This window comes from Notothenia rossii (assembly GCF_949606895.1).
Source record: "Notothenia rossii genome assembly, chromosome: 3".
NCBI classification, from domain to species: Eukaryota; Metazoa; Chordata; class Actinopteri; order Perciformes; family Nototheniidae; genus Notothenia; species Notothenia rossii.
Window position 1 is genome coordinate 41,643,607 of NC_136901.1, and position 105,805 is coordinate 41,749,411.

The window sequence follows — 105,805 nt, forward strand, 5'->3', positions numbered from 1 at the left end:
ACAAAACAAAACAAACACAGGGGAGTGACACTTTTATTGTATTTAGCATTTTGTGAAGAAAGGTAAATGTTTAGTATATAATGTAACACAGCATGGCCCTAATATTCTTATACCTTTGTTTCCCAGCCTGCAGCTTTGCTATAAATGAGAGCACAATGTTACTGAATAAAGCGTTAGTCCTGAAGAGAGCTTCAGTAAAGAACCACAACATAGCTGCAGTTTAAAGAGTCCCTCTGTGTCTCCTCCACAGGAACATAGCTGCAGTTTAAAGAGTCCCTCTGTGTCTCCTCCACAGGAACATGGCTGCAGTTTAAAGAGTCCCTCTGTCTCTCCTCCACAGGAACATAGCTGCAGTTTAAAGAGTCCCTCTGTGTCTCCTCCACAGGAACATAGCTGCAGTTTAAAGAGTCCCTCTGTGTCTCCTCCACATGAACATAGCTGCAGTTTAAAGAGTCCCTCTGTGTCTCCTCCACAGGAACATAGCTGCAGTTTAAAGAGTCCCTCTGTGTCTCCTCCACAGGAACATAGCTGCAGTTTAAAGAGTCCCTCTGTGTCTCCTCCACAGGAACATAGCTGCAGTTTAAAGAGTCCCTCTGTCTCTCCTCCACAGGAACATAGCTGCAGTTTAAATAGTCCCTCTGTGTCTCCTCCACAGGAACATAGCTGCAGTTTAAAGAGTCCCTCTGTGTCTCCTCCACAGGAACATAGCTGCAGTTTAAAGAGTCCCTCTGTCTCTCCTCCACAGGAACATAGCTGCAGTTTAAAGAGTCCCTCTGTGTCTCCTCCACAGGAACATAGCTGCAGTTTAAAGAGTCCCTCTGTGTCTCCTCCACAGGAACATTTGTAGTGAATGTGACTCAGGCTTCCTATCAGGCAGAGGAGAACCAGAACATCACCCTGGAGTGGACCTTCAGCTCCAGAACAGACCCACAGTTTGCAGGATGAGTCCAGTGGGTATATTGTCTGGTCCCTCTCTCTGTTCTGTCCTTCCTGTCGTTAGTGTCCCTGGTGTGTCTAGTTGTCTGATTGTGTTCACCTGTGGCCCTTGTGTTTCTCCTCCCCTGCCCGGCTGTTTCTCGTCTTGTGATTACCCCTCCCTGTATTTAGTCTTGTCTCTTCCTGTGTTCAGTGTTGGTTTGTCTTTTGTTGGTGACTGAGTTCACCGGTGAGTGTTCTGTTTGTCCAAATGATATTATTATCCTTGAAATAAAGGCATTATTAGTGTTATCTGCATTTGGGTCCTGCTTGCTTCACTCAACCCTAACAGTCCGAGAACATGAGAATTTTCATTATCAGGAAATGTCTTTGACACAGTTTTGTTTGGTGTTTTTACAGCAGCGACACATCGGAACAAACCTGAGACTCCCAACACAGGAAGAAACAAACCTGAGACTCCCAACACAGGAAGAAACAAAACTGAGACTCCCAACACAGGAAGAAACAAACCTGAGACTCCCAACACAGGAAGAAACAAACCTGAGACTCCCAACACAGGAAGAAACAAAACTGAGACTCCCAACACAGGAAGACGGGGAAGGATTGGCCTCTACTCAGCGTTAGCACTGGTTGTTCTACTTGCTCTGATTGGCTGTGTGATTCTTAACTTCAGACGACAAGCAGCCAGTGAAGAAGGTTCAGACTCAGGGACAGGTAACAGTTCAGCAGGTGGACCAACAGAAACTGTTTGACACTATATGTTACTTTAATGCTCATCTAAAGACATTTTCACACTCCTGCACAAAACTGACTCTTTAGACCTGCAGCGCTCTGACACTTTACTTCAGGTATACTGAACATATTATCTCTCTTTCGTTGAGAGATAAACTAAAATGACCAAATGTGATTTCTAAGAGAATCTGTACCAATCAAAAGTCTTTCTAATGTGATTTATTTATAGGCTGGAATCTCTGCTGCATTCTGACACATGTTTAACACATCCTGCACCTCCTGTCCTTTGGTCCATATGTATGTTTGTGTAACACTGCAGCTGTGAGGTCTATCCACAGCATTTGTAATTTTATTTAAAATCTATCATTTACTGTAATCTTTCCTATCGGAGTTGCTCTCGGCCGGTGGTTATTGTGAGATGTTTGAAAGCCATGTTGTTTTTAAATTTACAAATAAATATTTTAAATATACAGAGTGGTGTAATGTAACTTAGAACATATACTCAAGTTCTGTACTTAAGTACGAAATGTGAGTATTTTTATACTTGTACTCCACTACATTCATGTATCAGGCTCTAGAACAAATCGAATGGGGGGGCAATCATTTACCACGGGGGGCACAAACTGCCGTCAACAACCAACACACAAACACCAACGGAACTTCCCTTTCAAAACATGCTGTGAAGTCTCTGTTCTTTCACACGCAGCCTGTAATGGTTTGTTTTTAGTAATCCAGCAGACCATGCAGAACCAATGAGAGCAGCAGCTACAACATATGTACATTTATTTTATTCAATCAGGACAAAACATCACAGGATTCCTCAAAATGAACTTAACTTCTCACTGGATATACAAGTAAAAAACAATTTAAACATCTCATTACATTTATGAAGGACTTATCATTTATTTCAGATCTGTAGATGTTCCTGCTGATGCTTCTCTGTTGCTGTCGTTCTGCACCTGTCCACCAGGTGTCCTCATTTCACATCCTGCAGTGGAGACAGTGATTGAACACTTTGTAATAATACCTGTCTCTACTCTGAAACTCACACTGCCTCAACAAACACGTGTTTCCAGTTCAATCTGAACCTTAGTCTCTATCTGTCTGTTCATATCTCACTTCAAAAAAAAGATAAAAAAGGAACTCAAACTTGAGTTTTACAGTTTCTGAGGGACAACAAATGACGTATTACAGATCTGAAGTCACCAGCCTCCTTGCAGTACATTCAAAATAGGATTTCTGTATTAACAAATAACCACAAAGTGGGGCTGAAATCACACACACACACACACACACACACACACACACACACACACACACACACACACACACACACACACACACACACACACACACACAATGTTCGTATTTAGTCTCCTTATTTTAAATGCCCTAGTATGGTTTTGTCACCATTTCCATAGCCCCACCAAAAATATTTTCCACCAGCTGCCACTGCATGGTTGTGTGTTCTCAGAACATATTGTGATGTAGGCCTACTGTTGTTCGTTCCGGTGCACTCCGACAACACTTATAAACACTATACGTGGAGGTTAAGATTAAACAAATGTATTTCCATGTCATATGTTCCCCTTGCATTAAGTGAACATCCACATATAACCATTGGCCCGATGTGTGCAAGTTACTTTTCATAGACAAAAGCATTTATCCGGTCAAAACTGCCATATCACAGTGAAGGCGGTGCGTAGAAAGCACTGCGCTGCACTTCCGTAGGATTCTGAGTTATACATCCAGCTGCCTCCTGGAGTCCTGGTGCTGCAGATATTTCATGAAGTGTGAAGGAGGTTTTCCTTCTATAAAACAGCTGTGGGCTGTAGATAGCCTGAGATTCACGGACATGAATTCATAGATCAAAGCAGACTGGTGCACACACTCTCCTGTTTTGCCGATCCGGTGCTTAAACAAATAGCTCTAAACCCCTGGCTGAAATATCCCTAAAATGAAGTCCGAGTTCGAAATATATCTCAGATAATGTATGCACTGTAAACTTTCTCGTGTTTCTGTTCAAGCCTCTTTAGGGGCTCCGTAGAACCAGAATCAGAATTGGTTTTATTACAAAGTAGGTTAACACAAAGAGTTTGCTTTGGTATCTGTGGTGCATACAGATCCACAGAAAGAAGAATACATAGTAAACTAAATACAAATAAAAATAGGACTGTTATGGGAGACGTGACAGAAAAATCCAAAAATAAAGTACATTTATTTACACATTAACAATAAAAGCACATATTTTATACAATGTAAAAAATACACAACGTCGAAATATAGATAATTATTTAGAAAACACTATAATAACAAACCCACTACTGAAAACAGCATACACATTATGAAGTGTGCAAAGTAGCTGCCATTTTAAATACAAACTTAAATGCAGTGAGCACAAGCTTGAGGAAACACTTTAAAATACACATATAAACAGGAAGTGTGCAAAGTAGCTGCAGTTTTAAATATAAGCCTGAGTATATATTTACACCAGTGACGTGCGGTGAGCTTCATGGCTGGTGAGGCACTGACTCTTTCAGAGTCCGATTTACAAATATTATATTTTGACCTTAATCAAAATATTCGGTTATTTTCAAAAGCTTTTTTAGTCTGATGCTTCGATTCATTTTAAACAGACCGTTCAACAACACGATACCCAAAATACAAATATTGGATTGTTCTTTCTTAGTAAGATCCCATTTTCATTACAATTGTGGTCTTACCTTGACTTGAAGATTAAGTCCATGCTTTCCTTCTGGACAACAATCTCTATTTGTTTTGGGTAAAAGTCCTCCTTATCTTCCTGTAGTTTGAAAAGTCTAGTTTGTTGTTTGTGTTTACCGTCTCTGCGTAGAATAACAGTAGCAACAAGAACCTGTGGGCTCACGTGCGACCCCTTCAGTGCGGCAGAGGTTATGGCTGCCTCTCCTGCTGCTTTTTTCATTGCCGTTATATGATGAGACCAGCGAGCAAATATCATATATACGTTAAATAAGTTATTTAGAGACTATGCATGGCGAGGATACATTTAATAAAGGGATCTACAAACATTACATTGGTGACCTACAGTGAGATGGTAACAGGAATGCGCTTAGGGCCCGCTTTCCAGCCAGTTTCTGTGGGGTGACGCATTCTGAGGTGAGGCAGAGCTCATCTGTGCCTCACCCCACAGTAACTGGCTTGAGCGTGCTCACAAAATAAGTGCCCACGCTAAATTAGTGCCCGTGCTCCAGCAAGTTACTATGGGCTTACGAGAGGCAGAGCTCATCCCTGCCTCACTTCTCATCGCTACCTGTAGTTGTAGCCAGTGGTGGAGCCAGGATATTTTCAGTGGGGTGGCCAGGATGGAACCAGTGATAATTTTGGGGTGGCATTGAAATCACTATTATATGAACATAAAAATACAAACAAGGGATTATTTAAGGCACCTACAACACACCTCTACATTATTTGGGATTAAGTGGTGGAATAGATCAAATCATATTCAGTATATCTAACTATTTTTTTTGTATTCCCGCAGGCAAAGTATCAACAAAGCTTACATTATACAAATGTAGTGCAATATACCGACTGTTTAGCTCAGGGATGGGCAACTTTGAGGATAGTGAGGGCCAAAAAAAAATGTCCTCACTACCAGAGGGCCACTTCGTGACCATTCACTTCCATCGGCAGGATACTATATCCACAACATTTAAATAGCCAACTTTAGCTACTAATTTAATGAAAATAACTAAATATGTATAGGCAATAAATGTTTATTGTACCAAACACCAACACTGAGTTTAACAACGAATATTGATCTTTGTATTGTGTTTCTATGCTTCCCTCACATTCCATACATAAAACCAAGAACATATGCATTTTTCTGAACTTCACCCACAGCTGGATCAGTAAGCTATACTCTTAATGAGATACTTGTGGCCTCTCCTGCTGCTGCACAATAGACTGAATGTCAATCTCAACATTTGTACATCCGATTTGCATGAGATGGAACAGTGTCTCATCTGTCAGTCTGTTTCTCTCCCTTGACTTGATGTGCTTCATCATAGAGAAGTTGCTCTCGCAGATGTAAGTGCTGCCAAACATGCTGGCCACTGAGAGCGCAAAATCCCTGAGGAGTGGAAAGCGGGACTCGGGTAGCAGTCTCCAAAAGGAAATTCCCCTCTCCTGGCGCTTTGCTAGAAAGGGGTCTGACTGTAGTTCGCACATTTCAAGCTGCAACTCAGGGGGCTGCTCGATGATTGTAGCCGAGAGGGGGTTAGTGAATAACTCGATGCGTGGCTGCATGGTGTGGAAATCTTGAAAGCGCTTCTTAAACTGCTGCTGCAGTGCTTCTATGTCGGCTCTGTACTTGGGTAATGTTTTCTCACATTCGGGGGCATCTTTGCGCATCTCTTCACATGACGGGAAGTGCGCCAGATTAGGACGGTCGGCTGAAAATCCGTCTTTAAACAGAGTCAGTTTAGTAACAAATGCGTTCATGTGCGCATATAGATCCGATCATCTTCCCTGTAACCGCATATTCAGGTGATTAAGATGCGAGGTAATGTCCGTAAGGAAAGCCATGTCGAGAAGAAAATCTGTATTCCTGAGTTTTGCGCAGTACGCACTTGTATCACATTGGATGGTGTCCTCCAAGAAGACAGGGATTTCTGCGCGTAGCGCAAAAAACCTCTCCAAGCATTTTCCACGGCTCATCCACCTTATCTGTGTGCATCTGTAAATCACCGTACGCCGCGTTCACTTCATCCAAAAAGGCTATAAACTTCCTGTGATTGAGAGACCGGTTCCCTCCTCGAATGAGATTAGTAGTCTTGGTAACTAAATCCATGACATGGCTAAAGTTCATTGATTTGGCACACAGAGCCTCCTGCAATATCAAAACGAAATTTGATTTAGCCTGATTTTTTTTTTACAAAGAATGCCCACATTCAAAACCATTAGAATAGCTAACAATAATGTTACCCACCTGATGTATGATACAGTGCAGTATTGGACAGTCAACGCCACTCTGGCGGAGGAGGCCGGCGAATCCAGTGCGCTTTCCTTGCATTGCTGGCGCACCATCGGTAACAACAGCTGAGAGCTTGTGAAATCCTCCGTGCGCACTTACAACATTTTCAACAGCGGCGAAAATATCTTGTCCTTTGGTAGTGCCATGCAAAGAAGCCAGTTTCAATAACTCCTCGTGCACTTCAAAGGAACTGTTAATGGCCCGTGTGTAGATGAGAAGCTGGCTCACATCAGTCACATCAGTGCTCTCATCCAACGCTAAGGAAAAGTATGCACAGTCATGCATGACTTGTTTTACCTTTTGTTCGACATGATTTTGTATATCAAATATTCTTCGTGTCACTGTCCAACGGGACAAAGAGACGGTTTCAAAGTTTTTAGCCATGTTGTCATCTCCGAATGCTTTAGCCATCTGGACTGCACAACTCTTCACCATTTCGCCGTCAGACAGGGGCTTCTTAGCTTTAGCAAGCTCAAGGGAAACGGCATAAGACGCCGTGAGAGACGATTGCTGTGTAGTCGTGGTTCTGGTAAAAAAGTTCTGCTGCTGGCATATTTTCCCTTTTAGGTCAGCAACGATGGCGACTCTGGCAGCTCCTGTGTGCTTTTCATATTTGTCTTTATGGGTGCTGTTGTAGTGGCGACTTAAATTGTAGTCCTTCATTGCCGATTTAGTTTCAAGACACACCAAACACATAGGTTTGCCTTTGAATTCTGTAAACAGATAATCTATTTCCCATTTTGGCTGAAAGAGACGGTTTTCTAGGTCCAGTTTTCTTTTTTGGGCGCTCATGTTTCTTTTCCCGCTAACGGAGGAAAGCCGCGAGGTAAACAGAAGACAATATACACTTGGCTGCAGGCCTCATGAATTTGGGGGGAGCGCCCTCTAGCGGTGAATATTATTAATTACAAGTGGGGTCTGGTTCAAATGATTTGCTTGTTTACAACTGTGAAACCAATATATTTTTGTAAATTGACTCGCGGGCCGCACAAAGTGAGGGCGGTGGCCACATGCGGCCCGCGGGCCGCCAGTTGCCCATCCCTGGTTTAGCTTATGGTGATCAGCAGCCCTATGAGCTCATTCTCTCAGTGTATCATCAGGAATACAGAGACACACACACATCATTCAAATAAGAGTTTTTAAATTCAATTATTGGTTAAGAATAAACATATTAAAGTAAATAACAATAAACAATAGCCCTTAACCCTGAAGGCCCCCGGTTGTAATCTTACAACATTACTTTAAGCTATCCAAAAAAGTCAGTAAATGTTTTTGTTTTTTTAAAAGACTACATTTACATAGTCAAAAGGTCCTTTTGTTCAGCCTCACAATGCTATTGGTTAGTAAATGTGTTTATAGGTCCGGCCCTCTGGAGCATACATATAAGACTAACATTCCTGACAATAGATCTCAATAGTCATCTTTTCTGGTGTAAATGCCTTTTTAATAATAACATTTTTGAATGGAACATTCTCAACACGAATGCATCAATCCAAATAAATATAACTTAAATATGTGGGAAAATACTGTGTTTGAAATGTATAATTGAAATGAGATGTTTTTGTTTTGATATATATATATATATATATATTGTATTCCAGTCTCCCTTCAGATATGTTAAGTGGCATGTAATTCAACACAATGCTGCTCACCTCCTTCAAAGTGAAATTAAAAACCTCTGCATTTTCTATATAGATATTAACATTACTTAATGTCAGCTTCGTAAAAAAAAGAACCCATAAAAAATATTATTTACAATGGACTACGCTTAGCTAACAGACTAATTTCCACCACACTCACCTTTTCTCTTGAAATACTGGGTGACATACTGTCTTCCTTTAGTCCCTCTCTTTTCTTTCTCTCCTTTCTTTTCTTTTTGAAAGACTGACTTTGTGAGTCATTGAGACATGGTGTTGTACCCTTAAAAAGGGAAATAGTGAGAGAAGTGAAGACATACAATCACACTGCTCCGCCTTCACTCGTCTGAATCGAGCCATCTTTAAAAAAGGAAGCTTGTACATTTACAATGAATACACTCAAATTTCAGGACCAATAATTATGACTAAATTCTCCTTTATCTTTAGCTCTTTAACAGTGGTAAACAACATATGTATGGACATGTGAATGCAACAGTGCCTAGCTTAGCTGCTAATAACATGACAAACGGTCAGATTCAGCGGCACCACAAGGTATACAGCAGTTAGCTTCAATGAACACAAAGTTAGCCAGAGTTAGCAAGAACCTTCAAACAATACAACAATGTGCAAAATACACACTTTCCTCTCCCAACGAACCACGGTGATGTAATACAGATGACATATATAACATGGGTTGATAGATGTATAGTGCTTTGTATACTGTAATTACCTTAAAAAGGGAAATAGTGAGTGAGAGAAGTGAAGACATACAATCACGCAGCTTCCGCCTTCGCTCTTCTGAATCGAGTGAGGAAGAGCGCAGTGATCCCTCCCACTGGAACCCCAAGGCATTACCAACAGATTAACGCACAATCAGCCCATACAGTAGGATACATCTATCTCTCAGAATAGACTAGTCTTGTCTGTCGCAATGGCACACACGTAAGTACTTGCATCCCTGCTCACATGCTCTCACTCTCTGCTAGAAAGTGCCGTTAGGAGGCGGAGGCGGGACCAAACCATTACATGTAAATAGAGGGGGGTGTACAGAGGCTTTGGATAATTAACTTTTGGAAGAAAATAAGTTAAATGAATTGTAAGTTTAGTGAGTACATTATCAATATAACGTTATATTAATGTTAATTATTGATGAAGGATGAAAGGTTACTTAACATTTTTTTTCTTAATGTTCTAAAATTGTTTGGGCCCCCGTGGTGAGGGTGTTTGGGGTTGCCAATAGGGTGGCCACGATTCAGCTGGGGGTGGCCATGGCCACACAATTTATTATTATTACTATTTAGTTTTTCTTTAGTTGTTTTTCCGTTACATGATTGGAGTATGACAGGTGAGGCTCTGCCTCCCCTGCCTCCCCTGACTGCACGTCGCTGATGTACACATTGTTCAAGGTTATTGAAGAGAGAACAACAGAGGGACATCTGGTTACAAAAGAAACCAAGCAACTATGGGGCTAAATACTTAAACTTTAATTTATCCATTCATCACAGAGTTTTCCATTTAGTGGCTTCCTTCAGCTGAAGTACTTACATTCAGCCTAGACTTTATTGAGTATGAAGAAAGTGAAAGGTCAAACAACTATGAACACTAGGCAACAGCTCTCCAACCACATCCTCGGCAGGGGATGTGGTTGGAGAGCTGCTTTGAGAAAAACATCCGCAGAGACACTCACCCTGTATACAGTACAGCCATGGTCATCCCACACCAACACAGTCTCTTCAAAGAGCATATTTTTCAAGTAAATCGATGAAAATAGCGCTTTTTAAATATAAAAGAAGATCACAGATATGCAGCTGAATAAATGTTAATATTATTCAATAGGGTCCGTCTCTCTTTTTTTTTGCTGGTTTAAGAATAATAAACCAGTATAATAGCCCCCTAAGTACCCTCTCTTTTTTATTTGTTTACCTCTTCTCGTGATTTGTTCACTCTCATTACGTCTAACCACAAAGGAAACGAGTAGTGTAGGATACAGTCTATGGTATCAATATAGCAGACAATATAATAGCAGTTTATGTTTAATATAACTTCTCTATGTTGAAATGAATATTAGTTGTTTGTTTAGCTGTTACGACTCCCCATGCAAATACAGTTTTTGCAGCGTATGGCTCTCCTTTCTGGCTCAAGTGCACTGCTCTCAGTGTCAGTGAAGACTTTTAAAAATGCAATCAGGACAATATAAATTCCGTGTTTTCCCCTGAAGTGAACTGACCTTTTTCAGAAAAGCAGAAGTATGCCTATGTCGACATCAGCTCTGTGTGGTTATTTTCAAACTGGTTTCGCATCTGAACACTTCTTCCACAATTACACTGCAGAGGTGGAAGAAGTGTTCAGATACTTCACTTTAGAAAAAGTACCAATACATTATTGTCAAAATACTTCATCACAAGTTAAAGTCCTGCCTTCAAAATCTTACTCAAGTAAAAGTACAAAAGTATTATAAGCAAAATGTACTTAAAGTATAAAAAGTAATCATTGTGCAGAATAATTGCCTCTATGTGTGTATAATTATATTAATATAACACATATTATGTGGCATTTATAGAAAATATTGCTGCATGGAGTAGCATGGAGAAAAACTTTTAGTAAAATATTTAAATAATTGGAGTCTTTTATAACTCAAATAGTTAGTCCAATGTTTTTAGAGATGTATTTTTTTCCAAGAAGCTAAAGCTGTTAAGTAAATGTATTGGAGTAGAAGTATAAAGTAGCATACAATGGAAATACTGAAGTAAAGTACAAGTACGTCACATTTGTGCAGTTACTTTCCACCTCTGAGTGATCAGTCACAGCAGGAGAGTCAGTGAACAGTCTGATCTGACTGAATGTGGGTCATTCTTATTATCTCATTATTAAAAATACTATAAATCCACAAATCTACGTGGGAACCTGGTTGGGGTGGGGGGCTCGAAAAATGTCCAATTAATGGGGGCCTGAGAGAAAAGTTTGGGAACCTCTTAAAGTCATGAGTTTCTCAGAAAAACTGTGTTCATATTTGTGAAGAGACTGATCCAAGAGGTTAACAAGAAGGAGACGTTTCTCAACACAACTCCCTCTTAGCAAGAAGCAACTGCAGACAGAAGAGACTAACATGGTGCTCTCGACTCTGAAGTCAAAAACAAAGAAAAAACAAGATTTGAAACTGAAAAAAATAATTGTTTTGAATCTGAATAATTTAAGGATTCAAATATCAAAATATGTATACATGTGAAAATACATATTTTATCCAAAGAAATTGCTGAACTGAATCAAAATAATATTCAACTTGATAGATTATTTAAAATACTTATTTTTAGTTTAGCTGTTACTTCAGCATCATTTTGAAACGTCTATTACAATTAAATCACGGTAAAATATGTTAATTTTGTTGTAGTTGGTGTCTACCAAAGTATCTGCATGGCTATAAGCCCCGCCCCCTCTCCAGCGCGTCTTGTTTGAATGAAATGAGTAAACAATGTGAGAGGTGTCCATGCTTGTATTTTTCAACAATGTTGCAACCTTGTGCGGGAATGGCAGGGGCAGAAACACACACACACACACACACACACACACACACACACACACACACACACACACACACACACACACACACACACACACGCACACACACGCACGCACGCACGCACGCACGCACACACACACACACACACACACACACACACACACACACACACACACACACACAGAAGGCCCAGACAGGTGCACAGGACCTACAATTTCCACACTTTTGTTAGACCCGAACACCTTGTATGTAATATAAATGTGTGTCTGTGGGGGAGCACAGTGGGTGGTCATTGAAAAGGTGTTCTGATATATGTTCTTCACACAAAATGAGCCAAGGCCATTGAGTGTGGGTTTGAAGAAATTATTTATCATATAATTTTTTTTAGCTAAATAATGAAAACGGGTCCCACAGACAAGGGTTAATAAAGAAAATCAAATTATCCGAAGATACACGTACTCACAGGGTTCACATCAGGACGTTTATGTCATTGGCTCATGCTCACCGATCTGGCGTTGATTGTGGAAACGCCCCCTCTGTCTCTAACTGTGAACCAGAGCCCTGTGAACTACTCCTGTTGTTATCGGACATATTCAGACATGAAAACCAGAAAACAGAACTGTCAGCACTGAGGTCTCTGCAGTCTCAAATATGTAAAGGTAAGAACACATGTTTCTACTTTATTAAAGAAATATATATTACTGCTGCTTTCTGTTGAGATGAACCTCAGTTATAGGCAAGGCAATGCAATGTTATTTATATAGCACTTTTCAGCACGTGACGATTCAAAGTGCTTTACAGATTCAAAGCAAAAGACATTTAAGAACAAATACAGCATAAATACATTATTACGAAGGCATTTAAAAACAGGCATAATAAGCAAAGGTAATGAAATAAATAAAAACAGCAGGTACAGAATACATGACTAAAAAGGCATACAGTAGTGTGAGTATGGGCAGCTCAATTAAAAGCGGCGCCAAATAGGTGCGTTTTTAGTCGGGATTTAAAAATAGGACGTGTTTTCGGCGGACGTGCATGATTTGGGCAGTTTGTTCCAAATTGTTGGAGCATAATATATAAAAGCTGCTTTTCCATGTTTAGTGGTTATTGTCGGAACAGAGAGCAGACCCAGAAGACCTGAGACTCCTGGATGCTTTGATGGAGTAGGTCGTATACCTCGGTCCTAAGCCATTTAGTGATTTAAAAACTAGCAGTAGTATTTTAAAATCAATTCTTTGACAGACTGGAAGCCAGTGCAATGATCTCAGAACCGGAGTGATGTGATCCACTTTTCAAGTGTCAGTGAGGACTCGAGCAGCAGCTTTCTGTTTTTTAGTGAGCGCTGTGAATACACTATTGCAGTAGTCGAGTCTGAAAATAAAAGCATGGACAAGTTTTTCTTATCTCTATTTCTGCAAGAAACAGAGCAACTGTCGCAACTTTGTGACTAACGTATATTACCAGCTTCCCCTTTTTTTGGTTAAGCTCTTTCCAAACCCCCCGGTTAAGACTGCTTTTGCTGCAGTTTCTGTGAACAAAGTGCACAAAACTAATAAACACGTCACAGACACCGGTATATGTGATCATAAGGAATGTACATAAAAATACTACTTCATTTTCAGGTTATTCTCAAACAACAATATTAATTGTCTATTAAACAGTTTACAGTTTGAAGAATAATATAGGCATTACAAATATTCATACAAATGTAAGTAACTTAAACTTAAAGGTTACATTATATTATTTTAATTGTATTTACCAGTGTATCTAAATGTTTTATTGTAGGAACCATCTGCTCTTGATATAAAAGCAGGAGCCAATGTTTTTTTTGTCTCGCTCGTCTCGCTGGAAGGGTAAGCAAACATCGCCTCTTATTTTTATATCATGAGCACGAATAGCTTTTTTAATTCAGATTTTAAAATATGAGAAGAGGTTTTAAAAAGTAACGAATCCACGGTTGGCAGATTGGAGAATGGAGAGGCTTTCTCAAAGTAGGCCTATTTGTATTTCCCTCCACTTTAAATGATCAGAGAGAACAATGTTGACGGTTGATAGAGGCAGAGTTTGTATTGGAATCGGGCCAGAGTTTCAACCGCTTTACTCAAGCTGGATTTTATCTTCAGAAAATACGTTGAGACACGTCACACAGCAATATTAAAAACAAAATTCTTGAACTCTGCATGAATGCAAAAGCTGTCCCTTTAACCTCACGAAGCACACATTCACTATTATTATTATTATCATTATTATTATTATTATTATTATTATTATTATTATTATTATTATTATTGTTATTATTCAGAGATATTCTGAAACAAAACTGAAGGGGTTCAGTTGGTCCTGTGTTTCAGTCTGTGTTCTCTGATCTCAAAGCAGAAAGTATTTCCTGATTCAATTCAAATTAAATATAATGTTGATATCTGGCGCCACCTAGTGTCAGACATGTGTTACTGTTCCTGGTGTCAGTCCTCTGTGCAATAAGTCATGTGGTAAAGACAGACTGTATGTTTTCTGTGTGTGTGTGTGTGTGTGTGTGTGTGTGTGTGTGTGTGTGTGTGTGTGTGTGTGTGTGTGTGTGTGTGTGTGTGTGTGTGTGTGTGTGTGTGTGTGTGTGTGTGTGTGTGTGTGTGTGTGTGTGAGAGTGTGTGTGTGTGTGTGTGTGTGTGTGTGTGTGTGTGTGTGTGTGTGTGTGTGTGTGTGTGTGTGTGTGTGTGTGTGTGTGTGTGTGTGTGTGTGTGTGTGTGTGTGTGTGTGTGTGTTTGTCCTCTCACAGGGAGAAGATGATCTTCCTCATCCTGCTGCTCCTCTTCCTCACCCCCTGTGTCTCTGGTTAGTTGACTCCTTTATTTCTCACTTAGACACATTGAATATTATTGAAAAACCTTTTGTGTCACGTTTAACCTTTTCCTAAAGAAGCATGTTAGAGCTCTTTGGTATGGAACACTGTTAGTGCAAGAAAAGAGAGTCAAAACTGAGGAGGGAGATTCTGATTCATTTAGCTTTTTTAAATCAAAATGTCAAGAAATGGAAATGTCAGTATATTCTCTAACAAAAGTAGTTTGTTACAAGTAATTTATTCTTAAAAGTTCAATGTTTATTCTCAATAATTAAACTTTAAAAGTGCTTAACAGTTTTTTCTTATACATTATCCCTAATAACTGCACTCAAATTGAAAGATTTATATTTTACTCAACATTTTGGCTTTTTTCTTAACATGCTAAATAAAAAAGTCCCTCTGTGTCTCCTCCACAGGAACAGGGCCGGCCCTAGACTTTTGGGGGCCCTAAGCGAGCTTTGGCTTGGGGGCCCCCCTCGCTCTAGCGCGTTCTCACTTCACAAAACACGGAACCAACTTTTGTCTTATGATGTTAGTATAAGCACACATTTTGTATAAATAAGCATGTAAACACCGTGGACCTAACCTCCTTTGGGGGGGGTCCTCACCTCCTCTAGGGGGGTCCGGGGGCATGCTCCCCTGGGAAGATTTTTTTAATATTGAAGTTAAAAGCATCAATCTGGTGCACTTTGAGAGCAACATTAAGAGATCTATGGATACATCTCTCAACACCCATATGAAACAGATCTGTAAACAGATTTTTCTTTATGGATATTTTACAAATCACTCCCCTTTCAAACTGTATTCTTGTTTTGTCATATAGTATTTCATAACTGTTTTTCATTTATTCTCTCTGGCTGTCCATCTCATAATGTTCACATAAAAACTAGCTGTCAATAGGAATATCATTCAGAAGAATTATAATTCCATGCAAAAATTTGTCACAAAAAGAGGTTGCACATTCACATTCAGGTGTTGTTATGGCAACGTAAGTGGCCAAACGGCCAAATTCACTGCTGCAAATACGTTCAAACATGCTGTCGATACGTAAAGCACTGGCAACTATGCCACCATTTCAGCTGACTTTTTCTCAGAAATACTGTCACATAACATCCATATATTTCAGTGCTAGGTTGATGATTAGCTAAGCTAACTATGAAACACTTTAACTGACAGGACTCAGGATCAACTGTGTACTGTAAGGTAGCTTCTAGCTTCATGTCGAACAGTAAGTCAACATTTCCCAGAGAGCTTTCTTTGAAATCACTAGGTAACGCTAAAAAACATTACATTTAGATTGTATGAGTGTTTATTTAATATATCTGGCTAGCTATAGCTACTTGCTAACGGTTTAGCTTACCCCCGCGATTCAAAGTAACGTCAACGTAGCTGTAATTTATGCTTTGCTTACATGCTCGCATAACTTGGAAGTTACTGACATGTACATACCTTGTTTACCTGGAACAAGTGGTGGCTCTGGGGTTGTTGTGTGAACCACCACTTGAGAATTGTCATCTTTTTTAAGAACAAATGTTCTTATGTCCATCTTCAAAAACTCTGAGTCTAAGACTGACAGTTTATTTCAAACATTGTCACAGCTCACAGGATAGGTACCTGTCAGCCAATAAGACAGATGTTTATTTCCATTCATTTATCTGGTTCGTCTGGTGCCTTGCCTCTGTTGCATTCGCTGAACACGGGAAATTACAGTCCTGCCGTCCTATCTAGTGTCATGATGAGGTTCAGTTAAAGCACGGTTAATGTATTATATTATTGACTCAAGAATATAATACATGACTTTGAGAGTAGGCAATCTAGGCATATTAACAATATTAATTAAACATACTTATCACGGCGACGGTGTACTGTGCTAGGGGGCTCTTAGTGGCTGCGGGGCCCTAAGCGGCCGCTTATGTCGCTTAATGGGTCGTGCCGGCTCTGCACAGGAACATAGCTGCAGTTTAAGGCCCAGATACAAAGGCCAGTCACCTGAGAAGTCGCCAACGCTGACACCGACTGTTGCGTCGCCGGACTCACCTGCGTATTTGCCGACTTCGCGGACTGGAACACACCGCAAATCCGAGCCGAGCACGTATGAACTGCGCATGCGTGAGTGGCAATAACTCTCCTTACCAGCAGGCGGCGGTAGTGTGTATTCATCATTCAAAAGAGGCAACAACCGGAACAACCGGAAGACAGAGAAGAAGAACAGACTCCGTGATATAAACAAACAACAAATAGCGTTTTTCTTTCCATTTTCACTCTCGTCCTTTGAAAACATGAACGAACAGGAGCTTTATAAACCGATGAGGTGAAATAGCCGTCCGTGTGTGTTCCATCTTCCATTTTAAATCATTTGTTTACCTCCCTCACTTCCGTTAACGCTTCTCATGCACTGATTCGCTAGCTGAACAGCCAATCAGTATTATCCCTTTGTCCGACTTCCGGTGGTGTTCCCGACGCCAATTCAACATGTTGAATCGGCAAGAAAAGGCGTCAGGTCGGCAGAAAAGACCCGACGGTGCGGCGCACACCACTCCGAATAGGGCGTGCCCACGCTCATGTTCGGCCCGACTCCATTTACTGCCGATTTCGGGCCGGTGTATTTGGGCCTTTAAAGAGTCCCTCTGTGTCTCCTCCACAGAAACAGAGCTGCAGTTTAAAGAGTCCCTCTGTGTCTCCTCCACAGAAACATAGCTGCAGTTTAAAGAGTCCCTCTGTGTCTCCTCCACAGGAACATGGCTGCAGTTTAAAGAGTCCCTCTGTGTCTCCTCCACAGGAACATTTGTAGTGAATGTGACTCAGGCTTCCTATCAGGCAGAGGAGAACCAGAACATCACCCTGGAGTGGACCTTCAGCTCCAGAACAGACACTTCCCTCAGATCCATTTCTACCTACGGTTTCCTTCATATTAATGACAGACCCTCAGTTCTGTTTGAACTACGTGAAGGAGTTGAACTCCCAGAGTCTCAGGATCCACAGTTTGCAGGACGAGTCCAGTGGGACAAAGACGTCCTCACAGAAGGACGCCTCACACTTCATGTCTCCAGACTCAGGACCAATGACTCTGGGTTTTATGTGTGTGACATACTCGTCAGACCTGATGGGACTAACTCTAGGAGATGCTGGCTCAACGTCACTGGTGAGTAACCTGGTGCAATGTTAAATAAAGATTCAAAGTTATTGCAACCTCTGATGCGAAATAGGATTATTATATTTAGTTTTCATTTTCACAAAAATAGGTCTTCTCCCCGTCAACATGATGTTACTAACTGTGTATTTCCCACAGCTGCTGCTGAGCTCCAAACCCAGAGACCAACAGAGAGTCCTCAACCAGAGAGAGAGAGAACACACTGGATCCCCTTTGGAGTGGCAGTTGGAGCAGCTGTACTTTCTGTCTCTTTCTATGTCTTCAAAGTTTGCCGTAGGAATAACCCGACTATCACGAGTCGAACAACAAAACATATGTTAGCATCATCAGAGCATAAAGTAAAAACAAAACAAAAAGTAAGAAAACACAAATCGACTCCAAAAAAGTGTCAGAAAGCTACAGATGATGGAAAATGACTTTGTGTGCAGAATCTTTTATGAAGAGAGCTCAAAACATGATGTGTTTATTGATGTATTCCCTGTTTGCTGTAATCACATTACATTCTGTGAGCTCTACACAAACGGGAAAGACTCTTTAAAAGATCCCTGGAAGTTATCCACCATGTTTCAACTATTGATCCTTGATTGGATTTATCCGTGCTGATTGTACATTCGGTGGAGTGGAAGAAACTCAAGTGTGAGTTATGTACATTTATGATAATGGAACAGGTGTAGAACAAATTTACTTTCTTTTCCCTCCATTATCCAACATGTGGTTTGTAAAGAGTCCATTTATAGAGCAGAGCAGAACAAAACAAACTAAGCACTTGTTGAGTTAATGTAGGCCTTCACCTGATTCACCAGCACTTCCTGTTCTGGCTTGAAGTGAATATATCTGCTCTTTCCTTGTTGTTTGGAGTTTGACTCTTTACGGTTTTTGCACTTATTGTAAGTCGCTTTGGAAAAAAGCGTCAGCTAAATGATATGTAATACATTTAAGCAATAGCTCACGAAAGGCCTTGGTATATGCTCATTATATCACAGCTAAGGGGGTTGTCGACCCTCCGCTTCGCGTCGGGCCGAACCACGCCCCTTAGCTGTGATATAATGAGCATATATCACGGCCTGAAGTGAGCTATTGCTTTTATAAAACGCTTACCAAGTGTGGCAATATGAAAGAAAAATACACACTCTAATTTAAATAGTTTTTATTAGTAAATAATGATGTTCAAAATAAAATAGTCCTTCCGTTGCCTTCTGCACAAAACATAGTGCAAGGTGGTTGCTATGCAACAACACTAACAGCAAGCGAACATATTAGACCAGTGGTTCTCAAAGTGGGGGGCGGGCCCCCCCTGGGGGGCGCAGAGGCATGACAGGGGGGGCGCGAGAGACCAGGAGGAAAAATGGTTATAAAATTATTATTTTTTAAAATCATAATTTGAAAAATTATTTATTCGAAAATAATATGATACAGTACAGTACTATTACGTCTGGGTCTCTGTGTTTCATTAAAGCTCAGCTCTGTGTGTGTGTGGAACGAGCCATTTTGTGTGCGTGCACGAGCGAGAGAGAGAGAGCGCACCGGTACCGGAGATCGTTGTTGTTAGCTTCTGGTGCTAGCGAGCTACGCTAACGGATATAAGGAGTTTTTTCAACAACAAGGTGGAGGAGAGTCCTCTCCTGTCAGACTGAGAGACTCAGTGAGCTAAAGGACTCTCTCAGTGTTATCTCAGTGGGTCTCAAACGTTTTGGTCACCATTAATGTAAACAATTATTTCCGAGGCACACCTTTATATGATCATTATAGTTATAAAAAAATAAGAGATTAAATTAAAAACAGGTATGAAATACTATATGACAGTAAAAAAATAACAAAGTTTAAAAGGGTGATTTGTAAAATATCCATAAAGAAAAAGTAAATCTGTTTACAGTTCTGTTTCAAATGGGTGTTGAGCATGCCCCCGGACCCCCCGGTCTAGGTGGTGTGAGGTCCACACACCACCTATAAAAATAGCACTTTACCCCTTCTTACACCTATGCCGTGAGCTGATTATCAAGCCTTAATTGTAACAGCCGTGGGTACACTGTGTATATGCGTGGGGATTGTTGTAGTTTCAAATTCAACTGTGGCGACCGGTACATTAATGGGAAACCCTAAATGTTTGAGCACCCTCTATGAAACGTCAAGCTACCCCACAGCACCCCGACTATTTGTGTTGGCCACTGAGCCTGACTATTTGTGTTGGGGGGGCCCGACATTTTTTTTTCTCCAAATGGGGGGCCTGACAGAAAAAGTTTGATAAACCACTGTATTAGACAGAGAGCGTTGATCCATTATTTGGCTGTTTATTTACATTAATGTGTATGTTGCTGTTTATTGTGCACCCACTGAAAAACTGTCCAGCATCAGTAGCATGGCTTACGTGGTCACTTGTATAGGTTGAGGTTGTTCGAGGCTGTTGCTTGGCGTGGCGAGAATATTGCTCCACTTTCTCCGGTCCCCGAGATTGGGCTTCCAGTAGCTCTGGAGAGAGCTTTCGCACCTGCGAAACCATACTATAGTCAGGGGTGCACACAACTTTCTCAGTGAGGTACTCAGATGAGTACCTGGAGTCAGTGTTTGGTACTCCAACTTCTGGCTCCCCTCAAAGTTCCCATGAAGCCCTCTGTATCGCGAATGTCAACGGGGGGGGGGGGGGGGGGGGGCGTGTGAACGTTGTGATCAGCTGTTTTAGCGCAGTGCTGCTGTACAGGCCGACGTTAACAGCAGCCCTGTCTGTGCACACGGAAACCGACTGTCGTCCGGGGATCTAACCGCCTTCTGGAAAAGCTTCACAAGTACGTCGGTACGCAAATGCGCTTTGTGACACAAGTGACGGTACGCATTTCAGATTGTTGCCGCGCATGCGTACCTGCGTACCACTTATGTGCACCCCTGACTATAGTACAGTACTATAGTACTACCATACTATAGTAAGACCCCCCCGGAGGTCGAAGTTAATCTGAAATGTTTCCATTTTATGCTTTGTAAGTTTGTTTCGTAACGGAAGACATTTAAATATATTTATAAAACTGACAAGTCAAATCAAGCAATCTGATTGGTCGATAGCGTTTTTGCGGACCTCTTTGATTACAGATTTGAAAACATCGTTGCTTGCTTTAAAAGTAGCACAATTCATTATGTTAAACCTTCCAAAGTATCTAGATATCCCTGCCCTAATGCCAAAGGAACTGCACACTGAATATGTTTTGGCGTTTGATGTCTATGTCTGGACCGCTGCGTCAAAAAGGAGGTCTTCTGCCCCGTTACTTCTCCGCTGCTTTCTTGTTACAGTATGAAAAGCAAACTGCAGGCAGTTCGCTTTTCAGCCCAACGGTATACTGTTTTTCTCAGACGCGGAGGGATACTGACTTGTTGTGAAAAGTAACTTACAAATCTACCCATATACGCTCAGTATATCACGGCTAAGAACCAATCAGGATGCTTGATTAGACTTGTCCGTTTTATAATTGGAGTTAAATACGAATGCTACTTTGCTATTTTTGTTGGACGATGTATGCTTAAGTGGGTCCAAAGTTCGAATAAAGGATGTATTAATGTTTCAGTGTGTGTGTGTGTGTGTGTGTGTGGGGGGGGGGGGGGGTGTGTGTGTGTCCTAGCATTACTTTTCTTGTGGGGACCTAAAGTTGTTTACACAATCACGTGTGGAGACTTGGTTAGGTTTAGGGTACGGGTTAGGTTATGGAAGAGTTAATAAACTCCGTTAACATAGCCCTACAAAGACCTTATGAAAACAATTTTTTTAAAAGCTCTGTGAGGACAAGACCGTTTTAAAAAACTGGTTAAGAAGTGCAAGAAGGGGCTGGACCACGGAACGGCGGCATAGTATGTTAAAAAGCAGATCTCCCAATCCCAGGGTCTCCGGAGGGGGGCGTGTACAGTATGTGTTTGTGGGTGGGTGTGTGTGGATGTGTGCAGGTGTGTATACTATACACGTGTGCGTGCATATGCAGGTGTGTGTGCGTGTATGGAGCTCGTCCCAGTGGAACCAGTAAAATACCTTAAATGAGAAGGGGATCTAAAATGGTTAATTAAAAGTGATTCTAGTTAAAACAATGCATAAAATACAATTAAAAGTGAAAGTGCAAGTTTTAAAACACAAATGCAATAATAAAATAAGTAGAATTAAAAAAATCTCCCATATAATTACAATTAATTAATTAATTATTAATCATTTTAAAAGTAAAAGTAGTTTTATAATTAAACTAATAATAATAAGAGTGATAATAATGAAAAGAGGGAAGGGGGGCACACCGGGTTATTCAAATCGTGTAAAATGAATTAGATGTCACTGGAAAATAAAAACCACTAAGATCAAGGTCAGGTCAATTTAAAAGATTCCAAAGGACAGGTGTTTAATTTGCTCTGTTTATTTAAGAAGGTGGCAGGTCGGTGAAGAGTTTCTCTCTGCGGGTGGTTTACCGGCCTCCAGGTAATAAAATAAATTAGAATAAATGTAAATAAATAAGTAAAAGGATCGCTCTTCATGTGGCTTTGATTACAATCATAAGGTAAAAACATGCACATATAGCCTATACATTAAAGGGATAAAACATGTAACAAGTGATAAAAACATATAAGAAATAAATATGAACACCATTAAGATAAATAAGATAGTGCTAAAAACATGCCTTACAAATGGAGCACACCAGTAAAAAAAAAAAGTCCAGATGAGGAGGATCACTGAAATTAATTGGTTTGGAACGAATATAAAAATCTCTATAAATAATTAATAAATATAAGTGCTTTCGCAGAGAAGGAGATTAAAATCACCGATCGGCAGGGGAGAGAAACTGGGGGGAGAGGAGATCATACAGGTTGTTGAGGTTATTAAAACATGTTTGAGTGGTGGGAGGCGGACCCATCAGTTGTACTTTTCGTTTAATCCGCACGGGTCAATGGTGCCCAGGCGATGGATCAGTCTGTCCTCCTAAAAAAAACGACCAAATAGGTCGATTGTTTAAGCACCTTAGATTACGACCCATAGCCACGTTTTAAAGTTTAGCACCTCTAGTGGTCGTGTAAGAAACAACATGCTCCTGTCTAGACATTGGTGCCTGTAGTTTTATTTTGACAAATGTTTATTTATGAAGCAACAATTAAATTACATGGTAGCACACGTAATCTGAGTTCATTTGTTTGTTTGTTTTCAGGTCATCCATCAATTCAATTATTTGAAGTAGCCTATTATCATAAAAAAATCAACGGTTCTTTTCAGAGCCATATTCTTCTTCCTACTCTCTTTCACCCCTCTCGTTTTCTTGTCTTTTGTTTTGTTTTTCTCCCTCCCTGTATGTCAGTTCATCCTTTGTTTGTTGTTGCCCTTTTTACCCTCACTTAAAAATGGCATCCAAGCAACTGAATGAATGGCTAGAGGCAGGGAAAGCCCTCGCAGATGAGTTGGCAAATAAGGCAAGTACAACATTATCCAAATATGTATTATAACATTTACTCAAATGATAAAAGACACACACATTACAAAGATGGGTGTGCAACAATTAAGGGAAATATCTCATCTCTTTTATTTATATATATATATATATATATATATATATATATATATATATATATATATATATATATATATATATATACCGAAGAAACCAAAGAAAAGAACGCAAGGATCAAATGTTTCCTGGAGGAAGAGGGACCTGGATGGGAACATTCTACCCCAACATTGGAATAAGAATCGATCTGGTCTGTAAAATATCATCTAGTTCTAGTGTTTCATTAAGTTTTAATGTCGTTGGTCTTCAATAATGTTTCCTATATCATCGTACTTTGTTTATGCAGTTAAACCTTCCAACTCTCTGGAGTCCCCAGAGGTCGAGGAGACACATGAGATTCCTCTACAGGTCCCAAGTCTTGGTATGCACAATGAATTCTTAAATTATCCTTCAACTTGAAATGTAGCTAATAGTTTATAGTACGTAATAGCTATGTTCATGATACATTTTAAAGTGAAAAGCCATGTATGGAATATATTTCTTTAATTAAACTAAATTCCATGATTTGTTTTATATTTTGTTATTTTAGATCAACATCTTCTCACACTGAGAAACCTGTTGGGTTCTCTCACTGTCCTTGCATCATCAGAAGAAACACCCACTGTAACAACATGGGCCCAAAGGCAGTTGAAACGTGAACAAAAATTCAGAGCTGCAATGCCAGAGCTCCTTAATTTGAAATTGGCTGCAGAGATTGTCACTAAACGTTCCTGTCTCCAATGCAAAACTGCTGATGCTGTGGTCCGGTGCTTGGACTGTGTTCCACCAGGAACTCCCTTTCTTTGTCCGGCATGTGACCCAATTATCCATGGCAAAAATGTCTTCCATGAAAGGGAAGCCATGATTGATGGGTTTTACAGACCTATTCCTCCCACATCCTTAGTGGTTGTGGATGAAAGTGGCCAATATGGATTCTGGGAACAAGGTGGGTTCAAATAGTTTATTACATATTCCCTTACCATGGTTTCCTAATGTGCACTACATATACAGCGGCATCATTTTCACCATGTCGGAAGTTTGCTTTAACTGTTAAAATGTATCAAGTTGTATTGACTACATGTCCTAACATGCATATGAATCTCTGAAATTGTCTTGGCTGCAGTGTGTCTGCTTCCAATTCCTCCACCATCCCAAATCTGCTTCTGTGGTCCAAGCCAAGGTTTCACCATCATCCCAGAAAAGCAGACCGTGTTGGTGACTATCAATGGTTTGTTGCCACCAGAAAACGATGTGGTCAAGCAAAAATGCAGGATTACTATTATACTTTTGTCCCGCGTTGCATAGATACCTGTCAAATTGCACATTTATATTTTTTCTCAGGTCCATACAACGTTTGCCTGCCTTCTGTGTGCTGTCCAACTTGTTCCACCAAATGGTCCCCGAGCATAGGTGATTTGCTTGGATACAATGGATACAAATACTGGCCAGCAACCGACAGCTGCAAAATTATTTTTAAGTTTGATGTGTTCACATCATTCGAGCAAATGAAATTGGCCAGCCCAGCATTATCTCAGCAAGTATTTATAAAAATGCTTGAACATCGATCGTTTTCCACAGGAAGGGTAAGAATAAAATGTGGTTTTCAAGATTTTCGAATACCAAACTTTTAATTAACAAAATGAATACCATTCTTGTTTCCAGACAGGCAGAATCTGTAGCGATAACTTCCACAGAGTCTTTCGGGAGTTTGCCTTCTGTAATTACAGACAAGAAGATCTGTGCCTGGAGCCCTTTTAAATGCCCAGCATGCACACCTGACATGCTGACTATTGCTGTAGATGGCAATAGAAAGCATTATGGCTTCAAGAAGTCCAGAGGGTCAGTGAAATCATATTCTCATCTTAGTTGTTGTTTTATTGACTAAGCTGAATGTCTTTGCTGAAATGTCTAACTTTCCCCAACTCTGCAATTTCTTTTTCCAAAGTTTGTAGACCATCAGAAAACAATGGTTGGTTTGAAATTACACATAATTATATAAATCCAATTCATAAACATTATTATATATGACGCCTGTAAAGTTAACTCAACTTTAAAATGTTAAATGGTTGACGTTAGTTGGATATGTTGGAGCTAAGAACCAGTTTTGGATATAATCGCTTCATGAAAAATGTATTAAATTGCCCAGGAACCTTTTTCTATGCCTTCCTCTGCCCTATTCCATGCCCATCAATATAAAGGATGTACTTTTATTTTTACCTTTTTACAAGAAGTCAGTAAACTTTTCACTAATGTTAAATAATGGTGGCAAAAGACTTTACACAGAATTACAGATCAAATTCACAAAGACCTTTTCCACATTTATGAAAATGTTATGGCAAAAGCAAATTGGCCACTTTAAATAGAGGACACAATCAAACTTATGTATGTATGATAATGTTGCTTACAATGTCTTTCTCGAATTTCGCAGGACAGATGAACCGTCTCTATTTGATGGACTGTTCATTGCCCAGGACAGTAAAGTGTCTGCCTTTGTCGACAAAATCAGGAGCCAGATGACGATTGTAAGAATCTATTCAATCCCTTAACCCTTTATTTATTTTTCTTAGCACAGGGTTAAATGTAACAGATTGTGTCTATTTCAGAAAAGTGGTCGTGATGTTTGTGGACCGGCAACATTCACAGCTTGCAGAGAAACCTCACACAAGTCCAGGGCCAAGGTGGATGAGGAAGGACTGCAAATAGCTGTGTGCAGACATGGCATCTTACTACAAGGCCTAAATCACTACCGTGGTGAAATATATGCCTACCCAATGTTCCTGCAGAAGGAGCTGGCTGAAGTTGCGAATGCAACATTCTTTTGTATGGATGTTGCCTGCAGGTAGTTATAACTATTGCAAAATTGGAAGTGTTTGTGGGAAACGTGTTATCTATTTAATTCTTGCACATCCAGTAGATGTAAAGCAAAAAAAACATTCATTTGGATAAATGCTGATGTTGGTTACAAGGATTGTACTGGTAATTTTAAGGACCTGGTTTATCTTTTTACTATTATGCCATCATGCAACTGGAAAAGCTCATTGATTTTGTCATTACAGGTACTGGCCTTATTTGGAGAAGATGGCAGCAAAGTTGCCTGAGCTCCAACCACTTACAGAGATGAAACCTTTTCTCTCTGTAATGCACGCCAAGGCCCACACAGGCAAATGCGAGGTACAGTATGCAAGTTAAACATTTGTGTCACTAGATTCAAATGTTTTAGAAATTGTAGTGCACATAAGAATATCATGTAGTATATTCTATTCAAGCCTGTGGAATAATTGTAATAGTTACAAATGTTGACAAAATTGTTACAAAACAGACTGTCACAAGGATAGGCTTCCAAAACCCATTATGTTTATTTTAGTAAATATATCCGCACTGTAGAAATAATGAATGAATAGAGCTTCAAATAACTGCAGTTGTGACATTGTAGTTCAAAGCATAATTCAATATCAGAACATTTTAACTTTCTGAAATTGCTCCTGACACTGATGATAACTAAAGATGTACAGTACAATAAATTATAATATTGAACTAAATAGCTAGATCTCATTGTTTATGATTCTGAGCAGGTGAAGTGGGGTGGCAGAAGCCAGGAAGGTGCTGGAAATACTGTCGGCGAGGAAGTGGAACAGGTTAACAGCTTCCTCTCAAGGGCAGCTCTGACAACAAAACACATGACCAAATCAGGTTGGTAGAGGAAAACAAATAGTTTTAAGTAGTGCCACATTGTAAAGCTCATATGAATTTTCATGTTTTTGTGTTTACAGCTAGAGCAGATATGATAACCGTGCTGGCTATGCAATGGAACCACAGGAAGGTGGAGAATCTCCACAAGACACTCTCAAAGAGATTTGTCAAAGTAAGACGTCCATGCTGCATTTCAAAATGTATATTAAGACTATCCGAGTTTGTTGTTGTAGTAATTTAACACCATCCTTAGCTACATGTTGTTGAATTGAATGTATTCTGCAATCATTTCATTATGATGGTGCTGCCATGGCACACTGTTCTGCCAAGAGAGTCTCTGTTCTGTTTGTTTTTAATAAAGCACTATAGGTTGATTCATCTGAATTTCTGGATAATAATAATAATAATAATAATAATGTTAATCCTGCTTGATCTTGAAAAAAAAGGGACACTAAGGTGATACTTGCCAACCTTGAAGAGAAGGTGTTTAGCATTTCATGTTGTTGTCTGGTCAGTTAATGTGCATAAAGGAATTCAGTAAAAAACAACCTTCTCAACCAACTGGAACGCATATTCACTTTTTCCTTTTAAACATTCTAACCAGACTACACAGAGAGCACAAACTGAAGTGGACAATCTTGAGAGTCTCAAGCAAGAGCTGAACATCTCCCTGGAGGACACGGAGCAGTGGGTGTTGGAGGTCAAGCAATGGGCAGCCACTGGTATGTTATATGATCACTGTGGTATAGATTTGGTTCCATATTTCCAAACATTTGGCTTCATGTTTTATGATTACACCTTGTTGTTTCTGTTTTCAAGAGAAACATGGAGCCCAGAGTAGCCAAGAGGAGCTCCAGAGAGAAATAGATGAAATTATTTATTCCCTCCGAAGAAAGAAACACGACCTCTATCGACAAAATGGTATTTATTATTACGTTATCTAGAAACAATATTTGTTTCTTGTTGTTGTTGTTTGTATTATTAATATTAGTTTATTTGTATTTTGTTTTACTTTACAGACAGCAACCAAACAAGGCAACGCAAACGGAGAAGACTGACAGAGCTCAAGAAGAAACTCAGAGAGAGGATACTGCAGTACAACACCATTGATGCCTGTTCAGAGAAAATTGACACAGAAGCAGCATGCGGTCTGTCTGAGGATGTCATTCTGCCCTGGGAGGCGCAAGGAGATGGTAAGAAACAACTTGTTTTTGTTTGCCCTAGATATTCCATAGATTCAGTTGAAGTACTAGAATACAATCACCAATGTAACACAGAGCTATCAACATAGGTGTCACAAATCATCATGATCACAACAAATCATTTTAAAATAATTATATTGAAAGGTCTGTATGATGTTGCCCTATCAAGTCTTAATAGTCTAGTCTCACTGGGACAGGCATATCTATGGAAACAGTAAAACCCTTCCTGACCACCCTGAACTGCATAGTAATGTTGAATCTCAAGACATACTGAATGTAATTCTGCCAACATAGACAGAATTGAAAAAATTCAGCAAGCGGCGAGGTTTTTTTTTTACCAGATTTTAAGGTTTTGGTCAATTTAATTAAAAAAGATTGAATACAAACTGATATTATTTGTTTTATTAGCCTTACCATTGTGGTTGTTATATTTTGTGTTTTTTCCATTATAGTGGTGAACCTGCGCACAAAGAGGCGACTTTTTGACCAGGTTATGCTGGTCAGGCGTATGGAAGAGGAGAAAGTCATCATTGTGAAGGAGATGACCCAGCATTGTCAAAATCTGAGGCAGGCACTGGACAAACTGGACCGCCTCCTTCATCAGACAAAAGACGACATCAGGAACCAAAGTATGTTCCACAAATACCGATTTATAATATTTGCCACTGCCCCCCTCCCAGTGTCAAATGTCTATCACTGAATAGCATCTGTAATGATTGCATTTTTTCTGAATCACAAATCTTTTTAGCTAATATACAGCCTCGGAGTTAAACATTCAAATTGCTTATATGGAACCAACATCAATGCTAATGAAAAGTTGCCTTACATAGACTGTCATTTTGTCTTTTTATTTTAGTTTCTCCAAGCGATATAACAGAAGAGGGATACAGGGGACTGCACTGCTGTATTTTACACCATCAATATCTTCTGGAGCAGAAACTGAGCAGAGTCACCAGCACCTACAGCTGTATTGGCTCGGACTCGTCTTTTCTCATGATGGAGGAAGACATTGAAGACGGTAATGAGGACGACGAACAGGACGGTGATGAGGACGGTGATGAGGACAACGAACAAGACGGTGATGAGGACGGTGATGAGGACAACGAACAAGACGGTGATGAGGACGGTGATGAGGAAAACTAACAGGACGGTGATAAGGACAACAAACAGGACAACGAACAGGACTTAACAAGTCTATTGTGTTATATGCATGTCAACGTATTAAAACGAGTATTACGATTGAATGGCTTGTTTATTACCTTTTTTTTTATATGATCCTGCTTTGCATTTACTATGTCTGGTATTCAAGTAAATGCCATTAGCAGTTATCAGTCACCTTCAGATCCGAGTTACCTCGAGGGCCAGAGGTTCCCCACCCCTGGTATAAGGTTTTGGTGATCACCCTTATTATCATCATGTCATTTAATCATGATCTGTTTAATTAGCCAATGCTTACATCCAAAGAATGTGTCTAGACTTTACTCCTACAGACACACACTAACAATACAAATTGAGCTAAGTAATACACTCACGAGCCACTTAATTAGGTACACCTTGCTAGGATGGGTTGGACCCCCATCTGCTTTCAGAACTGCGTTAAGTCTTCATGGCATAGATTAAACAAGGTACTGGAAGCATTCCTCAGAGATTTCACTCAATATTGACCTGATCGCATCACACAGTTGCTGCAGATTTGTCGGCTGCACATCCATGACGCAAATCTCTCGTTCACCATATCCCAATGGTGCACTGTAGGATTTGGATCTGATGACTGTGGACTGTGACATTTGAGTAAAAGTCATTGTCATGTTCAAGAAACCAGTTGGAGAATATTTGAGCTTTGTGACACGGTGAGTTATCCTGCTGGAAGTAGCCATCAGAAGATTGGTACACTGTTGTCATAAAGGCATGGACATGGTCAGCACAACCCGGTATCACGGCAAGACGTGAACATGTGACGATTTACCATGATGGGAGACGTGAAGCTGTCACGATTTCGTCCCTTCAAACGTGACAATTACACAGTATTGTTAACGTGGCCCAACCAGTGGAGATATACCCGGAAATGCCAAGCAAATGCTACCCCGACGGTCGGTTGTTATTATTATCAATATTAATATAATAATGATTTCATTTGTAATAGTCACACTCAATTTCGCTAATTTTCTGTTGCCCCAGCTGGTCGGCACCACTTTTAGCAGATACAAAGGCTATATTCATTTATTAAATCGATGTGTGTGGATGTGGAATTAACGGACGTGACGTTGCACGATTGCGTTACCAGGCAACAGCTTCGGTTCATGTTAATTTATAAACTCTTCAACTCGAACCGTAGTTATATTTTAAAACATTTTAGAAAGCCTCATGAAATATTTTAATGTACATTTTAAATTAAATGTGAAGGAATGTGTGTATAACAAAATACATCCGTCAAAAACAATACCGGAAACAGACGTAGGCAAGATCCTCGGTTATGGCTAGAAAGGATCCTTCTATTGTAAATATGACGTCACGTTCTCGTTGTAACTCTCGTTGTAATCGGAGCGGCTCGGAAACACATCTACAGCAGTAACATGATGCAACATACACATTAATGCAGCAGCAATATTTATAGAGAAACATCAGACATAATAGTAAAACACTGCAAGGGAACATTTTATTGCACCAGGAGCTATCTTGGGACTTTTACTGCGACAACGTTGACTTGCCTGTGAATAAAAAATAAACCATAGTGTTGGTGATCTACAGTGTTGTCATTCTTCTTTGAACACCAGCAAGACCGCTTTTCAACGATCACACTCCCTGTCATTGACATAATTAATAGATAGTTTAGCTTCTCACCATCATTTGCTGTGGCCAACTGATGTTAACGATCCTAACTGAAAGGCTGCCTGCCAAACGTAAACATTCAGCCACGTGACATTCAGCCGAACTCTCGCGAGAGTTTTACACAAGACGGATCCTTTCTAGCCATAACCAAGATCCTCAGCTCGGTGATTCATGGTTTAGCCGCAATGCACGTTGGGAAATGGTGTTTATGCGATGTGAAATCCGAAAACATTTAAAAAAAAAATAATAATACTTTATTCCGAGTTTGCTTGCTTTTCTCTTTGGAGCTAATCACATAACGGCATTGTAATACATGGTTCGGCTGCATTACATATTACATATCTGCCGTAGTTATCTATTTATAGAGCCCTGATGAGAAGACTTCTATACAAACAGGAAGAACTGCCGCCAAAACTGAAAACGTGACGTGGATCACAAATATATCAGCCATTTAACAACATCTTAGATTTATTTTCACACAATATGTCTCCTTGCAATATCAACAGTAATTCGGCTGACTTTTATATTGGATCCAATTGGTAGATAGGCAGTATTTACACCATAACGGTGCACAGCTGATAAACGGGCACCTAGTGGTTAAAGCATGTTATTGAATTTTATTATTATTATTAACTAACAGAATAAGAGACCTGACAGGTGATGGTCAGACGTTGACCTGGCTGCACAGTCACAGAAGCTGGCTGTGTCAACTGTTCACACTTCACACCTGTACAAATACAAAAAAAAGTTATATGACAGATTATCCTGTTAAACAGCAGTATAATAAGTGTTGACTCACTTCCAGCTGCCAGCAGCAGCAGCAGCAGCAGAGAGAACATGATGATGATGACTCTCATTTCATTTCATTTCAAACCTTTATTTATACAGGTGTATCCCATTGAGATCATTGATTTCTTTTTCAAGGGAGACCTGCTCAAGTAGGTTCCACACGAAACATAAAAACATAAACAGAACAACAAAAGGACATCATACAGCACCATTTACATAACTATCCACATAAACAGGTACCAATAGCTTCCGATTGAGTAGCATCCAACCGAGCTTTAAAAACATTTAGTGGCACCAGATTGCTCAGTTTCCATTTAATTTGCAGACTATTCCAAGACAGAGGAGCTGCGCATCTAAAAGCTGTCTTCCCTAAGACAGTCCTAGCAGTTGGCACATTTAATAAAACCACAGCATTCGATCTCAGGCAGTAGCCACTTACAATTTTCCGTGAGATCAGGGAGCAGATATAAGATGGAAGTTTCCCTAACATGGCTTTGTATATAAAAATGTACCAGTGACTGAGCCTCCGTACAGTTAGTGAAAGCAAACCAGCCCTTGCATACAGGGTACAGTGATGGGTTAATGCTTTACAGTTTGTCACAAATCTCAGTGCACTGTGATACGCAGCATCTAACTTGACCAGGCAATTGGCAGGTGCATTCATATAGATCAAATCACCATAGTCCAGCACAGGTCAAAAGGTCACAGTGACTAGCCTTTTCCTGGCCTCAAGCAGAGAAACAGGACTTGTTCCTGTAGAAGAAACCTAGGCTAACCCTCAGCTTTTTAAGCAGGTTATTGACATGAAGTTTAGAAATGTGAGACAATCATCAAGCCAGATACCAAGGACTCTGAGAAGACGTGAGCTCCTGATCCCCTTTAATCTCCACTGACAGTCTCTTGTGAAGGCCTTATAACTGTATCACAATGGATATTACTGAGTTTGCATAGAACCAAACGTGTTCACGTGTGAATGTGAACATTAATAGAATATCACCTCCCATCTTCAGAGCAATCTGACTATTATAACATTAGCGTTAAGAAAGCTTAATTAAATATCTGCCACAACATAAGTAACTGGATCAAAGTAACAGTACAGTCCGCGGCATCACATCATAATGTATCATATATCTCCTTATCTGAGTCAGCTGAGCCGTATCTGGCCGTGCAACACTTACAGTGTCACATACTGTATGCAGAAGTATTATTTTAAGCAACACATTACGAAACACTCGAGTCAAATGTAATTAAAGTCAGATCGTGTCTTAGACGGGGCATATCATAAACCTGTTAATGTACGCATTCAAACACTTTTTCTTTTACCAGCTGTGTTCACCTTGCAGGTGCAGCTATGTGGCTTTTATCCTGGATAAAGTGTTTGAGTCATGGATGTTTAAAGTCTTCATATTTGTCTAATTATATAGTTGACTTTTCATTCAGGAAGTATACGCGCTGCGCTGTCAGTACGCTTCTCCATGTTTGTGATTGGTCGAATGCTCCAAATACTACCCCTTTTATGTGAACGCGCACCTAACTAGATAGGCACGGCTGGCTTGAGCGATCCACTTGATAACCCGTGTCGTAGTGCCGTTTAGCGAGAGGGCGTATGTTTTGGATTAGGCCAACCGGCTAACTCAAACATATCCAGGTTAGGTTGAACCAGTTTCGTGGTATACCCCCCAGGTCTTGTCCTGACTGAGCACAGGCACCTGTAGCCTTGGCTACTGTGCTCTCAGTGTTTTGTCTCCCTGTTCCTGCCTATTGGCGTCAGCTGATAGAGGTGTTGGTTTTATCTTGTTATGCACAATGTTGATTCTTCTCTCAGAACTAGCTAAATATGGGTCTGGGGTAGAGATCTTCAGAATTGGTTTGGCATCTTTTGTGTCAATTCGTGGCACACAACATGTCTTGTGAATAAACCATCAGTTTGCCATCAAAGTTCCTGCTCTCCTCGTGTCTCTCTGACTCCTGTTTCCATTGCTTCAGAAGTTTCCATCGCATATGAAAGATTTTCACATGTTTGTAAATTATTTTGGTTTCAGTGTGTGTGTTTCACATGGGTGAACAGTATATTTATATGTTATGGAATGAAATACAATGTCAGATTAGGGGAAAGTTAGGGGAGTGCATGTTAATGTGTCTGGAGGTGGCGTGTTCCAAAAGTGTTTGGGTTTGTCTGCCGTGTGTGGGCTGCGTTCCATTTCAAATTGCCGCCTGTACAATGTATGCACCAGTCTGTGATATGCCGATGTGCAGGCCCGCCCCTCCATACACGCCGATCACACAGACTGCGTCTGCCTCTCGCCCTCATCTTGTGGAGGGAGCCTCATCTGATGCGCAAATGCGGCGCAATTGAGCGCGCCACAGTTTCTGCTGCGAGGCTCCACTAGCTGTAATCGGCTTGGTGTGTCCAGGGTTTACACACCACCCCCCCGTCGACGCTCGCGAGGGCCTCATCACATCACAGCCCTGCCGATGTGATATAATGTATAGGACCTTTTTCCTCATGGGTGTCATTCACAACAGACCAATCATGACAGTTTTAGAGAATGAGTTTGTATGGATACACTTAAAACATATTTGTATTTGTCTTGGCTTCAGCTCACTGATAACATAAGAACACAAATAGGCACAACACTTACATAGATGTTTTTTTATATGTATTTTATTACTCCAAAATAGAAAAAAAAAAGTCAGCCATATTTAACTGGAAAAGTTTTCCTTTGGCTCCCAGGAATTTTTCCACTTCGCCCCACTGTAAAACAGAAACAGTCAATCAATCAATCAATCAATCAATGTTTATTTATATAGCCCAATATCACAAATGTTACATTTGTCTCAATGGACTTCACAGTTTGTACAGAATATCAGTATGACAATACTGACACAGCAAAAAGTATTACTTTTTGGAATATGTAGTTCTACAGTATGTTGACAATGCTATTTCAAATGAGAAGATATACTAAGTCACTCAAAAATATCATGATGAAAGTGCAGTATAATGTATATATTTATATATAACACGTACATCATATATAATACAAGGTACATTTTTTATTTCAAAGTCAATGTTTCATTTGACCAATTCTTTGAATTTGCTGTCTTATCAATGCCCAAACATACAGCACTAAACTTAGACAACTGCCTGCAAGACTGCACACAGAAATAATACTACTTATTACTACTAACTATACTTATAGTATAATTGTTAAGAACAAATGTAACAAGTCAGTAATTACAAAAGAGATCAAATACCATCGAGCCTCACATATCAATCATTTAACCTTTAGTGATATTGATCAATGATAAACTCTATTGTATATTTTAATTTCTATTTCAATGTAGGCTACTTCCCTGCTTATGTGTTACAATCAGACAGCGTTTCTAGGGCGCGATGTCTGAATGACGAAGGGCAGAGAACTTGGATGTCTTACTTTATGGCGCAAACGTCTGATAGAGCCATTGATGACATGGCTCCCCACCCCCATGTGATCAACTAAATTCAATTTACTGCTGAGGAACCCAAAATGTTTAAGTTAGTGATCTCAGGGTTGATGAAGTTGGTTGGTAAGACTACTTTGTGGCCCCTGTTCTGCCAGACCCATCAGCTACACTGAAGGAAACTTCAGATTAGATACATACCATCCAGAGCAAGACTGCCACTGCACCAACACCTCGGTATGGCCCTGAGTAAAGAAACACAGATTTTAGGTAAACTTCATTTTTTTCAAATGTCATACATGTAAATACAAAAAGTCCAGTGAAATCAAATGATAATTTGAAATAATAGTAGGTACGATTAACTCAAACATATGAAGGACTGTAACATAGTCAATAGCATTTTCCCCATCAGTTTAATATTTTGGAATACTATTATTATTTAAAAAAATATTTGTACTGCCAAGAATAGGAATTCACCTACAAAGGATTACAAGAAAAAATGTAATATATAAATAAATGGCTGGACATGATGCATTAATGCGACATGAAGCATTACACAAGTACCTCAACCTTAAATTAATAATAAATTATTGTTACTGTAATTTCAATATTTACATTAGCAGTCATGCTTAAGACTGAAACACTCCTTTTAAACAAAGTATACGAAAATCCAATAAGATAAGACTTGGTTCCACGGAAACATTATTGTCATTGTTTATTTATTTAAAAATATTTTCTAAACAAACCTCCCTGATTCGTTCCCTCAGTAGTTTTTTGTAGGGGAAAGTGTCTGACCCTTGATGAATGGGACATTCTGCAAGGAATTAAAAGATGGTAATAAGTTGAAGTTCAGCAATAACCTCCTAAACATTGCCTAACATCACATTATGCTCAATTAAACTGTTCAAAATGGCACTGAGACTTTTGATACTGCAAAGTCTTAAACAAAACAAAAGGTGGTGTATTCTAATTGTACCGATGATTGTTTTCTCTCTCTTTAACTAATTCAATGTGCAAAATCAAACACAGTTTCAGTCGATGTAAATAAGATAATTACTAATTAACCCGCACATACCATTAATTGCCACTTTATTCCTCGTTGGTCTTCTTTTCTGTGAGGAAGACACTGAGGAGAGAGCAGGAGTCAGCCCGGAGGAGAGAGCAGGAGTCAGCCCGGAGGAGAGAGCAGGAGTCAGGCCGGAGGAGAGAGCAGGAGTCAGGCCGGAGGAGAGAGCAGGAGTCAGCCCGGAGGAGAGAGCAGGAGTCAGCCCGGAGGAGAGAGCAGGAGTCAGCCCGGAGGAGAGAGCAGGAGTCAGCCCGGAGGAGAGAGCAGGAGTCAGCCCGGAGGAGAGGGCAGGAGTCAGGCCGGAGGAGAGAGCAGGAGTCAGCCCGGAGGAGAGAGCAGGAGTCAGGCCGGAGGAGAGAGCAGGAGTCAGCCCGGAGGAGAGAGCAGGAGTCAGGCCGGAGGAGAGAGCAGGAGTCAGCCCGGAGGAGAGAGCAGGAGTCAGGCCGGAGGAGAGAGCAGGAGTCAGCCCGGAGGAGAGAGCAGGAGTCAGGCCGGAGGAGAGAGCAGGAGTCAGCCCGGAGGAGAGAGCAGGAGTCAGCCCGGAGGAGAGAGCAGGAGTCAGGCCGGAGGAGAGAGCAGGAGTCAGGCCGGAGGAGAGAGCAGGAGTCAGCCCGGAGGAGAGAGCAGGAGTCAGCCCGGAGGAGAGAGCAGGAGTCAGCCCGGAGGAGAGAGCAGGAGTCAGGCCGGAGGAGAGAGCAGGAGTCAGGCCGGAGGAGAGAGCAGGAGTCAGCCCGGAGGAGAGAGCAGGAGTCAGGCCGGAGGACACAGGAGTGAGGAAGAGAGTGAACTCAGTGTCAGTCTCGGTGGTAAGAGGTACAGACAAGTCTGATCCTGGGTCTGCGGCCATTTCTGCCTGTGTGGTACAAGGGCCCTCAGGTTCAACTGCCAAAGTCACTATTGAGAAGAAAAAAAAGTAGACGCATGGTGAGTAAATGACCAAGTATAATCCGCCATATACATTTATAATCTGAGTAATTACAGCTAAAAATGAAACAGCGGAACATCAGTGATTCTGTGTTACAATGGCGTTTGTTAGCGACCAGGAAATGACACCAGTAAGGACAAACAGATGAGAATGCTGCGTGGGGTCTGGGTGCCGTGTTGGCGGGACGTTGGGGGGCTCGCTGCTCCGCCCTTTGAGGCTCGAGGAGCAGACAGTGTGAGCTGGATTACTGGTGTTGTTTCCTGGTTGCTGTGTGGGGTCTGCGAGACAGCGAGGAACTCAGCCTGAGCGCACACACACACACACACACTCACAGCCAGGCTGTGAGTGTGTGTGCGTGTGTGCGTGAGGAGATCCGCGGAGCCTCGGCTGAGAAAAGATAAGGCTGAGTGAGTGTGTGTGAGCCGGTACGTCACTATGCCCGTTACGTCACTATACTCAGGAAGATTTTTTTTTGAAAAAGAGCAGCATAGACAGGTATTTTCTGTGTTAGAGTTTTACTCGCTACAGGGTGTACTTTGAGGGTTTGTGACTCTGCAGACCGTTTACATGCAGGAAAAGCTTCATAACACACAAGGGGACGGGTAATAACCAGAAAAGCATGACATGGGCCCTTTAACTGACAAAACAAGACATAACGACATATTTGTACTACTTGGTAAACAGTGATTCACATTTTTTTACATTTAAAACCAGATAACTGAGCAACTAATTTACAAAACATGTTAACAGATAAATTGCTGAAATATAGCATGCAGATTTGTATACTTTACCATTAATTAGGCTTTCGTAAATCCTCTTTATGGTAACAAGTGCATTGTTACCATCTTCTGTCTCGATTTGCCATGGACAGATGCAATCGGCAAAAACCATTTGTGCCTCTCTTGGCAAGAAGGAGGATGGGACGCCGATCTAACATTTTCCATTTGTGAAGCTGGAACACAATGGACACAAAAAAACAAGAAATATTATGTACACAACAGTTCTAAACATTTTCACACACCTGAAGCCATTATAACTCCATTTATTTTGCATAAGTGAAAAATGCACTGATGTGATACGTGTGCACATTGAGGAAGGCACCCCACAATTAACCAGGTGTGATTTTAGACCCCTTTTAGGGGAGCCCCTAAAAAAGAACTGTAAAAAAAAAAGAAGTTTATCGAGCTCGGGTTCACTTTGAGTTTTTTTTACATGGGCATAGTTATTTTTATATGGGTTAGGGATGCCAGCGATTATTCTATTTTTCGAATATTCGTTACAGTCTCCATAATCGAAAATTATTTTTAAAATTCGATTTTATTTATATATATTTTTATTATTATTTATGTATTTCTTTTTTTTCCTGGCTTAGTTTCAATTCGGCGGCGAATAATCAATTAATATTCGCCAGGGCTGTCCGATTTTGATCATGGTCAGTTTCTGGCATGCCTAATATTTGTCCATTTAATTCTCACATTCAGATATCTGAATAAGCTACATTTAGCTTTGAAACATGTCAGCAAGCTATAACCTATATCATTTCAGGTTCAAAGTTCCGCATTAACAGCACTTCAGATGTAAAGCTGGTGTTACAGGGGAATTTTTAAATGACTGTTCGAACACGGCTCAAAGTCAGAGACTCTGGTAAGCTTAATGAAAGTGCTTTTAAGGGCCTCTTTATTAATACTAACTCTTTCCAGGTCTTGATTGTCTTTCAAGCACTATATTAATATGGGCTGGTTTTGATTCTGTGACATTCTTGGTTTTACCATTTATTCAAAAATGTATATGATATTTCATTTATTTTACTTTTGGAAACCATAGTCACATAATTATGTGTTTTCCATACTATGAAGTTCCAAAATAAAATATAAAACACCAAAATGCAGGTTTTTTTGTAAGATATAATTAGAAAAACATGTACATTGAAGCTCTGATTCTAGGAATTACCACTGGCCTGAACTATGTTACTTCTGGTTAAGAAATAATGTTTTACTAAAACTGGGTGCTTGCAAGTACAAACACTATCTAACATCAGTTCGAAAAAATGTGTTATGCCTTTACAGCTTTAAATACAACGGTGACAACAATTTTGCTTAACACATTACATGAAGTGCAGTAATCGTGCACTAGTCTGTACTTCTCACATAAACTTACTTAAGAAATTAGGATTATTTTTAAAAAGTAAATGAGGGCGACTGTTGGAAAGTATAAATCAATTCAGTAATTTAACAATTTGTATAAAAAGATTAAGATCAGGGATTATTTACACACTTTTTTATGATAACTGACATCTGCAAGAGAAAAAAGCTTACCAGTAAATGTGTCGAGTCATACACTTTGTTGACACTGTGGTTTTTCTGTTGCGTGGCCTTCCACTCCTGTGCAACCTTTTCTTTTTGCTTGGAGAGTTTCTCTTTGTAGGGTTGGATGGCACCACATTGTTTGCATTTTTTACTTGCTACTCCTATGCTTTGCCTGCATGTCTGGCACACTTTTTGAGTAGGCATCTGTAACAGAAACACAGATAATGTCAGGGAATACCAAAAATAAGAATACTATACTACAAATGTTTACAGGATTCATGTATTTTATTATATCGTGAAAAATCTTGTTAAAACAATGAACTCATGTTTTTTTATCTTTTAGATAGGATGAACAAAAATCACAAGAGTAAGGAAAACAATGTTATACAGAGTCAGTCACATGTTTAAATTGACTGTTATGGACAACCCTAATCTGTAAATATCTGGTTGATCCAAAAGTTGATGCTCCATCATCACAGAAAATAATACTAAAATCATCATTAGCAGGGGTGTATTGCTAATTCTATAAGTTCTGCACGTGTGCACGCGCAGTTGTGGCTTGTTTTGAAGCTTATGTAACTACTGTCAATTAACACTCCAGCCAGAATCAACAAAGAATGGTCATTTATTAAGTCTGCATTATTGAATAAATGTGTGATTCTTACAGTAAATGCTGCACACAGCTGCGTGATAGTTAAGTGATCAGTGAAGGACCTTTATAAACTAACTCCCTCCTGCTGAGGTACAAAGGTTACTATATAAAAAGTGTGCACATGTATTTAGTATCCTATCCATGTGAATATGTTTTAAGTGGGGGTGGACCTCATGTCCTCTAGGGGGGTCCGGAGGCCCCCGTGAAGTTAAACGCATCAATCTTGTGCACTTGAGGGCAAAATTAACTAAATCTATGGATACATCTGTCAACACCCATATGAAACTTAACTGTATACATTTCAATAATAAAAAAAATGATAAGAATAATACTTTTTTTAAATGTATCTTTGTGCATATTTAACTATTTACTGTTTTGTTTTTTTATGCATTTGTTGTATGTCCAATAGTATGAATTGTAATGATTTCATCGATGTTTTAGATTCATTCGATTTTTTTTAGGGTGCTGTGTGACGTTGAACCTGCGACCTGCAACCTGTGACCTATGAACCTGTATTTGTATACTACCAAAGGAGCTATTGAACCTAAGAACTTGAATTTCCGACTCCTATTGTGGAACATTACAATAATATAAAAGTGTGCCTTGGAAATATGTATTTCCATATATGGTGACCAAACTGTTTCAGACCCACTGAGATAACTTAGACTAAAGTTAACTGTGTAAACATTACATTAGGTACATTAGCCTCTTAGCCTATCCGTTATCATAGCTAGCTAGCACCAGATGCTAACAACCATCCCCGTTTTAGGTGCCGGAGCGGTGTTCCGGCAGTATTACACCCCTGGTCACTCTTCACTTAATAGATAAATAGTATTTAATATAGTTATAAAGAATGTGACGTTTGATAACATTTGGATCAACCGCATGAACCGATGGATCACATAACTTCCATGCTCACGTTAACGTTAGCTGATTCTACTTTTGGCTAATTTAGCTTTGCTATCATTATTCCTAGGTAAACATAGTAATCTTAGTCACTGTACTAGACGACAAAATAAAACAACATAATACATATCCCAAAATGAATATACTTTTGATATCTGACTACTCACGTTTATTAGCTTGTCTGGGAAATAAATGGATGTTGTCTGATGCAGTGACGAGTCCAAAACCCCGGTGAGTTAGCATTTGACCACTTCCGGTTCCCTCGCGTCAGAACCAATGAGATTTCTCCATAGGATTTGGGAAAATAGCTCGAAATAAGGTCTGTGGTCGACACAAATTTAAGAGGCGGATCACGTTTTGTTCTACGACAGAAAGCCGTGATTTTTGAAGAGTGTACGTGTCTGAAAAACGATGGTTGTTAACAGAAGTTGTCGAGGACGTTGTACGTCATTACGCCGCCTCCCGTTGATTTAAAACGCGCCCGTGGGTCGTAAAGGTATACAGGCTGACGCACCCGTTGATTGAAAACGCTGCTCTGGGTCGTATTAATGGGTCGGAAAACGAGGAAAACAATCGACCTATTTGGTCGTATTAGTTGGAGGACTTGTTGGTTTCCATCTTATGCTTTGTAAGTTTGTTTCGTAACGGAAGAAATTTAAATATATTTATAAAACTGACAAGTCAGATCAAGCAATCTGATTGGTCGATAGCGTTTTTGCGGACCTCTTTGATTACAGATTTGAAAACATCGTTGCTTGCTTTAACAGTAGCACAATTCATTATGTTAAACCTTCAAAAGTATCTAGATATCCCTGCCCTAATGCCAAAGGAACTGCACACTGAATATGTTTTGCCGTTTGATGTCTATGTCTGGACCGCTGCGTCAAAAAGGAGGGCTTCTGCCCCGTTACTTCTCTCCGCTGCTTTATTGTTCCAGTATGAAAAGCAAACTGCAGGCAGTTCGCTTTTGTCAGGGTTTATAAGTTAGTTTCTCCAGCAAGAGAAAGGTGATGATGAACCACCCGGCACTTCTTCTCTGCGTTTTCCGGACCTGGATCTGATCCTGAAAAACTCTGGTAAGTACTTCATATAATTATTAAATGTTGTATGTTAAACAACCTCTGTGTATATTGTGTATTAGCACTATCATTCATAATTATTTTTAAGTTTTGGGGAGACTGTTAACTAATGTTGAAGTACTTTAGTTTATAAAGGTTTGGAGTCTCACACAGTGTCTGTGAAGGTGTGTGTGAAAACACTGAAACACAGAAACACTGAAAAACTGAAAAAACTAAAGTGACTTGCTCAATTCATTTGTGAGGGATCTGTGAGGAACAGGACAACAGCTGCACTACTGATATGTTGTATACCAGCCATTGAGGGTGGACAAGTTTCCTACCACTTAAGTTTCAAATAATTGCGTTAATTACTTATGGTAAAGCATTTGAACATTATTTTGTGTCACACGTTCATTATTAAGTTGATGTATAACTGTATAGTATCTTAATTATTTAAAATATAAGGTATCTAAAAATGGCAACCGTATTTTCAGTTTTGGCAACCAAAAGCTGATGCCTGGTTGCCAGCCTGGCAACCACTTTTAAAAGTTAGCGTTGAGCCCTGTCTTTATATACCTGTTACACGTTATTTAAACCACTGGTTTACAGGGTGTCTGGGGACACCCGAGAGTTAAAACCGAAAACAGGAACACACCCTTCTCTGATTCTGCATCAAGACAGCAGACTCGTTAAAACACCAACTATAGCTTCATCGGACATATTCACCATGACATCTAGAAAACACAGCTGTCAGCAGTGAGCTCTCTACAGTCTCAAATATTTACAGGTAAGAACATGTTTCTACTTTATTGAGGAAATATATCTTACTGCTGCTTCCTGTTTCTCTCCTGTTGAACCTCTTAGAGAACGAGCACCACATTAAACTAAAATAAGAGAACGAGTTGGCACGGTTGAAGTTAAAAGCATCAATCTGGTGCACTTTGAGAGCAACAGAAGAGATCTATGGATACATCTCTCAACACCCGTATGAAACAGAACTGTAAGCAGATTTACTTTTTCTTTATCGATATTTTACAAATCAGTCCCCTTTTAAACTTTATTCTTGTTTATTAATAACAACTTTTTTTTATACTATAAGAGAACAGATGAAAATCTATTCTCTTATTTTTGTATAGCTATAATGATCATATAAAGGTGTTACCTCACTGAGCTGAGGTTATCAGAGCCGCTCAGTCTTTCAGGAGAGAGCTCTCTAAAGCTCCCCACTCCCCAAAGCACTGTGCCGAGAGCCCAAGAGTGAAACCCCGTATTGGTGCGTGTATTGCTTTAAGAACTAATCACGTGACCGATACAGGAAGTGTATCGGTTGAATTTGTTGCGCCAAAGTGTGTTTATAAGGTATCAAACTGCATCAACATGTCGTCGGTTTGTTGGATGGAGTTTTGCTGTTGCGTTATAATGGATCGTTCAAGGAAGTTTTCCCCAGTGTGGAATAATTTTGATCTTCTGACGCCAAACAAGGTAAATCTTTTTCTCCTTTGAGCACTGTTTACTGTTAGTTTTTCCATTATATACCATATGTTTTTTGGGTGGCACATTGCATTCACTTTGTCGTTAAAACGTCACCTGTGATACATATGATAGTCAGTGAAATAGCCTTACAGTTGCTTTATTCATATTATCTTGTTATTACGAGATCCTGATAGATACCCTATGTCATTGTCATTTTTCTTTGACAAGTGAATGCAGTGCGCCACCTTAGTTTTTACTCTGTTCTGGTAAGTGGTTTGAATAGTTTTCTGATAAATTAAATTTGTATGTCATTGTAGGTGAAGTGTCGGCTCTGTTCTACGGAGCTATCTTACATCAATAAGAGCACTTCATCAATGCTGAGGCATTATAGAGCTCGGCATGGTGGCGATGAAGAATCAGCAGATACCCGTGAGAATACCCCAGGTATGTTGACATGTTCTCCTTATTAACTTTACAGCCCTGGTGGTCTAGTGGGTAAGATTCAGAGCTCACTCCCCAGTGACCTCGGTTCAATTCCCGATCAGGGAAGTTTTCCTCTATTGCATTTCTCTGCTAGATTAACATTGTTTGTAAAAAAAAATAATACAGACCTTAAATAAGCTTTTAACGAAATATTTCCTTTTGGCTTGCAGTTCCTAAGCAAGCAGTGGAAGAGGCAGTGGTCAACATGATCATCAAAGACTGTCAGCCACTCAGCTTGGTTGAAAATGAGGGATTCAGGGAGCTCTTGAAGCTCATCATACCCTCGTATGTTCTACCAAGCAGGAAGGTATGTTTAAGAAAGGTTATTATTATGTTTTTGTACTATATAACTATATTTTGGTATAAGAATATTTGTATGGTTATTTTCAGACCATCAAGGATTTGGTGAGCCAGAGGTATGAGAAGGAAAAGGAGAAAACAAAAAAGGACCTCCAGAGCGCCGTTGCTTTTAGTTTAACAGCTGATATGTGGACATCCATGAATATGGAGGCATATCTAGCGGTTACTTGCCACTATGTGGACAAAGAAAGCCATGAACTCCATACGTCAGTCTTGGGAGTGCAGCATTTTCCTGAAAAACACACTGCTGAAAACATGGCCACAGTTAAAAAGAGCCTCATGGAGGAGTGGGGCATAGCTGCAAAGGTCAGGTGTCTTGTCACTGATGCAGCAGCAAACATGATTTCATGTGCTCGGATGCTGCAAATACGCCATACCATTTGTATAGCCCATACCATGAATTTAATGGTGAGGAAATCATGTGATCAGGTCGAAACACTTACAGAAATACGCAACAAAACACGACAAATAGTGACGCACTTTCGATCGAGCACTACTGCCAAAGAGAAGCTCACTCAAATACAGCAGCAGCTGGGAACACCGGTCCATAAATTAATCAATGAGGTGCCAACAAGATGGAATAGCACCTACCACATGTTTGAAAGAATGGCTGAGCAGAAGGAGGCAGTCTGGGTGTCACTGGCCTCATTAAAAAGGGACATCGCTCCACTGACTATGGAAGACTGTGAAACCATTGAAGAGATGCTCAGGGTGCTTGCTCCTTTTGATCAAGCAACAACTGAACTCTCTGAGGAAAAAAGAGTCTCTGGGTCAAAGGTTATTCCCATGCTGAAAATGGTCCACGTTGAGCTTCACCGTCAAGCGTCAACGGTGAGAAAAACAGCTGCTAAACAGCTTGCAGAAAATCTGAGAAAGCGGCTAACAGAATGCATCTCTAGCATGGAATCACTCAGTGTGATGACACTGGCAACACTTTTGGATCCTAGGTTCAAAACAATTGGATTCGTCAGCTCACTGAAGGCAACTGAAGCTGTCAAAAGACTGAAGTTGGAGTGTGCTGACCAAATGAGGAGCCAAGAGCCTGACCCAGCAGAAGAAGGGCCTAGCTCTTCACATGGATCAGAACCCAGTTCAGGTATGAAAACACATTTCTTTCTGTTTATTTGTATATTTCTGTGGCACTTTGTCATGTGATAATATACTTGTGATTATTATTATAATATTTTTTTTAGGGCACAATCTCTGGGAAACATTTGACATGGAGGTTGAGGAGAACAAGAGGACCTCTAATGCCACAGCTGATTCGAAACTAGAAGTCCAACGCTACCTGGCAGAAAGCAACTTACCCAGAAAACAAGACCCATTGCAATATTGGAAGAGCAACAAAAGAGCGTATCCACACCTTCATGAACTTGCACTGAAATGTCTCTGCTCACCATGTTCATCTGTGCCGTGTGAGAGAGTATTTTCTAAGGCGGGGGAACTGGTATCAAAGAGGAGAAATCGCCTTGGAGCAAAGACACTACAAAAGCTGTTGCTCCTCAATAAAAATGCATAAACAAATCACTTCTCAAGTATTTTATTTCATATGATTGAACAGTTAAGTTAATAAAATTGTGTACATAAGTCACAAATTGTAACTCTGAATTGTAACTCAAATTTGCTAAATTTTACATACCAACTCAGTTTAGCATTTACACAAACAAGGAATTTCTTTACCTGCAATGATTTTCTAACAACTGCAGGGGGCACTATTGGGTGACCGGCGCAGTATCAATACAGTGCCGACACAGTTTGTATAGTGTGTCAATACACTCCTTGAGGTATCATTATCCCATCACTAAACCACACAGAGCTGATGTCAACATATGCTCAGTCATTACTTTTGTGATACAGGACATGCTGGAACACATCCTCTTTCTCCCTTGCAAAGTGTCACTCTGTGAGAAGTCATGTTGTCCTGTTTGCATTTTTAAAAGTCTTCACTGACATTGAGAGCAGTGCACTTGAGCCAACAAGGAGAGCCATACGCTGCAAACACTGTATTTGCAGGGAAAGTCTTAACAGCTAAACAACAACTAATATTCATTTCAACATAGAGAAGTTATAGTAAACATAAACTGCTATTATATTGTCTGCTATATTGATACCTTAGACCAGGGGTGTCAAAGTCAAGGCCCGGGGGCCAAATGCGGTACGCAAACCATTTTGAATCGGCCCTCACTCAATTAAAAAAGTATAATGTCTTAAGGAGAATAAACTTATGCTTGTCTTATATTGTACTTCTTGAATATATGTGTTCAAATATATTACACAGTATTCATCAGTGGCGGCTGGTGGAAAATATTTTTGGTGGGGCTATGGAAATGGTGACAAAACCATACTAGGGCATTTAAAATCAGGAGACTAAATACGAACGTGTGTGTGTGTGTGTGTGTGTGTGTGTGTGTGTGTGTATGTGTGTATGTGTATGTGTGTGTGTCATAGCCTACTTGCCAACCCTCCCGATTTTCGCCGATTTCTGACAAAATCAGATTTACTCACGACTGTTTCCACTCGGACTTTAATACAGTGTTACATTCCTTATTGGGCTAGGCCAGGGAACCAAAGGGAAATAACACGACCAGAGTCGGATTGGTATTAATTATAAGTGTTTATTTAAAACAGCTGTAAACAAAATGGCAGGCAAGCAGCCTGAAACAAACAAAAGGGCCAAAAGGGCACCGGTTGACAAATACCCAAACAAAAGGAGGACTCTAAGAAAGGAGTCTAAAGACATACAGGGAAAATAAATACTACTTTACTAAATAAAGAATGAAACAAAACCTCACTTTAAAAGTGGTACAACTAACCGAGGGTAGTGATGGCAGTTTGACACTGAAGCTTCGAACGGAGCTTCAACCCTGGACTTCCTATTCCATAGAAGCAGTGCTTCGAAGCTTGCTTCAAATCACGTGACATGTGACGTCCGAACCAGCAACTGCTTCATTTCCTGAATGAATCAACTCACTGGTTCGCCGTCCAATCAGGTGATTCAATGCACTGCCTCGTCTCGGTTCTGACAGGTGACAGTTTCAAATTTGAGCGCTTCAACACTTTATAACCTCTCTAAACAATGCGCAATGAGTGGGTTGTTGTCGGAGTTTGCATTGTTGCTGTTGAGTTGTTGTTGGCATTGCATTGGATCATTATAGCAAGCCAGGAAGAAAAATAGATCGTTCTGGCTCGTGATACACTTCGAAATGTGGAGAAGTTGTGAACAAAAAGACAATCAGGAATATAAAAACACTTCGATGGTCTAAGGAATTGATAGCCCAGTGGATAGAGCCGGCGGCTAGGATGCGGCGATATCCTCCGCGCAGCTGGTTCAAAGCTTGGAATAGTTCAACTTTTAATCATTGCTTTTCAACTTTAATACTTTAATAACTGATAAAAGGCCGTTTCCGCCCAAAAAAATGTCAAGCACTCTCTAGTCTCTTCTCAATAACCCAATACACACTATTATCAATCTTTAATTGCAAATAGAACATGATATTCAGTCTTAGTGTGTGTGTGTGTGTCTCGAATATTTTTCAAGGCAAAGATACGTTAAACCCACTGCAGCCTTGCACTTCGCCAGGAGAGGTCGCTGTAACTGAAGCTTCGAGAAATGAACCTATTTCCGACACAATTGTCCAAGTGGTTCGACGCTTCATTCAAAGCTTCATTTTGCCATCACTAACCGAGGGAGTCTACACAAAACACAGCTAAACTAAAGGCAACAGTCACAAAATCCTAACTACTCTAAACACTAACTAATCACACACGTTTAACCCCAGAACACAGAGCAAGTAGCGAGAGGCATCTGTCCACATACAGAGCCTCCAGAATGACGATTGTCCCCAAGCTTTGTAGTCATCTCCAACAGGTGTGCGCCGGCTGTGCGCTGCGATTGGAGTGCGTCGGCCGGCGTGCTCCAATCGCAATCTTCAGGGGCGGACCAGGAGATGGCAGCCAATGCCGGGAGGGCAACCGCACAGCTCATTTACATAGAACACACACAGCTGAAAACACTCAGACGACCAGGAAGGCAGCAGCCGTAACATACAGATACACCATTGTTTGGTTTCCATGGCGCGTCTCTTTAGCAGCGCGCGCAACTCAAAGTCTGAGAGGGTGAGGAAGATGAAAACTGAAAAAGAATCGACAACTCGACCCTCTGATCACTCCTTTCCTGTAAAATACAGGTCCAGCCCACACATATGCTCCATGGTGCCACAGGCATTGCCCTTACAACTACAATAAGCATGTAAATGTTAATCTACAGCTCCGGCGATCCACTAGCACCGGAGTCTACACCTGCAGACGCAGCCATCCCCCACTGTAGCGTCACCTTGGATACGAGTCTAAACAGACACACAGGCCAGGGCGCCCTTTGAGCATCAGATCTGACGACGCTGATTGGCTGAATTTATGTTTCGGCGGCATAGTTTACAGATAGCAACAGTCAGCTTGTTGGTTGCAGCTGCTCTGGCTGAGGGCTCATTTCTACCGCCCGGACGAGAGAGGGTAATGATGCACGCTGCGGCCAGGCAGGAAACATGTGACTTATCAGTAACTTTAGACATCGTAAAACTATTTTAAACAAGATTTTATTGTAGATTATACATTTTACTGATACCAACTATATAATATTTACCTTGTTCTTTAAAAAATAAAAATAAATTTTAAAAAATTGGAAATATATTTGTTTATGAATTTTTAATTTTTAATGACAATCAAACATGTGGGAAGAGGGGGGGCGGCGCCCATAGCGCCCCTATGGACCGGCCGCCACTGGTATTCATGTGTTAATAAGCCACATTTTCAAATAAATTCAGTCAGTTAAAGTTGAAAACATGTTCTAACAAATCTAAGTTGTTAAGAAAAAAGCCTATAACTGAACTTATGAGGCAATATACCTCTAGTGAGCGGCACCCAGAATATCTTTCTGTATGTGGCCCTCGGTGAACAAAGGTTGGACCCCCCTGCCTTAGACATTACTCTTTTTATTTTTGGTTGGATGGAAATTAGAGTGAACTGAATTCAAATCACAAGAAGAGAAGAATCACTATAGAATGGTATCAACATGTAATCAGCTGCATATCTGTGATCTTCTTGTTTAAAACATATCACACATAAAGTTGAGGTACTTGTACATTTCCTGAGTATTTCCATGTTATGCTACTCAACTGCATTTAAAAGGGAAATAATGTAATGTCTTTCCTCTACATTTATTTAACAGCTTTAGCTATTCTTTTAACAAAATGCTTCTCTAAAAATTAAATTACTCTGGTTAGTAGCTGCACTACTGAGATGACATTATACAATTTTAAAAGAAAAATCTCAAACATGTGGTTTAACAGGTTGTGGTCAGTCCTGTAGTTCCTGTGAGCATGAGAAGTGTTTCCCCTTTTAGAGGATGATAACATGCTCCCTCCCTTCAGGGAACAAGGAGACGTTTCTTTGCTCTGTGTCAAGACATAAAGACATACTCCTCTGTCGTTTGGTGATGGGAGAAAGAGAGAGCATCATGAGGTTAGTCACTTTTCCACTTGTGTCTTGTTTATTTTGTGTTGAGCAACGTCTCCTCCTTGTTAACCTTCAATGTAAGTCTTTCAAAAGCCTCTTGGATCAGCCTCTTCACAATCTGAACACAGTTTTTCTGAGAAACTCATGAAAAGTGACTTTTTAGAAATACAGACATGTGATGGTCTTATAGAACATGATGTATGGCTTCAGATCCAAACAACAGTATTACATTGAGTTAAAGCAGTCACATGATATTCAATTTCACAGCAGAACATGCTGAATTCTCTTTGAAAAATACCTACAAAGTTTAATAAAGTGTACATTATACCAGAGTATTTGATCCAAAAACATCCTAAACAATGTTTCAAACCAGTAAGAAACATTTCCCCACAATATGTGGAACATTTCAAATATTTGAAAGAGTTGAAACATCTACAGCAGGAACATGCGTCTGACAGCTAACATGTCATTGCACCACATTTTACTGCACTGTCAGTACTGCTGTCAGGAGCTTCTTTCTTTTTAGATATACCAGGGGTTTTCAAAGTGTGGGTAGGTGAGCCTCCCCTCAGAGAAGATAAGAACAGCCGCACTCCCCCTCCCAATTATTATTGCTGTTATTATTATTATTATTATTGTTGTTGTTGCTATAATGCAGGGGTATTCAATTGCATTTCAAAGAGGTCTAGTAAGAGAAAACGCTTCGCGTCGGGACGAACCACGCCCCTTAGCTGTGATATAATGAGCATATACCACGGCCTGTCGTGAACTATTGCTTAAATATATAAATATATATAAATATATATATATATATAAGCTTTATTTTTGTCATGTGCAATGTCTTTTTTGTGAGGTTTGACAACATGAGTTCCTGACAGAGGTTATCACATCAGGTGCACATTGGTACGGAGAAGTGCTCAGATGTCAAAAAGCCCCAGAGTGTAGGAATACTCTGTTAGTCAAATGTAATGTTTTGACTCAAATAAAAGTATTCTCATCAAAATATAGTGAAAGTAGCGACAGTAAAAGTAGTCATTGTGCAGATTGGTCCATTTCAGAATAATAGATATGATATGTTTTATAATGATTGATCATGAAAATGTTCTCAAAGCTGGTAAAGGTGCAGCTAGTTTGAATGACTTTGTATACTGCAGGGTAGCTTGTGGATTTACTCCAGGTGGAACTAAAGTCTGATTTAACACTTGATTATATTTCACATCATTCATCCACATCTGTGAAGTAACTAAAGGTATTAAATACATGTAGTGGAGTCAAAGTACACCATGTACCTCTGAACTGTAGTGGAGTAGAAGTACACCATGTACCTCTGAACTGTAGTGGAGTAGAAGTACACCATGTACCTCTGAACTGTAGTGGAGTAGAAGTACACCATGTACCTCTGAACTAGTGGAGTCAAAGTACACCATGTACCTCTGAACTGTAGTGGAGTAGAAGTACACCATGTACCTCTGAGCTGTAGTGGAGTCAAAGTACACCATGTACCTCTGAACTGTAGTGCAGGAGAAGTACACCATGTACCTCTGAACTGTAGTGGAGTAGAAGTACACCATGTACCTCTGAACTGTAGTGGAGTAGAAGTACAACATGTACCTCTGAACTGTAGAGGAGTAGAAGTACACCATGTACCTCTGAACTGTAGAGGAGTAGAAGTACACCATGTACCTCTGAACTGTAGAGGAGTAGAAGTACACCATGTACCTCTGAACTGTAGTGGAGTAGAAGTACACCATGTACCTCTGAACTGTAGAGGAGTAGAAGTACACCATGTACCTCTGAACTGTAGAGGAGTAGAAGTACACCATGTACCTCTGAACTGTAGTGGAGTAGAAGTACACCATGTACCTCTGAACTGTAGAGGAGTAGAAGTACACCATGTACCTCTGAACTGTAGAGGAGGAGAAGTAGACCATGTACCTCTGAGCTGTAGTGGAGTCAAAGTACACCATGTACCTCTGAACTGTAGAGGAGTCAAAGTACACCATGTACCTCTGAACTGTAGTGGAGTCAAAGTACACCATGTACCTCTGAACTGTAGTGGAGGAGAAGTACACCATGTACCTCTGAACTGTAGTGGAGGAGAAGTACACCATGTACCTCTGAACTGTAGAGGAGTAGAAGTACACCATGTACCTCTGAACTGTAGTGGAGTAGAAGTACACCATGTACCTCTGAACTGTAGAGGAGTAGAAGTACACCATGTACCTCTGAACTGTAGAGGAGTAGAAGTACACCATGTACCTCTGAACTGTAGAGGAGTAGAAGTACACCATGTAGCTCTGAACTGTAGAGGAGTAGAAGTACACCATGTACCTCTGAACTGTAGTGGAGTAGAAGTACACCATGTACCTCTGAACTGTAGTGGAGTAGAAGTACACCATGTACCTCTGAACTGTAGTGGAGTAGAAGTACACCATGTACCTCTGAACTGTAGTGGAGTAGAAGTACACCATGTACCTCTGAACTGTAGAGGAGTAGAAGTACACCATGTACCTCTGAACTGTAGTGGAGTCAAACTACACCATGTACCTCTGAACTGTAGTGGAGTCAAACTACACCATGTACCTCTGAACTGTAGTGGAGTCGAAGTACACCATGTACCTCTGAACTGTAGTGGAGTAGAAGTACACCATGTACCTCTGAACTGTAGTGGAGTCAAACTACACCATGTACCTCTGAACTGTAGTGGAGTCGAAGTACACCATGTACCTCTGAACTGTAGTGGAGTCAAAGTACACCATGTACCTCTGAACTGTAGAGGAGTAGAAGTACACCATGTACCTCTGAACTGTAGAGGAGTAGAAGTACACCATGTACCTCTGAACTGCAGTGGAGTCAAAGTACACCATGTACCTCTGAACTGTAGTGGAGTCAAAGTACACCATGTACCTCTGAACTGAGATAACCATCATGTATTTCAGTAAACAGGACTAGCGGAAAGATAAGGATTGATTTGTATTATTTAATTATTTAAGCTTTCAACCAGTGGCTGATTAGGTATGAAAAACAGCCCTGGACTTTCAACGTCCTCTTCACCAATAAATCTGAATTCATCACAAATGTTCCACGTGGGTTTCAACATCCTCTCAACCCATGACTCTGAATGTATCACACCTTTTCCACGTACATTAGTAGATTTTAAAAACCTGAAAAGGACAGAAAGCTTCAACAACTGTGATTCTGAAATGAGATCAGCATCATGTCAGATAAAACATGATGATCTGCACTGAGGGGATATCATTCAATACTTCATTATACTTAAGTCCCTCAGACTTTAGATTTAAGTCACTTATTAAAGGCTGTAGCTTCTCTCCACTAACAATGGTGCATGATGGGAAACTCCTGACACTGATGTAATGATGTCTTTATGGAACATGTAAAAAAGCTTGAGTTGCTCAGACGTTCAAATGTTTTAGGGTTTAACGGTAATGCCAGAGACTTTTAAAACTTTTCTTCCAGTTAATAGTTGATTCCTACCACACCTGCAGTCAACATGGTGATGCTTGGGAATGATACTGAACAGTTGCAGACAGTGTGTGAAGGTGTCTGTATGTGTGTGTGTGTGTGTGTGTGTGTGTGTGTGTGTGTGTGTGTGTGTGTGTGTGTGTGTGTGTGTGTGTGTGTGTGTGTGTGTGTGTGTGAATGCTTCCTTGAGCAAGTCTCTGGGGTGTGAAAAGGTGAATGATGAGTTGTGAATGTAAAGAGCTGGAGGAGTCCTAAAGACTAGATGTAGAGTTAAATATAAATACAGTTTATTTACCACTTCAACTGAATCACAGAGAATCATCTGTATTATTCCACTTAAAAGTCTAACACAGTTTCAGTGTGATGCACCCCCCACATGTTGATCCAGTTAGCAGAACCTCAGACTGCTGCAGGAACACAACAACAGTGTGTGTTGAATTGTGTACATGTGTTTCTGTTGAGAGATGTTGCATGATGGGAAACTGTCAGCCTATAATCTAATAGATTATAGTCTTGTATTGTCATTACACAGTACAGGTACTATGAAATGGTGTTTCTGCATTTGACCCATTAGGAGCAGTGGGCGCCCGGGGAGCAGTGTAGCAGTGTCCCTTGCTCAGGGACACCTCGGTAGCACTTGGTCCTTCCGGGACTTGAACTGGTGACCTTCCAGTTGCCAAGCCAAGTCCCTATGGACTTCGCCACCACCGCCCACTAGATAAGAGTCCGGCAGTGGCTCACTCAGTAGGGGCTTGGACTGTGAGCCGTAGGGTCGCCGGTTCAAGTCCCCGACCAGACCTAAATATGGAGTGTGGACTGCTACTTGGAGAAGTCCCAGTTCACCTCCTGCCACGGCAGGGCAGGAGGTGAACTGGGACCTTGAGCAAGGCACCGGACATCCCCCTTCCCCCCCACTCCCATTGCTCCCAGGGCGCTGTACAATAGCTGCCCACTGCTCCTAGTACTAGACTCCTGGCACTAGGATGGGTTCAAAGCAGAGCACACATGTCACTGTGTGTGCTGTGTGCTCTGCATGTGTCCCCTCTTCTCCATGTCTCTTCTACATCAACATGTGTCCCCTCTTCTTCATGTCTCTTCTACATCAACATGTGTCCCCTCTTCTTCATGTCTCTTCTATATCAACATATGTCCCCTCTTCTCCATGTCTCTTCTACATCAACATGTGTCCCCTCTTCTTCATGTCTCTTCTACATCAACATGTGTCCCCTCTTCTCCATGTCTCTTCTACATCAACATGTGTCCCCTCTTCTCCATGTCTCTTCTACATCAACATGTGTCCCCTCTTCTCCATGTCTCTTCTACATCAACATGTGTCCCCTCTTCTTCATGTCTCTTCTAAATCAACATGTGTCCCCTCTTCTTCATGTCTCTTCTACATCAACATGTGTCCCCTCTTCTCCATGTCTCTTCTACATTAACATGTGTCCCCTCTGTGGGAAGAGACTCTGAACGTTTCAGGAACAAAGATTCTCTCTCTTTTTGTCCTGATGCATTTCTATAAAAAAGGAGCTGATCAGGTTTTGGACACTTTGTGATGTCAATTGAACAGCACATGCCCTCAGTTAATAATTCTCAGAGTGAATCATGTTTTCTGTTGAAGACTCACAGGAAAGATATTGGTAGTTATTTATTATTATATTGTGTTAATGTTTCAACTTCCTCTTGACCCATGAATCTGAATTCATCCCAAATGTTCCACGTGCATTAATAGATATTAAAAACCTGAAAAGGACAGAAAGCTTCAACAACTGTGATTCTGAAATGAGATCAGCATCGTGTCAGATAAAACATGAACTCTGCACTGAGGGGACATCATTCAATACTTCCTTATACTAAGTCCCTCAGGCTTTATATTCAAATCACTTATAACCTGATGTCTTATATGATTCTGTTTTCTTTAAGTTTGTCTCTTCTTGATCCAATGCACTTATTGTAAGTCGCTTTGAATAAAAGCGTCAGCTAAATGTAATGTATATTAAATTAGAACTATTTATTTAGTTCATACTATTTTTCAGAACACTTTTAGCTAGATATACTTGTTTTAAAGTAGTGGGGACATGTCCCCAGCATAAAGGACATCCTATAGAACCAGCAGCAGGCGTGGCTTTCTGAAAATCACTTCACTTCTCCGTAGGCCCACCCACCAAAAGCAGTCAGACGGCTCCATGTTCTTTATAAAGCAGCAGCAGTCTGCCTCCTGCACACAGCTGCTGGTCACCCACCAGACCAGGTAAGAACACTCTCCTCTGGCAGGAGCAGGACTCTGTGGAACAACCTGTTTGTTGATTTCTTTATCAGGTTTATTTTATAGGATTCATTTTGAGTTTATAGTCCATGTTTAGATTTAGGTTTATGTTTAGTCAACATGTCTCATTGTTCACTTGTTAAATTACAGTCACTCAAGTCTCGTCTCGTCTTGCACTGTCTGTCATTGCACCTCCTGTTTTATTTTGAACGTACCTTTCCCTTGTTGATAGTTGCCACCTGTGTCCCCTTAACTCTTGCAGATAGGCCTCGTCTCTCTCGTGTCGGCAAGAAGCAGCGTTCCAAGCCCAGAACCAACCGTATGTAGCCTTTTCCCTCAGCCAGGTTGACTTAGTTCTATGTTTTTGTAGTTTGCTTTTACTACGTATTGCCTCTTAGACTGATTTCTGTTGTACTTTGTTTGTTCTTGAAGTAAATACTTTTTTGATTTTGTAATCTTGTCCTAAGTCGTGCATTTGAGTTCAAGCATGTGTCACGTTCCTAACACTGTAAAATCTAGCATTTTAAAACGCACCTACTTCTTAACTCTTGATACAAAAATGCACATATATGTAAAATGTTCAATGTAATGTATTACTTCAGGTCATATATATATATATTTAAATTACCCTCTGGTTTACTTCATGTTGCTTGGTGCTTGGAGTCATGTCACCCTCGGTGTATCGGTAAGAGTGAGGGCACTTGTTTGTGTTAATGTCAATATAACATAACTCATATGTTTTGTTTTGAAAAAACTCTGTATAGTTGCACATGGGTGTGAATAGCTGTTTTTTGCTCTTTCGATATTTCCACCCACAAACAAGGATGTGATGTGGCTCTTCACTTCATGCTGTCCATTGACATGCCTAAGCACCAAAGCATTTATACATCCAGGAAAAGCATGTGTCAAAGTCATGGCCAAGGTGGATCAAAGCTATTTCAGAGGCAGATATATGATACACGAAACACAACATACACCGTTTACTATGATGCTATGTTTTTTCACCGTTTGTGTAATTCAAATGAAATCTGTTCCTGGCCCTGGAAAGGTTTTAATATAACATCTATCTCTTAAATCAGAATGTGACTGTGTTGTGCTCTGTGTGTCTGAGCAGGTCTTGCACAGCCATCGGGACGGCGGCAGGATATACACTTTCAGTGGATACTGTGCTACACCTTTTCCACCGACTGTTGCCCCTGGACACTCTGGGACTGCACTAGTCAGGAAGCATAACGGAACAGCTACAGGATCTGTTGGCGTCGTTACCTACGATCTCATGAACAAGGATACAAATCTGACAGCTGAGGAAATAGCTGTCATGTTTTCTGTGCCCTTTGATTTAAACCTGTACTCCAACTTGCATAGCCGTGGGAACATGTTTCAAATGGGGGGTGCTGTGGGGATGACACCAGGGCCGGTTTTGACCAATTTGGCCCTAGGAAAGATTTTAGCTGGCAATGAAAAACCTCTACAAAAGACCAATACACTACAAACAGAGAAACGTATTGATATGGTGGACAGCTTATAGAAAAAGGCTTCAAATTTATTTAGTATTGCATGAACATGTTTTAATTGGTGGGTGGACGTCACATCCTCTACGGGGGTCCGGGGGTAGCCCCCCGGGAAGATTTTTTTTTACATTTTAAAGTAAAATGCTTCAATCTGGTGCACTTTGAGCACCCAAACTAGAGACTGATCTAGGGGATACAACTCTAAAACACCCATATGAAAAAGATTGGTTTGCATTTTAATAATCAAATAAGTATGTGAACATATCCAATAACCTACCATAGCCAATAACAACTAAATGTAGGCTAACTTGTTTTATTTTTGTGGTTCATTTATATCTTATCTTATCAGTTAACATTTATTTATTTATGCATATTTTTAAATATCTCCAGTTTTAAACAATATTTTTGGTTTACTGTCCTATAGTATACATTAGAATGATTTGAAACCTGTTTTTATTTATCCTAATAATTATAAAGGAGTGCCTTGGAAATATTTGTTTACATAAATTGTGATCAAAACGTTTGAGACCCACTGAGATAATTTAGACTAAAGTGAACTATCTAAACCCTCAGATTCCTTTACCTCACTGTGCCTCTCAGTCTGACAGGAGAGCTCTCCCTCCACATTATTGTAGAAACAGCTTCTTATATCCGTTAGCGCAGCAGAAGCTAACAACATTCCCCGCCGGTACCGGTACACCCCCTCTCTCTATCTATCTATCTCTCTCTCTCTCACGCTGGCTGTGAGGAGCGGAAGCCTGATAAGCCAAAATCCCCCACTTTCATCACTTATAGCACCCATCGTACAGGGCAAATGGAAAATGTAACCCGGGTGAAAAGAGTGTTATCTTTACTTAATTATGAATGTTGTTACATCAAGGCTAAAAATTCATTTTTTTGTATTATATTTGTATTTAATCTTGTGGAAGTGCAGATCCCCTGTCCTCCACCAGGGGGTGCTGCAGCACCCTCAGCACCCCTACTTCCCACGGCCCTGCCAACTTGTACGCAGTGGGAGTTTTTGATAAGTGCATACCGTGTGATAAGGCTCTTTATCATCAGATGTACTATGATGAACCAACCACATTTAGCGGACAAAGAGCGGGTGGCTCCTCTCTCACTTATGTGGGGGGTAACATAACGATCAGGGGAACAATGTCAGATACTGACGATTCTGTCCTCAAGGTGCAAGTTAGCGAAAACTAGAAATGAGTGAGTCAGCAGTGGCTCTCAATAATGAACCATCAGGGTTAAAGGTATCAGAGTTTTCATTTGCTCTCGTTATCAAATCAGTAATTTCTTTGTACTCGGCTGCATTTTGGGTCATCTGTGTTACACAGATACAAAAAGTCACATGACTTGAAAGCCTGCAACGTCTTCTACTATTCTCTTTATTTGTATCTCTGCACCTTTGAACACGTACAATTACTTTTACCGGGGTTCAATCATATCTCAACTTATTAAGTCTGACATTTGTGGGAAAATGTTTTGAAAATCTAAATAATTTCACTTTGTTATGATTCACTTTTAATAAAAAATATGATGTAATAGGTTGTCTTTTTTCTTATGTGTTGTGCTCCATATATGATTAATACAAAAAATAAAATAAATATATAAAAACTGAAGCATTCATTTTCTTCTGTCTGCTCCCTCTCCCTGGTAATACTTTTTTTCACGAAATACTTGGAGTCCATTGGTCTGCACATGATGCACACATTAACCACCTTTTAGACAAAGTTAGCTCAATCTTACAGACTGACACTTACAGTTCTCGTAGTGGCTCAGAGCTCACTGGAACACCGCTCAGCCACTTCTAAATGTTACTCTGAGATTTTCTTGCACACCAGCACAAACCTACTTTCTCTGACGTATTACCAAATGATATTAAGTGTTTTCACGGGCCATCATACAGCTTAGTATGGCCCAGCGCCTAAGTGTTTTGGGGCCCTGTATCCGTATAAACAAAAACAACAGAAGCAGAGGGGAAGACCTGGAAGTATAATCAATGTGTACCCCAAACTACAGGAGAAAGCAGGTCTGCATGTTCTATTTGCCGATGGATGAGGAAGATTGCTGGAAGATCCAAATATTTCTGTTCTCGAGAGTGAGGCTATTTTGGCTTCATGCCACTTTCAGAGGAATGCACAGAGCCCTACTTCCAATGCTGTATCAACAATGATTTAAACACCTACATTACCCTTACATCTAAATAATTACATTTAATAATAATAATATATTTCATTTGTTAACGCTTTTACAGGTGCTCAAAGACGCTTTACAGATATAGTGAAGATAAAAGAAAAGAAAGGAACAACAAATAAATATATAGTTAAAGTCAAATAATACAAAACAATCACATTAAAAGCCAGATTGAAGAGGTGAGTTTTTGTGAGTTTTTTGAAGGTTGTGAGGTCGGTGCAGTCTCTGATGGGTTGTGGGAGTGAGTTCCAGAGGGAGGGGGCAGCGACGGAGAAGGCTCTGTCGCCCCAGGTCCGGTGATTGATGCGAGTGGGGATGGATAGGAGGTTGGCTTCTGATGAGCGGAGGCAGCGGGAAGGGGTGTGGTGGTGCAGCAGGTCTGTGAGGTAGGGGGGGGGGCTGGTTGTTGAGGGCTTTGTGAGTAATGAGGAGCATTTTGAAGTTGATTCTTTGACGGACGGGGAGCCAGTGGAGGTTCTGAAGGACGGGAGGGATGTGGTCTCTGGAACGGGTGTGGGTGAGGAGGCGGGCAGCAGAGTTCTGGATATGTTGGAGTTTATTGAGGAGGTTGGATGGTATGCCGTATCGGATGCTATTGCAGTAGTCGAGTCGTGATGTGTGTGATGGTTTTTGTTGAGATATAAAGTTGGATGTCATCGGCGTAGCAGTGAAACTGAAGGTTGTGGCGACAAATTATTTTGCCAAGCGGGAGCATGTAGAGGATGAAGAGGAGGGGGCCAAGCACCGAACCCTGGGGGACGCCTTGGGACAGAGGTGCAGTTGTTGATGTTGATAAACTGATGTCTGTCGGTGAGCTAGGATTTCAGCCAGGAGAGTGCAGTGTCAGTGATGTTGAGTGATGATTCGAGGAGGGACAGCAGGATGGTGTGGTTGATGGTTTCGAATGCTGCGGTGAGGTCAAGGAGGATGAGGATGTTCAGGTTGCCGGAGTCAGAGGAGAGGAGGAGGTCGTTTGTGATTTTCAGAAGAGCTGTTTCTGTGTTTTGATCGGAAACCGGATTGCTATGGCTCAAAGAGGTCATTGGAGCTGAGGTGGGAATTTAGTTGTGAGGCAATGACACGTTCAAGTATTTTTGACAGAAAGGGGAGATTTGAGATGGGCCGGAAGTTGGACATGATGTCAGGTGTGAGTCGGGGTCTTTTGAGAATGGGTGTGACAGCAGCCAGTTTGAGAGAGGGGGGAACTGATCCAGATCTGAGGGAGGAGTTAATGATGGTGGCGATGAGCTGGGACATGGCAGGGAGGCTCTCTTTAACAAATTTGGAGGGCATTGGGTCAAGTGTGCAGGTGGAGTTAATTCCAGTCATGAAGTGGGACAGTTGCATGGGGGTCACAGGGGAGAAGTGGGACAGGGGCTGTGAGGTGAAGGGGGGGAGCCAGGAGGGGAGGTGGGGGGTGCTGATGAGGGTGTCAGATTGCTGTAAATGTTGATGGTTTTGGTTTGGAAAAACGAGAGGAAGGAGTTGCACTGTTCGGTGGTGAAGGACGAGGTGGCGTTGTCACAGGGTTTGAGAAGTTTACTGATGGTGGAGAACAGACGCTTGGGGTTGCTGGAGCCAGACTGGCAAATGACACCATAGTGTCCCAGTATAAGGTAGACCCTCCAGAAAAACACGATTCTGCGATCGCAGAATTTACCGCATAATCAGCAAAATGGCGCATATTTTTAAAAGGCCGCATATTTATCAAAAGGCCGCATAATCCCCGTATTTTTCCACACAAAGTTGAGAAAAAAAACAGTTAACTCGTGTGTGTGTGTGAGATTAAAATAGCCCAATTGCTTTTACAATAAATAAACATTGCATTTGTTTAATTGAATAGTAAAGGGGTTTAACGTTAGTGGCAGGTTGTGTGTGAGAGAGAATAAATAAGACAGCCCAATATTTAAAAATGTTTTTATTCTTTTCCCCCGCATATTTTGCATATTTCACAACTTCCCGCAATTTCACCGCATAAAATCACATAAAAACCCTGCATGTTTAATTGCATAATCAAGGAATTTAGCCCTCATAATCAAGGATTTTAGCCCTCATAATCAAGGAATTTAGCCTTCATAATCAAGGATTTTAGCCCTCATAATCAAGGATTTTAGCCCTCATAATCAAGGATTTTAGCCCACGTTTTTCTGGAGGGTCTAGTAAGGGGTATAAGTGTTGTGATTGAGTGTGATATGTCTAATCGTTGTTTTAGGCAGTTATGTCTTTGTTTCCTGCTTGTGTTATTGTCAGATTATTTTCAACTACCCCCGTGTTTTGTTTGCATGCCCTCCCCAGTGTGTCTTGTGTCTGTGATAAGTCCTGTGTGTGTCCCTTGTTTTGTGCTGGTTAATCATCTTTGTCCCCGGGGGAGGTCGCCCGCTCAGCCACTGGCCCTTTCCAGGCCGTCCGTGTGAGGTCCCCCCTTCAGCCACTGGCCCTTCCCAGGCCGTCCGTGTGAGGTCCCCCCTTCTGCCATTGGCCCTTTCCAGGCCGTCCGTGTGAGGTCCCCCCTTCAGCCACTGACCCATTCCAGGCCGTCCGTGTCAGGTTCCCCCTTCTGCCACTGGCCCTTTCCAGGCCGTCCGTGTGAGGTCCCCCCTTCAGCCACTGGCCCTTTCCAGGCCGTCCGTGTGAGGTCCCCCCTTCAGCCACTGGCCCTTTCCAGGCCGTCCGTGTGAGGTCCCCCCTTCAGCCACTGGCCCTTTCCAGGCCATCCGTGTGAGGTCCCCCCTTCAGCAACTGGCCCTTTCCAGGCCGTCCGTGTCAGGTCCCCCCTTCAGCCACTGGCCCTTTCCAGGCCATCCGTGTGAGGTCCCCCCTTCAGCCACTGGCCCTTTCCAGGCTGTCCGTGTGGTCCCCCTTTCTGCCACTAGATTACATTCTGATAAAATGTGAAAAAAGTCTGAAAAAGTCTAATAAACATCCATGTAAAAAGTCCATTAAAAATATCATAAAATATTTGAATAATTCAGAAAAATCCCCCAAAAGATTATATAAAAAATCCCCCAGAAAAAAAATCCCCCGTAAATTATGGAAAAAGTCCCAAAAAAATGTAAAGAAAAATGTCATTATAAACTATAAACATTCTCTCCTACCTCATTCACACAAACGGTGTTTCAGGGCCGGTTCGGAGCTGCATGGAGCTTGAAAAGCACCGGGTTTTCCGCAGCTGAGCAGCCTCTTAGCTCCGGAATGCGGTTCATTTCAAGCACCAACAAATTGTCCGGCCAGAGCAAAAGCACCACATACGTCACGCTTACGTCGAGGCGGGGGCAGGGGCAGGGGCAGGGATCAACTCCTGAACAACAACAAAAAGCAGGCGTTTTATCCAGTTTGTACACAACGATGGAGAAACTTAACAAGCAGCAGTGGTCCACTGACGAGACCAGCTACCTACTGGGAATCTGGTCTTCCGAAGAGGTACAGAGGAAGCTGGAGCACAATCGACCATTGTTGTTGTTGTTGTTGTTGTTGTTGTCGGTGTCAGCTGTGAGGGGTTTTATGAAGCAGGCACGCAAACGGTTACCTCATGACGCAAACGATGACGCAATGACGCAGCAACATTCGGACTCTGGGCGGTGTGAAAAGAGCCGGAGCTAAACTGAAGAACCAGTTCTGAACCTGAAAAGCTCTAGCACGGAGCTTGAACCGGAGTTGCGTTGGTGTGAATGAGGTATCCGGGAGGAGAGGCCGCGCCCCCCCCACACACACACACAGTATTTTTACTCAAAATGAATATGATCAGAATCAGAATCCCTTTATTCGTCCCACAGAGGGTACAGTGTTACAGCAGAAAAGAGCCAGCTTAATATGTACATACATTAAATATCATTTAGCTGACGCTTTTGTCCAAAGCAACTTCCAGTAAGTGCAAAAACCAGACAGAATCAAACTCCAAACAACAAGGAAAGAGCAGATATATTCACTTCAAGGAAGAACATACCATAGGAAGTGCTGGTGAATCAGATGCAAGGCCTGAATCAACTCAACAAATGCTTATTTATTTTTGTGATTAAACAATCAAATTCAGTCTTAAAGAAATACAAAAACATTTCTCTTGAAAATAAAACAGACAATCTTTGACTGGAATTGTACTGGGGGTAGATGTTTAAGTTGGGTACGACTCCTATACTCCAACCCACAAGCTGAAATTCTAACAAATGGACTTGTGTCATCTCCCGTTAAACTCAAGTGAGGAACAAGGCAGTCCCCTTTCTCCTCTCCTATTCATACCGGCCATTGAGCCACTAGCGATGGCAATCCGTCAACACGCCATTATAACGGGAATACATGTAGGAGGTGTAGAACACAGATAGCTTTGTACGCGGATTATGTTATTTTGTTCTGCTCTGAGTGTAAAAATCACACATGGAAGGAACCATCAACCTGTGGACTGAAGTTATTATCATCTGTTGTGGTGGAGTTTAGCCACCAGAGGGCGCCATGTCAATACTCTCAGATCAAACACAGCACGTGTCTGCTATGACAGTATATTTCGCTTTTTACTCTTTAATTACTGCAGCAACACGGCAAATGTCCCTGCTGTGGGACCAACATTTATATTCATTCAAATATAATAAAAAAATAAATATAACTATATATTTTTTTTCATTCATTGTTTACTTTTTAAATAAATATCATTAAATAAAATATTTATACGAATAAATCACTATTGTATTTATTCACTTTTATATTATTTATTTGTATTTTATTGATTTACTTTTATATTATTTTATTGATTGTATTAATTGTTTATTTCCTAATTCAAATAATATTATTTAAAATATATTTAATTATTAGTTTATTCATCAGGGACAATATCCTACCATGTTTTAACAACACACACACACACACACACACACACACACACACACACACACACACACACACACACACACACACACACACACACACACACACACACACACACACACACACACACACACACACACACACACACACACACACACACACACACACACACACACACACACACACACACACACACACACACACACACACACACACACACACAGGAAAACCTTTTCCGACTTCCTGGAGCATACTGGTCCACAACATGACGGAGGATGAAGACACTTGAATATTATTTGGGCTTTGTTTTTTATTTTCTATTCTTCTTTCTTTCTTTCTTTTTTCTGTCTTGTTTATTAAGTGTCATTTATATGCATTAAAAATAATGCAGTACAAAAAGAAGAAACAAAAATAGGAACAAGAAAACAAACAAAAATAGAAACAAAAGAAGAATGGAAAAAATTACAAAAGCAATAATAAGAAAAAGAAACAAAAACAACAGCAAGAAAAGAAAGCAGTGTCAGTCTAACGTTGATCCAGTTGTTTCTCCAGCTCTCTGGTTGAGCAGCAGCTGTGGAGAATACAGTTAGTGACATCATGTGGACATGGAGAAAACCTCTTTTCATACAATGTTACAATCTTTTAATGACCTACATGTTTATTTACCATTTCACATCGAGCTACCATCTGCATATCTTTTTAAGAGTGAAGTTTTAATTTAAATACAGCACTTCTACTGAGGTTACTCACCAGTGACGTTGAGCCAGCATATGCTATAGTTACTCCCATCAGGTGTGCGTATGGCACACACATAAAACCCAGAGTCACTGGTCCTGAGTCTGGAGACATGAAGTGTGAGGCGTCCTTCTGGGAGGACGTCTTTGTCCCACTGGACTCTTCCTGAAAACTGTGGATCCTGAGACTCTGGGAGTTCATCACCTTTGTATCGATGAAACAGGACGTATGGTCTGCCATCAGTAAACATCTCACAGTAGATAGACATGGATTCGAGGGAAGTGTCTGTTCTGGAGCTGAAGGTCCACTCCAGGGTGATGTTCTGGTTCTCCTCTGCCTGATAGGAAGTCTGAGTCACATTCACTACAAATGTTCCTGTGGAGGAGAGACAGAGGAACTCTTTAAACTGCAGCTATGTTCCTGTGGAGGAGACACAGAGGGACTCTTTAAACTGCAGCTATGTTCCTGTGGAGGAGACACAGAGGGACTCTTTAAACTGCAGCTATGTTTCTGTGGAGGAGACACAGAGGGACTCTTTAAACTGCAGCTATGTTTCTGTGGAGGAGATAGAGAGGGACTCTTTAAACTGCAGCTATGTTCCTGTAGAGGAGACACAGAGGGACTCTTTAAACTGCAGCTATGTTCCTGTGCGGGAGACACAGAGGGACTCTTTAAACTCTAGCTATGTTCCTGTGGAGGAGACACAGAGGGACTCTTTAAACTGCAGCTATGTTCCTGTAGAGGAGACACAGAGGGACTCTTTAAACTGCAGCTATGTTCCTGTGGAGGATACACAGAGGGACTCTTTAAACTGCAGCTATGTTCCTGTGGAGGAGACACAGAGGGACTCTTTAAACTGCAGCTATGTTCCTGTGCAGGAGACACAGAGGGACTCTTTAAACTGCAGCTATGTTCCTGTGGAGGAGACACAGAGGGACTCTTTAAACTGCAGCTATGTTCCTGTGGGGGAGACACAGAGGGAGTCTTTAAACTGCAGCTATGTTCCTGTGGAGGAGACACAGAGGGACTCTTTAAACTGCAGCTATGTTTCTGTGGAGGAGACACAGAGGGACTCTTTAAACTGTAGCTATGTTCCTGTGGAGGAGACACAGAGGGACTCTTTAAACTGCAGCTATGTTCCTGTGGAGGAGACACAGAGGGACTCTTTAAACTGCAGCTATGTTCCTGTTGAGGAGACACAGAGGGACTCTTTAAACTGCAGCTATGTTCCTGTTGAGGAGACACAGAGGGACTCTTTAAACTGCAGCTATGTTCCTGTGGAGGAGACACAGAGGGACTCTTTAAACTGCAGCTATGTTCCTGTGGAGGAGACACAGAGGGACTCTTTAAACTGCTTTAAAGAGTCAAACTGAAGCTAACAGTGTGTCCTTATTAATAACAAAGCTGCACGGCTGTGAAATAAGGGTCCAGAATAGTTTTAGGGTATGAGGGAAAATAAAGAAGAAAAGGACTGTTTTAATTTTTTATTTAGCATTTTAAGAAAAAGCCAAAATGTTGAGTAAAATATAAATCTTTCAATTTGAGTGCCAGGCATTAGGAAACATGTATCAGAAAAAACAAGTTAGGCGCTTTAAAAGTTTAATTATTGAGAATAAACATTGAACTTTTCAGAATACATTTCTTGTCAAAAATTACTTTTGTTAGAGAATATACTGAAAGTTCCACTTCTTGACATTTTGATTTAAAAAATCTAAATAAATCAGAATCTCCCTCCTCAGTTTTGACCCTCTTTTCTTGCACTAACAGTGTTCCATACCAAAGAGCTCTAACATGCTTCTTTAGGAAAAGGTTCAACGTGACACAAAAGGTTTTTCAATAATATTCAATGTGTCTAAGAGAGAAATAAAGGAGTAGACTAACCAGAGACACAGGGGGTGAGGAAGAGGAGCAGCAGGAGGAGGAAGATCATCTTCTCCCTGTGAGAGGAAAGGAAACACAGTCTGTCTTTACCACACTGGAAACATGCCAAGTTCCAGCATGCTTCAAAACCTCCACCATCATCCCGGTTCAAATTTGTCCGGTAAAATAAATTATGTTCGGACATTTGACCGGCGAGAAAAGATCCCAGCGGAAACCCTGATATACATCTAAGTTGTTCGTGCCCCACCAGTTTTGTATATATAAAAACACCACTGACAATGGTGTGTCACTGTGCTGAAGGAAAGATGTGAACAGCTATCCAGGATAGTCTCTAAAGACCTATAGCTGATCTAGTGTTGATGTCATGTGTCCACCTCTTAAAATACTCTTAAAAACATTATCAATGAACAACATTTGAAGAGCTGACCAATCAAACGTGGGAACGGCTGATTGACCGCAGTGCATACTTCACTTTGTTTAGGAACTGCAGCAAAGCCAGATTAAACCGGGGGATATGGAAATAAATAAACCAAAAAAAGGGAAGCTGGTAATACGTTAGTCACAACATTAGGGGAGTTCGTGTTTCTGGCAGAAACAGATGTCGGCCTTTCTGCTGCTGTTACACGGTCGGAGCATCTCGGCCTTCACGCATGGCTCTGAAATCTCTTTCCCTCACGAAGCACACATCCAAGTTTCTAGTTGTTTATCCACCAACAGAAAAGTTCATACTTAATGTGTCAAATCTTTTTGGGCGTTTTAACATTTCTAGTAATAACAAAGCGTTAATTAAATATGATTTTCATTTCTCTTTGTTTCCCATGTGATTCTAGGCAGAGCTTGTTTTCTTTCTTTCAGGAGTGAAACAGAGGCACAGTTTGTGTTTGAACAACGTTTCTGAGTCAATATCTTTCCAACTTGTTCTCTTATCTTGGTTTAATGTGGTGCCTGTTCTCTATAAGAGGTTCAACAGGAGCTTAACAAGCAGCAGGAAGAGATATTTCCTCAATAAAGTAGAAACATGTGTTCTTACCGACTGCAGAGACCTCAGTGCTGACAGCTCTATGTTCTAGATGTCATGGTGAATATGTCCGATGAAGATAGTTGGTGTTTCAACGAGGCTGTCTTGATGCAGAATCAGAGAAGGGGGTGTTCCTGCTCTCGGTTTCTGTTGTCTGAGTATGTAGGCTACACATCCTGTCCTGGTGTGGAGCATTCACTTTTCAATAGTAGGCGTAGTTCAGGCTGTAGGGGAGGAGAGAAAGTCCCATTCCCATTAACTGCAGTGTTTGCATTGCTTTTCATTTCAGTTAAGAGAGTGGTAGTGCATATCAGGACGATTCATAATAACATATTGTGAAGTCGGGAAATTATGCTTTGAGGGAATTATACTGCATTCAGGTAAACTTCATACTGATGAATAATATGAATGCCACCTGCACATTTATAGGAGGTTTATTTTAGAGTCAGTGTGGGCTGATGGCCATAGAACAAGAGCTATTATAAAATAAAATACACAAAACTAAATAGGAGGAAATAAAGAAGTGAGAAGCTTACATTATGAGTTACTGTAACTGCACTACTTTGATCAGTAGTGAGTTTTCTCCTCTGTTTATTCAGACCGCTGTTATGATTTTAGTAAAGAAATCTGCATTGTTTAGTATGTTTAATTATTCTGTGCTGCCATCGCTCCGCTTTTTTTCATTGAGTATTTTACAACGAGTGAAACAGCACCCCTCTGGATGTTATGGTGAAACGCGGTATTGCACCCACTTAGATTGGTCCATTTCAGAATAATATATATATGATATGTTTTATAATGATTGATCATGAAAGTGTTCTCAAAGCTGGTAAAGGTGCAGCTAGTTTGAATGACTTTGTATACTGCAGGGTAGCTTGTGGATTTACTCCAGGTGGAACTAAAGTCTGATTTAACACTTGATTATATTTCACATCATTCATCCACATCTGTAAAGTCACTAAAGGTATTAAATACATGTAGTGGAGTAAAAGTACACAATTTACCTTTGAACTGTAGTGGAGTAGAAGTGCAAAGTGTAAAATACAAGTACCTCAAAATTGTACTTCCCACATCTGGACCACAGGAAAACACCCTGTATTGAGAATGACGCGCAGCTGTCAGTTAGCTCGTCCCCGTTTCTGATTGGTTAGATGTTGCTAACCCCACCCATTTCCTGTATCCGAGCTGAGAAACTCTGGGTGGATTCACTGAGATCCCAGTTGTTAGTGAAGCCAGAAAACTCTTGAGATATCCAGGGTCTGTTGGACTGTGTGTTAGTAGAGTTTGCTAAACAGGAGACAAATACAAAGCAGCAGTGAGAGACATTTCAATCATAAAGTAGAAACATGTGTTCTTACTTTTTAACATGTGAGACTGCAGAGAGAGGGCTGTCTTCTGGATTTCATGTCTTATCATGTCCGGCCCAGTCCGAGAAAGACAGGAGGAGTATTCATGAAATTCAGCTCGAGTTACAGTGCAGCTCATACAAGGCTCATAATGGGAGGAGCAGAGGAAGGAAACAACTCCCTTGATGCATGCGGTCTCACTGGGAGAACACCTACTCACCCCCTATGAACAGGGACGTGCACAGACATTTGGAGGGGCTATTGCTCTGAACTGGAACAAGGGCCTCCCCCCCGATAAAAAACACAAGACCTTTTGAAAATTGTAACTTGTTTTTAATGTAAAAGAAACCAAACAATTATTACATTAACTAAATTGAAGAGTAATTCACATCTCATAACAAAATAAGCTAAGGCGACTGCTTGCATTCGGTAATTTGATTTTAAAAATGAAAACCAGGGACATGTTTTGTTTTGCGGTCCATATCTCATTAAAATATCTAGGGACAATTCTGTTTTAATGTAGTTTGACCAGTGTAACTGCTGTCCAGACATACTGATAAAATAGGGCCTCTAACTAATTTCATTAAATAAACTCACTAATTGATTAAACCAGTTCAATACGCATTATTCTTATTCTTATCATTCTTTATGAGCGCAGTAACGGTAAGGTATCTAATTACTTATTTATTTAGTAATCCATAACTTAGTAACAGAGATGGTCAAACTAAAGTGGAAGAGACATGGCAGAAATCCTACAATGAAGCGGGACAGTGAACTGTTCACCCGTGAGAGGGCGATCAAGAAAAGAGAGCGAGCGGCCCCGTTGAGGGAGTTTACAGATGAGAAGACACAGAAAGACAGAAGCACCATAACATCAAGTGGGCTATATTTAGGTGTTTTTTTGTAAATAACCGACGATATCAAGAGGAAGTAAAGTCCCCTGGTTTGTCACTTATACCCTAACTGCCATGAGACAACACAAAGTCAAGTTTCCAAAATCCAACACTGAGGTGGTCTTAACGCACCGGCAGATGATAGCGCTGACAACGTGTGTTTCCCGCAACGAGACGCTACAATACTAATTGTGGGCTCATCATGTTGATTCGGCCACAACAGAAAAAAGAAAAACAAACTCTCGCTCTCTCCAGAGGGGCAGGTCAGCCAAAAAGGCAGAAGTTGTGGAGGACGTTGTACGTCCTTACGCTGAACACGTAAACACTCCCGCTAACTTTGTTCTGCTTGAGAGCAAGTACCTGCCTCCTGCTAACTGTTAAAACAAATGCTTCAACTTGTATCATCTTGAATCTGTATGTTTGAATACGGATCTTAAGTTGGCGGGACGTTGAAGTCGTGCTGCTGAACTCGGCTGGAGTTCCTTTATAGCATAACGTTAGCATTTTGCTTCTGGTGATTAGATTTATGATTAGAAAAGGATAAAAGTAGGGTAGACATGTGGAGATTATCTGACTGAACAAAGCATGCATTTATCAAACAGGTTTGTTTTCCACAGACCTTATTTCGAGCTCTTTTCCTAAATCCTATGGAGACATCGCATTGCTTTTTGTCGAGGGAACCAGCAGCTTACTTCAGGGTAAATACGTCATCCCTGCACCGCTCTATTCAAGGCAGCTGCAGTGTTCATGAAACAGAGACACATGAGAATGAACCATAGTGTTAAAGAATAAACACTTTTATTATAACAGAAAGGAATAAAACATTTTCGACATTTACAAGTCGACCCAATTTAACATTTCCAAATATTTCCTCCTGTACGACATGCAGTGCAGATTGTGCAGAATAAGTAAAAAAGTAAATAAAAAGTGATTTATTTATAATGTGTAAAATGTATAAAAAGCACATTAAAGGTGGGGTAGGTAAGTTTGAGAAACCGGCTCGAGATACACTTTTTGTTATATTCCATGGAATGCTCTTAACATCCCGATAGAAATTAATATCTGAAGTGCTTTGACAAAAAATCCATAAAAACATGTCATTTGTGGAAGCCGTGGCGCTGTAAAAAGCACGACCAATCATTTGAGCCGGCTAAAGTAACTGGATGGCCTACCTGCCTGTCAGCCTTCCATCTGGGCACAAACTTATCTCGTGCCCTCATTGGTAATGTGCGCGTTCGTGTGTGTTGGAGGAGGGGCTCTGTGAGGAAGTGGCAGATTTTTTCCGGATGTGTATTTTCAAATTCGAGCCCACTCGAGCTGGTTTCTCCGAAATTACCTACCCCACCTTTAAGTGCAGCATGGTAACAATATCCATCAGTAAACAAAGGCTTTGATTACCTTAAAGCTGAACGATCAAACTCACAGTGAAGGCTGAAATAAATAAATATAACAAATACACTTTACAGAGGTTACACTGGTCTTTTCTGACTCTTGAATCAGATGTTGGAGAGTCTCACTTCATGCTCAGATTCAGACAGAGATATGAAAGTCCGGATGGTTTGTTTCTCTGATAAATTCCCTGTATGCATGGCTGCATTGTGGGTTCTTCTCTTATATCTTATTAAAACAATGCAGGCCATGCTGACAAAGAGAACCTGAACGGCTGCTAGCACTCCAACAGTAACCCAGACACCTGTCTCTGCTTGTGGACTCTCTGATGGTCTCTGAAGTTCGAGCTCTTCAGCAGCTGTGGAAAAGGACAAAAAATAACATGAGGAACCATTTTAGTGTTAATATATAACAGGTTTAATCTAAAGTGAAAACATGACAATCTGCAACCTCCATTCATCTGAAAAACATCCTGTGGTTCCAGCTTCTCAGTTTCCCCTTTTCCACTAAAATGAGTTCTGTGTGGGGCTGGTTTGGATCACAGTTGGTTTGAGAGAAGAGTTTTTTTTTTTTTAAATGAGTTGTGAACATTTTAAACAGTTAAAACAAGCCGTTCTTAAGATTTGAGCAGCGGGACTCTTTTGGTCTTTCTTTCATACTTTGTTGAGAATCTGCTATTTCCTTTTCCAAATGTTAAAGGTGGGGTAGGTAAGTTTGAGAAACCGGCTCGAGATACACTTTTTGTTATATTCGATGGAATGCTCTTAACATCCCGATAGCAATGAATATCTGAAGTTCTTTGACAAAAAATCCATTAAAAAATGTCCTCTGTGGAAGCCGTGGCGCTGTAAAAAGCACGACCAATCATCTGAGCCAGCTAAAGTAACTGGATGGCCTACCTGCCTGTCAGCCTTCCATCTGTGCACAAACTTATCTCGTGCCCTCATTGGTCATGTGCGCGTTCGTGTGTTGGAGGAGGGGCTCTGTGAGGAAGTGGCAGATTTTTTCCGGCTGTGTATTTTCAAATTCTAGCGCACTCGAGCTGGTTTCTACAAAATTACCTACCCCACCTTTAACTGTTCAATTCTTGGTGAATATGATCCAATATTAGTGGCAACATACTGGATCTAGACGCATTAGTTTTAGCTCTATGGAGCCTCTAGACTTCTACTGAGGTTACTCACCAGTGACGTTGAGCCAGCAATTCTTAGAGCTACTCCCATCAGATGTGTGTATGTCACACACATAAAACCCAGAGTCATTGGTCCTGAGTCTGGAGACATGAAATGTGAGGCGTCCTTCTGTGAGGCCGTCTTTGTCCCACTGGAGTCGTACTGTAAACTCTGGATCCTGAGACACTCGGGTTTCAACACCTTCACGTAGTTCAAACAGAACTGCGATTCGCTTTTTATTAAACAGGTGACAGATGGTAGAAATGGAGCTGAAGTTAGTGTCTCTTCTGGTGCTGAAGGTCCACTCCAGGGTGATGTTCTGGTTCTCCTCTGCCTGATAGAAAGTCTGAGTCACATTCACTACAAATGTTCCTGTGGAGGAGACACAGAGGAACTCTTTAAACTGCAGCTATGTTCCTGTGGAGGAGACACAGAGGGACTTTTTAAACTGCAGCTATGTTCCTGTGCTGCTTTACTGAGAACAGCTTTAAAGAGACAAACTAACCTGAGACACAGGAGGTGAGGAAGAGAAGTAGCAGGATGAGGAAGATCATCTTCTCCACACACACACACACACACACACACACACACACACACACACACACACACACACACACACACACACACACACACACACACACACACACACACACACACACACACACACACACACACACACACACACACACACACACACACACACACACACACACACACACACACACACACACACACACACACACACACACACACACACACACACACACACACACACACGTGCCTTATTAGGACTTGACACCAGGAACAGTAACATATGTCTGACACTAGGTGGCGCCAGATAACAACATTATATTTAATTTGAACTGAACCAGGAGATATTTCTGCTTTGTGATCAGTGAACACAGCCGAGCTTTTGTATTAATGCACAGGAGTATAATAATATAGTTATTAGTATTGCTGTGTGTGAGAGCTTCTTTCTGTCTCTACTTTCCGCACTATGATAACATTTCATACATCATCATGTTTTTCTGTATCAAAAGTGCCTGTGAATGTTAAAACTCATGACAAGTTACAATATAAACAATACGTCTCTTGTTACAGCCATGTTGTCACTGTTCCTCTTAACTGTGTTTAGTGTAAATAAAGTGGCAAACCAAGTCCAGTCTGCAGTATAGCTTCATATCATCTCAAAAAACGCAAACAGATTATTAAATGGCATGTCTTTTTTGTAAACCACTTCTTTTTTTTTAAATGTATAGGATCAGGAGGGGACATTGACAGAGGATTACAAAAAACACAGTTAAAGTACTTCATTGTATTGTTGGTACTAGGCGTACTACTACTGAGTCCAGCATTATCAATTTCATTAAGAACTAATGGTTCATTTTATTTGTATCACTCATCAAAGACAGCAGTAAACATGCATTATGTACTATGATGGGGACTTTGACAGAGGATTACTCAGAAAGTAAGTACTTCGTTTTATTTCTGGGAGTAGTCAAACTAGTACCGAGTCCAACAGTGTCAGTTTTATCAAGAACTTATAGTAACACATGTTTGTATCACTCATCAAATATATCAGGGGGAAAAAACGGAGTTGACCGCAGTCCAGAATCGCTGTATAGATTCAATCTCCTAACAACGTTGTCCATTTTATGCTGTCGGCTGTGCGTGGCGATGAAAAGCTGGTTCGAGGGGGTCCCAGTGAATGTTTGCCTAGGGCCCCCACAGACACTAGAATCGGCACTGGTTAAGGATGTTTTGTTTTTTCATTAAATCATCTGTCAGTGTCACAAGTTTAATGAAGTCAGCTTCTGTTTTCCTCAATGTAGTGTAGTTTTCCTTAAGACCCTCGATTAGATCGATGCAATCTGTGACTGGTTATAGTGGAACATTGCATGCCTTTTGTTGCGTAGTCGCTCATTTCAAACAGCCTGTTGAACATGACGAGAATAAACACAAATGTATTTGTGATAAGTAAAGAAGCAGCAATTTGCAGTATCTCATTCTGGATATCGGGCTTTTAAATGTCCCGTTCCCCGGGAGGTCGTCCAGTCGCCGTTTTATTTCTGGGTCATAGTGAGAGAATCTATCAATTAGATTTATGATTCGAACATTATAAAAGTAGGGTAGACATGTGGATATTATCCGGCTGAACAAAACGTCCATTTATCTAACAGGTTCGTTTTCCACAGACCTTATTTCGAGCTCTTTTCCAAAATCCTATGGAGAAATCTCAGGCCCACCCACAGCTACGCGTATGCCATTAATAGCATTATTTTTCTTGGCTCAATGTGTGTTTTGGTCGTTTTCGTTGTGATCGCAAAATTCACCTTGTTCCCCCTGGTTTATAATATTATCACCGGATACTCTGTAGTGATTCAATGCAAGTGTATGTAAGCAAACGAGTGCTTTTGTTTTGAAATCACTTCCGTGAGTTTCGCGCACCCCCCCCTATTTAGTAAGTTTAAAAGTTAAAAAGCCAGTTTACTGGTTTAATGAAGAAAAACAAATGGTCCGAAGATACACGGATTGTTTCTGAGTCAATATCTTTCCAACTCGTTCTCTTATCTTGGTTTAATGTGGTGCATGTTCTCTAGAAGAAGTTCAACAGGAGAGAAACAGAAAGCAGCAGTGAGATACATTTCCTTAATAAAGTAGAAACATGTGTTCTTACCTGTAAAGCTTTGAGACTGCGGAGACCTCAGTGCTTACAGTTCTGTCTTCTAGATTATATCATGGTGAATAGGTCAGATCAGTGACCACAACCACATGAGTTTCACAACTAAACACAGGGGGCGTTTCCAACCAGGCTGTCTTGTTGCAGCCGGGATTGGCAGATGGTGTTTCCTGTGAGCAGCAGCCAATAAACGTCCTGATGTGAAGCATGTGGTCTGCATGTTGGAGTGTCATTGGTTGGTGTGAGAGCTGTCTGTCTGTTTGATAGGAGAGTTCTTGTTAAGCATTGTTGGGGAAATATTTTACTGCGCCCATAACTTTTCCCACTTCATTAGCTTTTAGCAGGGGCGTTTCCCGGACCTGGTTTAGCCCCTAATGTTTCCACCTTTAAAAACACTTGATTTTCCAAATAAATCATAAACTATGTAAAATGATTAGAAGTTGTTAGTAATTAGATTAAAAAGAAAAAAAGGATGGAAGAAGGAAACAAGTTCATTGGTTACATTTTTGTAACACAGCCGCGGGGGGCATGCTGACTCCTATCACTCCCTAACAATCCTATATTATATTTTATATATATTTTATCTATCTTATTTGATCAATTAAAGGGATGTATTTAAGGAGGAAACATTTTAAAGAGGCCGATCCTGCTCATGTTCAGGTTGATTAGTATTTAGTGCTTCGAAAAAAAGAGTCAACTCTGAGAAAATAGTAAAATAAAATAAATAACTTAAATTATGGAAAAAAAGTCAATTTCTGGAGAAAAAAGTTAAATTAATTAAAAAGTAGAATTAGAATTCATTTTAACAATGTCCAAGTGTGTAAAACCAACCCAGTCTCACAAAAAAAAAACGTTTAATAACTACGTTGGTCCACAACGGAGGACGTAGTATTTCTACAAAAACGCCTCTGAAATTGTAAGATCCCTACGTTTTTTTCACCATTCATTCCAATGGCTGGCGTCTATGTCACGTGATCTTCACATTTCTCCCTGAAGAAAAAGAAAACATGGCCAAACTTCGTTTTATTCTCGGTGTAAAATGCCTATTTTAAAGTTAGTTTTTCCATTAAAATGCGTTTTGATGTCATTTGATGCGAGAAATATGAGTTGTTATTTCAGATTATGTGTGCAGCGGATGTACATGATCTTTAGTTTGCTAGTTATTACGAAGATTACTTCAGGAAATTGTGTCTATACAACGTTTTCATTGTTACCAATGGTGGTTGCTAGGGACGCTGCTATCGATATTATTTCTGTTATGTTGTGTAACTGTTTAATGGTGTTATCTTTATTGCTACCCCCTTTCCCGTCAATGTATAGTGTTGGTCCACAGCGCAAACGTATTAGTTTAACAAAATCCGCATCTAAAATGGTGGCAGAGATACGTTATTTTCCCCTGTGCAATTCCAGTCTCACATGTCACATCTCACATCACATCGTCATTAACAAATACCGGAAACAGACCGAAAACACTTTATTCCGAGTGTGCTTGCTTTTCATATATATTTTTATATTTTGCTGTTAAAAAATCCGAGGGGGCGATTTATTTTTTCTCACAACAACAAAAAATACTGGCAATGTAATGAAATGACACACCAAGCTTTTTTCCTTCTCACTGCTCTATCTCTTTGCTTCTTTATTTGTATTCCGGATTGACCCCTTTCATTCGGATCTTTTCACTTTGGTTAACAGACTAACATTGATTTCCTCCATTGGCTCAATTGGCTCTGTAATTATACCATTACCTTTTCTCCTCTATCCCTTAACTCGTCTTCCTATACAGATGTTACTTACTTACTATATATCTAGAAAAATGTATCTGGTTGATTTTTTATTTCCAGGATTGAATGTTCAGACCAAGGCCTAAAACCTGGTATTTCATAAGAAAGTGACTAATATATAAACCAAATGTAATATTGGATAAAACACTACACCAAATGGACAGACACAGATTGAAAGTAATGTCCCCTGGTTTGTCTCTAGAGTCTAACTGCCATGAGAAAAATCAAATCAATGTTCCACAATCCGCCACTAGATGTCGCTCATTGCACCAATACAGTTTATATAATACAGATTACCACAACAGAGCTGTGCAAATGAATTTACATGACAACAAATCTAATCTAAACTAATATAATATTCAATCCCATACTTGGCGATTGAGAACATACATTCGTAACTAAACTCGTTTAAAGTACTTTTGTTGTAATACTATGGATTTAGTTGACACTACTAGCCGAGTTTCTTTTGTCCAAAGCTGCAGTCGAATAGTCCATTTAGTTTAGGAACCTTCCTCACCGTGTAAAATGACCCGGAAGTCCCTCAGTGGGAGCCATGATAAGTGCTGTTAGAAATCTCTAGAATCTAGATGATAGGAAAGGAGGTTTCAAACTTCCTTTATAACCTCCTTTAGTTTAGGAACCACTGGACCTCCCTAACCGAAAGGAGAGGAGAAAATGCTGCCCCACAATGCCTTGCAGCCGCAGCATTTGACTTCACACAACAGTCGGCCGTTCACGGACACAAACGATTATGACGGAGAAATTATATCATGAAAGTTACGGTGCTTATTAAGCATTTTAAAACGTATGTGGTAAGTTGCCAAAGTGCTTTGTTTTGAACGTTCATCAGTATTATAATCAAAAAGAGAAATATGAACGTTAGTTTTTACTGAAATGATCAAATAAAGTCAACATTTCACTGAGCTGTGTGGGGTTTGTTCAACTTTTAAAAGATGTTTGAATGGTGATATACACAGTGCTAGGTGTTAAAGACTTTATAATAAATACATTTGTATTGATTTTAAGATATTTTCATACAATCATACGTATTGGGATCATTTGTATTAATGTGGACCGGAGGGAGAGGGTGACGAGCAAAGGTTTCACTTTCATTTTTTATTTCAATTCCAACTTTGGTCATGAAGAATATGTTTCTCTGTTGTTCATAAAACTTAAAGCAACAGCATCAGAGCACGGTGCAGAGTCTCTAGATGAGTCCGTCGTTCTTATTAAACATCCATGTTGTAGTCCAACACGTTCTAACTCCCAACCCGTCACATATTGACGGACGGTCAGGGCCCCTCCCCGTCACTCTATTACGCACAGGGTACCCCTTGGAAGTTAGTTTTCAACGGGCAGGGCGTCCCATTGACTTGCATAGAGCCCCCTGAACGTTGGTAATAGAGGAGTTGGGATCGCGGCGAAATGCTCTCCGCAGATCCATTCTCACAGCGTTTATCAACCTCAACTCAATATCAAGCCACAATTAGTGTTTTTACTTCTTTATTTTAATTGAATAATGTAGGACTTTTGTTGCCGTCAGTTATGGGGAGAGTAGGGGCTCAGAATACTGAAATCTGTATTGTTTCATAGTTTTTTCCTTCTAATTTGGTATTCTTTTCTAAACCACACACTGTTATTTACTCAACAATAACACATAAGTATCCTTGTGTTTATTTATTTGTTTGATTAATAAACACAAGTTGGAGTCCGTCAGGACCGAGGGTCCGAGCAGCTCATAGCAGTTGCTTTAGAGAATTTCACACCCGGAAGTAAGTATTCTCTCCGCTTCGCTTGACAAACCCTGTGATAGTCCTCGAGCTCTGTGATTGGATGTTTGAGTGTGCTCCGAGGGTTACGCCGAGCGTCGAACCACACTTTGAAATGGGATGGAACCACGGCAGACTGTCCAAAACTGGATTTGAACGGGTCCACCCCGTCCCCAGAACTACACATGCTGGCTATTGTGTGTTTTGCAACATGCTCTATGGCACGTCTCTACTGGGAGTTGTAGTTTTAAAATACGTTTTCGTATTTCCCATAATAAGAAGTTGCCAGTATTAAACTGTGTACATCCCTGGAGGTTTAGGGGATAGGAAACACTCACATTTAAAACATATAATTAATAAATGGGTGAAAATTGCTTGTGCCCATAATGGGCAGCATTAATATATATACCCACATGACAGCTAAGGTCAGAAGAGCTTTATTTAACAGCTGGTCTTATGTCTGTGTGACCCCTCCTGTTGATCATTGATAAGCCTGAAACATGCACTTGTCAAGGTTCAGAGGCAAATATGGCAGTAGCCATTGATCATCTTACATTACATTGCATTGCATTTAGCTGACGCTTTTATCCAAAGGGACTTACAATAAGTGTGTTCGACCAACAAGATACAAACTAGAAGAAAACAGAATCATATAAGTACATCAGGTTTCATAGAGCTAAAACATTTCAAGTGCTACTCAACTGGCTTTAGATAAACCAGTCCTTTATTAGTATATAAGAGCTTTGTTAGTAATTATATCGCTCGAAGTGGAGTCGAAAGAGATGAGATATACTTTATTGATCCCAAGTTGGAAACATTTGCGTTGCATCAGAATGTGTAACAGTTGTAAATATGCAGTGGTGTTTATTTGTAAATCATTTAGTATAATCACACAAATTCTGTGTTCTTTATTTATTGATTGTTCAATACCTGACAAGATAGGAGATGAAAAACCTGGGTCGCAGGTTCCTCAACAGTGCATTACAAGACATCTATCAATATGTGTGCATACCTCCTCCATTAAACTGTCATATTCTGCACATTTCTTATACTATCTACATACATCTTATAAGAGTATAATACATATGTATAATATCAGTTAAAATAAGTGCTTCAACATACAGTGGTTAACATTGCAAGAGGGCAATATTAGTACTTTGTCAGGCTTAATGTTTATACCCCCAAAGCTTTTTTCTTATTCAAAATAAGACCTTAACCTAAAGGATTCTTTAATGTTTAAATAAAGCCTTATTATTTGTCTGTCTGTGTCTCCTATTAATATCTAATAATAAAAATAATACATTTCAATGACGTGCTTTAACCACCAGGTGTCCCTTTCTATCAGCTGTGCACCGTTATGGTGTAAATATACCAATATACTGATTGGATCAAATATAAAAGTCCGAATTAGTATTGATACTGCAAGGAGACATTGCATATTCAGTTTCGGCGGCAGTTGTTCATGTTTGTCTAGAAGTCTTCTATTTATTTTTATTTTTTTCGTATTTAACATCAACAGGAAGTCCGGTTAACTAAAATGTTCGTGCGGAACAATACCCCAACCCATAGATCCGTGGGTGAATAATGTCAATCACCACATTACACACATCCCTTCACATTTACATTTTAATTTACATTAAAGTATTTCGTGAGGCCTTCTAAAATGTTTTAAAATATAATTAGGGTTGTAGTTGAAGAGTTTGTAAATTATTGCGTTGCGCAATCGCACAACGGCACGTCCATTAATTCCACAACCACACACATGGATTAACATTGATTTAATACATTAATGTAGCCTTTGTTTCTGCTAAAAGAGGTGTCGACCAGCTGGGGCAACAAGAACATCGGCGAAATCGAGTGTGACTATTAAAAAATAAATAATTATTATATTAATATTGACAATAACAACCGACCGTCGGGGTAGCATTTGCCAGGGAGCGTTCTCATGTCGTCTATTGTCAACGCTATGGGAGGTCTATGAAGGTCTATGGGACGCCCTGCCCGTTGAAAACTGACTTCCAAGGGGTACCCTGTCCGTAATAGAGTGACGAGGAGGGGCCCTGACCGTCCGTCAATATGTGACGGGTTGGGAGTGAGAATGTGTTTTGTAGTCCGTTGTATAGAACACTGTAGTTTCCATAGTTTCACCACAGCAGCAGACGCACAAAATGACGTCCGCTGGCGCATCATAAACACGTCGGATAGTGAAAGTGCAGTCGGATTCTCAAAGCACCGCAGTCTCTTCTCCTAAATCCTTTTGAATTCTCCTATCCACTATCCCTTAACCCCGTGACGTTTCACTCAGAGGTCAAGGAATAGGAGATAGGGTTAGAATTTAGGAGCTGATTTTTTGATTATCCGACCACAGCCCAATATCTCGCGAGCAGGTACATTGAATTAGACGAAGAAGAAGAAGTAGTAGAAGAAGAAGAAGAAGTAGTAGTAGAAGAAGAAGTAGAAGTAGAAGTAGAAGAAGAAGTAGTAGAAGAAGAAACACGCTAACGCTACAAAAAGGCACAACACTGTTACTCTGTTTTTACTGACATGTCACATTTTATTTCACCTTGCTCTGTTTTTTAACGCACATTAAAAAACGGGAACATTTTCGGGAGTTTCAACCGGGTACCGGACACCAAAAACGGGGACTTTGCCTGGAAAACGGGGACGTTTTGGTCACCCATCCGACTGTGTTTGCAGCTAAGCACACATGCTAACATTAAGACTAAAAGCTCACTTGGGGTTGAGGCTTGTTTACACGTTGCTTGACCCACACATCTGATCTAAACATAGTTATTTAAAGTTATTTAATAATCGTGACATTTATTGTACTTTTTGATGGATGAATGATGCTCAAGGTGAGGGGGCAAATAAGACAACTGAGGGGGTAATGCCCCCTTTTGCCCCCTCGTGGCGCCGGGCCCGGGTCCTGCCAACACCAGCCCAGCTTGAGATTGGCCTTTATTACTTTCTGTGGGCAGTGAGAGTTGCCAAAGAAATGTCGGCAAATTTATTGTAAAAGCACCTCTCAGGTGTTTGACTTCAAAGAGTAAATACAGTTGGCTCTTCATTAGATTAAAGGGGAGCCGACAATTTAGTTTAACCTTTGAACAACTACTCAAGTTTTACAGGTGTTATTGTTCCTTTAAGTGCCTCATAAATGTGTAACTTTTTTAATTGACCTAAAAATGTGTACATCATCCAGGTCAAATGGCGACCATTTGAGAGGCGGTTGCAGTGCATGATATAATAAAAAATTGAGGAACCCATCTGTGGAAAGGGAATGTGTTCATTATGTTGAGCAGTAAAAGAGGACACGTTGGTTGGTTCCCCTTACAAATGTTAACATGCCAACTCTGAACAGTTCTATAAAATCTGGAACCTCACTTTAATGTCTTGGGTCTGATTTGTAAGTTATTAATGTAAAAGGGCCTGACTAGGGCCAAAAGGGTGGGTGGAGGGGGTCTGGAGGACGGGTTTGGGCGGACGGCCCGGGGGCAAGGCAGAAGCAGAACAGGGGCGAAGGCCGCGGCGGGCAAAGTCAGGGGGCCGAGCATGAGGGCGGCAGCGGCGGGACAGCTCCCGAGGACAGGACCCCTCCGGAATTAGCTGGATTGCCGGAGCAGGACTACTGGGTCGGGAGCACTGGGAGCAGGAGACGGCGGGACAGGAGACGGCGGGACAGGTGTCGGTGGGACAGGTGTTCCCGGCGGAACAAGGGCTGGTGTTGGCAGGACCCCCAACAGGACAGGCCACAGAGTTGGCAGGACCCCCGGCGGAAACAGGTGTTGGCGAGATCCCCAACGGTTGATGATAGTCATTATTTTTGAGTGTTTTGGACTGAGTTAAATCAAGGAACGCGAACACGATGAAGAGAAATAGCTTTGGAACACAACAAAATGGAAAAATAACAGCTGCATCGTAGGAGGTGTGTGGTGCAGTGGGTTGTGCGTTGGTTTTTGGATGAGGGGGTCACAGGTTCAAACCCCACTGCAGTCAACATGTCGTTGCGGACACTTCACCCCAAATTGCTCCTGTGGGGATTGTCCACAGTATTGACTATATAAGTCGCTTTGGATAGTCGGGGATATTATTTGTACTTCATTATACTTAAATCCCCAGGCTTCATATGAAACTCGTGACACTGATCCAATTAAGTTTTTATCGGAAAATGAAAAAAAAAGTTTCAGAATGAGCTGCTCAGGAGCAGTGTTGGGCAAGTTACTTCCAAAATGTAATATATTACATGTATTACTGTCTTTTGAAAGTAATAAGTTACACTACTTTAGTTGAGCTCTGTAGTTTGTTTAGTGAGATTACAGGGGGGGCAGCAGTAGTAAGTTTACATGAGCAATAGTGGCCGGCAACAGCAATGAAAAATAGCATTGATGGTCCCCAATGAACAGATTATCGCATTTGTTACAGAGGGGCGGCGTAGTTTCGGGTGACGAAGACTGCTGCTCCGGGGGCGAGGGCGGCGAGTCAGGCGGGAGTAAGCTAGTGTCCACAACGGAGGGTAACGTGATGTCCCCATCTGACCTGTTGCTACTGTCTGCAGTAGATGCAGTGTTGCTGGCGTTTAGTGATGGTTGCTTTAACCATTTTCGTATAAATGATTATCCACAGATCAGATGTTTGTCACTGCTTTGGAAGCACTTTGGAAATGATGCACGCGCAGCGGAGCAGGTCACGCGCACCTGACACAATTTTTTCTTTGTATTTTTCGCTCCGTTCTCTTTTTTTAATAGATGGTGCATAACATTCAACTGGGGGTGCAATGCATGCTATATGCACCCCCGAAGATCCCAACGCAAAGCCTGAAGGGTAAACAGACCAGGTTTACTAATCTACCCGCACAATTTGTCTCTGGTGTCGGAATGTCTCTCTATGTTAGTAGCCTACATTCTTTAAAAACAAAACACCATTTAATTTCGTATTAAAATGTGTTGTAACTGCGTTACTGCATTACCCACATTTCATTAGTAATGCGTTACATTACTTTGTTACAGCAAAAAGTAATATATTACTGTAACTCTGTTACTTTTGTAACGCGTTACACCCAACACTGCTCAGAAGTTAAGATGGTTAAGGCCCGGACACACCAGGCCGAAATCGGCCGTTTTCGTTAGTCGGACGACGAAGCGTGCCCTGTCGCCCAAACTCAATTTGGTGTGTCCCGCACCGTCGGCCGTGACACGCCTCATTTGGCCTTTCATGGCCGACGCACGGCCGATTCAACATGTTGAATCGGCCGTGCGTCGGCCACAGGCAGTCGGACAAAGAAATCACTCTGATTGGCTATTCAGCTAGCGAATCAGTGCATGAGAAGCGAAACGGTTGCTTGAGAATGTCTTCCACAAGCAACACTCCAATGTCTGATAGCTCCAGTACCGCACAATACATGTTTTTGATGGACAAGAGTGAAAATGGAACGCAAACGCCAGAGTTCCCGGTCAAAATGTCCGTTAAAGTTGAAATCTTCCGGACAAAATTAGAAAAGTGCCGGTCAAAGGTGTTCTTTGTTATTTATTGAGCTTTAAAAAAAATTGATATGATTCGATATTAAATAAACTAATTATATTATTATAAGATTAACTATTCAAAAGTGTACAGTAACTTACAATAACACGGGAATAATAAACGGAGCGCTCTCTCCCTCTCGTGACAGCCCGCCAGTATCATGCAGCTCGCGGATCCAGTAATGAGTGACCCGACAGTAAAACAAAACATATCTATAACTAGTTACGGTAGTTTGAGAGGTAATTAAAATAGCTACGTGTGATATTCTAACCTGAAGTGTGTTTTTGTTCCGCTCACCGCTGCATGTGATCATGCAGAGCTGTGTGTCGACTCGTCAGCAGCAGCAGCTGATCTATCTCGCCCGTCAGATTAGACTTCACTCGCGTTTGTGTCCATATCGATCAGATCCAGCTAGTTCTAGCTAATGATATGACTACCTGCTTATTAAAAGACACCTAAACAATAAGTGTCGCTATGCAACCGGGTGAGGCCACAAAGTATAGCGTAGCATTACGCATTTGTTTACATGCCCACCGGAACCCAGAGGCATTACCAACAGATTAACGCACAATCAACCCATAGAGGACATCTCTTTCTCCACATTAAGAGTTAGACATTAGAATTGACTATTCTTGTCTGTCACATAAGTTGTGCAACTGATGCGGTATTGCGCTAAGGGGAAATTATTTTGACCGGACATTTTGACCGGAGAGATTTAGATTTGCCGGTCTTCAGCATATTTTACCGGTCATAGTCCGGTAATTACCGGCTAACGGGAACTCTGGCACACGCTATTTGTTGTTTGTTTATATCACGTAGTCTGTTCTTCTTCTCTGTCTTCCGGTTGTTGACTCTTTTGAATGACGAATACACACTACCGCAGCCTGCTGGTAAGGAGAGTTATTGCCACTCACGCATGCGCAGTTCGTACGTGCTCGGCTGAAGTCTTTGCGGTGTGTTCCAGTGTGACACATGGCCAAGACGCAGGAGAACACGCCGACGCAACAGTCGGCGTCGGCGAGTTCTCTGGTGACTGCTTGGTGTGTCAGGGCCTTTAGGGTTTAACAGTATTGCCAGACACTTTAATATGAACCTGTTCTATTGCAGTTAATTACTGTTATCCTTGGGAAACATACTGAACCACGAGTTGCCAACGGTGTGTGAATGTGTTTGACTGTGTATGAAGGTGTGTGAAGGTGTTAGAATTATTCCTTGAGCAAGTCTCTGGGGTGTGAAAAGGTGAATGATGAGTTGTGAATGCAAAGAGCTTGAGGGGTTCCTAAAGACTGGATAGTGCAGGGGTGTCAAACTCAAATACACAGTGGGCCAAAATTAAATAATGGGTACTAGTCGAGGGCCGGACTGGTTCAATGTTTATTTCGAAACGTATTGAAATGAACTTGTTGCACATATTAAACCTGGAACTAACGAAGCTTAAATGATTGCCTATAAAAACAACATTAAACATTAAATAATCAGTTGCATTCATTTCTTAAGGCTCTATCTGCAGCTTTTCCAGAGTCATTTCTTATGATTACATTTTCCCACAGGCCAACAACAGCTTCAACAAAACTATTTCCCTCAAAGAGAAACCAAACATGCCCTGTTGTCGTGAGAGAGAAAGTGCAGAAGGAAACATCCATTAAACTCAGTGTGCTGCTCTGTGATGCTAGTTCAGATACTTGGCATCTCATCTTGGGTGCAAGGTCATCAATGTTTGGGCTCAGGCTCTGAGCTGAGGAGACCCTCAGGATGGAGTGAAGGTGTGTGTGCAATATATCAGCGGCCCAGATCTAATAGTAATTCAAAATTATCTTGCGGGCCGAAATTAAATCCACCACGGGCCTGATTTGGCCCCCGGGCCTTGAGTTTGACATGTATGGGATAGAGAGTAAAATATATAAATACAGTCTATTTACTACTTTATTTGTTCAACTGAATCACAGAGGATCTATATTATTCCACTTAAAAGTCTAACAAAGTTTCAGTGTGATGTAAACATGCCGATCAAGTTAGTTAGCAGAACCGTTGTTCCGTATAACGCTCTCCTCTAATATCTAACCAGGACCCTCAGACTTCTGCAGTAACACAACAATAGTGTGTTGAATTGTGTACATGTGTGCATTTCTGATGAGACATTATGCATCATGGGAAACTGTCGGCTCTCCTTTAATCTAATGAAGAGCCAACTGTATTTACTCTTTGAAGTCAAACACATGAGAGGTGCTTTTACAATATGGTGTTCCTGACCATCACCTTTTACAGTACTGTTGTTATAGGTTATTGTTTTATTATAAGTCAGGAGTCATTCAGATAGCAGTTCAAAGAGCGAGAACGGATCAATGGGAAACCGCTTTCAGAGGATTGAGAATAGAGGCCCAGACCTTACACAGAAAATACTTACAATATATTTTACACATCTTGATTTTGAGAGTTCATGTATATTGCAACATATAGTGCCCAGCAAACATCTAACACTAATCAACCCTAAAACTGATTTAACCCTCACTGCTAAATGGTCCTGAACGAACCATGAATCAACTCACAGAGGGGTGCATTTTGTTGTATTGATTAGGTTTGTGGTGCTTTATTTTGGTGTTGGTCAGCATTTTTAATTGTATAGTTTATTATTGTGTGATCCATATTGGTTAGTTGAGCTGGGTCACTAATAGACAGCCCTGACAGTTAAATAATCACCTGTTGAATGAATGAGAGGTTCTGTATTCCTGATGACCACTTTGATTATTCACAGTGTTGTGCACGTTATGAGCCGGTCACTGCTCGCGGTCTGTGGATCACTGATCTCCGGAAACCTCAGCTGAGCAATTATATTCCTTATCCCAACTGAAATAAATCAGCTGTATTATAACTTTATTGACCGGATCGACTCCTTGCTTCGCAGAGGAATTCTGAAACATGACAATTTGGACGCTGACCACACATATTAAAAAAAAAATGATATAGATACAGGAAACCGATGGACTGTCCACTCCAAGTAGGGAATAAGTCCTTACCCCAAGTGAAGGAGTTCAAGTATCTCGGGGTCTTGTTCTCGAGTGAGGGAACAATGGAGCCTGAGATGGGTCGGAGAATCGGAGCAGCGGGAGCGGTACTGCAGTCTCTTTACCGCACCGTTGTGACGAAAAGGGAGCTGAGCCAGAAGGCAAAGCTCTTTGTCTACCGCGCCATTTTCGTTCCTACCCTCACCTATGGTCATGAAGGATGGGTCATGACCGAAAGAACGAGATCGCGGGTACAAGCGGCCGAGATGGGTTTTCACCGCAGGGTGGCTGGTGTCTCCCTTCGGGATAAGGTGAGAAGTTCAGTCATCCGGGAGGGACTCGGAGTTGAACCGCTCCTCCTTCGCGTCGAAAGGAGCCAGTTGAGGTGGTTCGGGCACCTAGTTAGGATGCCACCTGGGCGCCTACCTAGGGAGGTGTTCCAGGCACGTCCAGCTGGGTAGAGACCAAGGGGTAGACCTAGGATCAGGTGGAGGGATTATATCTCTTCGCTGGCCTGGGAGCGCCTTGGGATCCCCCAGTCAGAGCTGGTTGATGAGGGGAAAGGAACGTTTGGGGCTCTCTGCTGGAACTGCTACCTCAGAGACCCGACCACAGATAAGCGGGAGAAGATGGATGGATGAATGGATATAGATACACAGAAAAAAACTGAAAAAATACATGTGAAAAATAAAATGCTGAAATGATCATTTTGCGTTCTGTTCTTTGTCTTTATATTTTGAAATTTGTATTTGTATTTTTTAATGTATTTACATATTCATTCTTCTATTTATTCATGTTTATATATTTTTAAAATTGTGTATTTACCTGTTTAGTGTACTTTTTTGAAACCTGTAAAATATTGTATTAACTTCTTTGTATTTGCGTTCCTTTTTTCTTATTCTAGAATCAGAAGCAATGGGCCAGTGGTACTTCTGTTTAGCTCACGTACGTTGTATTGACTAATGCAGTGCCTCGGCCCTGCTGCTGCAACACGGGGGGTGTTGTTTGCTTAACTATTTTACATTCAAAGCTTACTAATATTAAATATGTTGAATATCCAAATGGACTTCCCAGAAATACACCCACCAAGTGTGAACGGACAAACTGTTCTCGAGATTGTAAGTTGTTCTTATGTATTACATGAGAACAATTTCTTTTGTTCATGCTATTTTTCAGAACACTTTTAGCTAGATATACTTGTGTTAAAGTAGTGGGGACATGTCCCCAGCATAAAGGACATCCTATAGAACCAGCAGCAGGCGTGGCTTTCTGAAAATCACTTCACTTCTCCGTAGACCCACCCACCAAAAGCAGTCAGACGGCTCCATGTTCTTTATAAAGCAGCAGCAGTCTGCCTCCTGCACACAGCTGCTGGTCACCCACCAGACCAGGTAAGAACACTCTCCTCTGGCAGGAGCAGGACTCTGTGGAACATCCTGTTTCTTGATTTCTTTATCAGGTTTATTTTATAGGATTCATTTTGAGTTTATAGTCCATGTTTAGATTTAGGTTTATGTTTAGTCAACATGTCTCATTGTTCACTTGTTAAATTACAGTCACTCAAGTCTCGTCTCGTCTTGCACTGTCTGTCATTGCACCTCCTGTTTTATTTTGAACGTACCTTTCCCTTGTTGATAGTTGCCACCTGTGTCCCCTTAACTCTTGCAGATAGGCCTCGTCTCTCTCGTGTCGGCAAGAAGCAGCGTTCCAAGCCCAGAACCAACCGTATGTAGCCTTTTCCCTCAGCCAGGTTGACTTAGTTCTATGTTTTTGTAGTTTGCTTTTACTACGTATTGCCTCTTAGACTGATTTCTGTTGTACTTTGTTTGTTCTTGAAGTAAATACTTTTTTGATTTTGTAATCTTGTCCTCAGTCGTGCATTTGAGTTCAAGCATGTGTCACGTTCCTAACACTCTAAAATCTAGCATTTTAAAACACACCTACTTATTAACTCTTAATACAAAAATACACATATATGTAAAATGTTCAATGTAATGTATTACTTCAGGTCATATATATATTTTACATTACCCTCTGGTTTACTTCATGTTGCTTGGTGCTTGGAGTCATGTCACCCTCGGTGTATCGGTAAGAGTGAGGGCACTTGTTTGTGTTAATGTCAATATAATACCTAACTCATATGACGTGCGGTGAGGTTTATGGTTGGTGAGGCACTGAGTCAGATTTACAAATATTATATTTTGACCTTAATCAAAATATTCGGTTATTTTCAAAAGCTTTTTTAGTCTGATGCTTCGATTCATTTTAAACAGACCGTTCAACAAAAGGATACCCAAAATCTAAATATTGGATTGTTCTTTCTTAGTAAGATCCCATTTTCATTACAATTGTGGTCTTACCTTGACTTGAAGATTAAGTCCATGCTCTCCTTCTGGACAACAATCTCTATTCGTTTTTTGTAAAAGTCCTCCTTATCTTCCTGTAATTTCAAAAGTCTAGTTTGTTGTTTGTGTCTACCGTCTCTGCGTAGAATAACAGTAGCAACAAGAACCTGTGGGCTCACGTGCGCCCCCTTCAGTGCGGCAGAGGTTATGGCTGCCTCTCCTGCTGCTTTTTTCATTGCCGTTATATGATGAGACCAGCGAGCCTAAATATCATATATACGTTAAATAAGTTATTTAGAGACTATGGATGGCGAGGATACATTTAATAAAGGGATCTACAAAAATTACATTGGTGACCTACAGTGAGATGGTAACAGGCATGCGCTTAGTGCCCGCTTTCCAGCCAGTTTCTGCGTGACGCATTCTGAGGTGTGGCAGAGCTCTTCTGTGCCTCACCTCACCCCACAGTAACTGGCTTGAGCGCGCTCACAAAATAAGTACCCGCGCTAAATTAGTGCCCGTGCTCCAGCAAGTTACTGTGGGCTTACGAGAGGCAGAGCTCGTCCCTGCTCCCCGTAGTTGTAGCGGAGCTCGGCAAATTTGCTGATTTTGACTTTAAAAAGCGATTGGAATCATACATAAATCACACTTACAACATAGATCAGTGGAGACATTTTATTATTATTACTATTTAGTTTTTCTTTAGTTGTTTTTCCGTTACATTGGAGTATGACAGGTGAGGCTCTGCCTCCCCTGCCTCCCCTGACTGCACGTATATGTTTTGTTTTGAAAAAACTCTGTATAGTTGCACATGGGTGTGAATAGTTGTTTTTTGCTCTTTCGATATTTCCACACACAAACAAGTATGTGATGTGGCTCTTCACTTCATGCTGTACATTGACATGCCTAAGCACCAAAGCATTTATAACATCCAGGCAAAGCATGTGTCAAAGTCATGGCCAAGGTGGATTAAAGCTATTTCAGAGGCAGATATATGATACACGAAACACAACATACACCGTTTACTATGATGCTATGTTTTTTCACCGTTTGTGTAATTCAAATGAAATCTGTTCCTGGCCCTGGAAAGGTTTTAATATAACATCCATCTCTTAATCTGGCCGATGGTGTACGGGAGAGCTGTGCACAGTCTAACGTAACAATAATCTCTCATTTTAAGGATATGGATCAAGAGATGTTTAACAACACATCTTTTAAAGGGATATTTTTAAGTGGTCAGCTTTTACAGGGTACTGCCTGTCAAATGAAATGAAAATGAAATCAGAATGTGACTGTTTTGTGCTCTGTGTGTCTGAATTGGTCTTGCAGAGCCATCATGGAGGCGCTTGCGGCAGTCGAGGGTGCTGGTGCAGTGATCGGAGCAATATTTTCTGACACAGTAGGCTACTACAGCGAGGGTGCTGCATTGAGATTGTGAATGAATGTACTAACTACACATTTGTCAACCCAAGGTATCTTAAATCTTTCATCAAGTAAATAAATTCTCCATAAATATTCTCTGATAATGAAAGTTTTTCTGCCCCCCCCCCCATGAACAGGATATACGTTTCAAGTGGATACTGTGCTACACCTTTACCAGCGACTGTTGCCCCTCGAGCCTGTGGGATTGCACTGTTCAGCAAGACTCCGAAAGCAGCTCGAGGATCTGTTGGCGTCGTTACCTACGATCTCCTGAAAAAGGATAAAAAACAGCCGGCTGAGAAAATAGCTGTCATGTTTTCTGTGCCCTATGATTTCAACCTGTTCAAAAACTGGTACGCATTGGGAGTTTTCGATGTGAGCAAACAGTGTGATGAGGCTCTTTATAATCACATGTACAATGAGGAAGACACCATGTTTAGCAGACAAACAGCGGATGGCTCCTGTCTGACTCATGAGGGGGGTGACATAACCATCAAGGCAACAATGTCAGATGCTTATCAACCTGTCATCAAGGTGCAAGTTAGCCAACAAAAGAAGTGAGTGAGTCAGCAGTGGCTCTCAATAATGAACCATCAGGGTTAAAGGTATCAGAGTTTTCATTTGCTCTCGTTATCAAATCAGTAATTGCTTTGTACTCGGCTGCATTTTGGGTCATCTGTGTTACAAAGATACAAAAAGTCACATGACTTGAAAGCCTGCAACGTCTTCTACTATTCTCTTTATTTGTATCTCTGCACCTTTGAACACGTACAATTACTTTTACCGGGGTTCAATTATATCTCAATTTGTTAAGTCTGACATTCATGGAAAAATGCTTTGAAAATCTAAATAATTTCACTTTGTTATGATTCACTTTTTAATAAAAAATATGATATAATAGTAACAGGTTGTCTATTTTCTTATGTGTTGTGCTCCATATATGATTAATTCAAAAATATATATATTATATGTAAAATGTAAAGACTGAAGCGTTTTTTTTCTTCTCTCTGCTCCCTCTCACTGTTAGTCCTATTTTAGAATAAATTCAGAAAATATGTGGACAAAAATCATAAAAAACAAATGTAAAGAATCCATTAAAAGATATCGTAAAATATTTGAATAATCAAAAAATAACCCGAAAGATTCATAAAGATTTTTCCCAAAAATGCTAGGTTATTTGCTGATACTATTTGAAAAAAGTCTGAAAAAGTGTGATAAAAATACAATTCAAAAGTCCCCAAAAAAAATATCCTAAAATATTTGAATAAATCAGAAAATAACCCAAAAAATATGTAAATAATTTAGTAAGTATGTGGAAAATATCTGGGAAAAAATCATTAAAAATGAATGTAATGAATGTCAATTAAATTAAAAGATATCCTAAAATATTTGAATAAATTCAGAAAAATACCTGAAATATTTGAGTAATTTCAGAAAATATGTGAAAAAAAGTCTGAAAAAGTGTCATAAAAAAGTATTTTGAAAATACCCAAATTATTTTTTAATAATTCACAAAAATAACCAAAAATATATTAAAAATGTGTAAATAATTTGAGAAAATGTGTAGTAAATGTTTGAAAAATATTACAAAAATGAAATGTAAAAAGACCATTAAAAGATGACCTATAATATTTGAATAAAGCCGAAAATAACCAGAAAGATTAATAAAACATTTCCCAAAAATATTAGATTAATTTCTGATAATATGTGAAAAAAGTCCCAAAAAGTGTCTTAAAAATACATTTAAAAAGCATTTTGAAAATATCCAAAAATATTTGAATAATTCTGAAAAATACCCTAAAAATATGTGAATAATTTCAGAAAATATGTTGAAAATGTCCGGAAATAAATCATGACAAATAAATGTAAAAAGTCCATTAAGAGATATTCTAAAGTATTTGAATAAATTAGAATATAACCCGAAATATTACTAAATAATATTACATTAATTTCTGATAATATGTGAAAAAGGTCTACAAAAGTGTCATAAAGACACATTCAAAAAGTATTTTAAAACTATCCAAAAAGAGCTGGCCAACTAAACCAGCTGAACCAGCTAAACCAGCAAAACCAGCCATCCTGGCCAGCTAAAGTGTCCAAACCCCCTCTAAACCAGCCTAATACCTAGCATACCCCCCCTCCTCCACACACAGTATAAAGGTCGATAACGCAAAACAAAGTCACTGAATGGGAAAGCTCTCGCCTCGTGATGCAATCTCACCGAAGACATCCAAGGTAATGTCCAACTATTCTTTTTTAATCAGATTTCACTATGTTATTCTCTCTCTCAATATCCCTCAACAATACATATTATAGGCTGCTCAGACTTTAATTTAGAGAACATTGTTCTAAATGCAAAGAGATAACATCCATCCATCCATCCATCCATCCATCCATCCATCTTCTCCCGCTTATCCGTGGTCGGGTCGCGGAGGTAGCAGTTCCAGCAGAGAGCCCCAAACGTTCTTTCCCCTCATCAACCAGCTCTGACTGGGGGATCCCAAGGCGCTCCCAGGCCAGCGAAGAGATATAATCCCTCCACCTGATCCTAGGTTTACCCCTTGGTCTCTTCCTAGCTGGACGTGCCTGGAACACCTCCCTAGGGAAAACCCATCTCGGCCGCTTGTATCCGCGATCTCGTTCTTTCGGTCATGACCCATCCTTCATGACCATAAGTGAGGGTAGGAACGAAAATGGCCCGGTAGACAGAGAGCTTTGCCTTCTGGCTCAGCTCCCTTTTCGTTACAACGGTGTGGTAAAGCGATTGCAGTACCGCTCCCACTGCTCCGATTCTCCGGCCCAACATGTTTTCACAAATCTCATGAGACCCAAGGTGGTGCTGGTGAATTTGTCAACGGGGGGGGAGCCTCGCTGCGGGCAAACGGTGGACCTCTGTAGCCTATCAGTGCAACTTCAGTGATGCCGTTCTGTGATTCTCCAGATTCTACAGATGGCCAGTCCGCCCCTGGGCATATTATTGGTATTGCCCTGTATACATCACGACTCCAGAAATGGTTGGATGAAGATTCACCTAATCTTTGGTTATGGTTTCCAAAACTGATGTCAATCCCGCCATTGGAGCAGTTTTCACACAGCGAGGAACTCTGGATGAATTTGTTAGAGACTGGTCCCAAATTTCACCTTGGAGAATGGACAAGTGTTGTAACTATAGGCGTGAATATAACACAAGTACCCACACATGAGTGAGTAGGTTGCTACTGCTGCTGTTTGTTGTTGTTAATGTTTTGTGGGTTTTATTATGTCTTATTGTGTTGTCCTTAATGTGTTGGTATTGTCTCACCTTGTAACTTCTGAAAATAAAAATATTGAAAGAAAAAAAACTGCAGCTACATTTCCCTCTTAAAGGTAGGGTAGGTAAGAACGGAGAAACAGCTCAAGTGCTCTAGAATTTGAAAATATGCAGCCGAAAAAAATCTGCCCTTCCTTCAGACTTCCTCACAGAGCCCGTCCTCCAACACACATGAACGCGCACAGGACCAATGAGGGCACGAGATAAGTTTGTGCACAGATGGAAGGCTGACAGGCAGGTAGGCCATCCAGTTACTTTAGCCGGGCTGGCTCAGATGATTGGTCGTGCTTTTTACAGCGCCACGGCTTCCATAGATGAAATGTTTTAATGTATTTCTTGTCAAAGCATTTAATATATTCATTGCTATCGCCATCGGGATGTTTAGAGCATTCCATGGAATATAACAAAAAGTGTTTCTGAAGTGAATTACCTACCCCACCTTTAAATGTAACATGCTGAATTAGCCTGTGTTTATTATCTCCATTATTTGGTAACACCACGCACATCTTTAAAGACAGAAAGACTAAAGACAGACTGTATATTTTCTAACGTGTGACATTTGATGTGTGTGTGTGTGTGTGTGTGTGTGTGTGTGTGTGTGTGTCCTCTGACAGGGAGAAGATGATCTTCCTCATCCTGCTGCTCCTCTTCCTCACCTCCTGTGTCTCTGGTTAGTTTGTCTCTTTAAATCTGTTCTCTGTAAAGCAGCAGAGAAACATAGCAGCAGTTTAAAGAGTCCCTCTGTGTCTCCTCCACAGGAACATAGCTGCAGTTTAAAGAGTCCCTCTGTGTCTCCTCTACAGGAACATAGCTGCAGTTTAAAGAGAACATCACCCTGGAGTGGACCTTCAGCTCCAGAACAGACACTTCCCTCAGATCCATTTCTGTCCTCTGTTTCCTTCATACTAAGGACCTAACCTCAGTTCTGTTTGAACTACTTGAAGGTATTGAAACCTGAGTGTCTCACGATTCACAGTTTTCAGGACGAGTCCAGTGGGACAAAGACGTCCTCACAGAAGGACGCCTCACACTTCATGTCTCCAGACTCAGGACCAGTGACTCTGGGTTTTATGTGTGTGTCATACTCGTCAGACCTGATGGGAGTAACTCTAGGAGATGCTGGCTCAACGTCACTGGTGAGTAACCTCATTCATCTTTATTATAATGTTAAACTCTCAGGGTGTACGAGAACCTGAGAAATGTTGTAGATCTTTAGTTTTCTTTATCCGGGAAATGTTTTTGACGCAGAGTTGTTTGGTGTTTTTACAGCAGCGACACATTGGAACAAACCTGAGACTCCCAACAAGACGGGGAAGGATTGGCCTCTACTCAGCGTTAGCACTGGTTGTTCTACTTGCTCTGTGTGGCTGTGTGCTTCTTAATTTCAGACGACAAGCAGCCAGTGAAGAAGGTTCAGACTCAGTTCAGCAGGTGGACCAACAGAAGCAGTTTGACACTATCTGTTACATCAATGCTCAAGACATTTGCACACTCCTGCACAATACTGACTCTTTGAAACCTGCTGCGCTCTGATACTTTACTTCAGGTATACTGTACATATTATCTTTCTTTCATTAAAGGGTTAGGGTAGGTAAGAATGGAGATACCAGCTCGAGTGCGCTAGAATTTGAAAGTACACAAATCTGCCCTTATTTTATCTGGGACATTTTAAAAGGTTTGCTTCAGTGCAATCTGACCTTTAAACTGATTAATTTGCCTCACATTAAAAGGTTTGTTCTTTTATATTATTTTGCAATATATTCCAGTGAGAAGTTTAAGTTCAATTTGAGAAATCCTGTCATGTTTTTTTCTGAAAAAATAAAATAAACGTAGGCTACATATTTTTTTGCTGCTGCTCTCGTTGATTCATCCACATCTGCATGGTCTGCTGAATGATTACAAATAAATAATAAACTCCCACAAAATACAGAGACTAAACTGACCCCCCCTCCTTCAAAACATTGCTCTTTAAGAATAGCTTTTAACATGTGATTGATGCCGTGACGTTGCGATAAATGTGGTTTTATTGCTCGATTTTAACTATAGCCTACTTGTTATCTTATCTTATTAATTTTTGTACCTCTGTAAAGCGTATTTAAACATTTGATGAAGCGCTTGATAAAATACAATGTATTATCATTATTTGTATTAAGTGTTATAATTAAAAGGTGTTTATTCTTGTAACCCTCTTCTGAACCAACCCTCTTCACCAGTGTTACAGGCTTGGCCTGTCACTTTAAGAGTAGCAGCCACAAGGGGTTGTAGGTTTTGGAGTCTGTGTGTGTAAAATGTGATGGCCAAGGCGAAGTGCGGAGTTATGGAGAGAGAGACGAAAGTATAGAGAAAGTGGTCAGAAAAGGAATAGTATCTAGTCTGTATGTATGCAATACAGTGTCAATATAGCTGAAGAACGTGAATAAACGGAGGTTCTTCCCACGGCACCCGAACGCCTCGTTTCCATCCTTTTTCCCCTCGAAATGTATGGGCAGCTGGTTACCGGCTGATAACGAGCCAAGTCAGAAACCACCGGTATGTATTCGAAACTACGGTTTCGTTGCCGAGATACCGTTAGTAAAAAGGTAACACCAGTCACAATGAAAGTGAAACTAAAACCCACGGACCAATGAGGAGGCAGTACAGAGAGGGGCTTGTTTCTGTAATGCATTATGGGAGGTGGATGTGAAAGGGAAAGGGTTATGGCTAGAAAGGATCCGTCTAGTGTAAATATGACGTCCTGTTCTCGTTGTAACTCGTTGTAATCGGAGCGGCTCGGAAACACATCTATAGCAGTAACATGATGCAACATACACATTAATGCAGCAGCAATATTAATAGAGAAACATCAGACATAATAGTGAAACACTGAAAGGGAACATTTTATTGCGCCAGGAACTATCTTGGGACTTTTACTGCGACAACGTTGACTTGCCTGTGAATAAAAAATAAACCATAGTGTTGGTGATCTACAGTGTTGTCATTCTTCTTTGAACACAAGCAAGACCGCTAACACCCTATTTCAACAATCACACTCCCTGTCATTGACATAATTAATAGATAGTCTAGCTTCTCACCATCATTTGCTGTGGCCCACTGATGTTAACGATCGTTACTGAAAGGCTGCCTGCCAAAAGTAAACATTCAGCCACGTGACATTCAGCCAAACTCTCGCGAGAGTTTTACACAAGACGGATCCTTTCTAGCCATAACCATGTGAAAGGTGTGCCCACCATTTAACTTTTTGAAACGGAAGAAGTGAACGATGATATTATCGGTGTAAACGTGAGATCCAGAGGACACTAAGCTGAGGTCTCTCTGCATGTTTACAGGTAAGAACAAGTCTTTCAACTTGATTAAGGAAATGTCCCTAACTGCTGCTTTCTGGTCACTCGTGTCGAAACAACTTCCTGTTACACTCCTGTCGAAAACAACAACATTAACAACAACAGACCAGAAATACATCTTAATTCTTAGAGTTAATAAACATGTATTTTAGATCTGTGGTGTTTTTAACAGAGTTTATGAGTCAATATCTTTACATATTGACTCATAAACCCGGTTAAAACACACACAGCTCCCCATGTTTACTCCTGTCTGATGAAACAATCTTCACATCGGCATGTCTGAGACCATTCACATGCTCTCCTGGGAAGATTTTATTTATTTTGGAGTTAAATACATCAATCTGGTGCACTTTGAGGGCAAAAGATACAGACTAGATATGGAAACACCCATATGAAACAGAACTGTATACATTTCAATAATCATTCAATCGTAAGAACAAAACAACATACCATATCCAATATTAAAAAGCCTTGGAACCTGTTTGTTTTATTATTTGTGGTTAATCTATAGTTGTGAGTGTGTCTGGTATCCTATAATCATATATATAAAATAATGTATTATATTACAGTATTGCCTCTACATTGGGTTATTATGGGAAAGGATAATAACTTCATAATTAACTACGTCTGAAACCAGAAGTCGAGGGCAAATATTTGCAAGTCTCTTCAGTGAGAATGTCACAAAATGAAACGCATTGTGGGACATGTAGTTTATGGGCAACCTGCTTCTGTAAATCTGCATGTAACCGTATAATAAATATATTATATTCTTTGAAAACTCTTGTGGGCCACATACAATGAAGTTGAGGGCCGGATTTGGCCCCCGGGCCTTGAGTTTGACACCCCTGAGAGAGTCCTCTATATTCACGGAGCTGTAGTTATCATCCTCTCACATTTGTGCAGCGTTGCGTTCACAATACATACAAATAAAATAATCCTCAGGCCACTTAACAGGACTGGCCTATCACAGCTAATATTAGTCCACCTTATACTCCGCTAAACTGTAAACAAAAGTCATGTGCACGGAAATGGGTGTGAATGGGTGAATGACATGTAGCATGTAGGGCTGCAACAAACGACTAATTTGATAATCGATTAATCTATCGATTAATGAAACGATTAATCGATTATTCGGATCGTTAAGGTTTTAACTGTACTACTACTTATATCAATACTGCTTATCGATCCGGTCCTTTTAACGATAGTATTAACGGTTCTTTTGACAAGAAATAAGGTAAACTAACTCAACAAATTGTGAACAAAACTAACATTGCTTTTTATTTTAATTAAATGCATAATATTTCACATCAAAAGAAACAACAACGTTTTAACAAATCATATTAAATAATGTGATGATAGAACTGTAAACAGAATAGCTGAAACTTTAACAAAATAACTAATTCAGTTACCTCTAATCATTAAGCTATGTTTTTATAACTGAGTTAACTCTGCGTGTTGCTGCTAGCATACATAACACCTGACGTGGAAAGGTTACTCTTGGAAGGGGCTACAGAGCTACTAGAAAGACAGTCGAACCCGGTGCATTTCTTCGTCTGAATGTGGTGCACTTTTGCTAAATGTTTAGACAAATTGCTCGTTTTACCGCCTTTATATGATAAACTGTTATTGCACTTTTGGTAACGAGCATTGTCCACATCGAGACGGCTAAAGTTTAACCACACCTCGGAGCGCGTTCTCTCCGCCATCTCCTGCGTGTGTGTGTAAACTGCCCCGCCCCTCGCAAGCAGGCGGGGGAGAGATCGCTCGTCTGAATTCGGAAGATCGAAAATACATTATAGACGCATTTTGTAGTCATATTGCATATTAGAAACTGAGTTGGCGACACTAAGACTGCGATATAATGTTTATGTAGCAATAATACATAACATATGTTTTTAAATGTCTCCTGTAGCCTACCGATACAAAAGAGTGATAACGTTGGAGCTTAACGGGGTGTAGAACACATGTGATGACGTCACCAACGAATCGACGACTGAATTAGTTGCCAACTAATTTGTTAATCGATTTTAATCGATTAAGTCGATTAGTTGTTGCACCCCTAGTAGCATGTAAAGCACTTTGAGGAATCTTAAAGAATGGATAAAGCGCTATATAAGTACAGTCCATTTACCGTAAAAGTTAGGGATGCACCGAATATTCGGCCACTAAAAATTATCGGCCGAAAATGGTTAAAAAGGCCCTTTCGGCTTTCGGCCCTGTTCGACCGTTTTGCACAAACAAATATCACCGAATGTCAGAGAACAGGGTTACGTTGATCATACTCCACATATTTGTCCGGGTGTTTTGATTTCAAGTGGTGGAGTAATCCCGAAGTGGTGAAAGTCTTTGCAGTTACACCCCCTCGAGAAATGTCAGCTGAACACGTTTTACAAATCGCAATCCGCGCCTCTTTCTCTGATATTTTGAAATATCTCCAAGCGGCAGACATGTTGGCTGTGAGCCAGCCGCGAGCATGGTCGCACGCCGTGCTTGTCGCCGCGTTTTGATTACGTCATCACAACAACACGTTAGGTTACCAAATTTATAGGTGCATTTGTTGTTGTTGAAGGCCTGGTTGTTCCAGTCTTTATTTACACTATTTTGTTATAGGCCTACTGGCCTTGATGTTTATGCAGTTTTAAAGCACCTTGGCTTTGTTCTGAATGCAATTTGTTGTAGTTATCCTACAGAGAAAAGAAAATGCACTTGACTTGGAATTAATGTACTGTGTGCATTCAAAAGTGCTGAATAAATGTTTTATGGACCCATAATAGTGATTATTATTTAAGTTAAGTTTTGCCATAATCATGTCTTTTTCCATAATCAGGTAGCTGAACAACATTGGTAAAAAATGTATACATTATATATACAGTGTTTCCCACAGATCTGAAATATACTTGGGGGGGAAGGTGCCAGGGGGGGGGGCTGCGAGCGGAGCGCGGTGCGAGCGGACCGCGGGGCGGGCTTTGTGACGTGCAACACATGTGACAAACAACAGGTTTTAACAACATGTTTATTCATTAACTTTACATTACTGTATGGCAATATTCATTTTGTACAAAGATGGCACTGTTTGTCAGAGCACTTAATCCGTCTGGGTTTGTTGAAGAACAGCTCCAACGCCTGTGTGTATGGGAACGCCTCTGGTGCTGTTCCACTGACTGCTATCCGCATACATGCAGCCAGGTGCTCCCCTTTCAGTCGGTTTCTCATGTCAGTTTTCACCTGTAAAACAGACAGTTTGTTTGAAATGAACTATACAGAATGACATGCAACAGGGTATGACACTTACCCTGTTCATCGTAGAAAAATCCCTCTCGCAGTTTACACTGGAGACAGGGATGACCAACCCCGCTGAAGAGAGAAGGCTGAGGTTTGGGTATATTTCTGCCAATTCGTCCTTCTCACTGGCCAGGAGCTGCATGATCTCAGCTTGTGTCTTGTCCTTCAGAGATTAGCCAAGGCAGGGCAAATGAGTATACAGTATAATTGAAACATTTACAGATGTCAAAACAAGCAATTCTAACCGTCAAGTTCATATTAATTTAGGTATTTACCAACCTTAAATGTTCCTTCAAGAACATGCTGCTTGTAGGAGGTCCACTCTTGGATAACTGTGGCATCCTGCCCTGGGATGAATTTGTTGGCAAGGGTCTGCAACATTTAAATGTTGGTTACATCATTGGAGGTAACTGCCTTTGGACCCAGGACACTGAAGGCCCCCAGCACTTCAATATGCTGGAACCTGCTCTCAATGTTGCTCTCCAGGCTGCAGATGTAAGGTTTGAGGACCTGGAATGATATTATACATTTTTCAGTTCAAGGAAAATAAATTAACCTTAGTGTCCGCGTCTTCTAAATTAACGTCGTCTTCTCCGTTTCTCGTTTCCCTCCACGCGATGGCAGCACGAACAGGAGGTGTCGAGCGAGGGATCATACACTAGTTAATCGATCACAGAGCGAACAGGGGGGATTATTGTCCCCTAGTTAATCAACCGCAGAGCGAACAGGCACAGGAGACGTAGAGCGAGGGGTCATTGTCCATTAGTTAATCACTCGCAGATGGCGTCGCTCGCGGACGGATAAAAAAAGGTCCGAAATATACTTGGGCGGGCCTTAATATACCTGGGCGGCCCGCCCAAGTATTAACATTGTGTGGGAAACACTGATATATATATTTCTATTAATCATTTTCGGCCTTTCGGCATTCGGTTTTCGGCCAACTGTTTCCTATTTTCGGTATCGGCCAAGAATTTCCCATTCGGTGCACCCCAAGTAAAAGTAGAAGTATATAACGTTCGTATTTTTCCATTTGATTATTATAGTGTTAAACGTTCAAAACAAAGCACTGTGGCAAGTTACAGCATTAGTTTTTAAATGTTTAATAAGCACATACTTACATGATACTAATTTCTCGGTCACGATCGGCTGTTTCCGTGAACGACTGAATGTTGTGTCATGGTCATAGGTCATGTTGCTCCAAGGCATTGTGGGACAGCATTTTCTCCTTTCCTTTCCTAAAGGAAGGTCCAGTGTTTCCTAAGCTAAAGGAGGTTATAAAGGAAGTTTCGAAGCTCCTTTCCTATCATCTAGAAAAAGGCCAACTTATCACGGCTGCAACTGAGGGTCATTTCACTCTGAGGGAACCTTCCTAAACTAAACTGACAAATCGACCGCAACTTATATTTAGTAATGTGTGACCTCTGACCTTTGATATACGTTTCCTTTCACAGGGAGAAGATGATCTTCATCCTTCTGCTGCTCCTCTTCCTCACCTGCTGTGTCTCTGGTCAGTTTCAGTTTGTCTCTTTAAAGCTCTTAAAAAATATTAATATTATATATTTAAAGCATTACCTTTTTTTATAAAGTAGCGTGTTTAAGCTCTTTTGTACGGAAGAGTATTAGGGCCAAGCTCAATGGGGTAAAACTTTTTTAATTTGCATTTTGAGAATGTTGAAATGTTGTGAATCAACTGGAACTGTCAGTATATGCTGTAACACAAGCATGTGAGTCCCTCTGTGTCTCCTCCACAGGAACATAGCTGCAGTTTAAAGAGTCCCTCTGTGTCTCCTCCACAGGAACATAGCTGCAGTTTAAAGAGTCCCTCTGTGTCTCCTCCACAGGAACATAGCTGTAGTTTAAAGAGTCCCTCTTTGTCTCCTCCACAGGAACATAGCTACAGTTTAAAGAGTCCCTCTGTGTCTCTTCCACAGAAACATAGCTGCAGTTTAAAGAGTCCCTCTGTGTCTCTTCCACAGGAACATAGCTGCAGTTTAAAAAGTCCCTCTGTGTCTCCTCCACAGGAACATTTGTAGTGAATGTGACTCAGACTTCCTATCAGGCAGAGGAGAACCAGAACATCACCCTGGAGTGGACCTTCAGCTCCAGAAGAGAAACTTCACTCAGATCCATTTCTACCATCTGTCAGCTGTTTACTGAGAGCAGACCCTACGTCCTGTTTAATCTATATGAAGGCATTGAACTCCCAAAGTCTCAGGATCCACAGTTTTCAGGACGAGTCCAGTGGGACAAAGACTTCCTCACAGAAGGACGCCTCACACTTCATGTCTCCAGACTCAGGACCAGTGATTCTGGGTTTTATGTGTGTGACATACTCGTCATACCTGATGGGACTAACTCTAGGAGATGCTGGCTCAACGTCACTGGTGAGTAAATTACCCTTAACTGTTCACCCCTAAGTGTGCTGCTTTGGATTACCAAAGGTAAAAAATATCCTGAGGGAAACATCAAAATCAAAAAAGTAAAGTCAACTTTATTGTCAATAATAAAGAGATTGAAATACCGTTTCCCACAATCCCAAATACAAAAATACAAATATATATAAAAGTATGCATTCAAATATATATACATCTATATAATCAACAGACACATTTAGACATAGGCACACATTAAGATAAAAGCACAACATCAATATATACAAAATAACAGTCACTTCAATATCTTTGAACGTTGAACGTTTGTCCTGAATTTCATGGCAATCCATCGAGTAGTTGTGTAGGAAATTTAGCTAAAAATCCCAAACCTTACTGGAGACGCTAGTGGAAGAAATCAGCAGGATTCACCCTCTGGAGAACATGCATGTTTGAACAAATGTCTCCCTGTTAATGTTCTGGGCTTATTTTCTGTCATTTCCCACAGCTGCTGCTGAGCCCACACCTCTGACACAAACTGTGAAAACCCATCAGAAGATCCAGGGAATTACCGTGCTCTACATCGGACTGGGAATATCAGCAGTGGCTTTACTGGCTCTCTTTGTCTCTCTCAGTTACCTTTCTTAATCTGACCCTGTTTGCACCATGGATGTATGGGAAAGAGAAATGGATACAGCGTTGGAGGGTCTTACACTGAACGTTCATTGTTTTGGATCTTTAGAATCCCATACTGAAAATATAGTGCTGCGGCAATGACGTGTTAGCATCGGAGGCAATCATCATACTGATAAAGAGCCAATCTGATTGTGGAAATGTTGAATTTCCATTTGATTTTGTAGGCCGTACGAACTTTATGATGGTCACATGACTTTACGTTCCCACTTCTGAGCTCAAGGGGCCTTATTTTTGGCCAAATAATAGAAATGTACTGATGTGCATCATGTTGTGGAACAAACGTTAAAATCTCTTCAGCTTGTGTTAATTTTCTATTCAATTTTGACCACAAAATGTATTCAAAAACCCTTGACTTTGAGACCATTGAACAAGAAGTGCTGAAAGGCTGATGTAACCCAGGTTATAATGCAGTTGAGTAATTGACGTATTTTCCCTGAACGCATCACTTATGCAGCAGGAGACAGACGGGCCTATATCTTGGAACTGTGAAGTGCAACGGACACTATGGTTACACTGTCCTGTTACTTAAAGTTGAGTACTATTACTAAGAGTAAATCCACTTCTACCAGCCAATCAGAATCATGGAGTCTCCGTGTCCAGAGTTTAAAATCGATTGCACTAAAGCTAAACTTTATTTAAAAAGAAAAAACTGTCAAGCTGTCAAACCTTATAGTATGCTTTAGAACACAACCCTCCCCTTTTGGAAAAAAAAAAAACAGAAATGATCGTTTATTTTCTAAATCTTCAGGGAATAATGGCACACCGTTATTTATACAACTGTTCTTGGTGCTATTCAAGATTATTGCAGATCTATCTTTTGTAAAAAAAAAGGGGAAACCCATCAGCTGCACACTTGCCAACCTTGAGACCTCAGAAATCCGGAGCATTTCAAAACCACCGCGGGGGGGTGCGCTAGTGGATCGCCGGAGCTGTATTAGATTAACAAAAAAAAAAAAAAATGCAATGTAATGTAACATTAACATGCTTATTGTAGTTGTAAGTGCACTGTCTTGATTGAGCATATGTGTGGGCTGGACCTGTATTATAGGAAAGGAGTGAGCAGAGAGTAGAGTTGTTGATTCTTGTTCTGTTTTCTGTGACTATCTGCCTCACCCTCTCAGAATTTCAGTTGCACGCGCTACTAAAGAGACGCGCTACCATGGAAACCAAACAATGGTGTAGCTGTATTAAAGTCCGAGTGGAAACAGTCCTGAGTAAATCTGATTTAGTCAGAAATCGGGAGAAATATGACCCCGGGAGGAAACTGGGAGAGGGCAAAGAAATCGGGATTCTCCCGCGAAAATCGGGAGGGTTGGCAAGTATAGCTGCAACATGCACTGACACTCAGGGAGCTGTGCTCTTTACTTTAATGTGTTTATTTGTCGCTGCCTATTTTAGCCAGGACAGTGTTTACACTCAATGAGACTTCAAAGGTTAAATAATAAAAAAAAGGTTATGATTGTAGCACATATAGGCCAAGTTTTTCATGATGATTTTAATAATTGGGTTTTGATGCACTTATTTACTGCTTGGCATTTTATTTGCAATATATTCAGTGAACTTTCATGTTTTTTTAAGCTTTT

General features: G+C 40.7%; 5 protein-coding genes and 6 long non-coding RNA genes across 25 annotated transcripts; 7 read left to right on the forward strand and 4 right to left on the reverse strand.

The window, feature by feature from the left end:
• Positions 1–971: 971 nt before the first annotated feature.
• LOC307031232 lies at positions 972–2,138 on the forward strand. Its single transcript, XR_013805887.1, has 2 exons — positions 972–1,165; positions 1,336–2,138. It is a non-coding gene; the product is annotated as an uncharacterized lncRNA (long non-coding RNA).
• A 303-nt stretch (positions 2,139–2,441) lies between these two features.
• On the reverse strand, positions 2,442–9,111 carry LOC307031234. Its single transcript, XR_013805889.1, has 2 exons — positions 8,483–9,111; positions 2,442–2,656 (listed from the first exon to the last, which is right to left on the reverse strand). It is a non-coding gene; the product is annotated as an uncharacterized lncRNA (long non-coding RNA).
• A 3,275-nt stretch (positions 9,112–12,386) lies between these two features.
• Positions 12,387–19,291, forward strand: LOC307031935 (uncharacterized protein). 3 transcript variants are annotated; one of them, XR_013806117.1, is made up of 5 exons: positions 12,387–12,495; positions 14,610–14,665; positions 15,089–15,203; positions 17,452–17,814; positions 17,962–19,291. XR_013806117.1 is itself a non-coding variant. In XM_079669525.1 (4 exons), exons 2-4 carry the CDS (start codon positions 14,617–14,619, stop codon positions 18,237–18,239), a joined length of 735 nt encoding a protein of 244 aa, XP_079525651.1. In that variant the 5' UTR covers positions 12,387–12,495; positions 14,610–14,616; the 3' UTR covers positions 18,240–19,291. The 3 variants fall into 3 exon arrangements, 1 of the variants encoding a protein (XP_079525651.1); XR_013806118.1 differs by lacking the exon at positions 15,089–15,203; XM_079669525.1 differs by lacking the exon at positions 15,089–15,203 and having other exon boundaries at positions 17,407–17,814.
• A 5,513-nt stretch (positions 19,292–24,804) lies between these two features.
• On the forward strand, positions 24,805–29,448 carry LOC307033845 (uncharacterized protein). 2 transcript variants are annotated; one of them, XM_079672481.1, is made up of 12 exons: positions 24,805–24,895; positions 24,975–25,151; positions 25,741–25,834; positions 25,916–26,151; positions 26,369–26,483; positions 26,885–27,002; positions 27,083–27,174; positions 27,607–27,724; positions 27,822–27,923; positions 28,022–28,195; positions 28,657–28,833; positions 29,061–29,448. In XM_079672481.1, the coding sequence occupies exons 2-12, from the start codon at positions 25,093–25,095 to the stop codon at positions 29,345–29,347; spliced, it is 1,572 nt and encodes a 523-aa protein (XP_079528607.1). In that variant the 5' UTR covers positions 24,805–24,895; positions 24,975–25,092; the 3' UTR covers positions 29,348–29,448. The 2 variants fall into 2 exon arrangements, with proteins under 2 accessions (XP_079528607.1, XP_079528608.1); XM_079672482.1 differs by lacking the exons at positions 24,805–24,895; positions 24,975–25,151 and adding an exon at positions 25,263–25,281.
• A 5,019-nt stretch (positions 29,449–34,467) lies between these two features.
• On the reverse strand, positions 34,468–36,537 carry LOC307033572. Of its 2 annotated transcripts, XR_013806560.1 has the most exons (3): positions 36,339–36,524; positions 36,010–36,077; positions 34,468–35,508 (listed from the first exon to the last, which is right to left on the reverse strand). It is a non-coding gene; the product is annotated as an uncharacterized lncRNA (long non-coding RNA). The 2 variants fall into 2 exon arrangements; XR_013806559.1 differs by having other exon boundaries at positions 34,468–36,077; positions 36,339–36,537.
• Positions 36,538–36,990: 453 nt separating this feature from the next.
• Positions 36,991–41,700, reverse strand: LOC307033247. The gene is made up of 4 exons (XR_013806432.1): positions 41,286–41,700; positions 39,570–39,764; positions 38,046–38,206; positions 36,991–37,223 (listed from the first exon to the last, which is right to left on the reverse strand). It is a non-coding gene; the product is annotated as an uncharacterized lncRNA (long non-coding RNA).
• Positions 41,701–43,514: 1,814 nt separating this feature from the next.
• Positions 43,515–46,019, forward strand: LOC307033942 (zinc finger BED domain-containing protein 4-like). The gene is made up of 5 exons (XM_079672577.1): positions 43,515–43,658; positions 43,967–44,093; positions 44,303–44,439; positions 44,523–45,588; positions 45,686–46,019. Exons 1-5 carry the CDS (start codon positions 43,554–43,556, stop codon positions 46,009–46,011), a joined length of 1,761 nt encoding a protein of 586 aa, XP_079528703.1. The 5' UTR covers positions 43,515–43,553; the 3' UTR covers positions 46,012–46,019.
• An 8,979-nt stretch (positions 46,020–54,998) lies between these two features.
• Positions 54,999–57,342, forward strand: LOC307033248. Its single transcript, XR_013806433.1, has 3 exons — positions 54,999–55,737; positions 56,015–56,071; positions 56,867–57,342. It is a non-coding gene; the product is annotated as an uncharacterized lncRNA (long non-coding RNA).
• A 5,860-nt stretch (positions 57,343–63,202) lies between these two features.
• Positions 63,203–75,517, reverse strand: LOC307031895 (uncharacterized protein). 11 transcript variants are annotated; one of them, XR_013806100.1, is made up of 10 exons: positions 75,386–75,517; positions 73,214–73,262; positions 72,721–73,125; positions 71,546–71,894; positions 70,767–70,883; positions 68,960–69,195; positions 67,921–68,132; positions 66,891–66,946; positions 65,025–65,384; positions 63,203–64,845 (listed from the first exon to the last, which is right to left on the reverse strand). XR_013806100.1 is itself a non-coding variant. In XM_079669467.1 (10 exons), the coding sequence occupies exons 2-4, from the start codon at positions 73,260–73,262 to the stop codon at positions 71,644–71,646; spliced, it is 660 nt and encodes a 219-aa protein (XP_079525593.1). In that variant the 5' UTR covers positions 75,386–75,517; the 3' UTR covers positions 63,203–64,845; positions 65,025–65,384; positions 66,891–66,946; positions 67,934–68,132; positions 68,960–69,195; positions 70,767–70,883; positions 71,546–71,643. The 11 variants fall into 11 exon arrangements, 5 of the variants coding, with proteins under 5 accessions (XP_079525593.1, XP_079525590.1, XP_079525592.1 ...); XR_013806102.1 differs by having other exon boundaries at positions 73,214–73,265; positions 75,386–75,510; XM_079669467.1 differs by having other exon boundaries at positions 67,934–68,132; positions 72,721–73,080.
• A 13,234-nt stretch (positions 75,518–88,751) lies between these two features.
• LOC307031896 lies at positions 88,752–91,529 on the forward strand. The gene is made up of 4 exons (XR_013806106.1): positions 88,752–88,848; positions 89,126–89,182; positions 91,132–91,274; positions 91,362–91,529. It is a non-coding gene; the product is annotated as an uncharacterized lncRNA (long non-coding RNA).
• A 6,193-nt stretch (positions 91,530–97,722) lies between these two features.
• Positions 97,723–105,799, forward strand: LOC307032249 (uncharacterized protein). The gene is made up of 4 exons (XM_079670105.1): positions 97,723–97,860; positions 102,609–102,664; positions 103,179–103,541; positions 104,035–105,799. Exons 2-4 carry the CDS (start codon positions 102,616–102,618, stop codon positions 104,172–104,174), a joined length of 552 nt encoding a protein of 183 aa, XP_079526231.1. The 5' UTR covers positions 97,723–97,860; positions 102,609–102,615; the 3' UTR covers positions 104,175–105,799.
• Positions 105,800–105,805: the final 6 nt, after the last annotated feature.

Excerpts from the sequence above, each read along its gene's own strand:
- LOC307033845 (XM_079672481.1), top strand. The coding sequence starts at position 25,093 with ATGCTGACTATTGCTGTAGATGGCAATAGAAAGCATTATGGCTTCAAG. Across the intron at positions 25,835-25,915 it reads TCAGGAGCCAGATGACGATT|AAAAGTGGTCGTGATGTTTG; the intron begins GTAAGAATCTAT and ends TGTCTATTTCAG. Across the intron at positions 26,152-26,368 it reads TGTATGGATGTTGCCTGCAG|GTACTGGCCTTATTTGGAGA; the intron begins GTAGTTATAACT and ends TTGTCATTACAG.
- LOC307033942 (XM_079672577.1), top strand. The coding sequence starts at position 43,554 with ATGTCGTCGGTTTGTTGGATGGAGTTTTGCTGTTGCGTTATAATGGAT. Across the intron at positions 43,659-43,966 it reads ATCTTCTGACGCCAAACAAG|GTGAAGTGTCGGCTCTGTTC; the intron begins GTAAATCTTTTT and ends ATGTCATTGTAG. Across the intron at positions 45,589-45,685 it reads TGGATCAGAACCCAGTTCAG|GGCACAATCTCTGGGAAACA; the intron begins GTATGAAAACAC and ends TATTTTTTTTAG.
- LOC307032249 (XM_079670105.1), top strand. The coding sequence starts at position 102,616 with ATGATCTTCATCCTTCTGCTGCTCCTCTTCCTCACCTGCTGTGTCTCT. Across the intron at positions 102,665-103,178 it reads CCTCACCTGCTGTGTCTCTG|GAACATTTGTAGTGAATGTG; the intron begins GTCAGTTTCAGT and ends TCTCCTCCACAG. Across the intron at positions 103,542-104,034 it reads ATGCTGGCTCAACGTCACTG|CTGCTGCTGAGCCCACACCT; the intron begins GTGAGTAAATTA and ends CATTTCCCACAG.
- LOC307031935 (XM_079669525.1), top strand. The coding sequence starts at position 14,617 with ATGATCTTCCTCATCCTGCTGCTCCTCTTCCTCACCCCCTGTGTCTCT. Across the intron at positions 14,666-17,406 it reads CCTCACCCCCTGTGTCTCTG|GAACATGGCTGCAGTTTAAA; the intron begins GTTAGTTGACTC and ends TCTCCTCCACAG. Across the intron at positions 17,815-17,961 it reads ATGCTGGCTCAACGTCACTG|CTGCTGCTGAGCTCCAAACC; the intron begins GTGAGTAACCTG and ends TATTTCCCACAG.
- LOC307031895 (XM_079669467.1), bottom strand. The coding sequence starts at position 73,262 with ATGATCTTCCTCATCCTGCTACTTCTCTTCCTCACCTCCTGTGTCTCA. Across the intron at positions 73,081-73,213 it reads CCTCACCTCCTGTGTCTCAG|GAACATTTGTAGTGAATGTG; the intron begins GTTAGTTTGTCT and ends TCTCCTCCACAG. Across the intron at positions 71,895-72,720 it reads TTGCTGGCTCAACGTCACTG|CTGCTGAAGAGCTCGAACTT; the intron begins GTGAGTAACCTC and ends CCTTTTCCACAG.